The sequence below is a fragment of the Balearica regulorum genome, chromosome 1 (assembly GCF_011004875.1).
Source record: "Balearica regulorum gibbericeps isolate bBalReg1 chromosome 1, bBalReg1.pri, whole genome shotgun sequence".
Lineage (NCBI taxonomy): Eukaryota > Metazoa > Chordata > Aves > Gruiformes > Gruidae > Balearica > Balearica regulorum.
This window is the reverse complement of record NC_046184.1, coordinates 208,973,618-209,117,796: the sequence shown is the minus strand read 5'-3', so window position 1 is coordinate 209,117,796 and position 144,179 is coordinate 208,973,618. Positions and strand designations below refer to the sequence as shown.

The window sequence follows — 144,179 nt, the reverse complement described above, 5'->3', positions numbered from 1 at the left end:
ATTCTCCATATTTCAGACGATTGATTATTTTTTCCAACCTCAGTTCCAACCTCTGCTTTCTCCACCTCAGTTTGCATCATACACAGCAAATATCCTTCACAGAGGTTATGCTAACTACTGAATGCCATTACACCTTCTTCTCTTCTGGGCAAAATATGTGTTTAACTGTCTTCTATAGCTATTTTACATGCAAAGCAATGATTTAGTAAAGTTTCCCTTAGCCTTGTAATCTTATGATGTACTTCGTTGTTTATACAGTAAAAGACTCTAATGTAGAAAAGTTAATAGATGCAGTTCTAATTCCTCTATCTTGTCAAATAAACATTGTTTTTTGACTGAATATTTCTCAAGCACAACATGATATTAAGAATTTTTTTTTTTCCTGTAAACTTACAAGCAAATGCCAGGTGTTTCTAGGAGGTATCACATAAAGCTTTTTACTTTCCAGCAGAACCCTATGCTGTTGAACTCAAAATAGGTGTTGTGTTTCATGCAAAATATCAGATGTGAGGGAAACAATGAATGTAAGGGAACCAATGATAAAATCGGTATATCACCACTAACTCCACCTGGGAATCTGTCTGTTAGAATGGCTACCTCAGTCGAGCGCACCAAAGCACAGTAATCCAGCTGATTGATACTACAGCCTGTTCAAAAGAAATGACAGCTACTTCATTCTTCACTTCATACCGTCTAAAGCACAGAAGTCTCAGCTTCTCAAGGGTGTGGTGCAGCAGAACCTGACTCCAGATATATTGAATTCATAATGCAATTGATATATCATCTGGGAATGCCTGACAACCTTATCTGGGGCGTCAGATTTTGATGAAGTTCAATGACAGTTGGTTTGACTGATAAAGCACAGCTTCACCTATGCCTGCATTTCAATTTTCCATATGCATGAATCTGGGAACGTTCAGTTCTGGCAGACTAAAGACTATCGTCTACCATCTGTATCTCTCCCAGGACAAGTCTTTACATGTCTGGTATGTAAAGTCACTTAATTTTCCACTTGGCAATCCAGAAAGGATGTGGGTCAACTGGAGAAAGTTCAGGGAACAGCACTAGTAAAAAGACAACCAACATTTGCTAGAAGAAAGAAAAAAAAAGTTGAGCTGTTTTCTTTAGAGAGAGAAGACTAGGGAGACTTTTCAAATATGTAAGAGATATAGCCATAAAAAGATAAAGGGAATAAACTCCTCTCTATGCCTACCATGAATAAAACCAGTATTAATGTTTTAAATTACAGCAGTAGAGATTTTGTTCAACATTGGACAAGAAAAGCTTCCCAGCAATAAGGACAATGAAGCACAGGAATAAGTTGTTGATCAACATTGATGGAACCTCCACCATAGAAGATTTTAAGGATTTGCTGGATAGGCACCATTCAGGAACTAAATCCATTTCATGTACACCTACGTCAGGTATACCTTCATGTATACTGTCCTTTTCTTCATATGTGCTCCTTTGCAACCCTATTTTCTATGATCAAGTCCTCCCTTTAAGTTGGGTTCAGAGAGGTTTTTCAGGCAGCCCTATCCACTTCAGAAGGCACTTAGACATCTATGACTTTTGATGTACTTCCAACTTCAATATTTTCTGATAATACAAAGAAGCATTTCAGTTGAAGATTCATTGTTTAATGTTTAAGTCATGGATTTTTCTATGGCTCTGAAATGCAATTGCAGCCTCTCCAATATATGCCATTTTTTCTCTCTAGACATTTCCATTGATTGGGTAGAAAAAGATAGCTATGCAGTTGCAGCTAATGACTCTATTTTGCTACATAAATACCAAATCTAGGAGGGGTTGTGTGATAAGTGGATTTTAGCACTCTTTATTAGTGTCAGGCCACAGAATTTTGATTATGCCCATTTTATTTCTTATACTTATCGTGCTTGCCAGATTTTTTGCTGCACGAGATTCAAATATATCTCTATTGAAAGTCTTATGAGGGAGAATACTGATCGAAAATTAAATAACTGTTTATGGACTTTTCTGATATGAAAATCCCAAGCTGCCAAGATTCATCTGAATCAGTTCTGGGAAAAGAGCAAGGCTGCAATAATATTATATTTTTCTAGTTCACTTGGTGGCTTATTTCATTAACATAACAATTTGCTCTAGACCCTTGAATGATGACTGTAAAGTACAATCAGCCACCAGCTCTATCAACATAAGTCAAATTGTATTTTTGCTGAAGGGCAGAAGAATGCTGCATTACAGAAGAAGTATTCTGCAGTACCTTACATAGCTTATTAAAATCTTTTAGTCTATATACAATTTTAAAAATTGTCCTAATGCTCAGCCTTTCTCTTCACCACTGAAAGCAATCTGCAATTCTCTGCTCCTCATGGTATAGTTCAAGTACAGTGCAAGTTTACCTACTTAAGCTCCATTTTCTTCCCAGCTGAGAAGATCTGAGAAACTTAGAAGATCCAAAGTCATTGAAGATCTAAGAAAAGGGCATTAGTACAATTTTTTAAGACTAAACAGTGATCTTGGAACAAATATTTAAGCATCCTGTATAAAAAAAAACCACAAGATACCCAGCTGAAAGTACAGAACACGAAATGCAAGTCATTTGAGACTTATTGTAGATTCTGCTTCTACAAAATGGACCAATTAGTCAAGGATTGATTTTCCAGGGCAAGCAGCTCTACAGGAGATGTTTTGTGACTGATCAATATATTATTGCTTATTCAGTGAGGGATGAAGCTTGCCTGCCTGACAGAGCATTATCGAGTCACCTGGAAACACATCTTGCCTGTTCTCTAACAGGGAGAAAGGCCATGAGCAGTGGACATCTGTGACACAAATGCAATCCACAATGGCATTACCATTATCACATTATCCCTAGTGGCTGGATTATTCATGTATGTCAGTGGCACAAGTGACTGGAAAAAATACTTCAGATTATGCTCTTTTCTAATGGCACACTCTTCCCTTTTCCTGGCACATTTCCCTGACTTCTGACATTGTAATCATGAAGTACAATCAAAGTATAAAGCCCATCTCCCTGCTTAGCCATTCCCTCTCCCCTCAAAAGCCACATAAATCTATGACACCTCCCCTTAAAAGTCTCCAAAAAAAAGGAGATTATGCCCTCACTGTGGGTAGTCTCTTCCTATTTTTCATTCATGAGTGAATTAATTAGACTGCCTAAGAACAACTATACCAGGTCAACTCAAGGGTCCTTGTAGTCCAGAATTTTATCTCCAACAGCCATAAAAAGAAGAGTGTAATAACAGAACAAACACACAGCAGTACTTCTTCTTCAGACTACACTCACTGGCTGTAATGAATTCTGGCTCAGGAAATCACTGAGACAGAGTTGCTCAATGTGGTTTTTTTGTAATACACAACCTAAAACTCACCTGCAAAGGTGCATTTCCTTATTCTATATGGAATAAGGAAAGTCTATACTGAAGAATTACACAGCCTCAGAGGTAATTCAAGATTCAATGTGGCAATTTATATTGTAGGGAATATCACTTGAAATGCTTCAGAGGTGTTCAATTAAGTTTCAGATTTTATATCCCATTTCACCTATCTCTATCGCTATCATTTGCTGCCACGGCTCTTAATGTCCTCTGAATTCGGCTCAGGAAAACATTCAAGTTCTCACTTTTGGAAATGGCTGCCTAGTGTAAACTAAGAGTCAAAGTTTTTACAGTAGGATTACTAGTGACTTCATTTCAGGAACATTTTTATTTTCAAGTAGGTATAAAATGATTTTGTAAAAAAAATAAAATTGGAAAATGAGGATTTCAACAAACAAGATCTTGCAGAAATTATGTGTGCTTTTTCTAATCTTTTGAAAGAAAAGAGTTTTTTTAAAGGAATTTTCATCTTCCTGTCCAGCTTTCTGCCATATATTGCTTTCTGCTTCAAACAACATACAAAGGAAAAAAGCCAACAGTGGTTGCCACATGTAAGATGACAAGCATCGTAAATGAAAGAAATATACACAAATATAACAGGTGTTAAATATAAGAAAAAATATGTTGCATTTATTAAAATTATTGCTCATATGCCTTTTAAAAATCATTATTTAATTAACATTGATCTAACATCCTCATTTTCCAGATGCACCTCATCATACTTGTGATTTTCTTTATTTTGATTTGCCTGATTAATGTCTGCCTCTTGTAAAGCTTAATCACTTTAGATGGCTATATTCTGCAGCAAACAAGAGCTAGGAATATCTCAGATAGGTTGGATGACGCAGCAGTCTAATACTTTATCTTCAACACAAAAAGTCCTGCATGCTAAGAACAATTCTTAGATTTTGGAGCATCTCTGCAGCATACTCAAGGTATTAAAATGGTATCACACAGTTTTGCTTGTTGGCTAGTGGACAGACAGCTGAAGCAACTAAGGAGATTGTAACATGGAATAGCATCTATTTAGTACAACTGGCCTGTTGTTAATTTGCTAGGCATGTTTCCTTGACGTGAAAAATGTTAGACACAACAGAGACAATATATGCATTCATTTTCAAATGTGGGCTTATGATGTCTGAAGACCTTTGAGTAGTGACATACTTCAGATAGGCAGCTGCATAAATTACCGATTCACTTAAACTGCCAGAAGACAAACTGATGAAAACCCTCGAGTTCCCCACTTTGTAAAACACCCAAGTGAATGAAAAACCAGCACAAATTTTGAAACGCTCTAGGTTGAGAGCTGGTAGCCAAACCGATTTACCAGAGGTGGTTTCAGCAAAGTTATTTTAATCTTCTTTGGATGTTTTCTGTTTCTTTCTCTCCTAGCATGGATCCCCTTGGATGGCTTCAGTTAACAAACTGGGATTTTAGATTTTGAGGAAAAAATGAGAAAAGGGAAAATAATAAGGAAATTTTTTAGTTTTGTTGCTTAAGAAAGTACTGGTGAATATTTGAAGAAAAAGAATACTGGGAGGTAACTTAAATCTTTAAGACCCCTTTGTTTAGATGCAGGTGTGTAGCTCTGAACAACCAACTTAGGAAGTTTCTTTTTATTGCTGTTTCATTAATTAAAATCATGGAAAAATAGGTTATCTTTTCACATTGGATACATAAGAATAGAACATACATACGATATGCAAATATCATCATATGTTATATTATTTCTAAAAAATAAAATGAAATTGTGAAAAGGCCTTTGAATTACACAGGAACCTATGACAAATTAAAACCTGACTGAAAGTCTCCACTGCAATCAGTGTTCTTAAAGGGTAAGGACATAAATTCTATGTTTAACTCAAGCTATAGAGAACAGCTTTAGAACAGGAACCTGCTTAGCCTTCCCATCCTGGAACACCCAAGGGCTTCATTAGCTGCAAGGTGGTATATCCAGGGCAAAAAAAACTTAACATTTTTAGGGCTCCAGAGAGGAAATAAAGGGCACATGCCTTTTCAAAGCTCCAGTAATGCTATTTTGATTAGAGGAAGGTTTCTTTCCAAGGAAGCTATTAACTGCAGGAGTTTAAAAATGTTATTTTAAGGTACAGGAGTAAAGCAGTTGCACTTCAGTGAGCATTAGCAAATGATTTCTGGCTGCTTTTGAAGGGGTGCAGAGGGGTTAATTGGCTTTCTGCAAAATAGCAGAAGGATATGCTGACAGACCTAAGTATTATTTTGAAGACCAGATAAGGAAATACACAGAAACACATACAGTCTGTGGAAGTACTGTCAGCAAAACTAACAAACATTGCAAGTTGTACATTCACAAGGTGTCTAAATCCTGTAAAAACACCATGCAGACCTTAGAGGAGGAAAGGACAGCCTGATGACACTGGCTTGCTCATTTTATGGGTACATTTTATGGGTACATTTGGTTGGGTTTCTCCCCCAACCAAAGCTTGCAAGAGTATGAAAAGTTTCTTCTGATCAGCTTCAAGAGCAACACAAAAAGAAAAACAACTACTTCATGCATTTTTACAGGTTTGCCATTTTGCAGCAGATGGGGGCTTCTGAGCTCCAGTGACTATGGAGCTTTTTCAGTCAGCCTGGATGCTTTGGGATGTAAGAGTTTGTTTAGTGCTGTTTTCAGTTGTGGATCATGTCAGTCCTAGATCCACCACGTGAAAGGGGCCTGGCACAAAATAGCCCTAACAGCAGTAGACAGTGAACGTGCAGCAAGTCTGGTGACCTCATGTGCATGCAAGATTTCTGCAGCAGGCTCCAAAAGCCCTGTAAGCCTCACTGACAGTCTTGGCCCCACCACCAGTTTGTCATTGCAGAGGGAGATTCACCCAGATATACATGCACTAAGGATATGATGTCTTCTCCTTTTGCCACATTGGGAGGAAAAAAGGGCAGTGTCAATGATGGATTACCTTTCCCACAAGAACAGACAGACCAAGACAGCATCCTTGCCATTCCAGTAACAGAAAGAGCACACAGCGTATCGCATACTGTCACTCAAGTCCAATAACCATCTCTTTCGTGGGTTTATCTAAGCTCATTATGAGTTCTGCTCTCTGCACTTCTATGAGCTCACTGCTTTCATACTGGCAATGTTTTTGTACCCAATCTGATGCCATCAGTTAATGTACAGCAGAGAGTCTTCCTGTTTTGAAGTCTTTCCCTTACACTCGTTTTAAGCCCAGGAAGGGATGGCCAGACCTCAGAATTCTTGCTTGAAATTACACACTTACTTTAAATAAGCTGGCAGTAAAGTCCTGGATGTGCCCTTTAGCGACAGACACTGCTGCAGAAAGGACTCTGCCCATTTCCAACTGTGATTGAAAACACATCATCTCAGATACTTGGTCTCTCATGAACAAAATCATCATCATTTATTGTCTCCTGGCACTGTTGAGTCAACATGCATAGCTGAATGCTAAAGATGCATGAGGACAGATGATGGCACTTGATTAGGGTTACAGATATGTAACCCAACCATCTGATACCAAGGCAGGCTTAAAAAATTTGTAAACAAAAAATAATACATTTAGTTAGACTACTGAGAGAAAAATGCTACAGAATGAAGACGCTGGTTGAAATGGCCTAAGATTCAAGCACTAAGTCAACCCTTAATGTCTACTTAATTTTTGTAGAAATTGTGCTGAATAGTGAACAGAAACTACATAAAAAGAGGCATTAAAAGGCAGTCGTTTAGTGTGACACCCAAGGCAAAAAAGAGCAAAATAACAGAAGAAAGCAGAAATACAGACAACAGGTAAATCCAGAGTCTGGCCCTCTTAGGGAAGCTGATTGATATTTTTCACCCCTATTTTGGCAGGAAAAAGGTCTTTTCGTTATACATGGCAACTTTTAGGTACTTTACTGTCCCTAAATTCTTACCAGCAAGTGTGCCCCACCGCCCAGAGAAGAAAAAAACACTAATTAAAACCCAAACCCAGTCCAGTAAGAACTTCTTTGCACTCTTGCTACCCTTTCTAAAAAGAGGCGAGTACCACATCTTTGCAAAGTTCACAAAGGAGTGATATCACTACTGCTATTCATTTCAGACAGCTGCTATAATGACAAGTATAAGAAAAGGATGTTGGTAGCATGATATATTATATTTTAAAACCTTTTTGAGATTGACCTGTCTTTCAGTTAGTGACAGCTTTAATCATAATAGATACTTTGTGACAGGGTCTTCAAACTTAAACTACTCACAAGACACACACATTAATCCTGGAGAGTAAAGGGCATTAGATATGCTCTTCAAAAAAGCCAACAAATGTGATTAAACTGTTAGAAAAATCATCCTATCTAACCTTAATAATGGGAAGGATAACCCCACCCAGGCTACAATTTACAGGAAAACATGTGAATTTCCTCATGTAGAGCTCTAATCCCACAAAAAAATCCCAGCTTCTTAGTTTGTCAAGGGCAAACTGATTTCACTGCAATTATGCAATTCTACATTTGAAGCAGTATTGCTGTCACCAATGAATTGCTCATTTGTTCCTTAGCAGTTTCACTTTTTGGCTCTCATCCTAACACAGAACTGCAGTTCGCAGACTACAAACATTGCAAAGAGAAGTTTAATTCTAAATGAAACAAATTGCTTTACCATTATTATTTAAAAGAACACCCAAGAAAATGTATGCATGTGATGTATATAACAAAATTTAAAATCTGAATCTATGCTGTGGCATCAGACTGCACCATCTTAAGATTTCTTCTTTGGCAGCTATCCTAATATAATTCCTAAACAAAGAAGTGTAGCTTTACTTTCATTACAGTTTGAGATTTGCCACTGACTTTAATAAAAGCGGGACTCAAGTCTGTGAACGCTATCCAAACAGGATGCAAGAAGACAGACATCTAGCCGTGTAACTGACTCATTTCAAATAAATGGTACATGATTTAGAAACTAAGCATCATCTGTCTTCACACCCTTAATTGAAAGCATTGCAATTCAAAGTGTTTTTATCCGAATATTACTTCTCTGGAAATCACCATGAAAAGTATTCTGAAAGCATGACATCAGAATACATGTCCAAAGGTCAACAGAAATTTTCTATAGAAGCTATACCAAGCAGCAGTTTTGAGGATAGGTTATCATTTCAGAGTTGCCTATTAAATTTAAAGGACCAGATCCAGACAAGCATGCTAGCAAAAAAAAAAAAAAAAAAAAAAGATATTAATGCAACAATGCTACAATACTACTAGACATTACCAAGGCAGTGTGTGAAGAAAGATTAAATTCAGGAATACTATTGCTGCCCTAATGGTCTAGTGGATAGGATACAACTGTAAATTCTTCCAAGGAGAGAAAACAGAGAGCCTCACAGACATCAGGCTTTAGTCTGATTTTTTACTAAAAGGAGTTCAGACACTATGGGGACAAGGATACCACATGAATATACACAGAATTAAAAGTCAAATATTGGGGTTTGTTTTGTCTGAACCATTTGAAAAGTGAATAAGACTTTTAAAAGCTCTTATAAATACTACAGCACAAATTTCTGCCGGAAAGGGAGCAAGTTCTCATCCTTCTGATGTAAAGTTCTATGACAGCGACTTTTATAGGAGCACAGAGCAACTGGAAAGCAATTGCCTCAACCTGGGTAGATTTGCTGACCTAAAACAGAATAAGATCTCAGTTATAAAATAGACTGATGTCTGAGTACCTGTCAACAATCTGCAGAGACAACTAAGTCACATTGATGTATATTGCTGAATGATGGGTAGAAAGAGGAAAAAAAAGACTGAAGGTAGACAGAGGTTGGTGTCTGAGTGAGGCAGTGGTAGAGATGGGATAGGGTAGAAGGAAAGGATGCCAGGACTGTCGTGGTTTAGGCCCAGCCGGCAGCTGAGCGCCACGCGGCCGCTCACTCACTCCTTCCCCAGAATGGTGGGGAGGAGAAGTTAACAAAAGGCTCGGGTCGAGATAAGGACAGGGAGAGCTGATTATCATCACCAGCAAAACAAAACTGAACTTAGAAAGAGGGATTCATCTAATTTATTACTAAACAGAATAGAGCAATGAAAAAAAAAAAACAAGTAACATCAAGCCTTAAAACACCTCCCCCACCCCTCCCCCCTTCCCGGGCTCAACTTCACTCCCGGCTTCAACCTCCTCCCCCCCCTCAGTGGCGGGGGGGGGGGGGAAGGGAATGGGGGGAGGGGGATGGGGGTTGCGGTCAGTGCAGCGCACGTTGTTTCTGCCGCTTCGTTGTCCTCGGGGGGAGGACTCCTCTCATCCTTCCCCTGCTCCAAAATGGAGTCTCTCCCACGGGCTACAGTCCTTCCCGAACTGCTCCGGCGTGGTCTCTTCCATGGGGTGCAGACCTTTAGGAGAAAACTGTTCCAGCGTGGGTCTCCCACGGGGTCACAAGTCCTGCCACCAAAACCTGCCCTGGCGTGGGCTCCCCTCTTCACGGGTCTACCGGTCCGGCCAGGGACTTGCTTCAGCCCAGGCTTCCCACAGGCCACAGCCTCCCTCGGGTACCTCCACCTGCTCCAGCGTAGGGTCCTCCACGGGCTGCAGGTGGAATCTCTACACCCCCTCATCGGTCCTCCATGGGCTGCAGGGGAACAGCCTGCTTCACCATGGTTTTCACCACGGGCTGCAGGGGGATCTCTGCTCCGGTGTCTGGAGCGCCTCCTCCTCCCCCCTCCTCCTGCACTGACCTTGATGTTACATCTCCGCACTTCCCCCTCCGGATGTAAAAAAAACTTCCCACCTTCTTAAATATGTTATCACAGAGGCGCTGATTGGCTTGGCCTTGGCCAGGGGCGGGCCCATCTTGGGGCTGGCTGGCATTGGCTCTACCAGACACTGTGGAAGCTTCTAGAAGCTCCTCACAGGAGCCACCCCTATAACCCATGCCCCCACCCGCTACCAAAACCTTGCCACACAAACCCAACACAACGTCACACGTAGTGGGCAATATTCTGGTTTGAGACTTCTGCTGATTTCTCTTATATTTCATACACAGAGGAATCTATGAGGCATAGTACCCTAGGGTATGTTAGAAACTAAACACACACGTTAGTTAGAAAACAGGTATACGCAACAGCACAACATTCCTTGACCTAATGTGACTACAGAGCTCATCTTTAACCTCACAGCACCATTCACGTCCTTCAGACCATTGGCCTGAAACACTGCCATGCTTTCTTTATGGTATCACATACAGAAAACACTGCAGTCCTTTAACAAAACTACCCTCCAAATTATTTTGGGGTGAAATTCAAGTCAGCGGATCTGATTAGCCAATAGGTTTCTGATCTAGGCTGTTCAACAGACCCTTTCAGCTATGCCCATCTCATTTTCTGCCTCCTTCCTTTGTTCCAATGCATAATTCAGTTATTCAGTAAGAATTTTGTAGGTACAATTGCTATGCTATTGCTATGATTGCAGAAGCAGTCTTTCTTTTCTAGCTTGATCACTTTCCCCTTTGCTCTACTGTCCTCTACATAGTTGTAAGAGTACAAATGAGTTTCACTGTAACAATTTTCATTTGAGGACTACTTTATGCGTTTATGTGAATGAAACTGAAAATTGAATAAAATTGAGTGTGCTTTATTCTAAAGAAGAGTCCCCAAAATAACACAGGGGATCATTTTCCAGTTGACATAGCAAGTCAGAGCCAAAGTGCAAACCTTCACACGACTCAGAGTCTGATTTTCCAAAAGCAGATTCTCATGCCTGTCTGCAAAATCAAATGAACAACAGCAACAAAAAGATAAGGTGTTTTGCTTTCTCTCAAATTGAATTCTTGCAATAAATAGCCATTTTTGAAAGTCTTAACACAGGTTTCTACTGCAGTTGTTAGATAACACTCTCTTCCACCCAAACATGCATTCCAGTGTGGCATATGAGAAGTAGGCAAAGATCTAAGAGCATATATTGTAAAGGATACACTTGGTGGGGATGTAAAGGCAGAGGCATTTTCATGTGATCCCAGGAGTAGTACCAACATTGCTCACTGGAATATAAACAGATATCTTCTGTAATAATAATAAAAGGTCAAGATGTTTCTATTCTAAAAAAACAAATATGCAAGATGGAATTTCCTCATGTATAACATCTGGTAAAAATAACCACTCAGCTCTTCTGTTGCCATGCAGCACAGAACACATCAAAAACGTCCAAGAGTACAGTCCTTGCATGACCAGTTCCTGAAGAAGTAGGATCAAGGCAAGGACCAACAGTCAAACTGAGCTTCACAAACATTTCTCCTGTTAAAAGCGATTGGCTGGCTAAGTGCCAGAGCATCATCCTTACTAATGACTCCATTCACAAAATGATGAAGTATCCCAACAGCCCAGCAAAATACCAGATACAGAAGTTTGCGAGAGTACTTTATCTAATGTTAAAAAAAAAATCTCCCACCCTCAACCAAAGCACTTAGCACCCTCAAGGATCTTTCATAATATAAATATTCCATGGGCAGTACCATTGCAAATGCATTTTTAAGGAATAATATAACTCTAGTTTTGCAGCAAAGAGGAGTCTGGCAAGTAATTTACAGTTCCTGCAGTGCTCTATAGTTCTTGTCACTCTTAAGTAATAGCAATACAACATGTTCGTTCTTTCCTGTGTATCTGTCTACTGAAAGTGAAGAAATTTATAATATAGCAGCTATTAGAGCTCTATAAATTATACAATATATATTCTAGGAGGTAAGGTTTTAGCATTGCTCTAGTGCAATACTAAGTTGAATAAAAACAAATTTTTTGTTATGAATCGTGATATTGTTTCACAGCAGCAAGGGTCAGTTTTATACTCTCAGCTATGTGAAATTGCTTTGGGTTTGTTTTTGTGTTTTAAAAGACATTAGGAAGTCTAAAAAGCTCTAATATAAATGAACAGTAGTCTAGCTATTCGAGACTGACCACCTGATCTTCAAGACTGGAAACAGAAAGGCATCGACATCTCAGGGTATCCATGTTGGCCTCAAAACATCCTGAAGATATAAGGATGCAGCATCTTTTATTTTAGTGAAGGACTGGCAGTTAATATTCAAAGCCAAAGCTCTAATAGGCATGTTCTTTCACATCCCCTAAACTGAAGGCAAATGATGACCTTGCCTTAGGACATGAGTAACATTCTTTTTTATTAAGATGAAAATAAAAATAGTATTGCCAGCTTTTCTTTCCAGAAGAGAATGAGCAGTAACTGCTGAAATCCTTCCTGGTCTACACATGTGAAATAAAGTAGGTCAGGAAGCAGTCAATGGTAAAGCCTTTCAGAAAAGCTACCAGCAAATGAAATACGTGGGAAGGAAAGAAGTGGGCCTGTGATTTCTCAGCCATGCAGTGTTCCAAATGTGTAGGCTGCTGTTTAAGGTAGAACTGAGACAAGCGGCTACTTAGGAATCAGCTTCACATCCCTTTTGAAGACCAGTCCTCAGATCAAACCCAAGGATAAGAAAACTGAAATAGCTGCTCACAGAACCAGGACTGCACCCTGCTTCAGCCTCTTGCACTCTCCTTCAGCCCGTGTGTAAGAGAAAGGGCAGAAGCATGAGTGACCCGTGCAAGTGGCTCCCACTTCGTGCCCCTCCCCACCCCGGCACTTTAAGGTACATCATCACAGCTTCCTTCCTGCTGATTTTATGTGTTGGCTGCAACTTGCCGACCTGAGCTGCATCCCACCACCATGCTGCACCTTTCCATCAGGTAAACAGAGCAAGAGAAGAGCCTGTGGCACTGCACTTCAGCTATAGATCCACAACCCAACAGGATCCTGTTGAAGAGCACACTGTCCTACTATGAGACCCTGTGATCCCAGTACTCTAATACAATTTTCCACTTAAACTTGTACATGACTTGATTTCCATCAGCCTGGAGTAACCTCAGAGTAGCACTAGCTGCTGAGCCAGGAGCTTGCTGATGGCCAGGATGTCATATTGGAGAGTGATCAGATTTCCCTCCCTTTGTTCATCCGCATCACATGGTGGCTGAAGAAAAGAAAATTATGTTACTTGGTTTGTCACTTCCTCAGCCTAGACAAGTGCAGGATTCCCCAGTCATTACCATATCCTGAATCCCCAACTGTGCAAAAAGTTTTGGTTTTATTTTTTTCTCCATAGAGAAAAGTCATACATCTCCTACCCCGCACCATTCTACATTACAAAGCAGTTTTGGGGAAGTTCTAACTTCCTTTCTTTTCATCTGCTCATCCATGGAAGTTTTTCTTTTGGATTTAAACTTCCTTTGAAGACCTCTCTTTTTTTTTTTTTTTTTTTTTTAAGAAAAAAGATATTTAAAGAACCAAATAAAAATCCCACAATCCTTTTAGATCAATACTCTCAATATTGGCCAAAGTCCAATAAGATTTGCATTTGCTGCCCTTCTTTGCATCCAGGAAATACAGAGAAACTTCACTATTATAAAGAGATTTCTTCTGGAAATAAACAAATGGCATTTAGTCACTAGGACTCATTTTATTTCATGCACGGCTCTGTTATGTGCAGCTCCTCCCAGGCTGCCTGCTCAAATTATCCATTGGAGCAGCAAGAATATTAAAATGCTGGGGTTTTGTATGTTCCCCAAATCCTGCCAGCTCAGATAAACTCACAGCACATAAGCAAAATAAAAGCCAAATACAAAACACACATCTGGCAGCTCACAGGAAAACTCAGCTTCTTGCGTTGCTATTCTTGTGTCCTCCTTGGACAGTAATTTCTAAATTAAGTAGCCACTGCACCAAAATTCAAACCAGTTCTAAGAGCTCAGGAAAAGTGATTTTGTTTGTTCAGTGAATGCAATAGTGCTAGCAACCTGGAGTACCTGGGATCTCTCCTGGTTGTCTCTTGATGAAGTTGGTGATCTTGGACGTGTCCCTACTCATCCTGGTGATATTTCCCCCATGCTATTTAGACTGTAAATCTCTTCTAAGAAGGTCCCATTCCATGCCAAATTTGCACAGGGTGCAGTCCAGCAGAACTACACCTCTGACTGAAGAATTTAAGCATCTGGTTTCAAGGTACATAAGTCAGACTTTAACTTTCATGCTACCGATGATGTCAGAGTAGAATAACAGAGGTATTTTTTTTTTTAACATTAGTATACAAGAGTGGAAGTCTGGGCTCAAACAAGGAGCTGGGATCCTAGTAGGCTCCCCATGGGAGGCACATTCCAAGTAAGTTATAGTACTGCTGTATCTCCCACTCAGTAGGCATGACCAGGGATGAAAGAAGGCATAAGAAGGAAGAAAAGAATGAATGGGGGTGAAGAAAGTTGAACAGAGTCTCTCACATTGAATGTATGAGATTTAATGAGTGTCAGTGTAGCTGGTAGGCTGCATGACACCGATGCTGTAAAACTAGGACTCGTTTTCACTAGCTTAGGCCAATATAACTCGATTGAATGTGTATCATTGTCTCTTTCCACAAGCTGAGGACCTGACCTGACCTCACCTAACCAGACCAGAAAAAGAACTGAAAAGAACGTAACTCTCAAAGAATGATTTTACTCTACAGATTTAAATGCATTACAAAGGCACATCTTTGCACACATACAAATTTGGCTGGCCTGAATTTCCCAAATTGTAAATGCTGCAGCTGCACTTATATAAAGCAAGTATGAGTGGAAATCAGAAGAACCAAACCCGTAATCTTCATTTTACAGTTGTATTTCTTTTTGCCGACTTCCTTGAAAGCAAAGCGGCTCTGTCGGACTACGGTCTCGGGTCATAGAAGTTAAATAAATCGGAGGCGAATATGCTCAGATTGGTGGGCAGTCTGTGGTTGCCATCTGGTGGCTAAATAGAAATAGTACAGGAAAATAACGAAATACTCCAATCTTTCCATCATACTTTAACAGCATTTTTAAAGAACATGCGTGTATTGAAACTAGTTTATTTCATTTCAGGGTTAGTAACATGTATGAGATATTCCAAGATTCATTAGTTATAATGCAAGTTCTCAGAAATTTAATTCTTCTCTTTTACCTTTTGCTTCCAGAAATTATCAATCATTTTCTCCCTCACTCACCCTCATGTAACTTACTCTCCGCAGACTAGCTCGAAGAAGACTTAAAAGTAGTTGCATGTAGACGAGCAAGAGATGCTCATGTGGTCCTTATCCTACACCAACCCTACAGGCATTGCCAGCCTCACCACCCCTATACCAGCACATCACTAGATCCTGTAGAATCCAGACAGTATTGTTAGATAATAACAGATGGTGTTGACTGATTGCGATGTCCAGGAAGCTCATACTGAGGAGACCAAGAGCATCAGAAGAGGCACCAATGATATGGACACTGTGAGGAAGGCTAGTGACTGAGGTGTGATGCTAGTCAGGATCCAATTCTATAAAATTTATGTAGGAGACATTGTTCACTTTCATTTTCCTATCAAACCCCTGAAATTTAATGCTGTTTCATTTATGCTTTCAAAATACCAATAAACAAGCTTTCCACTCATTCTCCCCATCTTCCCTATTTCTATCCTGTCTTTCCAAATAACTTTGGCTTGTTCCAACAAAAGAACAAGTTGCTCTTGGCAACATTTCTTTTTTAACGCTCCCACCCCTCTGCAGGACTGTCTAAAGGATTCACCCTGTGGGTTCAGAATGTAGAACAGAACTTCTTCAAGGCCTCAATGAAATGCTGTCTGCCTTTATTTTAGCTCTTCAGGTGAGAAAGAAATGATTACACATTTTGTTAAGATACGTATATAAAACCTTCAGTCAAATATGTATGGTTACAGTGCCATATTTCACAGGCATCCCTACATATGCATAGCACCAGTCCCAACTGAGGCAGTAGGTGCTCCTATAACACAAATTAATAATATAGCATATGAAATGTCATGTATGTTCTAAAGAAAACTAGTGTCATTTTATTCAGATGATCACATTTACAGGTTTGGATGCAGAATACAGCCAACCTTTGCAGCTCCTTCTTAGCGCCCAAGAAAGATCCAGTAAATTCTCACCAACCTGTGTGTGTTTTAGTAGTCTTTTAGCAATAAAACCTAAAGTCTGCATCAATTTCACCGATCATCAGCAGTTGCTGAAGGGCAAGAACCTCTGAGTTAAATGCTGTAACACTAAATACTTTGACAGAGCTAAAATGTGTGTCACCAATAAGATCTGGGCAAGACATACTCAGCTGATCCCCATACGTACCTACTACCATACATCCTTTCACTTCAGTCTTCCACTATGGAGCTGCAGGAAATGTGTTTGATTTGAACTTCTTGCATAATGACTGAAGCATGTGTGAGGAGATCTTTTTTGTGATAATGATACTCAGCAACGAAAATAGGCCAAGACATGAATGGGACCTGCCCTTTTGTGCCTGCCATTCACATACAAAGAAACAAGTAGACATGGCAGCTTTCCTCAGTCACCAGTTTCATTGACCTCATATTTGAAAGTTGAGAATTAGATGTAATTTTAACTGAACCACAAAGGTTTGGAATTATTATGGTATCTCTTATCAAGAGAGGAAAGAAAGGTGTTTGCAACTGAAGTAATTAATCTTCTAGCGACTGAGGGAAGAAGTGGAACCCACAGATCCAGATTCATTCACCCTGCAATCTGCCAGACTCTCATTTCAATCAATTTAGTTTAGTGCTTGTTTCAAGCTCTGCTAGAATGATGCATTTTCCACATAAAAAGGCTCAGCAGAAGAGGGCTTTCCTTACACTGCTGGGTAGGCAGGCAACGTGACTGAATTCTTGAAGCGAATTTCTTTCTTCAAACAATATCAAATTCACTGATTGAACATGGAGGAACAGATGTTACCACTTCCTTTTCACATAGAGTTTCAGAGAACTGATGACTTCTCTTTAGAGGTCAGGGCAGGAGAAAGCATTTTTCCCCTTACACTGCAGGACTTTCACAAGAGTTATTTTAAAGAGTTGTTTATTTATTGCCTTGCCTTTCTTCAGCTTCTGTCTTTAATCTGAACTCTGTCCTTTGCTTATATTTTTTCTACAGTTGCTTATCCTTTTATTGCTCTCTCAATTGCTTTTTTTATCAGGAGGTTGAGTGTTCTTTGCATGGTGATCACACAAAGTTCAGGAGTCTGATTTACTTGTGTGTTATCCCAATTTCACACCGGTGCACTTTCTTTTTAAAGAGACTAGAGGGTAAGACTGATGTGATTCAGGCCAACACTGCAGATTTGCAAGCAGTACTGAAAATCAGCAAAGTATTTAGGTGTCTGTTTGGGGGACAGTTCTTTTGAGCCACTGGGATATTTTTCAAGGAAAGACAATGCTTGAAATATGCAGACAAATAGGGGGGAAAAAACCCTCCCCACTTTTTACTGACAGTAGAAATTATGATACAGTAAGTGGAACTTTCCCTGGTAGCATTTTTTTCTGGTTGCACAGAGTGCATAACTATCTCTGTCAAAACAACTTGTCTTTGCAGCAACAGCAGTTGCAAAGACCAAGAACTAGTTAGCTCATCATCTGAAAAGTCAAGAGTAGACTTAAGGAATACTAGAGGCTTTGGATTCAGGGAAGTCACTGGAGCCTTGTGGTCAGGACACAGGGCTGAGAAATCAGAGACCTTCCTGTCTACTACTGTGACCTCAGAAAAGTCAGAACGACTCTGTACTTCAGACTCAGCGAGGATCAAAAGAAGTGCCCTGCATACAGTGCTTCAAACTACCCAGGAGAAATGATGTTATCTAAGGTCAAGTATTCTAATTTGTCTGTATAATAGAAGAAATAAAAAGAAATAAAAGATCATGAAATCTCCAACCATAAATTATCCTGAATATGACAAAAATTGAAACAGACATTGTAAACTTCTGGAGCAAATATTTATTTCTTACATCTGACCACAAAAAATCCCACTGAGAATTATTAGCCTCTCATTTCTGAGAAAATGAAATTCACAACAGGAAACTATTAAAAAAATAATCTTCATACTTTGCATTACGATGCAATCACACAACAAACACAAATGTCCGTAACAGTGGTGCCTATTTTTAACTTGTTTTTAAAATTTAAAGCCACTATGTCTTGTTCACCAACGGAACTGAAATGGATCCCTGCTTCTGACTGCACATACTAAATCTCCTCCAGCTGCAACAGAAGATCTTAAAGAATAAACAGCTAGGAGCAGACAAAATTGCCAAAACACATAGAACAGTGATAACCACAGCAATACCACTATTCTGTAAAATTCAGAGAATAAATCTTGGGTAACTGTGACTCACCATCAGTAAAGTGGGGTATTTAACAGGCAACGCAATTTAAGTCTGTGTAGGTAAGCACAGGAAAAAAAAAATGCTCTTATCCTTTGCTCCTGTAGCATGCAAAACCGAGGATATTAGTAGGCTTCAGAGCACTCCAATGCAGCTATGAGGAAAGCAAAAATGGTCAGAATGCTCACCTTAAGGCAGATACAACATGACTAAATTGCAGTTTATTGATTTCTCAGAGCAGAAAGGCACATATTTTGATATTAACTATGCCCTAATACCTGAGAGGATTTCCATGTGTACATCATTAATTCTGCTCCATTCTCCTTGTTTTCCACATTGGCATCCTGGTCTTTGCTAGAAGAACCACCAGAAGAATCTGTTTGTTATATGTGAAAGATCAGTGCCCTGGGAAGGCAAAAGCTGAAAACAGCCACAGAAGAAACTGCTTTTTTGTAAAAACTTGATCTCAGCCCATAGAAAGATTCAAGGCAGTTCAGCCACAGTGGAATTAATTCTGCAGTAATAACAGGCTATTTGTGTTCTCATGGTGACATTAAGACAGGGCAACTAGAGCTGTTTTAACATTCTGCTGCCACAAAAGGGGCAGATACTCCCTGGATCACCTTTTGCTGTGTCGGCAGCTTGTCTGACTCCGCCACGGGCCAATTCAACACCACAATCCAGCAGCAAACTGAAGTTGAGAGAAGTAAATGCTCTTCTGTGCCATACTGATGAAGCCTAATGAATCAGTTCATAAGCAGTCCAGTGAGCATCACAACTGGGAGAGAACTGACTTGTGAAGCCAACAGCAGGAGTGAGCAGCAAAAGCTCCCTCATTCAGTATGGCAAGCTGTGAAATCAGTGCAGGTATCTTTACTTAGCTTTATCCTTCTGCATCTTGGAATGCTGGGGCTGAGATGATCTCTGTCACAATTCAGAATTACCTCAGGTCTTTCCATGTGTGGCACAGATCCTTAGAGGTCTTTATATTAGGTCACAGTACCTTCCTCTTCTTTCTTTTATAATGGACTACCCCAAAATGCTGTGCTATTTGAATACCCAGACTCCCTTCTGCAAATAGATGGATATTCACCTCTAAGACTTCTGCAGAAGATAAGATGTTCCAGCATTTCATTAGCAAGCCCCAGAAGACAGGAGCATAATTATTTCTGACAGAGTAACTGATGTCACAATTCAAGACAGAAGGGAGTTAACAGAAAAGCACACCTGAGCAGGTAGTTACTAAGGTCAATTCATTACCATTTTCACTAGGGCACAGGAACTGATTCCCTTGCAGAGTTTTAAGAGCTGGGACAGGAGGAAAGATGATACAAAAGGAACTCAGAAGAGAGAAGGACAACAAAATGAGTGAGTCATTACGGTAGGAAAGCAGCCCTGCCACTGCTGCTTTTTTTTGACAGTCACCAGAACCTCAGCAGAAGGAATGTTATCACAGTGATGTAAATACTCCACAGATCTCTAAGTGCACAGCACAGGGACAAGGCACAAACCCAACACAAAAGCTAATAAACTTGACTACCAAAAATTAAAATCAGGGAGGTGCTGTTTACATTGACTTTTATCACTGCTCAGTGCTTAATGTAGGCGCAGAGGCAGCATTCTGACTTCTTTATACAGAGACCTGTAGAGGGAAAGTTTTGTTTCCAGTACATAGGCATATGTGGCACCTTGCAGAATGGGATGTTTCAGAAGCACTGCAGTGACATGAAAATCAAAAGCAGCATTTCTAGGCCCCTGAGAAAGTTCTATCTATGCAATTTCTAATGTGAATACAACGAGAAGAGTATACAGAAGGGAAAAGGAAAACATGAGTTATAATCCTACTTATTATTTGCATGCCTTCTATTATATGAGTAAAAAGTTTGAAGCTGGTATTTTGAATAGTTTGAAAATATGAAGCTAGAATAAAATGTATGAAAAGTTTTCTAGGTGAAAAGTGTTCTACGTTTCATTTCTTGCTCTTCTATTGATAGTTCACAACAATACATCTAATTTAATTCACTCATGAGGCATGTAACAATAACTTCTATTAGAAACACTTTAAATTTAATTAGTGAGTGGTTCTGTAGCATAATAGAGACTTGGAACTCATGAATTTCTTTACTCTTTTTCAAAATAAGTGATTTAATCCTACAGAACCCTTGGGAGGTAGGCAAGTATTTTCATTTTACTATCTGTATCGCAAATTTGTAACAGAGAAACAGACTTTAACATTTACAAAGCAGACCACATATTTAATCCACAATCAGCTCTCCATTAAAATCATAAAATCATAGAAAAATGTTAGAAGGGACGCCAGGAAGTCAATTCAGACCAAATCCTGCTCAAGGCAGAGATAACGTCCATGTTAGATCATGTTGCACAGGTCTTTGTTCAGTTGTTTTGAAAAGCTCCAAGAATTTACATGCCACGTCTTTGGGCAGACTGTTCTAGTGCTTACCCACTCCCATGCTGAAGGACCTGTAATCATGAGACTTCTTCTAGTTGTTGAAAGAAGGCTTCATCCATTTTCTTGTCTTGAGAGAGCAGTCAGTAGCAGATGACCCACATGATGCCCCCTTGTTGGCTGCCCCTTGAACCCTGGCACATAAGCTCTCAGCCAACCTGTCATGAATGCCACAGCAGAACTCCATGCATTTGAGCATCCACTCTTTCACAGTTAAAACTATAACAAAGACTGGTAGCTAGAAGCAAACACACCTTTATTTGACAAGCTGTTGTGGTTTAATCCTCGCGGGTAACTAAGCACCACGCAGCCACTTGTTCACCCTTATCTCCTGAAGGGGATGATGAGGAAAATGGGAAAAAAACCCCTTGTGTGTTGAGATAAAGACAGGTTAGAATAACAATAATAGTAATAAAAATAGTAATTTAAATAAATATATATATTAAAAAATACAGTAATTGATGCACAAATGCAATTGCTCACCACATACAGAAGAAAAAAACCCCACGATGCCCAGTCTGTTTCCAAGCAGCAATCCCGCCTCCCAGCTAGCTTCCCCAGCTACACACGGAACATGACGTTATATGGTGGGGAATATCCCTCTGGCCAGCCTGGGCCAGCTGTCCTGGCTGAGCTCTCCCAGCTTCTTCTGCACTTGGCAGGGCATGAGAAGCTGAAAAGTCCTGTGTAAACATGACAACTACCTAGTGACAACTAAAACATCAGTGTGTTATCAACATTATTCTCATACTAAATCCAAACCACTGCACTATACCAGCTACTAGAAAGAAAATGAACTCTATCTCGGCTGAAAGCAGGACACAAGCTATAAAGGCTGTCCTCATACACTACAGTAATGTTATCTCCACACTAAACTGGGTGTTCCTCCAGTGGGTTGTAAGTGACATAACTGGTTTCACCTTCTTCGCTTTATGCTCTAACCAAAAAAGTTTGGAAGCACCTGTCGCAGTCACCTCAGAGGAAAGGCTACTGCAAAAACTGCCACTGAGACAACTTTTCACCACCTTTCCCCAAATTCCAAACCTAAGTAAAATCACAGCATGCATTTAGCAGGTACATCAAGAATCCTCCCCACAAACATTTGTAAGCGTGATTAGCAGTAAACTGATGTGACATTTTCACATGATGATGGGCTAGCAAAGAATAAACTAGTAATCCTGCAGGTATATAAAAAGAAAGTGGCACAAAAGTTGATCTTATTGTACCTGTGTTTAAACAGCACCTTAACATACAACTAGGTTCCTCAACACCTTGCAAGTACAGATCCTACCTAAAATAGTCACATGAAATTGGTTCCAATTCGACCTAAGGAAAACTGTGTCATGATAAATGATATGTAAAAGGATAATCCTAACCAAAACATTGCCTGAGATTTGCCTCTCAAAAAACAATGAGTTTGTTTCTTCAGGTGGATAAATTGAAAAAAAAAAAATTTCATATATTCCTCACAGCTCAGAGATAAGAAAAATAACTTACAGTACTTCAATTAGTAAAAGATTTTCAACTAAAGCATAGAGAAAGGAGAACCATTAACTTTTTCTGCTTTTGGTTTATTGAACATTTTTGGTTTAGTGAAACAGCTTTGCCTGCAAATTGACCTATACAATTCTGTATAGGAACAAGCATAACATTTTATGCATTTATCATAACTGTAATTTGTTCTTGAATAAAGCTTTCCTATGCCCTTTGGCTGCTGCTATTGTGTATTTAAGGGTCATAATGTCCTGTCCAAGCTGCAGGCACACTGAAACACTATTTATAAAATGTCTCAAAGCAGTAATTCAGAGCTTCTAAGTGGTGTGGGCAGGCCAATTAGTTTCAGAGTACTGAACAGCACCAAACTTTTGACTATATTCCTATCCCAGTATCCTCACTGTTGCTTTCCATCTTATTTTACTTGATTAAGTGTGGATTGATTAAATCCCTCTGGAATATTAATCAAGAGATAAGATACCCTTTTGCTCAGCGTCTAGTCTCATGGTGCATCATTAACTTATTTTCCAAGTGCTTCAAACAGAAATTAGTAGATTCAGGAGCTCTTCCAACTTCCTATGCCCAAATGTGCCCCTGGCCATTCTTATTAGGAATACCAGAAGACATGTCCATCCTTTGGCCCACTTAACTTAAACACTACATTGATTGCAGCTTCCATCGATGAGTAGTGGTGAAGTAGCAAACCCAGGTGATCAGACTCTCATTAAAAGCAGGGCTTTTGCACAATAGGGCCGGACTGCGTAGGATAGTATAAAGCAGGAGACAAGACTAGTATCACAAATATTTTTTTATTTTTTGGCATTTTTTTTATTATCGGTCTGGTCATTTGGAGGTTTTTTGTCTTTTATTTCAAAGTGTGCTACTGCTGTGTCATTGGTGTATTCTTTGCAACCAACACTTCTGCTTTCCACAGGGCCCATCTAGTGGTCTTGTACTAAGATTTCCTAGTGCAATGGGCTCTGCAGATAAGGTCAAAGTCCAATGTCTGGAATTCATTTCTAGACTTAGTTTTTGTCTGCATCAGCAAGTAGTGTGGTGCAATAGGAGCAGCGCTGTACAGTGCTTGCACCTGCTGTTGCGAACAGGCTGCCCATCCTACATGTGGACATGGACACAACATAACTGCAGACTTTATGTCTTAAACATCAGCTGTGTCCCTAGCCGGCACCTGAGCAAGGGTTCTGAGGATGAAATCCGTGCAGAGCCCTGGAGGTTCCTCTCTGTTCATGAACCTAAAGGTATGGCCTCATCCCAAATGCAGTGACTGAACTGAATGGAGAGGTTTTTCCAAAACCATACAGTGGAGATTTTAAGAGCTTGAAAAAGACTCTAGCAAAGTCAAGTGTGTACAAAGTTTGGAACTAGATGATCTTTAAGGTCCCTTCCAACCCAAACCATTCTATGATTCTATGATTCTATAGCAAGAGGAAACGGCCTCAAGTTACACCAGGGGAGGTTTAGATTGGATATTTGGAAAAATTTCTTCGCCAAAAGGGTTATCAAGCACTGGAACAGGCTGCCCAGGGAAGTGGTTGAGTCACCATCCCTGGAGATATTTCAAAGATGTGTAGATGTAGTGCTTAGGGACATGGTTTATTGGTTGGACTTGGCAGTGCTAGGTTAACAGTTGGACTTGATGATCTTAAGTCTTTTCCAACCCAAACGGTTCTGATTCTATGATTCTAAACGAGCAGCTGGGGTGCACCCACACTCTTTGGGGTTGTTCCTCCGTAAACTGGAAAGTAACACAGAGCATGCAGATGTGTGGTAGTCAACCCACCTCCACATCTCTCTATGAAGAGTCTCTATAGCCTGTCAGAGAGTGTTGGGTATTGGGGTACAATATTTCTTCAAATAACTCTCTTAAAATAATGGATTTCGCTTTTTTTCCCCTCATGTTTTCCCTGCTGGTGTTGCCAACTCTGGTATGTGCTGTATGGAGGACAGCATGGCACAGCCCCATGTGTAACAGCCACGGCAAAACAGGTGTCGAAATCATTGCTTTACCTCCTCACCGCACTTTGTAGCAAGTTAAAAGAAATACTAAGTGGCAGGGTATCTAGGACAAGCAGGGGGAAGGCAGAAGGGAGCCGGGCACGTCCGGATCGACTGACAGGCCTCAGCAAGAGTAACCCGTGCCCGGGCAGCGGCTTCGGTGCCCGGGCGGGCTCCGACATCTCCAGCCTCCCTCGGGTGCAATGGCCGGGGTTCCTTATCCCTGGGCGGCGAGGGGAGAGCGGAGCCCTCACGGGCGGCGCCGGCGGTGCCTGTGAGGCGGCCGGGCTGAGGCGAGAACCGCTGAAGCGGCCGCGACCTACGGCCGGCGCCCGCCCTCGCCCTGCCGCCTCCGGGGCGGGCCGGGCCGCGGCAGGACTTCGGCCGGTGGGGCGGAAGCTGCCGGGAGCGACGCGGAGAGGCTGGGACGGGGCCGGCAGCCATGTGGACGTCGCTCGGCGCCGTCACGGAGCCGATCGGCCCCAGGGCAGCCAGCGGCCGCTTCTGGGCTGTCGTCCTGGGAGCAGCGGCGGGGCTCTTCCTTCTCGGGTTCCTCATCGGTACAGTGCAGACTAACCCACCTTCCCATCGGGGGACTCTCCTGCGGCTCTTCCAGCCGGGGGAGGTGGCTCAGAGCGGGGCCGAGGAAGGGCCGGGTGGGGGGAAGGAGCGGGCGGGCTTCCAGTGCCCGGGGCTTTGTATCAGGGGTGACCGAGGTAAGTCCGTGCTCGGCCCGGCCCACACCTTCCTCCCTTCCACCCCTCAGGCCAGGCCGGTGCAGTCACTGACTCCTGGGATTTCTGGCTCCTCCGCAGGAGAAGGGATCTTTTATTGAGAGTGTCTTTTTGACTTGTTTTTCGGTTTCCTTTTAAATAAAGTAGCTATTCTGTGGGCAAGAGAAGAGGCGCTGGGTTTATGAGGAGGGGACAGAAGACAGACCCCTTGACCCGCTTCGTTGAAACGGCATCAGCCCAAACCAGAAAGGCAGGAAGATAAATACGGTGCTGGAGGAGTGCTGAGTGGAGGGGTGAAATAGTCTTTAATTTAATGACCCAGCTCCCCACTGGCCCAAGCAGCAAGCCTGTGGGTTGCTGCCACAAAGGATTTCCCCTCTTTACCCCCATTTTGGTTGACAGATAGATCAGGATCAGTTTGAGGGAGGAAGGAAAACAAAAGAGCCATTTGTATTTTGCAGTGTTTTTTGGTATGTAGTTGGGGTTTGTGCCATCGGGAACCCCTGACTGAATTAGTCTCTCATGTCTCATTAATCTCTTTGCTGTGCTATGACCAGTGCCTCGCCGGTGCCAGCTTGTTACCTGCTCTCTGCTTCCCACTGGTTCTCTCATTTGTGCTACCCATGTAACTGCTGTTGTATTTGCACTGAACATGTCCAGTTTCTGACTTAAAAATAAAAACAGATGTCAGAAATGTTTTCTTTCTAGTCAGGTGTTCCTCTCGTCACTTACTCTGGTAATGCCTGCACAGTAAGGGAAGGATTCCAGAACAAGAGCCAGACAGACCAGAGTGAGAAAAGTTACAAGACATCTGTTCCTTACAAAGGGTGTCTCTGTTTCTGTGCTTTTTTATAAAGCTGCTGGCTTATTACTGAGGTGACTGATATGGCTGACATGACTGACAGCGTGATGTTCTGGTGCTAAAGGAAGATAGATATGTCTCCTTAGCATGTACAGTAAAATAACTGTGATGAATAAATATAATATTTTATTCCCGTCAGTATCTGCCTAGGTAAATAAGTTCTTTTAATACGGAGGGGACTGCCACTGCCATCACCGTGCAGCCTGCATTAAGTTGTGACTGCTTGTACTGAGATAAAAACAATTGTAAAATACACAGTGAAAATCTTATGGTGATACCAAAGAGAGATGGTGTGTGTCATGGCAATATTGCTCTGGTGTTTTTACTGTTGTGTTTTGGTGTGTTCTACAGGCTGGTTTGCAAAACCTACAGAAAACAAGACATCTGTGAGTTCTCATGACGAGATGAAGGCAGCATTTATGGCTGAAATGAAAGCTGAAAACATCAAGCAGTTTCTTTAGTAAGCAATGTGTAGACTAATCAGTCAAAAAAAAAAAAAAAATCCAAGTAGAAACCAGTGCAAGGATGCCACCAGAGGGTGTGCAGGTTCTCGGCCATAGCTTTTTATCTAATGTGTCCCAGTGAGCTGTGATTGACAAAACAGTCCATCTCAGCTCCTCTCAGTATTGTTTGCATTGGAAACATTTGAGTTGTCATCAGTAATCTTAGTACTTAAACTAATTAAAAATTGGCCAAGCTCTTGCTCAGCCTTTGGTGAATGGTTGTACAATGATGTAGAGGTTCAGCCTTTCTTTTATGTGTCCTGTTTCATCTACAGCATTTATCTTACACTCTTTTTATGGAAAAATCATTCACTTCAAATTAGGCTGTATGAATAACTTAAATCCAGAGAGATTAAATGGAAAGTAGCGGAGTACATCAATGTTAAAGAAAAGAAAATCATACCAGTGTTCAGACCTTTAGTTTTTCCTATAGCTTAGGCCTTTATACCTTATTGCTACTCTCCTTTCACACTTTGTCATGCTGTGACCAAAGTTATGTGTTAATCTGTCACCATTCCAACCTTGTACTCGCTTTCATGAAGAAGGATATGTTTCCGAGCTCTCTCCCTCTGCACAGTGAATAGCTAGAACAGACAGTAGATACCAGCTAGTCAGCTGATGGTACATTACAATGCTTATAATAAATCTAATAGTCTTAAAGCTTTAGAGTCTTTTTAAGACCATATTTTTTTTCCAATATTTTTTCCTCTCAGCTACCTTTTAGTACTTCAATTAGTTGATTTTAAATGTACTCTTATTTCTTTTATTAAATCGTAAAAGCAAAGCTGCTAACATTTGTTCCTGAAAAGTCAGACAATGGAAGATGACAATATAGATTTTTTTTTTAATCTAGTACAGTTTAATTACTGTAATTCATTTCTTAACTTCTGTAATTTAGAAACTTTAAATGAAAGGAAGCCAATGCACTATTATTTGTTTATTTTAGGGATCTTGTAAACAGATTATTTTTTTCTAAAGAGAGTGTAGTATTTGTTAAAAGCTGTATTTATTCCAGTCAATAATAGACCAGAAGTCATAGTCTATTGATAGAAAATTACTTTCTGTCTAAAGAAGGTGTTAGAGTATCAGTTATTTTAGGAGTAATCAACAAATTCAGGTTTGCCTTAAATTCCCAGCCTGATTAAATAGCATGAAGTTGTATCTTGCTAGAAAACAAAATTACTGAAGAAACATTTTCAGTTTATAAGATTGTGGCAATCTCACTCATTTCATTTAAATGCACTTGCCACAGACTGTTGCAAATGAATTAGCTGGAAAGTACATTCCCTTTACTACATAACAGCCATGTCCTGGACTATATAAACATTGAAAACTGAAGACTTAGGATTTTTTACAATCTTAACCTGTGTTTTGGCTCCTACAAAGTCAACTGTTGTTAAACAGCTCTGTAAAAGGACTGCTTCCTGCCATCTAAACTCCCTGTCTCTATGCCAACAGGAAACATTGTACCTCATTTACTGTCATGCAGCCAGTTCTGTGGTGAAATATGGCAGCTATTTAGTCACAACTCAGAACTACCAGTGCAGGCAGTCAAGAGATTAGAAGAGGAAATGAAGAAAAACACAATATCCAGTTAAATGGAATATAAACCAGGAGAAGGTTATTGCACAAGTGAAATTTTAATGAAAACATGAGACTTAAACATTCCTACCTCTTACAGAAAACAGCCATTGGCTCTAACAGTAACACATAACTGTGCTTTTGGTTCAGTATGTCATCCAGAAAATGGTACTGTCATTGAAACAGGGACTTTTAGTACAATGTTGGTACTATATGTTGACATCATCAGAGAAACATGGTTTTATCTATCAGCATTTGATACAAAAGCAGAAGTGTACAGTTCTTTCAAAGTGCTTTGTCTGATGGCTTTGTTCTCACTGGAATTCAAGAACTAAAATTTTTCCCAATCTTATACCCTTTCCTTATTGAAGGTCCAATTTCCTTCCTTAACACCAACCAGCTGGGGTGACCCATGCTTCTGTGACATGTTGATGGCATGGTCATATGACAGGATGAGGACATCATGATGACAACCTCATTCAGCTGGGAGTTTCTTCAGCTCACTTCACCACTGGGCTTTCTCAATGGTCTGGGCAATTTTTTTTCCAGGCAATGGGTTGCTCACTATTGATGGTATTGTCATTGTTTGCTATTCACGCTGCATGACTTTTAAGTCACAAGCTGTTGAGACTTTCTGTTCCTTGTTTGTAAGCTGCTGTGAACTCACTCACTGTCATTTGCCAACAAGACACGCTCAAAGTGAACTTTTGGATAAATCAGTATTTGTGCCAAAATTAATTAAAATAGTAGGATCCAAGAAGAATATCCAGTTAGTTAAATGTAGGGATCAGAGTAATTGTGCACATTTCTAAATTGAATACGCAGAGATAATTATACTCAATTCTTTTATCACTTCACAAGGAACGTCAGTCTCATTATGCATTGAACTGGTTGGCCTAAGGTCACCCAGAACACAAGGAGTAAAGCAAGGACAAGACGCCATAGTTGATGTCATCATGCCATTCTTGCTAAGCCACACTGCGAGGAAGATACAGACAGCTGTGATAACTCAGGACAGACTGAAAGCATTTACCTCAACTTAGGTATAAGACAGCCAAAAGCATAGATGCAGAGGAGTCTGGGTCATCCTTATTTGGCCTGGGTACATCTAGTCATCTCTAGGGGGTTTATTTCCATCTAGGCTAAGAGGAGTTTGGATTGTGAGCTGCAGTACCTGATCCTGACTCATTGCTTCTTTTTCTTCAGCAATTTTACACAGCTTCCTCACCTAGCAGGAACAAAGGAGAATCTGCATCTGGCGCAGCAAGTCCAATCTGAATGGAAGGAATTTGGTTTGGATTCTGTTCACTTGGTTCATTATGATGTCTTGCTCTCTTACCCTGATGACACTAAGCCCAACTACATCTCAATAATTGATGAGCATGGAAATGAGGTACAGAAAACCAGTTTTTGCAGCTAGGGAACAAAATCACCTTCATACACCTAGGAAGCCTGGGAAGGAAAGCTATCCTCTGCTCTGTTAATGTTGTTGGGCCTGATCCAAAGCTCAGGGAAATGAGAGGTTCCAGTTTGCTTTTATGTTTTGTATCTTTGTTTCTTAATGTATGTGCTAGGAATACTAATAATTACCCAGATTCATATAGCATACTGACACGTAATTGTTTTAAAATTATTCTGTTATTTAGAAAGAGGAAAGCAACCGTGGTCAGCATCATTATTTACACTGATTCATTATACAGTATTGGTGATTGTGCTAATTTCAGTTTCTTGAAGATTAGAGTTTAGGCCTCAAGATGTACTATCACAAGTAACATCGGTTCATCAGAGAGCAGTTCTAGTGCTTGTAGAAGCTCTAGGGATGAGCAGAATGCAAGCATTTTTTACCATTATGATCTAACCTGCTCTTACCTGCTGTACTGAGACCACCTTAAGGGACCCTGTGTTCATTTAAGCAGGATTCTGTGTGAAGAGTGGAGATGGGATTTGCAAGATCATACGCTGAACCTGCATACTGAAAAGGATGCGCAGTGCTTGCTAAAGTTTTGGCAACTCCTCATTTAGAGTTCTAAACCTTTAAACTGCAAATGTATGTGAAATGTGCCTGAATAGCCAGTACTTCTTTTCCATATTGCCTTGTTTACTTTTTATCTTTTCTTCTTTCCCACTAGATTTTTAACACATCATTATCTGAGCCTCCTCCTCCAGGATATGAGGCTGTTAGAGATGTGGTGCCACCTTACAGTGCGTTTTCAGCCCAAGGAATGCCTGAGGTAACGTAGTAGAATAGTAAAAGAAATAGAAGTAGAAACAGAAACAGAAATAGAAGTAGGAACAGAAGTAGAAATAGAAATAGAGACAGAAGTAGAAATAATAGAAATAGAAAAGATGGAATAGCATGGTGTAGTGTAGCATAGCATAGCACAGAATAGCATAGAGCAATACAGAATAATGTGAAATTCCTAGGTCTTAGGCTTTAGTTCAAAACCTGACGTATCACCAGTAGGAAAGATGTCCTGATGTTCTTGGGAGTTTTGTGATGGAGCAATGTTTAAATTAGGCAGTCATACATACAGGTTAAATTTTTTTCCCCAGTTTCAGTCAGAACTGGAAAAACTTTTTCCTTAAAAAGCTGGTAATAAATCTTTAATGTTGTCAGCTGCTATAAGCTTCTCCAGATATTTCTGTGACTATGCATCATTGTTTCCCATCTTGGTAAATAAATAAGACTTACATTTGCATAGACAAATGAACAATCTAATTTTCCAAATTGCTTGCCCAAGGCTTACACTGACAGGTATAACTGCCCAGTGTACATTATACTTGAAAATGGCTTTTGCTAGCATTTCTAGCTGGTGGTAAGAGTGTTGCTGTGATCTGAGCTTAAAACTACTCCTTTCTATCTTGTACAGATGGTACCAGCTGACAGACTGTCTTTTATGAAGCTGGCCTGTGTAACAGGAGTTTTCTATCCTATGATCATTACTGGTTTCAATTAATACGTTGTAAGATTAGGAATTTTTTTTGTTGTTCTCAATATCTTTCCTGTCTATACATAGAATAATGTAGGTTGGCAGGGCCCTCTGGAGGTCATTTGGTCCAATCTCTGCTTTAAAGTTGGAACTGATTTTGAAACCTGCTAACAATGCTTTTACTCACACAGCCCAGTATTAATGTGCTTTCTGAAATTCGTTAATAAGCTATGCAAGTCCAGAAAACAAAAGATACCCTGTATTCATTTGCCTCATCTACTCAAAGGAAGCTGGAGAACCAGGCACTTAGTCTGTACCTTAGGATATGAGAGCTTTTAGTGTTTCAAGAATTGCAGTGGGAATTTTGGAACATAATGTAAGGTAAAATTCATGGGTTCTGACTTTGTGTGATAACATAATATCCCCAAAGAAAGGCAGAATAACCTCACTGCTATGTTTGGTTTATGGAGAGCTACAGTAAGTGATAGGATATAGGGAATAAGAAAAACAAGTTTAAGAAGCTGCAGCTTCCTTCTTTAGAAATTTTTTTTATTTTAATTAAATATAAGAAATTTGGTTTTGAAAAGAACAATGTTCACCTTATTACATAATACTTTGACAAAAGCTCCAGGTACCTAGCTAGTGCTGTTAGCAATAGCATTCTCCAGTAAGCAGTTGTCAGCACCTGTACAGCAAACAGTACGGGAGGGAGCACGTATAGAGCTCAGCAGTGGGAATACTCAGTGGGTTCAGGGCTCTTCTGCGTTCTCCCAGGCCTGTTTATGTATTTTATGTTAAAAAACGTTCTATTAAAAACCAGAACTAAGCTGTGGAGAGAGATATTTGGAACTTGCCAAGTGCAATCATCAGTCATAGGTTCTCTTTCTGCTCATTAATTTTACGAATGATTCCTGCATAAAGCTCCAAGTTCAATGAAGGGAGAAGTCTGTAAAATACCTGCATCCCAGGATAACTATAGCCTCACGAGTAGGCCACCTTCCTGGAAAGTGGGAGAGATGGTCAAAGTTCTTCATACTGAGTGAGGCCAAGAACACAGCTCACACATTTTCTGGGTGAGTGCTATAGTCAGGGAGTTGTGGAAATACAGTTTGGCGCTGCTAGCACTATTACTTTTTCCTGCAGCTTCTAATTTTCCTGCCTAATTTTGGTTGTCTGAAATTGTAGGCAACTTCCCTAAACCAGCCTTTGAGGCTTTTTATAGGCATTTACTCTAAAACAGTCTTTGAGGTATAATCAATGAGAGATATATCCAGAGGCCAATTTATTCCATCCTAAAGTAGGTGTTTGAAACAGATTTGGGGGAATTCTGGAAAGGGTGAGTTCTCAGAGGACTTCCCAACTCTTCACTGGCTATGGAGTGCACTACAGGACCTTCTTAGACAATGCACACAGCTTTTAGGTAGCTGACATTAAGGAAGATGAATCCTTCACCAATTATCGAATAACATGGTTGAAACACAATCGTGAAGAATACTCTATTCATGTGCAGGGTATATTTATTTTGACAGTCAACCACCTGTAGCTTCTGCTGTATTGAATAACAATTGAGTCCTGAGAATTTCATAGGCTATTGGCGTCATTCAGTCTACTGCATAAAATCCAATTGATAATGTACTGTGGTGCCTGGCTCCAAAATATCTCCAGCTGTCCCAGACTGACTACAACTTAAACGGACTACAAATAGAAGTAAATGCCGTACTCTGAGCACTTACTCTTTCAGAAGTCATATCTTAACATTTTCCATTGTGGACAAAGTCTGGCAGCTTGGATGGTAGGAGTCTAAATTCAGTAGAAATCACTTGCCTACCTAAATGTCTCATGATCAAGAAGAATTCATACCAGAGCCAATCCCGGAGCTCATTGTTCTCAGCTTATTCTCTTACTAGATCACATCCTTGTTTTGACATGCTCATTGACATTCTTGTTTCAAATTCTACCTCTTTCTATTAGGGTGAGTTAGTGTACGTGAATTATGGCCGCACCGAGGACTTCTTTAAGCTAGAACGTGAAATGGGAATTAACTGTACAGGAAAGATTGTTATTGCCAGATATGGGAAGATCTTCAGAGGAAATAAGGTAATGCCTCTGTATAAAAATGTTACTTGTGCTGTCTTTCAGTTGATTTCAAGAGACTGAATCACTTACCTGAAGTGTTCTGGAGATTCTAGCGTAACTCAGTTTTCATGCAGCTGTGTTCAAAGATGATTCTTTAGTAGAAGATATAATATGTATTTGTTATGTATATAATACATAGATAGGATAAAAGTTGGAAAATGTTACGTAGTTTTATACTCATTTGCATACTATACATTGTTCCAAAATATTACTAACATTCTTGAGTAATACACTCTGAACTAGATTGTTCTTCCCTATTGGTTCAGCTGTGTTTCTTTATAATGGTTTCTGTACACCAGGCAGAGACTATAACTACATGGACGTTATTTTAAGTACTGTATTTGTTTATTCTATGTCCCTATCATATAAATATTTTTAAACTACAAATTTCTGCAGATTTCCATGGCCTGACAGGAAGGGACATAATCATGTGCATACTTCAGGCATACACGCAAGTTATTTCCTCAATAGGGATGTAAGAAGACAGTCTATTTTAAGTCTGTTTGTTTGGCTTTTGTAGTTTGACCCTAATTTGGGCAGGACTATAATTTGTATTTCTCAGTTACCTAAGGGTATCAAACATGCATCTCCTCACTGAAACGCCAACTCTTACTACATGCAGTTGATTAATCTCCTGTGACCTTTTAAGTGGGTAACTCTCTGGTTTGCGTACATACCATTTTCACCAGTGAAAAGTGACATGTTACTCACATTGTGGGTCAGATGATAGTATTTTCACTGAATTGTTTACCACTCTTAAGGATACTATCTCAATGGAAGAAACTTAAAAATTGAAGAAGGTATTGCTGTGAATCTTTTCTTAAAATGAAATACAAACACCTTAGGGTTACTAATGTCTAGAGGGGCAGTTGTCCCATGGTTTGGAACTTACATGCTCTCGTTGACACAGAGGGATGATATGTTCATTCTTACAGTTGTACTTCTAATGACTGTTTATATACTGAAGAATTTGGTAGCCTGTATAAAATGGAGAACTGTACTGTCATTTTCTGACTTCCTAATGGTGTGCAAGAATAGGATAGATGATGAAGGCAAGTACTGTATTTCCTAAAAAAAAAAGCTATGGTTCTGAATTAAAATACTGAAATTTAAACCTGTTGAGTATTAGTTGTCACTCAGTCACTGTACATCAATGTCATATCTAGTAGCAAAATAGATAGGGATGTCAGAATGACATATATTTTCTCTCTCTCACTTTCTACCAACCAGTATTATATAATAATAGAGTTGCATGAGAACACCTTTTTTAATCAAAACAGGATGCAGGTCAACCTTTCTGCCATAATAAGCCTAGGATACACACTCTTTGGAGTTAATCTTGTTCACAGCCAAAACCAGTTTCAAGCTCTCCAGTAATAATCTTCCTGTGTGGAATGAACCCTGGGATACATTCAGGAGATCTTTTGGTAAATAAGGTAAATACATGACTAACTGAAAGATAAGGTTGCATCAACGCGATGTGTTTTTTTCCATCCATGATGTGTACATTTCAATAGCCAGTTGACTGTATTGATCTGGATGACAGAATACAAACTCAGGTTATGTAGTAATTCCGTGAAGGATGTTTTCCATGACACTGCAGTTGTCTCCTAACTAAAATTCAAAGCAACAGCAAACCTCTTACTTTCATATCGAACCTGATATCTGCATATATATTTTCAGGAAATTTTATGATAGGAGACTGTAATGGGGCCTTTACTTAGCCCAAACACTGTAAAAAGCCCTGAGGAATAATCAGTGTAATTTATAATACTTTGACCCTTAAACTCTGGTGTCAAGCTATAAAGGATTGGATAGGGACTGGAGATGTGCTTTGCAGGTAAAGAATGCTGAATTGGCAGGTGCCAAGGGAGTTATTCTGTACTCTGACCCTGCTGACTACTGCGCCCCAGGAGTAGATGCTTATCCAGATGGCTGGAACCTGCCAGGCAGAGGAGCCCAGCGTGGGAATGTGCTAAACCTGAATGGGGCAGGGGATCCCTTGACACCGGGTTATCCTGCAAAAGGTGAGTGACATTAGAGGAGTCACGCTCTGAAGATCTGGCTTCAGGAAAGAGGGGAATAGATAATGTGGATATTCTTTCCCTTGGAACAAAAAAAAAATGTTTTCTTGGTCTTTCTGTTGCTCAAAAGAGGCAGCTTTGGGCTTCACATAGGCCAGTTCTGTAAACGGTGCATGAGAGAAAGTGAGGGGATGCTAAGGGATCCACACAATGCACTGCTGGACTGCTTAACTTCACAGACATACCCAAGTTAGCCCAGAGATCATGACACAAGCATTCAACAGCTGAAGCCCTAGTCTTTCTGCTTCTCATCAGTAAGTCAGCAAGGAGCCAGCCTGCACAGCTCACAGGTTTCTTTGCTTTTGCAGTTCTCTGTTCTGCAGGATTTGGGCTGCTTTCCCTCCACCAGAGTCCCTGCTGGCAATGCTGACTTCTTTCATGCTGGGACTCATGTCACCTGGCTGCAGCTGAGGCCTCTGAGAAGATTACCATTCCCCACTGTTTCATCATCTTCACCTTATGCTTCCTCAGCTGCTTATTTGAGCTCTGCCTAAGCTGTTTCATTTAGCACCTAACTCAGACCATTTTGACTGAAATGTTAAGAACCATTCATGTCAGCACTGGAGCCAGCATATCTGAGGGAGGCAATCACCTCAAGAAGAGTAGTCCCTAAGTGATGGGGAAAGTTGCCTCTAGTCAGCACAAATTGAGCTGGAAGAGGATACGAGTTCACAGCGACAGCATGGCAGGAGCAGACCATGAGGAAGATTTCTGGTTCCTCATGCTAGAATCAGTGGTCTCAGAGATGAATCCCTGTCTGCTTCCCTCAACAAGGGTCCCTGTGAATGTTGTATTAAAGAGGAAACTATTACATACCTGCTAGCTTGCAAACATCAAATTTTGTCCACATTGTGAAAATTAAGATTCTCATTTAAAAAAAAAAAAAGGATGATTTTTATTTGAGATTTGTCAGAACGAAACCTGGACTTCATTCTGTTCACGAAAATGGCAAAACAGAATATTCAGTAGCCCAGTCTATAAGATTTTATCTGCATCTTTTCTAGTTCCAAACATCAGACTATGGGCTCCCTCTTTGCTCTTTGTCTGTGGCTTAGTCTGAAGTAATTTCCCATGGAGAGAAATATTTCTATCTAAAAGCATTTCAGTACAAAAAATTAACAATTTTAAATTTTCCAGCCAGCTCTAAATGTATGACTACAGACACTATGGGGGAACCTTTGTTAACATCTCTCTGAAAACATGTTGGTAAAGCATGATGAATGAAATCGCTGAAGAAATGTCAGCCCAACTTTGAGAAGAGTGAGATGTATATCCCTGACTCCAGTGTTAGGACTGTGCTATGAACTGTACAGTTTCATTCTGAGAGTTGTAAATATGAAAATATCTGTCTTTTGCTTTCAGAATACACCTACCGATTAGACAAAGCCGGTGGTGTAGGTCTCCCCAAAATTCCAGTTCATCCCATTGGCTATCATGATGCTGAGTCATTACTGCGGTAAGTGTATGGGAGACATGAGGAGTTTTAAGCAGGCTGTGTTTTGAAAGTTATGAGAGTATTTGAAAAGAAGGGGAAAAGACTTTTGCCCTGTGCTTCTACTGTACCTCTTGAGGTAGTCTATGTTTGTTTTTCATTAGGTTCTCTGTAGGAGGAAAGCGTGTTATCTATTACTATGTATGAGATATGTCCAGAGTGATCTGGAAAGGATCATTTGTAATATATCATGATCAGTCAAGTATACCAAAGTTATAAAGTGCCTCTCAGTTTGAATAAAGGCAAAAATTTTTGAGGATGGCATGATACCTGTCTTATGGAAAAGACCACAAATGAAGTCATTTGATTGAAATGTTAAGAACCATTCATGTCAGCACTTGAGCCAGCATATCTGAGGGAGGCAATCACCTCAAGAAGAGGAGTCCCTGAATGATGGGGAGGGTTGCCTCTAGTCAGCATAAATTGAGCTGGAAGAGGATACGTGTTCAATATGAAGTCATTCATTTGTCCAGGGAAGTACTTGCCATGCATGTTTGATGGGACAGTGTCTGTACTGTCCTCTGTTAAATGAAGGCATGTGCTTTCTCTCATCAGGTGTATTATGTTGCACAAAAATAAAATTATGCTAGCGAACTAATTATTAGACATTTACATGTAAGTAAGTATGCTTACTAAATATGCAAGTGACATGAAGACAGGCTACCAGCTTGCCAGAGGACAGTATTAAACTTCATAATTATCTTAACAAATCAAGTAAGTTGAAAAAACTAAGATGTGATTTAGTTGGCAAGTGTATCGTTCCCCTAAAAATGTAGCAGTAATCATCTGTATCAGCTGTTGAGATACTGAGCAGGAAATGCCAGGGTTGGCAATTGACTAAGTGGCTAAGGGTTTAGGGCAAGAAGTGAACATAATCTTGCATGTGTATTTGTACAGGAATTTTACCTCTAAATTACATGAGCAATCATTCTGCTCTGTTTGATGCCTCTGTTTGAATATTGAGTAAAAAACAAAAAAAAATTTCTATCTTGGTTCCCTATGCAGTTTTCCTGTGAAGTATTGAAGCCATTTATTTTTATATGAGGCAGAATTTTACTCTCTTTGGTGGTTTTGCATACCTGATGTTCATTAAAAGTGTTCTAGTGTTTTTCCTGTTTCCTCCCAAACTTCTGTGGTCTAATATATCTCCAGACTGTCTTTTCTTTAAAGCTTTAGTCATCACTGTTATGAGGATAACAGCTCATAATGATAAAGGTATAGGTTAAAAGCCCTCTTTTTTTCTACTGCCAGCTATTAGAGGTGATTAATATGTATAAATATGATATAGCAAGATATTTCTCTTCAATAAGTTGTAAATAACTCTAGAAGTTGGTTTTAATAATTGTGAATGAAATCTAAATCCTCTAAAAATACTGGGTCCTTGTTTTCACTTTTGGCTTGAGAAGTCATAACTTCTAGTTATTCCTACTATCATATTTTTATATAAAAATATACCAAGGACTTGACGACATGCTGAAGTGCTCTGCAGCATAAAGCTTGACTGAAGTATGCATGTAAAGAACATGCTTTCATTTACAATAAATCTGTTTTACCTAATAAGAACTAGAACATCCAGCATACTTTTTCATACTTTTTTTTATGTTTCTCACAAGTTCATGTCAAAAATATAAATCCTTTAGAACAGGTGAATAATTATGGGTGATTGTGATCCACTGAATTACTGCATTTCCAGTTGTGTTACCTGAGAAAAAATATCTCACCTTTGATAATGGAACAAGAAAAGGTGACTTGGACTGATAACGTTTCTCTAATTTTAGACATCTCTGAACACATCAACTCTGTCTGTGCTACCAGATTAAACAGTGTCCAGGGACAGGCACTGGAAGACAACTGTCTGTGCTGTTAAACTGTTAGAATTGTCCAAGTTACTCTGCTAATTCAAATGCAAATGTAGTTCAAGGCAGTAGAAAGTTCCAGGGGCCATTTTACAAGAGGCAGTTTGTATGCAAAACCTTCGGAGGCCAACACTGTTTTCCAGGATAACTGTAGGCCATTTCAAGCTGATCTCGATGCCCAGGACTATTCCTCTATATTAATTTACTAGTATTAATGTAGCTAAAAAGACAGATTATTCTTCTATGGAAGCTTGTAGTATGAATTGTCTAAGACAAAGACCATCACTGTGGTCTGTGCTGTGCATGGGACCTAACAAAGTGTGGTTCTTGGTTCCTCATTTGTGTTTGGTGCTATTTTAAGATGTCTGTAACCAATAATGATTTTTTTTTTTTTTTATAATAGTAATATGGGAGGATATGCACCACCGCATAGTAGCTGGAAAGGAAATTTGAATGTATCTTACAACGTTGGTCCTGGTTTCACAACAAATTATTCTACAAGGTCAGTTTTGTTTTGTAAGGAAAGCATGCTTGGAATCAGAGAAAAACAGGTAGAGCAATAGAATTTTACCAAAGGTAGAGTGGTTGGGGTTATTTGCATCATTCCTTTGATTGTGACCATTTCCTGGGCTGAAATGCGGTCAGTGCAAAGCTTCAGTAGATTTACGTCTTGATTGGATGGATGTGACTGAATTGTTTTAGTTTCCAGCTAGTCTTGAACCACTTTTATTTGAAAGGCATCTAGCCTTTGACAAACTATTGATGAGACTGATTATTTTTTTGAAAACTGAATTTGATGTCTTTTTTAAATTCAGGTGGGGTCCAGCTTCCGATCTTATCTATTGCCTTACATGAAACAGTATCAACCTACAAGTCCAGTTCTCCAGGAAAAAAGCTTTAACTACAATGTCATTTTTATTGCTTCAGTTGTTTTAAAACTGATTAGTAATTACAGTTTAGGACTAAAGTCCAGGTGTTTCAATATTGGCTGAGCTATTGTACTGACTTCATGTGAACCATTTGACATTTTCCCTATGTCTTAGTCATACCACATGAAAAATTCTTTCTGAAAAATATACAGACAACCCTTGAGGATGAGTTGTTGCACCTCCAGCTGTGTTGTAGATAAACAAAGTCTTCTGATGCAACTCAGGCTGTCTGATTTTCTGCTGCTTGAAGTGCCACATCAGTATTGATTATGCTGGAGTCAGTTCTGATTTGCACCAACCTCTAAATGATTAGAACCACTTACCTTTTCAACATTAGATGGTTTTCATTTTTCTTTCGCTCTTTTAAATTTAAAAATTAGCTGCTAGCAAAAGATCTTTGAATTTGAAATTCTGAGCCTGTTACCAATATAACTCTTAGTGACATCAATAACAGTAAATAGCTTTCAAGGGCTAAATGCTCTTCTCACTTGCACAAGTATAAATCCAGAAAAAACTACACAGAAATCTTTTCAGTTTACTTTGGTTTAATGGAGGGTAAATTTGGCCAAAATGCTTTCCTTACAATTTATATCGTACACTTTTGCAAGGTGTCAACATGTTTTAGTATCTAATCTAATGGATTTTCTCTTTGGATTTTCTTCCCAATACACCAGACAGGTGAAAATGCACATTCATAGCCACAACGAAATAACAAGGATTTACAATGTGATTGGTACCATCAGAGGCACAGCGGAACCAGGTAAGGTCATTTGTCTTCACTGCAAGGGGAGCGTGCAGTGACCTCTATATGCACTTCATAGTTACAAGAGGGAAATGAGGAATATAGTTTTCTCTGAAATATTGCATGACATGATCAGTGGTGTTGAAATATTTATTGCACCAGCTTTCGTATGGTTCAGAGTATGTCAGCACTTTCACTGTAAATGCTGATTTTCAAGAGGGGGTCATAACCAAGACAAAAATATTTGTCTTCAGGCAAGTAACTTTGCAATTGGAAGAATATTAAGTGGGTATTCTTCCCTACTAACACAGGAATGGATTTTACATTCCATCTGAAGACACTGTATGCACCACTTTTTTGGGGCTTTTTTTGGTTGCCTTTGGTTTTTTGGCTGTCTTACAGTGTCTTGTAACCAGTGTGATTTTAGACTCTAAAAAACCAAATATATAGACAACCCTAGGATGATGATAAGATCATTTAACTTGTAACTGCAGCACTTCCCTGTTGCCTGAAACACAACTGTTAACCATCTTATAGTAGCACAGAGATCTAGTCTGACTTTGATTTGGACAATCCTTTTTATGATTGACTATATATATTTTCAGAGAAATACCACATTCAGCACACCTTAATGTTGGTGTGTTGTACAAATATAATTAGTGGATCAGCTTTACCATGAAACTATTGCAAAATATGGAAAGATGCTTCTATCTTCAGTGGAACGCTGCAGTATTTCTAATAATAGAAGTCACATTATGGAATTAAGGAGGTTTTAAGTCTTATGGGATCAAGTTATTGTGTTTGACAAATTCTTTAGCACTGGCTGAAAATGCAGAAAAATGTCTTTGGAGACTTAAAATGTCTTTTGCTTTCTATTATGTATATTATAAACTGTTAGGCTTTGTTGCCTGATACCTACATGGAAAATTAGAAAGGACTTCCAATTAACATCTCTATGGCAGGAAAAAGTTTTTCTAAGTAAACGTCTATAATTAATTTCTCTAGACAGATATGTCATCCTGGGAGGCCACCGCGACTCGTGGGTATTTGGTGGCATTGATCCTCAGAGTGGCGCAGCTGTAGTTCATGAGATTGTGAGAAGCTTTGGAAAACTGAAAAAGAAAGGTAATGTAACGAAAGAATAAAGCACACTAAAATCACTGCTCTCAGCACGGACCATTGCTTTCTCTGGGATTTAAGCATATGCTTAGAATGAAACACATGTATCTCGCTGATTTGTCGAAGAAGCACGCTGCTCTGCAGCTGTTAACTAGTTCCAGTTACAACCTCAATATATGTGATGTACTTCTACTCAAGAGAAAGTACACCTAAAGGAAAACAAAACACAAAATGGGGGATACTGAAATGAATATGACATTTAGGTATAATTGATTACTGTGTATTTGAGGCTGATCAGACTGAATGTTTCAGTGGTCCTGTAAAATTGATACAGTGGTGGACTGATCAAGGCTTCATCAGGGCAACATCAAGAGCCTTCTCAGCACGTGACTCTAGTTTGGAGATGGACTAAAGAATAAAGAAAGCATGTCGGTGCAATGCAGAGAATGAGCTGTGCAAACATCGTAAGAGGTAGTGGTTAAAAATACCTCGTGCCAGGTTACATTAGAATAGGAACAAATGTCAACTGTACCAAGTTTCTGCTGCTGTCAGAGCAAATGCTATCTTCCTATCTGACATCCCATGGAAAGAAGCTCTGATATAACTCAAATACTGTGCTAGAGGAGCTTTCTTTGCCTAACCATTACATGTAAAAGCTATTGACATTTAGTCATTTTGTTTTCTTTCCATTCCCTCCAAGTTATTGGATATCAGGGGAAACTGTCTTTGGAATGCAAGCTGGGGAAAAAAAAAAAAAAAAAGTTAAAAATAAAGGGAGCAAAAGATGAAAAGGTTCCAGTAGGCTCAAAGAAAACTTTGAGCAAAGGTACAGAGGCAGGACAATACAGCCTGTTCCATTTAGCCTGGCTTTAAATCGAATGCAGAACTTCAAGTGAAAGGTCTTTGTTTTGAAGGTGATCTGAAAAGTTACAAGGAATTCCTTAGGTTTTGAAATCCAGCGTTTGGGAAACAGGTCAAAGAAATTCAGTAATAGATGTGAAAACATACCAAACACTTTTCTGTCAAAGTAGACACTGGTATACAATGTGTACTAAATTGAACAGAGCAAAAAGAGTAGAAAAGCTTTCTTTCAAGAATTTGTGCACAATCACATTAGTTTTTCTTGTTCAGAGTTTTAAATTTTAGAAAATTTTCTTGCAATTAAAGCTGAGAGAAGAAAAAGAATACATTATTTGTCACAATACTGACGTAAAGTGAGATTGCTACAAAATTAGCAAACCATTATTAGATTAGGTTAATAAAGAAGCTGGTGTTAAAGTTCCTTAAACACACCTCTTTCTCACAGATCAGAATAAAAGATGAGGCCCCAAAAAATGACATTTGTTTCATGTTAGTTACCATGTAACAAGTAGTCTTTATTTCTGTAATACAATTTTCATGGTGTTTTATTGCAGGATGGAGGCCAAGGAGAACAGTGATATTTGCAAGCTGGGATGCAGAGGAATTTGGCTTGTTAGGATCGACAGAGTGGGCTGAGGTAAAACAATAGTGTTCAAAGAGAAATTTGCACAGTGGCAGATCTTTGAGAAATCTGTACTAGAAAGTAACACTTCTTCCTTCCTCCCTCCCTCTCTTCCTCCCTCCCTCTTCCTTACACACACACACACACACTCTCTTAACTTTCCTTTTGAACTACCAAGAATATATGGCTCCTTGCAGTATATAATGTCTTTCCCTGAAGAGCTGTTACTTATGTGGATAGGAAAATAGTTCTGAGGAAAAAACAGTTCATGAGTTTTTTCTTCCTCTCTTCCTTCTCATAGGAAAATGCCAAAGTATTGCAAGCACGGGGAGTGGCTTATATCAATGCAGATTCCTCCATTGAAGGTACATAGTTCTGACTTGTGTTTTACAAGAATGTAATGGTATATACAGATGACTGGGAGGCATTTTGGCTTGGAGATCCCTGAAAGCTTCAGTGTGATAATTTTGTTGCATCAATTCAGGAGTAGATATGGAGGGAAACTGACACAGAATCATAAAGTATCGTTCAGATATTCCTATTGCTTCAGGGAAGAAGTCCATTACAGTAGCTACACTATTTGGGAAGTCATGGGGAGGGACAAGAAGTCAGCAGCTCTACAGCAACTCTTTAGAATCAGCTTCTCCTCTTAAAATGTGTGTAATAAACACAGAGACATAAGAAAAGCTCTTAAGAGTTGCTTCAAAAGCTGGGCTGTGATTCATCCTAACCAATACAAAGACAAGATCACAGGAGAACTCTTCTACAGGGAGAATCAGCTTGGTCCTTGTAGGGAGTGTAATGCTCTAGTCCCTTTCTTATTAACAAATTATGGGACAAGGTTTCAGCTGAGTAGAACTTGCTTCTTCGAATAAAAAGTTTTAGTTTTTCCTGTGTTTCAGGAAACTACACACTACGAGTGGATTGCACACCCCTGATGTACAGACTGGTGTACAGTCTGACTAAAGAGGTAATATTGCTTGAAATTTTTAGCCAGCATGTTCAGTGCTCACTTACTGGATGGGTCTGTGTGTAAAAGTACAGTGTCAGGTGTTTCTTTTCTGACAGTAGTACCCCTGTTAAGTCAATAGCTAAGTAACTGGAGCTTTTTACTAGGAGTGGCAAAGGGATTTCAAGTTTATACTTTTAAATTATTAGCTATTCAGGATTAGGGGATTAGAGGATTTTTCCTCCTGTAAAAGTATTCCTTCTAAGAACAAAATAATAAAAAAATGCCATGACCTAGAGGACAGAAACCAGACCAACTACTAGGGTGCCCATGGTAGTGGGAGACTGATTCCCTTTAGCAGGGGAAGAAATTAGGCTTGCTACAGTGTTGTGTTTAGCATGATGTCACAGGTTTGGTCAATGTGCTCAGCTTCAGTGTATTCTATTAGATATTAACTAGCTCTGACCATGATGCTCTCACACATATTTGTGTCGCACACAAAATTAAAAGGTAGGGACCTTTCTCAGGAAACAGACTCACCATCTTAGATGTAAGATGTTCCTTGCTTTGAGAGTGGGTCTTAAAGGCTGGCACCAAGGGCTTTTTGTTTGCTTTTTTCTGTTCATCTGTATTAAAGCAGGAACTTTTAATTAGTTGTCTTTGTGTGCATTTTATATACATATATATAATGTGCATTCAACTACTGTATATATTCTGTGAATCTACTATATCTGTCTTCATGTGCTGTATATATTCAGTCATCTGTCTTTTCCAGGGTTGATGATTTGTTATCTCTTGGAAGCTGGCATTAGACTGGTACAAAAGTAAAGGAAGTGTAGTAATTCAATATAGTCATTTTCTAGAGATTGAAAGACAACAGTTAAAATTTAACTCTGTTAAAAATAGGTGCCCAGATAAAGATATTTCTGTCCTGAACTACAAAACAGCTGATCACCTGCAGTTCCCATGGTAACCTGTGCTAAGTGTTGGTGTTCAGAACAGTCAGAAAATCAGGTCAGAAAAGTCTCAGTTTGGGCACCAAGAGCTGATGTTAAAATGTTGACCTAAATACCAGTCAACACGGTTGTGTAACTCTTCCTCGAGCTGGGAAGCAGCAACAAAGGCTGATGAATGCATGTAACCACAGCTTGTTGGTAGCTGATGTCTGAAGAGAATGCTGATCAGGAAGCAGGTCCTGTGTGATCCCATCCAAAGTTAATCTGTGGCAAAAAGTGTTAATGCTGTTCTATGAACAGTTAGCTTCATAACCAAAAAACCAAATACATTAGTTTTGATTCCTATGGTGGACTAATTGTTAGATTTAGATATTAATAATAGAATAGATATTAATAATCTTTAATAGCTTAAAGATAATAAAACCTCAGCAGCCTACCAATAAAAAGGAAAGATGAAAAAAACCCACAGTGTTTAACCTGCTCAGTAATCTGGAAAGTAGTGATAAGAATGAATTTTAGGGTGATCATGATTTGTATACCTCTGTAGCAGCTATGATGACATAAACACCAACTATTGTACACTTTGCCCTTCTAAGGTTACTGCTGCATCCATGAAAATAATTTTTGTGAACTAAAACAAGGTAGAAACAGTTTTGAATTAAACCAAGACAAAACTGAAATTTCCTTCCAAAGTGAAACAAAAAGTTTTGGTTTTGTGAGGGATTTTTATGTTGAATATTTAAATTAAATGGATGAAAATCTCATAAAGAACTATCAGAATGTAAAAATTGTCTTGAAATGTTTTGCTTTCCATGTGTTTTCTTCTGTCTAAAATTACCTATTTTTAGGAAATAAACTACTCCTCTGGAAAATGCTATGCATTTGAAATGTTAAAATGGAAAACCAGAAAGATTGAGGGACTGAAGACTGTGACTTATTCATTGTCCTAAGCGATAGGCTTAACGTGATGACAGCTTGTAGATTTGTTTCTTGGTAACATTTAAAATTGTACCCTTTGTCTTTTTTTACAATATATTTTTTCTAGATACCAAGTCCTGATGAGGGGTTTGAAGGAAAATCTCTTTATGAGAGCTGGTATAAAAAAAATCCATCAAGAGAATATAAAGAGGTTCCCAGGTCGGTGACAAAAGAAAATAAACTATATACCAAAAGTTATTATGACTTGTAGAGCATGGGTTTTAAAGAAATATCCACTTGAAAAACTGAGCGCTTAAAAGAAATGGTGTGATTCTAGGCTGGTATAAATTTCAGAGTTTTATTGATTGCATCTGATACACTATTGTGCAAGAGTTTTTGTGTACTGGCCTTTGTAGCATGAACAGGAGGCTTTATATCTGAAAAGTACAGTGTTTGTGTAGTTTATAGAGATTCAGACAAAGATTTTATGCACAAGCCAGCAACAGGCATACAAGATGCTAACACAGCAGCTTTCCCTTGCACTTGCTTCCAGTCTCCTGGAAGGCCTCTGAGTTTGCGTGACTGGGGAGCACAGGAGGAAAGATTTTACAACACTGTCCTTCAGATTTACCAGGGTTTCTCTATAGAATCTCAAAGACTGATTCTATTTCATGGAGTCGTGCTGGTACTGTTGTGATTTCTCTGAGTTGAGAGCTTGGGATAGTGGAAGTTCAGCAGGAGGAAGGTCATTGGGTCTTCTCAATGATTAAAGACAGTGAGTTAAATTCTCCCCCAGAGTTTAATTTCTCTGACCCTGAGAATGATGACTCTGCTCCTCCGAGAATGCAATTGATGAGGTGCATGTAACGTAGGGGTCACAGGCAATTCATGGTACATTGACAGAAAGAGCACACTAGGGAAAGACTGCATAGTGACTGCAACTGCGGAATAAATAATTGCCACAGTACTTGGAAGCAAACTAAAATTATACTTTAAGTATTGTCACTCAAGGCATTTTCCTGTTTCTTGTTAAAAGAATAAATAAACTGGGTTCTGGCAATGACTTTGAAGTCTTTTTTCAACGTCTTGGCATCGCTTCAGGCAGAGCACGTTACAGTAAAAACTGGGTAAGTTTATGTCTTTGTAATTTTGTCTCGCCTGTAACTGCCTGAATAATATCACCTGTAAGTGAGCCATTTAGACTGCCAGCTTTTTGGAGTAGTTCAGTTTAATGTGTCAGAGTGGAGTCCCAGTTCATTACTAGAACTCTATGTGCTACTACAACACAAATATTTAATAAATAGGAATGGTCCAGCTGGTGTCAGTCAGACAAAAGGACCTTTGCTTAGGGTGAATTGATGTGCTTAAAATTACCTTTGGTTGATGAAGGTTTATGAGTGGTTTATGATGACTTTTGAATGAATGGTTATCACTTATGAAGCTTTGAATTCAAAATAGTTCATGTTATATGGAAAAATATGGGTTTGACTCTGGAGCATACTGTGAGATGACACTAATTGAGAAATGTTCAAGGAGCAATCTGTTCAATGTGGTCTTTTCCTCTGAAAAAACACAAACAGAAATGACTGTTGAGATCCAAGCAAAGAGAAGAAGGGCGATGTCACCTTAATTTAGCCAATTAAAAGTAATGTTTCTGTTCTTAGCTACCTTCTTTAGGCTCTGTACATGGTCAGTGGTGAGACATCTCCAAATGACCATCTCATCGTAGGTTGATGTCTAAGAGAGCCATCACTGAGCAGTTCTTCTCATCTGACTGCCTGTAGAGGCTACATAGGGTTAGTGTGACCTGAAAACTTTACAGTGCCTTGAATCCCACAGCAAAGGTTTTCAAGCAGAGCTGAAGTATCCACAGCTGAATAATGTTTTTGTTTGGGTTTGTTTGTTCCAGAATATAGAAAAATATAGCAGCTATCCAGTTTACCACAGTGTGTATGAAACCTATGAAATTGTGGAGAAGTTTTATGATCCCACTTTCAAGAATCATCTGACAGTAGCTCAGGTACGGGGAGGGCTAGTGTTTGAATTGGCCAACTCCATTGTGCTTCCTTTCGACTGTAGAGATTATGCATCAGCTGTGAGCAACTACGCTCACATCATCTATAATTTGTCAAGGAATCATGAAGAGGAACTGGCAACATACAATGTATCCTTTGGTATGTACTGTCTTTCATGACATTCTTCGTCTCTCAAAGCTAGCAGTGCCTTATCTTAATGTATGTCTTAGTCATGACCTGGTACTTACCTTGTGCTTTATGAACAGTAAATAAAACAAGAGCCACACCTTCCAATAATTTGAAATTTGGATATTTTGTCACTAATACGCCTGTGTAGAGACTATGGCTTACTAGTGACACTGCCAAGTAGAGCTAACGCTTACAGTCACAAGTTCTTTGACCTGTGCATGGTTCACCAATGTTGGCAACAAGATATCTTTGTCTTGATCCCTAAAAAAAAAACCATCACACTGCTTTGCAGCTTATGGTGTTGGATGATTCTCTGACACCAATCATAAGATAATTTTGCCTAGAAGGAACCTCAGGAGGTCTCTAGGTCAACCTGCTCAAGGCAGGGTCAGCTCTGAGGTCATTGCTCAGTGCTTTATCCCAGCTGGTCTCAAAAACCTCCCAGGACAGAGACTACAGAACCTCTCTGGACCACAGTGCTTGACTGTCCTAAGGGTAAAAAGATTCTCCTTAGAGCCAGTCACAACTTCTCTTGTTTAGTTTATGGACACATGATGGCTAGTGCAAGCACCATGAGAAGTTTGCCTTGGGGCTTTTCAGGCAGGAGTGCTTCATCCCTATGCTACAACAGGGATCTTGTGCTGGCATGTGAAATTTTATTTCAAGTTAAGGATTCACAATATGCCTCCCGCCTGAGAAGCCTTTATTTTATTGGCAACATTGTATAGTATTCAGTTTAGGGCTTGGCTGTTACTGACCAATACCGGGTTCGTGTGTGCACACATATACTCTTAGTCTTTCTCAAAGCTCTGTATGTGTTGGAGGGACTTACCCGTAAAACACAGGTTGTTGGGATTTGTAAAATCCCAGACCTACCTAAACAGTCTGGTTCTGGCAATCCATGCTCCAGTTTTTGGTATTTCTGTACATTGTTCAAGTAGCAAATAATGAACAATATTCGCAAAAATACTGATTTCTATTGTCTCCAAGGCAAGGTTTCACACAGAATATGGGGTCATCTGATTTTCATTCAGTGAAACTTGATGGATCATGGTCACAGTGAAAAAGTTTTAATTTGAATAATTTGATTTGTTAAATGATTCCTTCAGAATTTGAAGTTAAATATTTCCTTCCTGCTCCCTCCAGATGCTCTCTTTTCAGCTGTGAAGAATTTTACAGAAGTTGCTGCTAGCTTTCATGAAAGACTGCAACTAATAGATATCAATAAGTAAGTTTAACTCTTTTTTTTTCTTCCAGTCACATACTCCATGTAGTCCTCTGGGCTCAGAGGGCATAGTCTTCACTTGTATTTAGTCCCCTGAATAACCTGTCAGTCTGAATAACTGTCAGTCATTTGTTTCATTGTAAGTCCTTATGGAGTCTTGTCTTTAAGGATCTGTTTACTCTAGGAAACAAAGTATAGAAATGTTGAATTAATGGACATCAGAGACACTGCAGAGCCTGGGAATCTAGCCATGTTAGCTTCGAGAAGTGTCCAAGCTAATTCTTGACAGGTTTTACTTGAGGAGCAGTGCCAGAGTGATACATGGATGTGACTAGAATGCTGGTTAGCATGAGCAGAGCCAGCTCAGGTGTGTAACTCCTTCTAAGTAGAGACACATCCTAAGATTTTGTTACTGGATTATCATTAAAGAACAAATGTTGACTTGTGATCTTCGTTTGCCAGCACTCTAGTTTTCAAGATACTGGTACCACTTAATGAAAAAAAAAAAAAAAGAGCTGTACCATGATTGTAGTTGTGGCAAGCTTTTTGACAAGCTTTCAAGAAGTTCTATGCACCATCTATGCCAAAAGGCTTAATTTGCATTTGACTTATTTCTTAAATTATTCTTTTGTAAGCCATGCCCAGAATGAGAACCCAAACTTCCTTTTATATATACATATGTGTACGTTACATTTCTGGGGAAGAATCTAATTTAGCCATATGCTTACCCTTATGGAAGATTTAAGGGAGAATAAAAGCAATCTTTTTAATGGCAACAATTTTCAAGATAAATGAATTAACAATAATTTCTTATGTAACATATAACATCTATGACATATGACATGTATGTGACATTTTCAAAATGGTTTCATTGATGGATGGCCTAAATCTAAGCATTAATTCAACCAACCAGTTTTGGTTTCCATTTACACCAATGTAAACTTGAAACAATTTCACTGATGGTAGTAGAATTACTCCAGACTTACTGTGATATAAATTTTACCATTTTTTAATTGGTGAATGCCTTTGAAGCTCTACAATAAGTTACTTTGGATGTAAACTACCAAACCCACATATATTCAGTATAATCTTCTTCACAGTTCTTTTATTTGTTAAGCATCAGTAGTATGCTCAGAGCTATTCAAAGCACAGACACAGATGGTCTCTGCTCTAGGGAATTTACAGTCTGCCATCAGAAAAACAGAATTCTTGGATGACTCAAAAGATGATTCTAACATCACAAGGTTCCTGTTTCTCAGATGCTGTGGTTTTACATAAAAATAAATGTGATTTTATTGAAGTAATTTGCAGCTGGCTGGCTTTGTGGAAAATAGGGTCTTTAGAAGACTGTTGTACAAAAGAAGAGAATGGTCTGCTTAAGCATCCTAATGAAAAGGAGATAAAGGAATAAGATACAACATGAGAGAAAATACCAGAAAGTCTGTCTTCTTTGACACTATTCCTTGATCTTTAAAAACAGCTTTAAGAGACTTTCAGGTTATGAACCAGACTGTCTCACAGTACAGATCAGCATAATTCAGTTGTGCAGGTTAGCTGACATGGGCTGTCTTGTGGGCTCCACTTTAAGTTCAATATTTTGGATCTTCTGTCCTTCATAAATCCACAGCTGTGTACACTGGGACACAAGAGTGGGCCAAACACTGCAGCTGACATATATTGCTCTGTTTTCTTTTTAGTCTACTTGCCGTCAGATCACTAAATGACCAGCTCATGCTTCTAGAAAGGGCTTTCATCGATCCTCTTGGATTACCTGGCAGGCCATTCTATAGGTAAGAAAGGCTTATTTTTCACTCTCTGCCTGGAGTACCCTATGAGAATTCCTTTAAGATTTAGAGGTCCCTAAATGGAATTGTAATGATTTTATTCAACATCATAGTAAAAGTAGATTAAACAGGACAAATAAGATTGAAAAGGGAAAACAACATTAGGGAAAACTTCAGTGAGATACACTATACAGAATGAGGAAAAGTCATTGTTGGAAGCCTATTCAGAGCAGTAAACCCATTTCTATGGATTTCTGTGTTTTCTAAAGAGAACTAAAAGTTTGGCCCTGGACTCAGTTCAAGTAATTTCAGTGGTAAAGGATCTTTAGGAAGTTGTTATGATTTGAAAGTGAAATAGGGTATAACTGAAGTAGCTACAATGTGATCGATTATAGCAGAACAGTCATGCTAGCAAATACAGTGTAAAGGGCAGTCCTTCAACAGCAGTGAAGTGAATTCAGTAGTTCTATCATCTGGTTCAAGAAGTAAATCTTGTTTGAAAGGCAGAATAGTCAAGTCTAGCTTTTTGGTCCTCCTACCAGTCTGCATAATTCAGAACAGTAATCTTTCCCCTAAAAAGTAACTGTAGAAAGAGAACTTAAGATCTATAATCATTGTACCTCTCATAGCTTCTGATTAAAAATTTGTTGAGAACAGTCTCTTGTGAAAACATTGGGTTTTCTACCTTAAAGCATGCCTTTATCTGTTAGAGATTGTGTATATCTGTGAGAAAAGAAGCTGGCTTTTTTAAATTTTTCCATTTCATCTAAAATGAGGGAAAGGAAGATACTTTAGTCAACTGTATCTCAAATCTTCTTGAGATAAAGACGACAAAGTTCTAGAATTAGCAAGGACTAACATAGCTTATTTAATTTTCTTGCTTCATAGATTATAGGTGCTATTTCTGCAATAATCTTATTTATTTACATCTTCAGTGTCAAGAATTTAACATGATATAGAAACAGATTAGTTTTATTCAGAAAATAATATGTTTTATTTTCCTAATGCAGAATATTGTTGGGGTTTTTTTCCCTCTACTTCCCTACAGACATGTTATCTTTGCTCCAAGCAGCCATAACAAATATGCAGGAGAATCATTCCCGGGGATCTATGATGCCATGTTTGACATTAAAAACAAAGCTGATCAACATGAAGCCTGGAAAGAAGTTAAGAGGCAGATTTCCATTGCAGCCTTCACTGTACAGGCTGCAGCAGAAACACTGAAAGAAGTAGCATAAATATCAACAACATAATCATCAACGACTATGTTTGACAATTTCCAGAAGCCTCAAAACCAGAACATTTAAAAACACTAGAAGGATTATTACGAAGAACACGAAATCAAAAAAATATTGTTCTTTGCAAATAATATACCCAAGTGGAATGCATTTAACAGCGTTAACAAGGTAATATAGTCCATTCGGAGAGCTCGGGCTTTAGATATCTTCTGAAGTGAGATGATTGAAAAAGCTTCATATTTTCTCTCAGCTTCATACTTTTAAGAATCGCTAACCACTCGATTTATTTCCAGAGTTTTGAGTTTTTCCTAGATTGATTATTATAGCAGTCCTCAAGTGCATTGGAAAAGAGAAGTTTCTTGTTTCTATTAGTTTCTAATTTTGTTGTTGACTTTTTATTATTTACCTTCGAGTTGCATAATTATACTCCAAGATAGCACTTTCCACTCTCCTTTTACACAAAGATTCATGTATGAAGATGGGAAAACTGTCAGATACCGTGTGAGGGATGTATAATGATCATAACAAGTTTTGGGCAGCCAGCCCAGAATACTCATCCATGACGTTCTTCTCTTCACATGCTGAGACTTGCAGCTGTTTGCAAATAAAATTAAGCAAGAAGCTTTCTTGCTTAAGTAAAAACAAGGCAATACATATTGTCAGACGTATAATCATCTCACAAAACATGTCTTTTGAGATGAAGACCTACTTTTATTCTTTTATCCAAAGTCTACCCCTGCTCTGCCTTGTCCATATCAAGGTATTTTTAATATGAAGACAATTAGAAGCAAAGAAAATTCATCATGTCCTAAGTTTGAAAGGATACTAAATTATTACCATCTTTGTAGAGTCTGCATTTCTGATTTTGGTGTGCAGCTTACTCTTACGACCGTCTGCTCAAAAGACTACAGTGGGACAACCGAGATCAGGCAGAGAAAACTCAGAAAATCAAATCCCTAGAGAATTACTAACCTCTTGCCCAGCAATATTTTGTGTAATTTGATCTGCCATTTCAACTGAGGCCTCCACCATGTCTTAGAAGACTGTCCCATGATCTGATGCATTTCAGTGTCATGGTAGATTTTTTTCTTTTCCATAAGACCTCATTTATTCATAAATATTTCTCCTCTTCACATTAAAACCCTTTTGGCAAGTTACTATAATTAAGTCATTATTTTACCTAACTGTTGGTCTTTCTCATAAAGTAATCCAGTTTACCAGATAAGGGGAAATGCTCTTACACCTACAGCTATTGCTCAGTTATTTTCACATTTTTATGAAAGCGATTGGTGTAGAACCATGGAGACATGCCTTCCCCCAAATCTAGTTGTGCTGTTGGGAGACATTGGTGTCTGTTACTGTTTTATCGCTGCTGCCTGCTCCACTGCTCCTTTTGCCAGTGGAGAATTCAGTATGATGGTCTATATTCCACCTTTGGCAAAATTAGCTAGGTTAGTTTAGATCATCAGTTAGGTTAACCTAGAAGGTTTTGTCTGTAGCAATCAAGGGAATGATAACACAAATACACCATGCAGAGGGGGACAGCGATAAACAGCTTCTGTGACCACATGGATTACAAAAAGAGTATTTTTTTATTGCTAAGGAGGGTGAACTGAAGCACCAAACTCCAAAATAGTGGAGATCTTTCCCTAAATGACCTATAAACTTCCACAGCAACTTGATCAGTCCAGAAGACATAATTTTTTAATCTCTGGCGTAAGCATTGAATTGTTTTACTTAACTTTAATTAAAGCCCTTTTTAGCAATAGCTAGCAGGTAATATACAATATCAGGGCCCAGGACTTCACAAAATACAGATAGTTATACTCTTAAACTACAGCAATATCCATTTAAAAAAACCCACCTGTGGACTGTCCCCTAACCACTGCAGGTAATAGGATAAAGGCACAGAAGCGTGCTCTCTCCTATTGAGTCTTCCCCTGCACCCAAAACGTTCAAGGTCCAGAAAGAGGAAGCACCCGTAAGGCTGGTTGTAACATGATGGTTTACGAGATGTTTTGGTAAGGTGAGATTCAAACTGTCCAGTACCTTCTCCCAGATTTGGGTCTGCCTTTTGACCCATCTTTGTTCACTGCAAACCACAACTTGTAGCAGTTGAATTTTAAAAGCAAATGGAGCTTTGCTTAATTTTTTGAGAAAAGATCCTCAGAAATACTCAGTCCAGCTCTTTCCCCAAGCCCCATCCCAGACTTTTTCCAAAGGGATTTGAGGTCAAACATGCTATGTTCCATGGTATCAGTGGGGGTGTTTCCCCACTCGTCAGCATGAAGCTTTTCTGATCTCCAGTCTGAGAAGCCAAATACTTGGTGCTGACTTCTCTTGAGACAGCTGCTTAATGAAACTATGTGATTTGTAGTCAGCTGTCCAAGCCATATGGCAAAGTATTTGCATGGATGCATATACAACCTTCCATTTCCTATATGTGTCACTAGGATTATGAGTTCTAAGCAAAAAGCAAAAAATGAACGAATAGTTGTGTATACACTGAGAAATATGTCACATGACTCATTTACTAGGATGATACAAAGAAGCAAGGGTCACATTGCACGTTTATGAACAAAATCAGGCCAACTGACACATGTCAATGAATGAAGACATCCGGTTTCTACCAGACAAGTGGGGAACAATGGTTAAATAAATAATGTGCATTAAAACCACTGTCTGTGAATAGGTTCTTGGAAACTTTGTAACTACACTAAGAAACAATTCCAGTCCATTGAGTCTTAGAGCTCAAAAAATTGTCTGAACCAGACAGATGAGCAAGGAGATGTACACTCTGAAAAAGTCGACTAAGGAAAGGCAGACAATGGGAAGTCAGATACAGGAATAACTACTTTCTAAGCATGTGTGTTTCTTGTTAGATCTGTCACAGTATCTCAGGGGCATAGCTATTAGCTAACTCAAGCCCTGAGTGTGAAATCCTTTCCTATACAAGAAGTCAAGATAAGGTTTGTGTGCTAATTCTCCTTCAGTGAAGTAGAACTTCAAGCAACATAAAAAAAGTCTTTTTTATTCTAGACTTCTACAGTGAGTTGAAATGCAGTCTTAACACTGCCAAGTGCTGTTGACCAGATTAGCGGTTTTAGCTCTCAAGGTCTGATATTATTGCATGGTAACTTGCCAACAAAGACTGTTGAATGAAGTAAAAAACACAATTCAGTTGTTAACAGGAATGAAAACCAAAATCAACTAAGTATCTTGGATTCACAGTTTATTGATCATCTAACATCAGGCAGTTTTTCATTTAACTACAGATGTTTTCAGCTAGCGATGGCCATTAGCAGAGTTGTTTGTTTACTATAATCAACTTTCAGTTCTTTTATTTCCTACATATGCTGTAATTAATACTTGGAACAACTAACATCCTAATTCCAGACACACTGCAGACAAACTCACTGAATCATTGATTTATATACAGCAGCGGATGACTTAATTACAAGACAAGAGCTTTAGAAGTATTTAGTAAGCAGAGGGAGGAACCTAGCTGGCACAGTGGCATTGTTGAGAGCATCCTTTCCAATTTGAGCAATTACATTAAAGAATCTGGAGGTAAAATGAAAAAGCAACGGTATTGTTTGAAGAATGTACTTCATATCATATAATCACAAATTGGATGCTGTCACAGTTTTCCAAAGAACTCTATACAATGACCATCCTATGCGCTAAGACTCTAAATCAAATTAAATGAAAGCATACCCATGTGTGGGAAAGGTAGAAACTATACTTGTATCAAAATTAATCCTTGCTGTCATGAACCCAGCAGTGTCAATGTTACTTTGGCTGGAAAGTCTGTTGACCTTACAGCATAATTTCTAAAGATAGATGTCAACACAGATCTTACTTCAAGTGTTGATTCAGCTGAGACAGAGCAATCTCTAGTAGTCACGATCTTTGAGATGGGACCTGTGTTCATCTCTGTTTATATGAGCAGTTTGAAATGTGCTGCTGGACTACATACAGTACTGTGGTGGAGCAAAGCAGCCAACTCTCACAGCTGGAGTCAGAGTAAATTGTATTCTTTCACTTGATCAACAGCAGTTCCCCAGGGCAGAGGATTGTAATGAATGGAAAACTATCACAGAATCATAGGATCATAAGGTTGGAAGAGAACTCAAGAGGTCTCTAGTCCAAACTCCTGCTCAAAGCAGGGGGAGCTCCCAGGTCAGACCAGGTTGCACAGAGTTTTGTCCAGTTTGGTCTTGAAAATCTCTGAGGACAGAGACCAAATAACTTCTCTGTGCAACATATTCCAGTGCTTCACTGCCCTCGTGATGGACAAGCTTTTCCTTATATCCAGACAAAACATTTTGGTTTAGTTTTTGACTGTTGTTTCTCATCCTCGTCACGCACCACTGACTGTCGTCTTGAGAAACTTTTCGGACATACTGGAAGACACCATTTGGTTTATGTTCATTGTGCAGTCCTTTACTCTCTCTGCCTCACTGGGTACGTTCCTCTTGTAGAAGAACGGGTCAAAGTTTGCAAGCTGAATTTGTTCTCTGCCAGCAATGTAAACTTTAAATTAGCTGGAATCGGATAAAGGACTCCTGAAGTTCAAGATAACAGAGACATCAACTCAAACCATCAAAATCTACTACCGTTTTAATCTGGTAGTCAGATAGACTGCAGAGGCCGTGAGAGAGTGCTGGGGGACTGTGCAACTGCCAGAATAAGAAGGAAACTACAGATTTGAAATTGCAGTTGAGCATTCCCGTTGCCTTTTTTTGAGCAGGAGCTGCCTTTCCCACAAAATCAGGGCCCTTTGATCTCTCAGGCCACAAGTTCAACCTTTACTCAAACAATAGGTCAAGCAGCACAACAGCAGCATATCTTTCTTACTGCAGGTATTAACCTTTGGGACCCAGTTGCTGAGCAGCTACAACCTACAATTTACAAGCCCTAGCGTTCATTCTGTGTATTACGTATTTTTATGTACTGTTGCTGGTTTTGCTAATTGGCTGTATAGCATAATTATGTATTCAACAAACAAGTGCATGCTAGTTTCACATTTGGCACGTGTTATCTGTGCCATTTTTGGAGCTTTTCTAGTTTACCAGGGATTTTTTTTTTAGCTAAGTAGAATATATGTAGCTATCTTCTAGTTCTGCTGCTTCAGCTGAACCTCACCCTTGTTTTCACTCAACACGTGCAATTCTCACCATTCCTGAGCTCAGTATGAGGCCTATGCAGTAACAGATAGTTTTCTTGCTAGTTTTAAAAGTTATGTTAATCTGAAGAATTACTGTGTGTTCAGGAGTTTGTCTCTGTTTTGGACCTTTTTTGCAGTTTTGTCACCTGGTCTGAGAAAAGAAATCTCTTCCTAGGCATCTTCTCACATTATTGGCCTTGCATAATTTTTGTGACTACTTAGGACCAGTTTTACCTCCCATCAGCCTCAAGTCTTAACCTTGACTAAACTTAGGCTACAGTTAGTGTTTTCAGCATTGATAAAACACCCACCTATTACCAGATAAGCAGTCTTAGCAGTATCTTGCACTGGTAACACCTTAGTTCTAGCGGGAAAAGCCCGATGTAAAAGATTAGGGTGGCCGATAGATGTGGTTTCGATTTGGTCAGGAAGTGACTCAAAGAGAGATGAGTCTTAGGGGATATGGATCATCTTAACAGGTCTGAGTTCTCTCCTTGGCTGCTACGTGAGATGCTCAGTAACAGCTAAGAGAGAGATGAGGTTTGGTTTGGAGCAGCTTCTTCCACCTCCCTACAGATGTGACTTTGCACTCCAGGCGTGCTGCACTTCAGATCTCACCATGGCAGGCTCAGTTTTCTCTGGCTCCAGTTATTCTGAGGAGCATTTGTAAGACACAATACTACAACTTTGGCTTTGTGGCTCAGTAATGTGCATAGTGGGTTATTTAGGCCGTGTCCCAAGAGTCAGGAAAAAAAATGCGGGATAGATACTGCATTCCTTATGCTGCATATTTTGGAACTGGTCATACCAGCTAAGGGGAGAACGTAAAGGAGGTACAGAAACAAAAAGAGGGGGACATGAAAGGAGCAACAGAGCAATGCTAAAGAGAACCCCCACATCCAGCCTGAGCACTGAGGAAAATGGAAACTGGTATAGAAGGAGGTCGCTTTATTGCCCCTCCCTTCTTTTTGAAAACTTGGTTCTAGCTGCTCTCTCCCCACATTCTTTAAGCAGCACATGGATTGCTGCGCCCTGTTCCCCCTCCCAAAATGGAAGTCAGCAGCATCTATAAACCCTGTTACCAAGCCAAAACATTGGTTTCGCCTCAGTGAATGGTATTTATTTAGCCTTTATATGCTGGTTTTTCTCATCTTTCCAGGAAGTGTGTAGATGAGATAGCTCAGGGATACTTTTGCAACATACCAGCAAGCAATTTCGAATATCTCTTTATAAAATAGATACAATCCAAGAGGGACAACGAAAGTTCTTGTGTAGTAATGTCACTCCTTACACCGGTCTCCGCAGCATACCAAGCTGATTCATTAGAACAGAATAGTTTGGGTTGGAAGAGACCTCCAAAGATCATTTAGTTCAACCTCTCCTGCAATGAGCAGGGACATCTTCAACTAGATCAGGTTGCTCAGAGCCATGTCCAGCCAGGCCTTGAACACTTCCAGGGATGGGGCATGTACCACATCTCTGGGCAACCTGTTCCAGCACCTCACCACCCTCATCATAAAAAATTTATATTTTTTTAGTCTGAATCTACTCTCTTCTAATTTAAAACCATTTCCCCTTGTCCTATCACTACATGCCCTTGTGAACAGTCCCTCTCCAGCTTTCCTGTAGGCCTCTTAGGAGAGGTGCTCCAGCCCTCTGATCATCTTTGTGATGATATATATATATAAAAATATAATAAGGAAATAAGGATGATAAGGGAAGGCCCAAAAGGTTCCCCCCCCCACTCCAAACCAGAAAAGCCAGCCAAGGGGTTCATAAATCAGAAACTTTATTTTGAGGTCCATGTCAGTCAGAGGGCAGGTGTCCCTGACCTCCCCTTGCCCAGGGCTCTGGGGAGCTTCCAGCTGCCTGTGGCACGGTGCAGACCGGGGCTGTGTGTGCTTCCTTGTCTTCAGGGCAAGGGCTTTGCAGAAAGCTGCAGAAATCCCTGGCTGAGTGACTGAGGAGGGAGGGGACAGGAGTGCCCCAGGGTCTAGTTGTGACCGTCTGGGCCTGAGCCTGTGAAAGACAGGACAATATGTACAAACAACGGGAGCAGCCATGACCCTGGGTCACCGTGGGCAGCCCCTGCCCAGGGCTCTCCCAGCCTCAGGCCAAGGCTGTCAGTCCCACATCTCCCCGGCAGCCAGGGGACACCCGTCCTGCCCTGGCCATGCCACCAACCCCACCACCCGCCTGCTGCCCACTGTGACATGGCCACTACATTGCTGAGCCTGGTGCCAGGAGCAGATAGCTCAAAAATGGCACCGGCCAGGTGTTCTTCTGATTGCGTATCTGATGTCAATGTCCTTGTAGAAAGTCACAAAGCTCTCCAGCTGAGTGGCTGAGGACAGGGGTGCGCCATGGTCCGGTCGTGTCCTCCTCGTGTCCTCTGGCCCTAGAAGGTGAAGGAAGAGCAGCCACTGACTGCTGCAGCACAGGCAACCCCTGCCTCCCTGCTGCAGCCCGGCCGCCCCTCCCCTGCCCTCTTCCCTGCCCTCTCACCTCAGCCTTTGCTCGCCCACCGGCTCGCCTCTGGCCCAGGCTGGCTCAGCACACAGCCCTTTCCATACCCTCCCTGGGCTGGCCGTGCCACCGACGCCCTGTGACACGGCCCCTGCCCACGTCCTGCCTGCTGGGACGAGCCACCACGGAACGCGGGAGGGGGTGCAGGGCTGATGGAAGGCCCAGCCCTTGGCTGCCCAGGGAAAACGGGCTGTTGCACTTCAGATGATTGACTCAAACGCAGTGGGACAGATGGTAACTCAGGCCAATGAGGAAAATGGCTGACGCAGACAACCTGCTGTTGCTCCTGTCTGTGTGGGGACAGCCCCTTGGCTGGGGCTGGGGTCACATCACAGCCCCTCATCGCCCCCAGCCCTTCCCACCTCCCCTTGGTCTCCTCCTTGCTGCCAGGGCTGGGGCAGGGGGAGATGGAGCCCAGCATGAGGGTGCAGACAATTTGACCTGGTGTCTAAACACTGGGGAGCAATTCAGGTGTTTAACGTACTGACCCAGTGCCACTTTGGCTGTCTGAAAGCCTCATATATCCTGTGAATATACATGACATCATTGGCAGAATACTGGACCTGGGAAAAACTCATCCCCAGGCAGGGCACACTAAGGCACCTGAAATTGCACTAAATACTTCTTTTAATTGCAGTTGTGGTGACTAGAACCCCACTGGCTCCATCTGCGGACAGTTAGCTTGCACCTGGCTGCACAGAGCAGGATTCAGTTGTCTGAAAATGGGCTGCGCAGCGTCACGTCAGGTGTGGTGAGAAGTCTCACCTGGCCTGTAGCCGCTGGTACTGGTTTTGGTGCTGCCCGGTACTGCCCAGTACTGGTTTGCTCTGTCCAGAGGTCTCGGACACTCCACGAGCTCCCAAATGGCCCTGGGTATTTTTCTGTTAGGAAGTGAACACTCTCTGTACAGAATAATTCAAGTGCTTAAAGTCAGGTGCCTAGCGCACTTAGATATCCTCGGGTATCTGGCCCCATCCCAAGATGCCGCCTGTGTCCTGTACGGCAGCTCTATGGCATAGAGGAGCCCGGAGCCGAGAAGTGAAGTAAGCTGGAAAAATGGGGCGCGGTTGTGGAAGAAAATGTTGGTTTAATTTTTGTCTTTGTTTCTCACTACCCGAGTCTATTTTAATTTGCAATAAATTAAATTATTTTTCCCTAAGTCGAGTCTGTTTTGCCTATGATAGTAATTGGCAAGTGATGCCCTGTCTTCTCTTTATCTCAACCCATGAGCTTTTTCATCTTATTTCCTGCCCCTGTCCTGTTGTGGAGGGGGAGTGATTCAAGGCATAGATTTATACTGTATGTTATTCTTTCATTTAAATGGAACATAATATACTCCACTGGTGGCCAATCCATGGAATGTAAGAACGTGCCACAATTAATAACGAATAGTATTAGGTCTCTATTTTAAGTGGTAAAAGCCGCTTGGTTGCTGCTATTGTTCAACCTCAGCGTTGCTGATGCCCTTATCACTTTAAAAAGATACAGGCATAGAAATAAATACATTTGATACTTTCTCACTGTTGCTATTCTTACCTTCTTCCTCCACTGATGTTATCATCATGTGAGGTCTAATTTAGGTATTAATCTCCAAAAACCCTTGTCACTTTACTGTCTATTATGTGCCAGTCCTACACCTGTGGTGCTATATAAATGCTAATAATACATCAATATGCTCATTCTTTATAAGTTCTGTAGGTGGAATTCCATCTGGTTTGTATATGTCAAGTGAGATGTTGGTGTGAAAAGTCCTTGCTGTTCAGAATTTGTGATGGCTTATGAGCAGTTGGGAAATGACAGAAAAAAGATCACAAAACTGGACGTGCTTATCATTTGAACAAAGACATCCAGACGTATGCTTAAGACAGTGGCTGTGACTGGTGCAGAATACCCAAGTGGTGTAATTCTTCTCTAATCTCTGAAAAGCATTAGTGAAGTGATTGGGACATTAACCAGTCTTTTCAGCTCTTTCTGAATATTTTCAGCTCAACCTAGTCTATATAAGAAAGTTTTGATACTTGGAGCACTGCCATTTCTTTCACAAGATCTATCTACTTTGGACTCTTTGGGGAGTGAGTGGTAAGAACTCGGAGCGTGTCCAGGCTCCCAGAAAAGCTTTCTTCAGCCAGATAACTGGTCTCAGATGGGCAGGTCCTCAGTTCTAGAAAGATCAGTCTTGGCTTCTGCATAGTCGTGCAGGAAGTCAACAGCAGGGAGTGATGTGCAGGACCAGGGCAAGTTGGTACAAAATACGACGATTCTACGATTCTATGAAAATATCTTGACTACTGCCTGAAGTTGGGTCCTTTCCCAGGAGACACAGATGGATTTGGCTGAATTAGACTAGGAAAGCTTCATCCCAGGAACCTTGTAATCCCTACTGTAAAAAGCTGGAGAATATAGGAAATAATTTCATAGCTTTTCCCAGTTGCAAATTGGATGACGTCTGGAAGTGTCCCCATTGGCTAATCTAAATTGTATTCTGAGCTGCTCTAAGTATTCATCACTTGCCAAGGATTAATGTAACCATGGATTACAAAGGGGAGCAATTCAGTGCTTCCTTGGTAAAGAGAAAACAAGTTTTCCCTTCCTCCATTTCATCTCTGGACCACTTCTACTAGAACAAATACTGATTGTGATTAAGCGTAAAACAGGAACTTTTAAAACCAGGAAGTCCTGATAATTAATAGAAATTAGCCTTTAAAATAGTACTTAGGCATTTCTTAGTGCACAGTCTGGTTGCATATTTGTTACAGAGATACGCTTACAGCTACACACAAGCTGTCTTGCAGGGTGAGACTAAGAAATGGAAGTGTTTTATTCCACTCAGAAAATCGTATCATCACCCAGGGATTAAGGCTGGTTAGGCAGGAGGAGAGCTGAGAATCACAGAAGCCAGGGGCAGCCCTGGGCTGAGGGTGGGAGGAGGAGGAGGAGGAGAGGGAGGAGAAGGAGGAAGGCAGCTGCTTGCCTGCCCTCCTGGCAGCTTGCAAAGCCGCTGGCCACCGGCGCCCGTATGGCCAGGAGCAAGGCCACCTTCTGCCTGTGGCTGGGCTGCCCTGGGCTGCTGGGCTGTTTCTTGCTGGGCTTTCTTGCAGGTGAGTACAGAGACACTGGGGCTCAGCCCGTAGCCTTTGCCCTGTACAGACACTTATGTGCAACCCCTGTTGTCATTAAACTCCCTATCAGGGAGCTTTTACTGCTTTTTTGGGGATGTTATAAATCGCTCGTCCCACTGTTTTTCTGAGAGGCTGTTCTGTCTAGCAATTTCGGTCTTTAGGGAGTGAGAGGAATAGAGCGGCTGCATTCCTCAGCACAGAACGAGCCCTGGTGAACTGACAGCTTCCCATAACGGGCAGGCAGACGTTCAAAGAGGAGAGACTAATAGAAGAGTTTGAGCCTTCTGTGATTATAAAACCTCAAGGATTATCTTTTTATTTGTATTTCCTGATTTTTACTGAAGATCTATTTAAATGCTCCTATTCAGTTCCTATTTTAGAAATTAAGAGATGTAGAGGAGTTCTGACTGACAGCCAAGAGTGGAGTTGCTGTAGTTTCCATCATGTACAATGAACTTCACTAGAACATTAGATTATTCTCTGCAGTCACGTGCAGCATTTGATTTTAAGTCTAAAACTGCATGTCTGCATCTCTCCTTTTTAAACTTGTGTTGTAGCACGCACTTAAGGCTAAAGCACAAAAAAAATATAAACCCATGAGACTATTAAATATGAAAAAAATATTAGTTTGATTTAGGAGATCCCTGAACTGCAAATTTCTGGTGCTTCTGCTATTCTTACACATTTCCCTGAACATCATCTTTTGGCCATGCTCCAAAACAGGATGCTAGGCAAGATGGACCTTTGGTCTGATCCAGTATCACTGTTGTGTTACTACAATTGCATTTAAGTCTAACAGGTCGTATATATTGCACATGTGACAGCACATATGCTTGGCTTTATGATGACAATTTTCCCACTTTGGGATTTTCTAGCTATAATAGTAAAAGGATTTTCTGTTTTTTAAAGACAAATTCATAAAGTTGATGTACTCTCTCAGATTTATGGCAACTGAAAAATCTTTAACTTTTTAAAACTGACTAGGGTCACAGTTAACTTTATTCCTTTAATTATTAAATAGACTATCCCCACCCTTCCCCAAATCTGTAACTATTACAATGCTGGGAGGGTGGCTGTTGAGTCCTAGATCTTCACTAGAAATATGCTTATGCACATATTTTTAAGTATATGTATAAATTAAATAAGGGAATTTCAGCATGAGTATCAGGAAATCAGTCCTCCCTCTGTTAATTGAGAATTTAAACTATAATTTAAAATTAATGAGAGATGAATCTGCTTTAAAAAGAGGACTGCATTTACCAGAGATTTCGAGTGTGCTCTTTCAATTGTGTCACTTTTTTGGCAATTCAGTCGATGAAGATATTTTACTTTTCTGTTTCACTTCTATGTTTGAGCCAGCAAATGCTGACAGAGGGTGCTCTAAGCCTTGCTCATCCTCTTGGTTTTAATGAGACTGTTCAGTACCTTAGGTTGCATGTGGGCTCGAATATGTGAGCACTGGGGTTCTTGCTAAGTAGGAAGCTTTTCAAATGTGTTTCAGGATGGTTTACAAAACCGACCGAAAAAAACCCTAACTCTTCAGATGTCTATCAAAATGTGAGACAGAAACTTGTGGCTGAAATGAAAGCAGAAAACATCAAGCAATTCCTTCGGTAAGCCCTGTGCGTCTTGGTTTTTTGAATAATTTTATCAGTCACAAAAGCCAGAAAGTGATAACATCAGCTCCCAGGAACAGTGTCTGAAAGCAGAGCTGTTAAGATGCTTTGGAAGTATTTTTTTGTACAGAATGTCTGGGGGAAGGGGAAGGGAGAGACTCACAACCCTTCTGTTCCCCCTCCCCATTTCTGAAGTTACCTTTTTGGAGTGCTTGTACTGTTAAGTGTGCTTCTCTCAACCTGAATTACTGCCAGTGCTTATCATGCTTTTTTATTACGGTTTTCCATAGTCTTGATTTAATGCAGTATAAGTCTCTGGTTTTTCCTCACGAGTGTCTGAAGCTCTAACACTGGACAACTTTACTTTGTCTCAGACTGAGGTGATTTTACTGTATTTGGGATACACTGATTACTTTTCATTACATTTGATTGATAATCTGTCCGGTGTCCTTAAACTTTCCGTTTGAGCAACCAGTTTAAGTACAAAATGAATGTATTAAAAATGTGCTACAAAGTTTGCATGGCACTGAGTTGCATGCAAAGTTACAACTGCTAATTCCTTTAGTGTGGCCATATTGGATAATGTGCTGTGAATTGGGTGCTTGAGATCCCGTTATACGCTGCCTTCTGTTTCAGAAGATGAAGGGCCCTGTCCATGCACAGTATGTGTGTTATGGTTGGTTAAGTCTCACATGATGTAATTGTTATTAAATATACTTTTTTGCATCCTGGTGCATCCATGTGGTTCTTTCAAAACATCTAAAATGCTAGGGATATAGAAATACCCTTTTGGTTTGCTGTGTATTCCACCGGAAATGAAAAAAAAACCCCAAACCTAAAAATATTGTGCATATTTATATCTTCTACGGAGGAACAAATATATTCACACCAAAAGTAAACAGATATAATCTCTGGTTATGCTCTGTTGATATTCAGCATGTAAGTCAGAAGCTGCATCATAAACATCAAAGGATTGCTGACAAACTTGATTTCTGTACATTTATTCTAAACCCAAAAGGTTTTATTTCTAACATCAATTAGCTCTTTAAGTCTATAGGCCTTACCTTATTTTGTGTGTCTTGCTCTCAGTGGATTGGAGAGTTCCTGAAGATTATGTTTGAGTGAGAGTCTAGGCAACATTGAGATTGATGACAGCATAAAATAGCTCTGCAATTATGCTGGTTTCTTGGCCATAGGGTATTAATGGTGTCTGGTTTGTCTGCTTGCTTTGATAATGGGCCAAATGCTTCATACTGGTTTTATTTTCCTAAATTCAAATAAAAAGCAGAAACTGCAGAAAAATTATATTCATACACTCTCGAAAGAAGTTTGTTAAAAGCATAAAAAAAGTTAATTTGAGAATTTTGATCCATATTCTTAGTTTTTAAAATTACTAAATGTGCATTTATCAAGCGGGGAAAGCAAACTGTGAGTCTCAGAAAATGCAAACGCCTTGACCTTAGCATTGAATTATAGCTATGGAGAGGAGGAAACTGTTTGGAAGCGTAAAATTGAAAAAAGTGATCATGTGTTGTTCAGTATATTTTCCCTGATGGCATATGTAGTATTTAAACTAGTGTACTTAAGGAATCAAAAGGTACTTAAAATGCTTAGAGAATTAAAGTGCAAGAAGAAAAAAGGCAACAAGCTTTGGCAAAGGTTGCTTCCAGACGTCAATGAACACCTACACAGTTTAAAGAGCAGGAGAGACAAGAGCAGAGAGCAGAAGGTTGTGGTCTACATCATAGACGGTCTAGATGCATTCAAATCCAGGGGGCCAGGTGGGATTCACGGAAAGACCTGGATGTTATGACTGCAAGGGTGCTGTCTATGAGAAGTTCTGGTGATTGAAAGAGGTCCCTGGTTGCTGAAGAACGCTGATGTTGTGCCCATCTTCAAGTAAGGCAAGAAGGACAACCTGGGGGGACCGTCGGCTGGCCAGCTTCACTGCAATCCTAGGAAGGGTGACCTAACATCCTTCTGGAATCTCTTTGCACACAAAGATAAGTTAGGAACAGTCAGCATTTTTTTACCTTATGTAAATAAAAAAAAAAGAAAAATTCCTACTGATCAGGGTGATTGTCTTCTCGAAGGAAATGACTAGCTGTGTGTATCAGTGGAGATGTTACAGTGGCTGTAACATCCTTGACTACCAAGGCTTTGGACATCATCTCCTGCAGCATTCTCATCTGGAAGTTGAGAAAGCGCATACTGAAGAACAAGCTGTTACATGGGTTGAAAATAGGCTGAACTGACAGGTCAAAGTGGTACTAATCATGGTATTTGGTACCACTAATTAATGGTAATTAATGGTATCTGGCATCTGTGGGGCAGCCATTAACAAGTAGCCTGTTGGTGCTTGGTACCCAGCTGACTCATCAGCATCCATCATAACTCGTTTGTTTAGTAGGACACACAAATTCTAGGCAGATTTGTGTAGGGTAACCCAGAGGGGCTGGATATTGTTTCTGACTATTTATCACAATTATGTGTTATATCTGATCTGGATGTAAATGTTGTTAAGAAGGTTTTCATTATTCAAGCTTTTGATTAAGAAAAAAAGACAAATCTGTGCAGATAATTTGACATAATGATTTTCAAATTAAACTTATTAGTACATGTTATGCCAGCAATGTACAAACCTATCATCAGATACCAAAATTATCTGGAGGGCTCCTTTCTGAATGTGTAGCTTTCCTGTATCTATTTCTGCTCCTTGCATACTGTTCATATTCTTTTGCTGAATGCCTTTGACACTGATTTTCATTGCTTGTGTGTAGATGTGGCTATTTCTCTTATGCAAAGAGAAAGGTTCAACTGACTTCTCTTAAGGCCTGGGGAAAGATCCTCTGCTCTGACACATTTTGTGTTTATCCTGATGCAGACTCTGATAAACAAACATGTTATACAGCTCAGACTTTAAGATCTTACTTTCCCTGCATATGGCTTGAAGATAAATTTATACACACTGATCCGACTTCACTATTGTGCCCCTCTGCATTTGCTGCTTATTAGCAATTTTCTGGTTTATTCCAGCTCGTTTACCAAGTTGCCTCACCTCGCAGGAACTGAACAGAATCTTCTTCTTGCCAAACAAATTCAACGCCAGTGGAAGGAATTTGGACTGGATTCAGCAGAACTCGTTCATTATGATGTGCTGCTTTCGTACCCAAATGAAAAGCAGCCAAACTACATCTCAGTAATTGATGATCAGGGGAACGAGGTGATCTTTTTAATGATTAAACTATATTTATGTAAGACTTTTTAAAGAAACAGTGTCTTCCTCTGTTTTCCCTCCCACTCATCCCAGCATGTGCTTTTATAATATGATAAAAAAATCCAGTGCAAAGGGAACTCATATTTAGAAATGGGTTTCCAGAATGTGCAGCAGAACAGCAGAGTCGCTGAAATCTCAGTGCCTCATACAGTGGAGGGAGGATGTGCGCAGAGGCTGCGATTAACGCCAGTAGACCATAAGGTGTGGGAATGGCCATACTGGTTCAGATTAAGGATACATCTAGGCCAATATCCTGTTTCCATAAACAGCCTTAAGTAGATGCACGGGGAAGTTTAAGAACAAAGAAATGTATTTAAGGCATGCAATTCTTCCAGTGTCTAGCTGTTTTCAGCTCAGGGGCTCTCTGAGCGTGGTGCAATTAGTCTCTTAATTCTCATTAGACCTCTTTTCCAAGTATTTATCCAGTTAGTGGCCCTCATTAGATCTCTCTTCCAAGTACCTATCCAATCTCTGCTTGAACATCTGTACAATTCCTGCTCCCACAACACGCTGAGGTAAGGAATGCCATGCAGATACTATCCATTGTATGAAGGACTGCCTCCTTTCATTTGCTCTGAACATGATCCTACTGGCTTCCTATGGTGTCTCCTAAGTTAGTGTTGGGAGTAATAATGAACAGTCGGTCTATAGTCACCTTCTCCATTTTGTACACACAGGAATAAAGAAGTAGATGTAAAATCTGACATGGAGCCCGAGTGAGGAGAGGAGATGGGACTGCTAGAGAAGCATCATAGCACGTAGATAGGGATAAAGAGCCCTGGTAGAAACTAAGGAGTATGTGCTCGGGGATGACATGAGCTGAGAGCTGAAAGAATGGAGAAATTCTTCCAGAAACCCCATAACAGTCTCTCAGCTATAATCTCATAAGGTGACAAAGAGTGGACGTGAACCTTGAGGCAACAAGGTTACAATAGATGCTCATAAAAGGCAGAGCATTTAACTGGACCATAACTAGCAAAGAGGTGAAGAGTAATAACACAGGTGGGAGTAATCACAAAACATACCTGTGATGGCATGGATGAACTAGATGTCTTTTTATCGTCATCACCTCTTGGCAATTTTCAGCTACTTCTTTGCTTATGTTGAGGCAGTGACTCATGACCATCTTCTGGCAAGTGATCTATCTCTCTATTATAAAAATTCAGCTGTGTATACCTAACTGGTTTTTTGTTTGAACTTATGCGTGCTAGTTAAATTGAATTTTTTGCTAACAATTTATGGAAACTAGCATATCAGTTGCAATAACCAAGCTTATTGTACAAACTTGTGCCTGGAGATACAGTGTTTGACCAAAGACTTCTGTTATTTATTGATAGATTTTCAATACATCATTGGTCGAACCACCTCCACAGGGGTATGAAAATGTTAGTGATATACTGCCACCATATAATGCTTTTTCAGCACAAGGAGTGCCAGAGGTAAGAAAAAAAAAATATGTAAGAGTATTATTAGCTGAAGTCATATTTTGCGAAACACTTGCTGGGATAGATTGCTCCAACTTCTTGTAGTAGTTTTAATTAACCATTAGTATAAGAGAACACAGGGACAGCTGGGCCACATGTTGTGAGAAGGTTAGAAGTCTCCTTTTAGAAAAAAAGCTTTATCAAAGTGCTAGAAATCTGAATCACATAATAAGTGAAAAGCTTTTATCTTTATGGAAAATGTTGGACATATCTCAGGTTACTCCACATTACTCAATCATATGGAGAGGACTTGCTTAAGTCTTAAGTAGAAATAGCAATATATAAATCAATTTGGAATACATTTTGGGTTAAGTGAATGTCTTCAAAGGCTACAAAAGTCCCGCATTTAATCTGATAATTCATTATGGAGGAACAAGTCAGGAACAACATTGCATTGCATAGATGAATGAAATCATATAACAGCAAGTGTTTGTGTATGCAAGGAATATCTATCTTTTCATGGCTACAGAAGTTTGTGAGTTTAGCAAAGTATATTGGTTTAGTTTCCAACCTCAGTTTATAGGGGTCCTGTTAAGTGCAAGATAATATAGAAAGGTCAGCAGTTTGAGCCAAGGCCTCCTATAGAACATTATGGAAATCTTTTATTTCTGCGGGCACTGGCTCTCATTTGCAGAAATGTAAAAAAAAATAACTATATCATACATAGTGAATAAAACTCTGTATTTCTGAAAACAGGTATTTTGTTTGTTGAATGACTGGTTGCCATGAAACCTGCTTTTCTTTTCTGTGCAGGCAGATCTGGTATATGTGAATTATGGCCGCACTGAAGATTTTTTCAAGCTGGAGCGTGAAATGGAAATTAACTGTACAGGAAAGATTGTCATTGCCAGATATGGCAAGATCTTCAGAGGAAACAAAGTAAGGGTTGTGTTTTATTTTTGCCTCTGCGGGTCAAACACTGCTCATGGTAGAGCTGGCGGGAGATAGGAGTGCTGTAAGTTGGAACATATGAGCAGAAGGAAGCCTGCAATGTATCCATTGTGACTGCATTCTAAGAATAACTTCCTAAACAATAAAAACAGATGCATGTATTAATCTCCTGAGACTGAGATGACTGCAAATTCCTTAGGCAGTCTTGCAAAAGATTAGTTTAGGGAACTGAGCGGTTTTTTGAGCCAAGGCTTTTAATACTTTTCATCCATAGAACTGCAATATTTTAAAGTGTTTGACAAGGAATCTGATGCACGGGGATTGAATAACTAACTATTCTGACTTTAGACAACTCTGACAAAATTGATGATAGTGAGACAGTGGGGATAGTAGTCAGTTTTTGTGCCTCAGTTTTATATCCTGTGCTTTATTTCATAGCCTTGAGTTGAGCTATGACTAAAGATGTGACACAAATAATGAACATATTGTGTTTCACTGTGGTTTGTTCTTCCACTGAGTCTGTGGTCATTTTCACGCTTCCACATACACAACTTCTAAAGCTATATGTCCCTATGGAAGTATATTCAGTAAATTCAGCAACATTCAGATTTATTACTGCATTAAAAAAACCTGGCATTTCTTAAAAGCAAATAATTTCACAGGTCAAAAATGCCATATTAGCAGGAGCCCAAGGGATCATACTTTATTCAGACCCTGCTGACTACTGCGCCCCAGGAGTAGATGCTTATCCAGATGGCTGGAACCTGCCAGGCAGAGGAGCCCAGCGTGGGAATGTGCTAAACCTGAATGGGGCAGGGGATCCCTTGACACCGGGTTATCCTGCAAAAGGTGGGTGAAAGATCTGTACCATGGGCCATCAAGTACTTTATAAACTGGTGCTGGAAGTTATTGTGGGACTAGAAATTCATCTATTTTCAGTACAGATGCAAAGAGAAAAAAGTTGTTTAAAATTATTTTTAGCAGCAGTTAATTTTCCTTTGCAGAATAAATTCTACCCGTGTGCCATTTCAACTGGTTGCTGTTGAGTTAGGCAGGGAAAGTAAGTTTTTAGGAAAATCTCTTTGTCTGATCCCAGCTTTGTAACTCTTACAAAAGCAGGATGTGTGAGCTTTACAGACTGAAGCAGTAGAAAATGGTTGAGAATTTATAGCCATTTTTAAATGTCTGTGTTTCTCAAGAGGACCAGTTTAAACTAGATTATAGTCCACCATCAGGGAGGAGTAATAGTTTTGCTTGGAGGTATGTTTCCTTGCTGATCCTAAATTCCAAGCAGAAAAACAGTTTAAAATCCTCTTTACAGGGAGTAAAATTTCTGTATTAAAAATAGCAGTGGCCTGGAGTCTTTCAAAACTTGGCACCATGTGCTTGTCCTTGTAGGCGTAGTCTGAACTAAGGTGCCTACTATTCCTGTCTGCCGATGGGATGGGAACACAGGGGTGCTTCTGGAAAGCTCACTGGCGTGTGCGACCAGTGTTGGGGGCATAAGACAACACCATACTGAAAGAACAGGATAGGTTGTGTGTGCTGGCCCCACCAGATTCAGAGAGACATTGACTGTTTTCAGCATAGGTAAATGCATCTGTGGATGTCTTCTGCAGCTTCTCAACAGCCTGCACAGGGGCCATTTTCACCTCTCACACCGGCTTGGTTATCCCACCATCAGCTTTGGGGAGGTGTAATAATATGGATGGACAGCAAATCTAACCTTGCATCAAATGTGGGGACTTCTCTGGCACATGCAGATGCACTATGGGGTTTGTGGTTCTGTCATTACATTTTGGTTTCCTAGAAGCAATACCTAAGAAATTATTTAAGAATTTAAAAAGTGATGCATGCTTGTGGCTACTGTGTAGCTGCACTGTTCAAAAGTATTTCCAGTTTGGTGAAAGTTGCTAAGAACACTATAAACTTGACATTTTGTTCTGGTTTCTCAGAGTACACTTTCAGGTATAAAGTTAATGAAGGTGTAGGGATTCCCAAAATCCCAGTTCATCCCATTGGATATCATGATGCAGAAGTATTATTACGGTGAGTATATATCAGTCCCTCACCAGAAGTCAATATTCACAAATGTGCAGCAAATTTTTTTATACTGGGATGGTAAAATATATGCTGTTACTTATATTTATAGCTCTTTTGTAGTAGTGTGTGCTTCGGAAAATACGGAAAATTCAAAGCAATCTGTTTCTGGCATCATGGTTTTAAGAATTTTGTAAACCCACCTTGGTTTAAGTGCAGTAATCATTAAGGGAATTTAAGGTTTTAGCCTACTGGTCAACTACATTGGTCTTGGTTTTCACTTAACAGTGCAATGGGAGGACCTGCACCTCCAGACAGCAGCTGGAAGGGAAGTCTCAACGTGTCTTATAACATAGGGCCAGGATTTGCAGACAACTCTTCTAAAAGGTCTGTTTTAACACTTACCTATTTATAAAATATTGGGGAAAAAAATCTCAGCAAGAGAAAGAGTGAAACAATACATCTAGAGATATTCTGGAGAAATTTACTTTCTTCTGAGTGGACACATGGTGATGTTTATCAGAATTTGAAAATAAATTGTCAAAACTACAGTTTTGCTCAGTGTTCCCAGTGTCAATGGATAGACAGATTCAGAGGGCATACGTCCAGCCCTGTCATTCCAACTTTAATCCTTACTTTAATGTTCAGACATTGTTTCACTGGTCCTTTTAAAAATGGCCATGTAACCATAAGTAGACATTTTTAAAAACTGTTGAATTAATCCTAAACTTCCTCTTCACTTCAAGCTTTGGTATTTCTTTCCTGTTTCTGATGACCAAGGGGACAATAGGACAGCCAGCATGCAGCCAACAAGGAAGCACTGACAATTCTGTGGTTCTCTTCTGTGCATTTTTCCCTTGTCCACTGGAAGCCTCCCAGGGTTTCTATGAACTTAGATCTGTGAAGTGTGGAAATTAATTGGGAGTCCATCAACTGTTCCACAGAGCTGGTATGCCCCATGGTTGAAAGCCCTGAACAGTAACAGGACTGAACAGCCCAAAGCACATATATCTTTCTTACTTATTTGTTTGGGAGAAACTGGCCTTTGACCAGTTGGATTAGCAACAATATGTTTGCAGTTTACATTTTTCCAGCTCTGACAGAGAAATACAACTGTCCAGGTCTCTGACACGAACAGAGTCGCTCTCTAACAGATCAAACCACGTAACAATTGCGTTTGGCAGTCAGGGATTTGACTGGTTGTCAGGGACAGTCATAACATTCCTTCTTTATAACTGATAAGCTGCAACACATAAAGCTAAAGATCACGCTATAGTTTCAGTTTACATGCATTTTTATGCTATGAGGACTGCAGTGAACAGTTGTGAAAATGATATATCATTATCACTGCTCCACCTCCTGCAAAACAAGAGTGTGTCTGAATATATGATTTTATAAAGACTGCTCTGCTTTAACACTAGCTGAACACGAATAAAGGAGGAAAATGAATAAAAAAGCATATTTAACATAATTAAGGTGCTTTTTGGAATGTCTTGAAGAGCAACAGTGAGAAAAGAAACAATATGATTTATCCACAAAATGTATACATGGTAAATATTTTGGAATGCACTTTTTAAGATCTTCCTACTTGACAGGGACACGGTTTTTGTAAAGATGGGCTAATCCTGCATACGCTTCTCTCTCAGAATAGCTCCAGATCAAAAGGAACCTTTTGAGTCCAGGTAGAAAGTCACTTGCACATGGAAAGTGTGCGAGTATATGCATGCTCAAGGCACTGGTGTCAGTTATTTTCTGGGCAAAGATCCAGTAGCTATCCTGAAGTAGGTTTTGATTTTGACAGCTGTGCAGATTTGCTGCTGAAAAGATAACTTCAAATGTGAAACTCTTGGGGTTTTGCCAGGCACAAAAAAAAACATTGTTTGATGCTATGTTTCTTCTACAGGTTAAGAGGGGCTGAACACGACATTATTTTTAGCTCTGCTGATACCTCAATTTCCTTCCTTTTATAAAATTTCACAAGCAGATTTTACTGGGGGGGACAGATGGAGATTTCAGTTTATTTCTGGGTGAATATTTCTAATGACCTTCTCTCCAAGTTCTATCTTATTACACAGACTTTATAAAATATGTAGTATCCACAATTATCATTTTGGTCAAAATGTAAATGTATTTTTAATTACTGTATGTCATTTTCAGTTTACTCCTCTAATACACGATTATTGGATTGACTCCCATAAATAATAGTTCAGTAAATTCTGTAAATTGTTCCACTTTATAGGGTTGTTTCTAAGGCATCTTTCTGTCAGCAGGCTCACCTGAAATAGAAAATGGGACACTGGTACAGCATGACAGGTTAGATCAGTGCTGAACACACAAAGCAGAACAGAAGCACAAACTTTCTGGATTACAAGCTATTACGCTGACTTTTTATTGCCTTCTCAGTCAGAAATGGTTACGCTATACTGCTTTTCATTTCAGAAAAGTCAGGATGCATGTTCATACAAACAATAAAATAACACGAATATACAATGTCATTGGCATCCTCAGAGGAGCTGTGGAACCAGGTGAGCACCAGGTGCTTGAGGATTTTAATTCCTCCTTTACTTTGTGTTTGTTGGAATTGTTCTGATGTTGCAAGAAACTTGATGGATTTTAGATAGCCAGATAATACATAATCTGAGAAACTCTTAATAGTTGTCCTGTCCCTCCCATCACACTGTTTTTCATTGGCATTCCCAAGTATATATTTGAATGGCAATGCTGGAATGATAGATGCCAGAGAATTTTTTTATAATGCCTGCTATTTTACAGTACGTTTCCTCTTACATCATTCATGCGTTTTGCCTTTGCAAAAATTAGCACAATGCAAAGTACAGAAATCTAGTGATGATCTGGGACCTCAATATACTATTGTTGATACTTAGTTGCAGGCCATATACATGAAAAAATTTTAAGTGGAAAAATAAGTATAAAATATTTCTTGTCTTCATTTATATACTTCAGTAGGGTATGTGAATGGCTGCAGATTACCTTAAAAAATAAATTTGTAGCACTGCTACTAAACTTCGTTATTTTGTTTGACACAAGTAGGGATACAATCAAAGGAAATACAGGTAACCTAAGTGTATTTTTAATTAAGGATTGATATTGTGTGTTTGTTTCCAGACAGATATATTATTTTAGGAGGTCATAGAGACTCTTGGGTATTTGGTGGTATTGATCCAACTACGGGTGCAGCTGTTCTGCAAGAGGTTGTACGGAGTTTTGGTAAAATGAAAATGGAAGGTAACTTACTTATTGCAGACCTAAAACGATGATATGGAAAACAGCAGCTTTGAGGAACTGTGTTGAATGTTCTCATTAAGTAGTTGTGTTGATTTAACTTTTCACCTCTACAGAAAGTTGCATTTCTTATTACGAAAGATGCAAATTCATTGAAGAAATGCATATGTAGCATTGCATCTTAGTTGGCTGAATTTATTCCCTCACGTCTCTCATCAGTGTAATAGTACCCTCTTAGCTGTGTGGAATGAAAATATTGCATTAAGATGAAATGCCTCTGCAGTAATATGTTCCTCTGAGGAGTTTAAAGAGGATTTTTTTTTACTGCTATATCAATTAAGTGCTATTTTTTTTTAAAGATTTCAATTAACTGTGGGAATCTTTCACTATAATTTCTAACTTTAAATTGAATTTTCAAGTTTAACTATGTGATTGCAGGTTGGAGACCTAAGCGAACTATTATTTTTGCTAGCTGGGATGCAGAAGAATTTGGATTGTTGGGTTCCACAGAATGGGCTGAGGTAAATGAAAAAATTGTGTAAAGAAAGCAAAACTTCAAAGTCTGTTGCAGGCAGCTGCAGTACCCAGTGGTATCTATTCCTAGACTGCAATCAATAGCTTCAAGGTAAAATTGGAGCACAAGAAACTCCTTCAGGTGCTGTGAGGCCCTCACATATTATACAAATTACCTACCTACCTTCTTACAACATAAGTACACTAATTCTTGTAAGCTTTAAAAATCTACTTTGATTCAAAACTAATGTCCCTCAGTGGTCTCTATGTGGAAATCTATGCCGCCTTTTAACAGAATGATAGCATTTTATATAACCTAAATTGGTGTATTTTCTAACTTTCTATTTGAGAAATTCCTTAGTTTCTATAAAGTCCAGATCATGAACCTGTGATCCCTAAGCACACCCAGCCCTTTGTCTGGAAATTAGTCCTCCTGGGCAAATGGAAGAGTAGGTAATCTATGAGTTAATAGTTCAAAACGCCTGTGAAATTTCCAGTATTGTAGAGTCTGTAGTGGGATCCCTGACTATATTCCTGCCTGATAGAAGGGTGTTGGGAAATTCAGAAATGAGGTTCTGAATGTTTTTGTCATCTTCCTTTCCCTGTTGGGTGTGTTCAGTTCTTAACCCTGTAAGTGGATTTGTTCAGCCCTGGTAAGAAATATGTCTTACCAGAGTTTTCATTGCTTTGTCTGCAAAATCTAAATTAGATATAGAGAAGGCAGAAAATTGTCTGATGAAACACATTTCTGCTGAACTATGTCAATATTAGCACTGAATGGTTTAACAGAAATGTGTTTTCTTGTTCTTCTGTTAGACTTTTATTTACAAGTTTATATTTACATGTATGGATAGAGCTTTCAAAATTTATGAAATAAAATATTTTAATCTTTTTCTTCATTTTAGTTTATTGGCATGTATTGTAGTAAACCACGAAATTACACTGAAAATGACACATGTCAGAGGAGGGAACAAAACCAGAAACAAGCTCCCAAACACTAAAGGGATTCAATCATTTTTCTGCTAACAAAGCTGAGATTTCTATTCCTTTGGATTTGCACTAATTCTTTCTCCCCATAAACTTTTTGACTTCCAGCTGCAACAGACACTTTGCATCTTATGGTCGGTTTATGGGACATTAGATGAAGAAAGTATGATTTAAACTACATTTAAAATAATTTAATGAGAAATTTTAAAGAGTTGGCATAAAAATTTCATCCCACCTAAATTCCACTGGTAACAAAAGTATACTGTATATGAAACTTTGTGATTTCATTGTCTGTGTACCTGTGCACATATTTAGCTGCTCTCAAGAAAAAACACAAAATTGTTTTAACTATGAGGAATATGAAACAATGATACTTAAAAGATCAATTTATCTTGAGCAAGTCATGAATAAATTAGGAGTTATTTTTATGTTTGATTTGTTCACATATTGCTACTGCTGTTCTGTAATGTTTTTTGTTTAATAATTTAATATCTAGTTATCTATGATCCATTATTTCATGAAACAGCAGCTGTACTGGATTAGAAAGCCATGAGCACAATTCATATTTGAACCTCAATGTTTTTATATTACTGTCTTCTTGCTTTATCTTGGTGGTGTGCATTCCTCCTCTTTGACACCTAAATTAGATTCAGTTTCTCTAGAGACATTCCTCACAGCTTACATTCGTGTTTTCTGCAGCTGCCAGATCTGTCTTCTACTAAATCTTGAGGAAAATTAACCCATTATATTCACTGTCTGCTGTGTAACAAAAAGATGCTGCAAGTGGGGCAACATCCTTTTGTTACATAGATATTCTCCATTGCTCGTAAATGAAGGATTTTCTTTATGTTGCAAATATGCTTTTGCATATATGCAAGGCCTCACATATGCATATACAGGCTTGCTCCCTCCCTTCATATACTTTTGCGGAATCTCCTCTGCTGTTTGTTTTAAATATATCAATTTATTTATGAAGTTATCAATTACCAATCCCATTTTTAGTTCACATGAAATACAAATGATTAGTTGGGTTATAAATTGAATGAATCAAATAACAATTACTAACCTAATTAGAATATCTATCATGAAGCCAAGACTTAGTAAAATACCACTTACTGATTGGAATATCAATTTCAAACATAATTACAAGTTTGCCAAAAATGAAACGTATGTGTATATATTTAGCATGAAAGCAATGCTTGGTTGACTCAAAACAGTCAGTCAAATTCATTTTAATAGGAAATGTCAGTGCTTTGATTCATCCCTTTTTGAAATGGAAGAGTGTAAAAATGACAGCAATACCCGGTTTATCAGTGTTAAAATTTCGTTCAGTGCTGGGAGCTCACAGGAGTAAGTAGGGATTAAAAACATGGAGGAATTTTCGGTCACATGTTGTATGTTCAAAAAGCACTGCAAGTGCAAAGTTAAAACGCATTTATAACCTTAATTTACCCTGTTACAATGCTGTTCAATAATTTTCTTGTTCCGTCTTGCTCCTCTGTGACACAGCAGATAGCACCTACGTTTTGTGGATGTTTTCCACATCAAGTCCCAGAAAGCAGGACTGAATTCCATATGCCCAGATCACTGACCTATCCTCAAACATTAATGTAGTTAGTAAGGTACATAGTGCTGCTTATCCTGACTGGGTTCTTAAAGGTAATACTGTAGATAACAGTGCAGTTAACATGCTCTTGTCTAAATGTCACTAATTGAAAGTAATAATTACATTTTTACAACCCCAGGAAAATGCCAGAATCCTCCAGGAACGGGCAGTTGCTTACATCAACACAGATTCTTCTATAGAAGGTGTGTCTTTTATTTTTAAACTCACCTTACTTTGCAGATGTCAATTTTAATAGTTCACTGCATATTATTTATTGCATCCAGAGCTGTCAAACATAAGGTAGATAATGTGGTGTTCAGAATCAGTGTAGCAAATATAGAATTAAGTGGAGAGAGAGAACAATTTAAATTCTCCTGTTGCTTTCTTGTTGCAAATAACGCCATCCATGAGCTGCAGCCCACGTGTCTGGAATCCAGAATGTCTCCTCTGGAGGAGTTTAGTATTCTGTGCTAATGAACTAAGCGCTCTGAACGTTAAACTCTCTTTTAACTGCATTAGCTTTAATTTACAATTACAGTTTTAATATATGCCAGACTGTTCCTTGTTCTGTTTGCAGTTCCAACTCCTTTTCCTGTGGAATTGTAATATTTTGGGACGCTATAATTTAATACAATCTCAAGACAATCTGTGTCGAGACCTCAGGCTTACAATTTGTGGGGATGGGAAGTCATTTTGGTGCTTTAGGCCAAAATGGTTATCTTTGCTTATTGCTATGAGCAGGGCCAATATGCAGGGAGTAACTTATGTATTATGGCAGGGCTTTCCTAGAAAAATAAGCACTGAAGAGTGTTTCATAAAAAGCTGATCCAACATTATCCGATTTACTATGCCTTCAGATTCTGAGAAGAATCTGGCATACAGAAATACTGCTTAGAAACTGGACTTGGAATTTTCAGCCCAAGACTGTGACCTAAATCATAAAATTTTTCTGATGTTATACTGAGCTTTATTACAAAAGGGCTTCATTTGCTGTTGTGCGTGCTGAAATAATAGTTCCTGGAGTCCTGTTAAGCTGTCCTGCATCATAACCTCAGTTATTTAAGGCATTGATCTTCCCATGTTAAACCCAACATATTCGGGCTTACTGTGTGTGAATAAAATGGATATCAACAGGCATATTTAAGAACTCTTTTTACTCCTGTCAGCTGAAAATTTTGTCTGTCACAAAAGGATTGGAAGGAAAGAAAAGCCAAACCCAGTTTCTAAATGCTTAGTTGGAGTCGGGGTATAGGAAGGGTTGGAGCTGTTGCTTCAATTATGCAGCCTACATGCTGTGTAAAAAGTAGAGCAGAATTTCACGCCTAGAAGATCTCACGAATGATATAATAGCTTTACAACTGCTTTATATGCTCAGCGTGGATTGTAACACATATTTTTTAGTTGGTTTGCAGCCAACATGCTGCTGCCTTAAGAATTTTCTTCCAAATCGTGATTATTCAAACATGTCTCATGCTTTATGCATTAAAGAAAATGTGAAAGTAAAACCACTGGAAAAGAAGTATGTAATAAGTAAAAGAACACCATATTCACTGTACTGTTTTAAGTAGCCTGGACATCTTTCATCTGACTGATCATTAAAATCCCCTGTAGAGCCACAGCATCCATGTACTCTGCCAGTTTTTTTGTTTATCATCATACATTCTCCACAACACTTCTTATGCCACGTTTTGGACAGCAAATTATTTCTATTCATTGCCCTTTAGCAATGAAAAGAAGAATAGTGGGTCATCCTTTTGAGCATTTTTGTGACTTTAATTTCTAATTCTCAAATAGAGACTCTCCTTGAAAACATTATTAACATTATCTAGGATTTTCTCCATCATCATGGGGTTTTCTGTAATTGTCAGTCTAGTCCTCTAATAAGTACACACTGTGTGAAGGATGACCCAAAGGTCTAAAGCCACATCAAAAACCAACAACAGTGTTATCTGAGAGCTTGTGTTTTATTATGTCCAAGCCTTCTTCCCCTCTTTGTTGTTGTCTGTATTTGAGGGCAGAGGTGTTTGCCCAGCTGCTGTCCAGTGGCTGTAGTCTACAGAGAAGACTTCTTTACACTCTCACTCAAAAGCAATGATAGTTTCTTTTTGATGGGGGACTTGCTGCTGTAACTGACAACTTCAGTATGAGATAGTTACCTAGCTCAACATAGCCCACAGGCAATGTGGAGGCCTCATGGGTGTAAAGTGTAGAAGCCACAGAGTGGTGGTGAAAGGGGAGGTTTAGGAGACAGTAGATGAAAACATTACTCTGCATCTTTGTTGCCTCCTATTTGGGTGAGACTTAGTTCTGAAATACAAAATGCCAAATGTCTTGCAAGTCTCTTACTCAGAAGATGACCTGTATCTTTCAGATACAGTCTGCAAAAACGTTGGAAAAGTCCTCTTTATGGTAAAAGAAGAAGTAGCTGCATTGAAAGACTTCTTAAAGCATCTTCCAGGGAATGTCTTTCCTCCTGCACAGTTCCTGAATGCACTAACTTTATTTTAACATCCTACTTTTTGTTACCATTGCCTTCTGTTTAACACAAGTGTAGGAGTGACAAGGGCCTGTAGCTAATGAGAGATAGTTGGGCATATTTTAGAACTATGGGAAGGCTTAATTACATTACTGTGTATGTGCTGTAACCAATGCATCATTGTCATGCAGTAGCAGTCGCTTATAGAATGTGACCAAGTAGTCTATTTCTGTATATATTGAGACAAGATCTAAATTCTTGCCTTGGAGTCAAGAAGTTTGACTAAGAAAGGACTGCAGGGTTTAATTCACTAAAAAGATAATGCCACTGGTATGTGAAGGGAAACTTGCCATGTCTTTGTTTCATTTTCAGGTAACTACACATTAAGAGTTGACTGCACCCCTCTTCTCTACAAACTGGTGTATAACCTGACAAAAGAGGTACAGAATCACAGTGTCTATTATTTGTGACTTTCTAAGAAAGCAAACCTGCAAGTTTGTTGGATAAAATTGGATTCTTGAGTAATATTGGATTTATCTTATCCTTGTGCTGGAAGAATCTTGATCCCACCAAATTCAATAGCAAAGCATCCCATCACTGGTAGACAGGCCAGGCTCACAGTTCCTCAGTATTCTTAGAAAGGTTGAAATGTGTCACTGACAGAAGTGGAATATTATGTGTAATACATAGTAAAAATATTAACAAAAGCCCCAAGATAATAAAACACTTGAGCAAGGTCAGTTCTCCAAAGTGATAAGCATTCAAGGAAATAAATTGCATTTTAAATTTCCCTTTCATGTGCAAAAGAGAATCTTTCATTTTCACATTGGCTAGCTACCATTTTCTCTCTCTCTGTTCCCCCCTGAATCTTCTTCATATCTCACTGAGTCCCTGAAATACTGTGATAAATATTGAAGGATTGAGCACATTTTGTAACAGGCCAGATGTATGGATTTGCATGAGTAGACCATTACAAGTGGTCTAAGCATGTCTCCTTTGCTTTCACCTCTCAGATGATTTATCATAAGGCTGAAAGATTGTGATCCATTAAAGCATGAAACTTCATTGCCCATATGAGGAGTTAACCAGATTGGGCACCTAGCATGAGTCATTGTCACTATCCTCAGATCTGGATTCATCTCAGTTAACAGCAGACATCTCTACCTGACCTTAGGAAGAAATTGTCTACTGTGAGGGTGGTGAGGCACTGGAACAGGTTGCCCAGAGAAGCTGTGGATGCCCCATCCCTGGAAGTGTTCAAGGCCAGGTTGGATGAGGCTTTGAGCAACCTGGTCTAGTGGAGGGTGTCCCTGCCCATGGCAGGGGGGTTGGAACTGGATGATCTTTGAGGTCCCTTCCAACTCAAACCATTCTATGATTCTATGATTCTGTGATTCTGTGATTCTATGATTCTATGACCTAAGCAATGTAGGCTCCCTTTAAAGGCAATGGGTAGAAATAGGTACCTTTAGGATGAGATTCATTTGACTGAATGTGGTCATCTACTCGTACATACAGAGCTCTCCGACTATTTTTTCCCCCTGATTTTAAGGGAACCCAAGTGACTTGGTCCAGTGTAAAAATCTGCACTGTAACAGCACTTGGTAGAATGACGCCAGCTACTAGCCTCCCATCCCGTTAAATGCATTCATCTGAGTTGTTTTTAAATGCAGTACACTTTCTCTAACACTGGAAAAGTCATGGTTTAAATCTGGGACAGTTTATTTATGCTATCCCCATGTTTTTCTTTTCTACGTTTTATTTTCTTATATCAACTCTTTCTACTTTACTCTTTCTTCTTTGCAGTGGAAGAAGCTGTGCTTGTTTTAATGTTAGGTGTGACACTTCACACACTGAGAGGCATTCTGATTCACCTATAAAAATTTCCATGTCCCTAGTGCTGCAGGGATAAAATAATTTACTTTCTGTCTGCAGTGAGCCACTTACCCAGGGATACGTTTTTCTTAAACAAAGTAAAAAAAAAAAAAAATGCTCTGGGCTAAAAATAGTACCTCACTCTTGATCTTAAGTCAACTATTCAACTAATGCTGGGTTTGAATAGAAAACCTCCATTAAAGTACCATGTGAAGTACTTGAGGCTGGCTTTTTTGAAAATTTTCTTATTCAGTGTTATTTAAGCTTTTAACAGTAGAAGCATAACATAAACAATAGAAAACCTGACAACTATTCCATAATTCCATGCTGTTTCCTTGCTAAAAAGCTCCTAGAAGTACATTATATTAATCTATATTCTTCATAGTTCCATTTGTAAAAGGCATTGTTTTATGGTAGAGAGTTGTCAGTGAGAAGCTGGACTATTCCCTGAGCTCCTTAAAGCTGCTGTTGGTACAACTTAGACTTTTTTTTTCTTGTTAGCTTGTTATAGACAAAACCCACAAACACCTTTTTTTTTCTGTTGTTCCAGAGAGCAGGATACTGCGACAACATTCTGATTCTCTGCTGTTCTCTGCTTTCTGTACAAAGTCAAGGTGCACTTTCCCCAATTTTCTTTTATCCTATTGTCTCTGTCCAAAGAATCTCATCTGCAATCCTTTTTTTCTTTTTACTCAATTTTTGTTTTGCTGTCTTGCTAAATCAATTCGTGACACTCCTTGCCACATCTCTAGAGGATTGTTTTCCTCTTTTTTTTACAGCTAAACCTGGGACCACCTCTCATCTTTTTGAAAAAAGAAAATCATGGGGTTTTTACAGTGATTCAACATGATAGTTTTCATTTCCAAACCATCTTTGATTTACCAGTGTTGATGTGCCACCAGTGACCTCCAGTGATCCACAAATCACAGGCTGTGAAACCTTTCTCTAGAACACTTACACTCTTTTGAAGTTTTCTGCAAGATCATTCATAGAGATTGTTGGAATTTTCCCAAGGAAAAAGATGTTTTGATGGACTCTTGGAGAGAAGTCAGGGATACCGAAGGGTGTTTGCTGAAGGACCACTTCTAGCTAGGACACCATTTTTGTTGGCATTGAAACGCATATACAGATGACTAACAGACCCTGTAGAAACGTGGCACATCTTTTACTTGGCTCACTGCTTCTAGCATCATGGAATAAAATTCATTTAAGGGTTCAAACTTCTTTATTCTCTAGGTGTCTAAAAATTACAGTGGTTTGGATTAGCAAAAGAGGGAGAGAAACTAAAGAAACAGCTAGGACAGGGAAGCTCTGTTTTGCAGAGGGATCTGCTTAATTTTCTTTATTTTTTTTCTTCACTTGCATTTAGGTAGCCTTTTATAACCAAAGACTACAGTCTGTACCTTTGCTAATCAGTTGTTGCTAATCACTAATCTGAAAAAAAAACCCCCAACCTAATTTCTGTAAGGGCTAGAAGGACTAAGGCAGAGTGATTGTATTCTTAGTTTTGCTATTTCAACTGCAATGCATTTGGTTTTGGATGACATTGGGAAGCCATATGTACACATCAAAGCCTCAGTCCATTAAGTCTCTGCATAGCCTGATCATTACTTTCTTGAATAGGAATAGTGAGAAGTCCTGTGCGCTTCAGGAGTCCTAGTTAATTCTTGGAAACAGCATAAAGGGGACTGAAATGTTCCCTATGCTTTGCATTAGGCTTTTGCATGGGATTGAATTTCATTCAGAAAGCCCAGTATGTGAAAGAACATTAGTGCAGATGTGGGTGGTTATGCATGTCCAAAAGAAAGTTATTTCTGTTCATATTAAAGAGTCCAACATCCAACTATCCAACATCCCAAGATCTCTTTGCTCTTCTTGGTTTTTAGTGAGCCACTTCTCACCAAAAGAAACGTAGTGCACCCATGAAGTGTCATCTTTCTAGGAGTTCTGCATTTAACTGTGGTCCTCTGCATACAGTTGGGACATTTAGCTGCTGAAAGTCTTTTTTGGCCCTGCTCTACTGCTAGGCTTTAGACAATTGGTAGCCACCAGCCAGCATCTGCAATAGTTCAACTCCAATTCCTTTGTCTGATCATCATTTCTCACTTTGTATTTATACTTAAAGAACTCCGCATCTTCCCTTGAGGTAGCAGTAAGCTTATGCTGATTCTAGATTTGGATCTAAGTCAGGGCAAATGGTATGTTTTATTGGGCTCTCAGCATTGTATGAAAAAGCTGGCAAATGTTTTTTACATGACCAGAGCTGTCAGAATAACATCTCTGCCAGAGCATGGAGTACTTTTACTCCCATATGTCAGAGTTCAGGTTGCTCTTATTAATGTGCCATTTTCAATTTAGCCCTAGAACTTGACCAAAGTGCCCTGAAAATGACAGCAGCCAAGCAGTTACTTCACAAAGTTGTTATCTTTCTGCTAGATGCTGACATAATCTCAGAGGTCAGAACTCCTTGGATTTTCAATTTGGAGTCTGTATATTTTTCAATGCAGAATTTAAGTCTCAACAATACTGTGGGACTGTGTATCTAGCCATGAACATTTATGCTTTGTATATTGGGAAAAAAAAAACAACTTCCCAGTCCTCTGCACTTTATAACCAATCTTACATTTAAAGAACCATGTCTATTAAAGATTGTTTAAGTGTAGATGGAGACCAAGGCCAGAGTCTTGATTTATTTTTACCTCTGCCACAGATTTTCTAAGAGGTTTGGTCAACTTATTTTATACTCTTTCATAGTCTTCCTGGCTCTATGATGGCTGTACTGCTGTACTAATGCTTACTTTTTCCATCCTGGTTACACAGCTTTTTGATTTTTTTAAGGTAAGGGTGGGTGTTGTGGTTTAAGCCGGCAGGCAGCTAAAACAACCACGCAGCCATTCGCTCACTCCCCCAACTGTGGGATGAAGGAGAGAATCAAAAAAAAAGTAAAACTCATGGGTTGAGATAAAAACAGTTTAATAGGACAGAAAAGGAACATGGTAATGGTGATGATGATAATGATAAAAGGATATACAAAACAAGTGATGCACAGCACAATTGCTCACCACCCACTGACCGTTCTCCAGCTACCTGCTGAGCCACAGCCCTTCCAGTCAACTCCCCCCCGGTTTATATACTGAGCATGACATCATATGGTATGGAATATCCTTTCGGCCAGTCGGGGCCAGCTGTACTGGCTGTGCTCTCCCAGCTTCTTCTGCACTTCCTGCAGAAGGCTCATGCCTCCTCGCTGGCAGGGCCTGGGAAGCTGAAAAGTCCTTCACTTAATTGTAAATGCTGCTTAGCAACAACTAAATATTAGTATGTTATCAACATTAGTTTCATCCTAAAGCCAAAACGCAGCACTATACCAGCTGCTAGGAAGAAAATTTACACTATCATCTCAGCCGAAACCAGGACAGTGGGACTACATTTGTACAAACTGTGCAACAATGGTGCTCCAGTCTTGGCTGAGTCCCCTTGGCACTGCTGTCATGGAGCTAATGACTGGGCTTGACCCTTCCTTTGTACTCTTCCTATAGAAAAAGTAGTCAAATTTCAGGCTTATCTTGTTGAGACCATATTGCTGCTGTGCAGGGCAAACCTCCACAGGGTTAGGGCTGTCATGTCCCCTTGCCTGCTGAAAGGAAAGCAGCTGGGGCATCCTGGCTGCTGGAGGTGCACCGTGGTGCTATATATGCTGTTGTGTCCGTGCATACACAGTGCCATAATAAGGTGGTAAGAAGTCCTAGAAATCCCCAGGATCCACTTCCCCAGAAGTGGGTGAGCTCCAGCTAGTGTCCTTGAGCTTTTAACGTGCTCTTCCCCACTGTCTGTGGTTGGTTCTAAGTGCCTGTGAGATGCTTTTTGTGGTTGGGATCCATAAATGTATGTAATGAATGTAAATAGCAAATGTGTACTTCCCTGCATGCAGCAATGCTCTTAAGAATGATGCAGATGATAGCTGCAAAGGTCTCCTTTGGTAATGAATTGACTTAGAGACTTCCAGTGATATTACATGCTTTTCCTCTCCAGATTTTAAGCCCTGATGAGGGTTATGAAAATAAGTCTCTTTATGAGAGCTGGCTTGAGAAAGATCCTGCAACTGAAAATAATAGCTATCCCAGGTAAGTTGTTAATCTGTTTTTTCTTTCCCAATATTGTCATCATATCATAGCATGGCTACTCTCCAGAATTTTTCAAGATGTGCTATTGATAACAGCAATACAAAACCTTTTAGTACAAGGTGACTCTCTAGCAATATCTTTTAAAGTAAAATAAAATAAAATTTTATGACTTTTTTTTAATGAAGGTGACATCTATGCCTGCTGTAAAATGAAACGCTCACACTTTTTAAAGGCCTTTTATTAGCAGAAAAGCAATTTGGAAAGCAATCAAAAAAGAGCAGGGTGGGGAAAGAGTCCCAAATATAGTTTAGTCACCCTACTAGACAAGATAATATCAAAATTGTTAGTATAAGCAAATGCTCAATGAAAGAAACTGCCTCGAGTGGTAATTAAAAAGCTTTCATGATACTTACTCCTTTTTTTATACAACAGATGTAAATGTGATACCTTACAAATCTATATCTGAAGGTATTAAAACTCCAAAACACTCTTGGAGCCTGTGACTCATAGGGCTAAATCTTATTCACAAGGTGGCATTGCTCACGTAAGGTAAATAGAACTGCTCCTTTGTGTGATTTGACCCAAATGCTCTCCATGTATTACCCTGTCTTTCAGGCCCTGGTAAGATGAGTTTCTAGATTCATTAGACTCACTGAGATTTCTTCCTTTTGAAAAAGCTACCCGATCTGACCTTTCTCAGTTGATACAAACAGTTCCTTGCAGAAATTTATACTAACACAAGAACTTTAGCTGGGTTATTTTTCTTTTTTTAGCTGAGAAACATCAATTATTCATCAGGCTATACATATAAACCTAAAACATAATATAAAACATACATAAATATCTGAAAATACTTAGAATATTACATTTGTCTTTATTATAATTTTCTTTTCCTCTGTCTTGCCACACCTACCCAGCAGATGGCAATATTTACTTCTAAGTAACAAATGCTAATTATGTCTTCTGCACTGAAAATTATTTATCAGTCTTTGATTCTACTGTGAAATTTGCTAAGTATATAAGCACATCTTTCTTTAGATATATTGCTGCTCAATTCATATTAGTTTGGAAATAGATGGTTAATGTTTTAAGATTGCAGAGACTTGTCTGATAATTTTATAGCTTTTGTGTATAATGTGTATATTTTTTTGAATGTTATCAGTGTCATAAGTAGGATTGCTACCTTTAAAAGATCTTCCTAGTAATATAGGACACTGAATTAGATAACTAAATCAGTAATTAAGCTTGCCAGTCATCTAATCTCTGATCTTATTAATGTCCCTGATGTGCCCTCCAGAAGAACTGACCTCCATTTTTTTGAAAAATCTGCATTTTGCATCAATTACTAGCATACTATAAAGTAAGTGCACTCACTAAGATGTTGTCTTTTCTACATGTAGAATAAACAAACTGGGATCAGGCAGTGATTTTGAAGCTTACTTTCAGCGACTGGGAATTGCATCAGGCAGAGTCCGTTACACCAAGAATAGGGTAAGTCTTCCAGATTGCTTGAAGAAGTTTGATACTGCTAAGCAGTCATCTTTTAAAAGCATTTATTCATAATTAATAAAAAAGCCTCAGAGAATCTTTGACTGGTTTGTATATCAGTGCCATATCTTAATTTAGAGAGAAACATAAATGTTTGGAGACTAAAACAATGATGTGTATATTCTATAGATTGTCAAGTTCACAGAAAGGTATTTATAGAATCTGATTTGAGGTGTATATTTCATTCCATCATACTATTAGTAGGTCCCTTAATATGCAAATCTTCCTTGATTGTGTTCAGAAATAACTACACAAGGTAAAGGTCCCATGATCGAGGACTCCAGCTATCCAAAACCCCAAACTTTTCACTCCCAGTGAAGGCAATCTGTGTACGATGGAACTGAAGGCAGGGCTGTGCAGATAGAGAGAAGGAAGCCTGCTCGCTTAATCTTGTGTAACAGTCCTTGCATTCAGGCTGGTTTAGTTTCTTAAAATGAACACACAAAAATGGAAGGACAGTAAATTGTGTTTTGTAGCAAATAGCTTTTTTGATTTGGAAACTGTGCAAAACGTCATAGTCGTTAGGTGATCAATACATCCCTTAACTGAAGTTAGAACACAGGGCGTTGACAAATCTACTTGGTCTTTTTCAGAAAGCCGACAAATTCAGCAATTATCCTGTTTATCACACTGTGTATGAGACCTTTGAGTTAGTGGAAAAATTTTATGACCCCACCTTCAAGAAACAGCTAACAATTGCCCTGTTACGAGGCAGGCTGGTTTATGAACTTGCAGATTCCCAGGTCATTCCATTCGACTGTAGAGATTATGGAGAAGCCTTAAAAGGATATAGCAATAGAATTTATAAATTGGCCAAGAAGCATGAAGAACAGCTGAAAACTTACAAAGTATCATTTGGTGAGTAATAACCACAACAGTATTTCTTAAGTGCATTAATTAGAATTATGCAAGGACAAAATATATCTGTTATAGCTCTAAAACTGAATTCCTTACTTTCCTGTTTCAACTCTGCCATCATAATAAAGAGCCTCTTTTTTTTTTTCTAAACATAACATAGGTTTAACACATTATAGATGAGAGGGTTATAATACTTCACATGCATATTACTAATTTTGGGCATTATTGCAGTGGTCTTGAGCAGTCATAGACCACAGTCAAATGCAGAACAAAGAGACAGTATTAGCCTGCTTCTCACTTTCTTGCTTAAAAAAGAAGACAAGTTAAACATTTATGGCAAATGACTGGAACTTGGGAGACATAGGTGCCCATTCTTCCCCAGACAAAGACTTCATCTGACCTCGAGACACTTGCTTACCATCTGTCTCAGTGCCTGGATACCACTTTTAGGCAACAGAATCACTTCTCTTAACTCTTCTGCTTAAATATGTCCATTTGCTGAAGCACTTGAACACATTGATATGAAGCATATAAACCAGGTAGAAAGTAGCAGCGTGTTCTAGATCCCACGCTAGGATAGCTTCCACAGTAATTTTCTTTCTCTCGCCTTCCTTCCTTCCTTCTTCCTTCCCTTCCCTTCCCTTCCCTTCCCTTCCCTTCCCTTCCCTTCCCTTCCCTTCCCTTCCCTTCCCTTCCCTTCCCTTCCCTTCCCTTCCCTTCCCTTCCCTTCCCTTCCCTTCCCTTCCCTTCCCTTCCCTTCCCCTTCCCCTTCCCCTTCCCCTTCCCCTTCCCCTTCCCCTTCCCCTTCCCCTTCCCCTTCCCCTTCCCCTTCCCCTTCCCCTTCCCCTTCCCCTTCCCCTTCCCCTTCCCCTTTCTTCTTGCCTCATTCATTCCTTGCCTGTCTGTACCAAGGAGGATTTTCAGCCAGTCCTAATTTACTTGGTATCTGATAGACTCATGGTTTAGAGACATAAAGAAGCTTTTTGGACCTGCAATACTCTTTTGGGTTGTGTGAAACATTAGAAGAAACTCAAATCAAATCCTTATTTGGGGAAAACTAAAAATGACATTTAAAACTTCACTTAATGGCTTAGATGAAAAATTCTTGACTATTTTGAAAAGACACCCTTTTTTTGTGAAAAGGCCACTTGAGTCAGAGGAAACCTTGTGTGATGGATCATCTGGTCTGAGATTTTGTATAACAGAATTCAATACTTTCTTGTGTTTAATGCAGCATATCTTGTAAGGAAACATCAAATCTGGAATTTATTTTTACACTAGTAGAACATCTATGAAAATTTCTGTTAAGTCATTTATTTTCATTGTTTGAGTTTCTCATTTCAGATTAGACGTTGCCCAAACTACCTTCTGACGAATGCATCTATTTTTGTTCCTATATTCTAGAAGCAATCATTTTTTTTAGCTTTTTCCCCCCAAATATCACTTAACCCTCTCCTTAATTTTATAGATGTGTCACTTTGACCAGTTTTTACAAGGCATGTTTTTCAGTCTTTTCATTATTTTCATATCTCTTCCCTGATGCCTGATCAGTTTAAAATTATTTATCAAATAAGCCTATAATTTTAAAATTTTGTTTATTCTATTGCAGCAGAGTGCATTAAAATATATAGGCAGTTTTTACAATACTGTGAAAATGAAAATTCATTTCACTCAGCATTTTCATAGAATTGCCTATTGACAGCACTGAATGTCAGAAAATTGTTAATTAAGCCTGAATAAATCACATAACTGTCCTTCAAAATAATATATTAAGGTTTTTATTTGCTGTTGGATTCACATTTCACCTGTTCCTCTGCAACAATGAAGGCTGGAAACCTTTCTTCATTAAATATGTACTTGTAGTCACATGCTATCAGGAACTAAGGTTTGCAGGGAAAAAAAAATGTGATATTTTCTAAAATAACCAACACTGACAGCACTGAATAGCTAGTGAACATGGGCACAAATTCTCTTACATATTTCCAGATGACCTTTCTTTTTCTCTCCTAAATCCCCTCCTACTGCTTCTGAAATATAATCTGTTGCCACGATATAGCCATGATGTCATCAGGGCAGAACTCCATCCTCTGGCAAACTTGTAACTATTGCCACGGGTGTGGACAAGTGTAAATTCTCACCCTCACAAGGTGACATGGGTCAGTCTATGCTGCAGTCCGTAAACAGGTTGCATACATAAAACCTCTGCCTCTAATTGTGTAAACTAAACAAAAATATTAATACAAGAACAAGCAAGTGTAGGCTGGTGATGAATAAATAAGTTGGCTAGAAATAGAAGAGCAAATGAGACTGCAGAACAGCTTTCAATGAGTCATGGGAACAGAAAGCCTATCACACTAAATAGTGTGATAAATCTATCTACAGAGAGCCTATCACACTAAAATAGTGTGATAAAATTATAAACAGCGAAGGGCCATCGTTGCCAACGGAGGACCTGATTTAGGAGATGACATAATCTTATGCCCCATATTCCTGTACGATCATAGAGAGGATACTCTGGTTTATCTAAAGTTTTCTGAAACTTGCGGGCAAAATGTACAAGTTGTAAATCTTCCTTCTTTGTAATTGGGTTGAATTTTGGTAAGGTCAGAAGTTCTTCTCCTCATAACATCCACCTTTTATTTATTCTGCAAAAATTAGTTGTATAAATTGATACTTTTCCCAGGTCTGTATTGAATAGACCCTTCCACAGGAAAATCACCACAGCTGATACTGTCATTAAAGGAAAGGCCTGCTGCTTCTTTGGCCAAGTTACTCCACATGGCTTGGACATACTGCCAGGGACAGCAGGAAACAGCAACTGAGTTACCCGCCAGCCCACCCACACATAGTCAGGTGTAATGGGCAAAATCCTGGGGCTTGAGCACAGTGCTGGGGGATGGTGTGGTGGGCTGACCCAGGCTGGAGGCCAAGTGCCCCCAAAGCCGCTCTGTCACTGCCCTCCTCAGCTGGGCAGGGGAGAGGAAATATAACGAAAGGCTCCTGGGTCGAGATAAGGGCAGGGAGAGATCACTCACCAGGTACTGTCACGGGCAAAACAGACTTGACTTAGGGAAATTAATTTAACCAATCAAATCAGAGTCAAGTAACGAGAAATAAAACCAAATCTTAAACCCCTTCCCCCTGCCCCTCCCTTCTTCCCAGGCCCAACTTCACTCCCCATTTCTCTCCCTCCTCCCCCTCAGCGGCACAGGGGGACAGGGAATGGGGGTTGTGGTCAGTTCATCACACGGTGTCTTTGCCGCTCCTTCCTCCTCAGGGGGAGGACTCCTCACACTCTGCCCCTGCTCCAGCGTGGGGTCCATCTCGTGGGAGACAGTCCTCCATGGACTTCTCCAACATGAGTCCTTCCCACGGGCTGCAGTTCCTCACCAACTGCTCCAGTGTGGGTCCCTTCCACAGGGTGCAGTCCTTCAGGAACAGACTGCTCCAGCGTGGGTCCCCCACGGGGTCCACAGGTCCTGCCAGGAGCCTGTTCCAGCACAGGCTTCCCTGGGGGGTCACAGCCTTCTTCAGGACCACTTGCTCCAGCATGGGGGTCCTCCATGGGCTGCAGGTGGATATCTGTTCCAACATCATCCTCCATGGGCTGCAGGGGGACAGCCTGCCTCACCATGGTCTTCTCCAGGGGCTGCAGGGGAATCTATTCTCTGGTGCCTGGAGCACCTCCTGCCCCTCCTTCTTCACTGACCTTGGTGTCTGCAGAGTTGTTCCTCTCACAGCTTCTCACTCCTCTCTCTGGCTGCAGTTGCTCTTGGTGGTTTTCCCCTTCTGAACTCTGTTACCCCAGAGGCACTACCACTGTTGCTGATGGGCTTCGGCCTTGGCCAGCGGTGGGTCCGTCTTGGAGCCGGCTGGCATTGGCCCTGTCGGACATGGGGGAAGCTTCTGGCAGCTTCTCACAGAAGCCACCCTTGTAGGCCCCACTCTACCAAAACCTTGCCATGCAAACCCAGTACAGATGGCACGCAGGGTCATGGCAGAGACACCTCCTATGCTGTAACTCTAGTGCACGTGTGGAGCAAGCACAGGACTTGGCTGCTTCCATCTACCTTGTCTGTCACTGTGTTCCATAACTGTTGTGTCTTTTATGCCTCATCTAATACTATTCAATATACATGTCACACTATTCTGTTATGATATGAATAGGACATAATGTTCCAAGAAGGAAATCCTGCTGTCCTTCCACAGCCTGCTGGGAGAGCTGGTCTTTTTGATGTAAGTCAGGCTTTTTATACCTAAACGCTGCAGTGCACCCCTTTGTTAAAAAGGAAACTGCAGAGTTCTCTGCAACGCCAGCCAGTCTTTTCCTTGCCAGGCAGAGGGAAAATGTATACTTGTGAAAGCTTTATCAAGCATTCTTCTTTATTGTTGGCCTCGTTGCACAAGGTCTTTGTCTGTTACTGCTAGTAGTGCAGCTCTTTAAAATCTACGCTAGAAAAACTAATGAATTATGGAAGGATAAAAAATTAACACAATTATATCAGTAAAACAAATGTAGTTTTTCTCCCACTGGGCAACTGAAAGGTATATTGGGCTCAGCAGATACTCTGAAGTTGTTCACAAAGTCTTTCCTTTTCTAGATCCTCTTTTTTCTGCTGTGGTGAACTTCTCAAAGGCTGCTGCTGAATTTCACAGGAGACTTGAACGAGTTGACAAGAAAGAGTAAGTCTGGAAAAAAAATTTATGTATGTATATCTGCCTTAGGTACCCAGGATGGCAGTTCTTTCTTTCCTACACAAGGACTACACAAGGAGCCTCTCTGATCAGTGTAGAATAAAGCCCTTGAACTCTAAGTCGGGAAATACTTGCTAAAGTGAATTCTGCTTCCCGTGATGAGTAGTATCAGCTGTAGAGCTTATTACTAGTATCAGCTTGTCATGAAAATTATTGTAACACAAGGAGTGGCAGGTAGCAGTGAAAGGCAGAGTGGGACTGAGCTCTGTATTTAGACACCTACATTTGAGTGTTGTAGGTGATGCCAGAATTTGTACTTTCAGCACACCTCAAGGAGACAGGGTGATGCTTCAGAGTGCAAACCTAAGGGCCCTATGGGACTCCTGTGCCCTCTGAGTGCAGTGGCTGGAGGCCAGGTGCTCCTCAGCACCCAGTAAGGTTCCAGATAGTTGTGTTTAGGCAACCGATTTCCATCTTAACTATGTTACTGTATAGATTAGAGCAGGAGTTTGGACACTTGGCTTATGGGTGGACACCAAAATCTAGCTATCTTCTTCTTGACCTAAATCTCAGCCTTCCACTCCCCTCTGTCAAGTGGGATCTTTCTAGTGCCATTTAATACTAAGCAAGTATCTGACAGTCTCAGAAAGACTCCCATTTTATTTCGCATAGTGTGAAATCTTGTAGTTGAGTTTTCTAAAAAAAAAATGAATTAATGAATTAAATGAATTCATCCTAATGAATTAATATAACATATATTTAATATCTCCATTTGCAAAACCTCATCTTTTTCAAACTGTAGACCATCTTTGTCATTTTTTTTCTGTCCAAAGAAGAGGAAAACTGTTTAAATGAAACCGGGAAGTCATGTTTCCTCATTGTGTCAAATGCCTCTGTCTCCATTTTCTGCAGTCCCATTGCAGTGCGAATCATGAACAATCAGCTGATGTTTATAGAAAGAGCTTTCATTGATCCTCTTGGCTTACCAGGAAGGAAGTTTTACAGGTGAGGTAACAAGTTTCTTGACCAGCTGTCTAAGGTACTGCATTTTTGTGGGTGAACCCCACCCTAACTAGTCAGTTAACTGCTGTATAGGTCTCATATAGGAATTATAACTCAACAGATTCTGTTTTGGCTACAATCCAGTGAGTAGTGGACTTTGTTTATGACCCCCCAAGGAAAACTCCTTGGCTACACCAGTCTTGTGGTGCCTAATTCTTCTTCTTGGGTCTGGCACTCTGTTTTTATTAGCCATCACATTCTGCAACTTTTATTTCCAGGTGTGTAGTACTACTTCTGTTACCACTTGCACTTTTAAACCTGTACAAAGTGAGGATTGAGTGGACAATCAACTGTATGGAAAGAAAGGAGGGTAGAGTAAAAGGGAGAAGAGGATGAGAACAGATGTGTAGTGAGGGTCAGGTGAAGAGAGAAGTCCAGAAGAGAGCTTGGAGAGAGTGACCTTTGAGCAAAGGGTAGATAAAAGCCCTTGAACTGTGCTGCAGAGTCCCATCTGTCCCAGCTTTGGCTGCTTCTGTAGATGCTTCTCCTAGCTCAAATCATTAACTAGCTATTCTTGAACTTTTCTCTCTACAAGCACATGGGCCTGTAGAAAGACAATGCTCAGTGCACCACAATACCCTTTATAGAAACTCAGTGCATTTATTAGAACACTTGACAAGAAGGTAGCTTCCAGCGTCAGGTGTGTGACTGCCTTACTTTACTCTCAGTTTCCCCCTTTTCCTATGACTGGACATATCTGGCTCACTGATCGATGGCTTTCACACCAAGCCAGAAGTCCCTCAGGCAGGTAGAATGAGAATCACACTTCCATCTTCCTAGGATAAACTGTTGTTCACACTTTTGGAAAAATGAAATGGTTGTTTTCTACAATCCTTCTTGGTGAGTATTAGGTATCATTTAGAGCTGTCTGGATTTTTTTTTTTTTTACTTGCTTGCATTTATTAATGTAGTTTTAGTGTTTATTTTAGTTTGGGAGACCTCTTTCACATGTGCTTTGATACTTCACATACTGGTGGACTTGGCAGTGTTAGGTTTACAGTTGCACTCAATAATCTTAAAGGTCTTTTCCAAGGTAAATGATTCTATGATTTTATGATTTACATGAACAAAATCAATTTAAAAACAGATCTGCAGCTATTCATTATTTAAGCAAAAAAACCCACCAACAAATAAAATTTTGCCTGGTTCTGTTCCAATATAATGACTTCTCCGAAGGATTCCTGCTCTCCTCAAGAATTCTCCCATAGATTTTTCTGCTCTTTTCACATTCCTTTCCCCGATCTGCCAACCATCATTCAATTGCTTAGTTATTTTTTGAGGTTTCTATTCCACCTCTTCTCATTGTACACCCATAACTAGTTTTATTCCTTGTTCCGGGCTGCCACATTAGTTTAACGGGTTTGTTGAGCTCCCATTTTCAAAAAAATTACCATAGTTTCATTCATAATTAGACAAACACATCATCTTTTCCCAAGGAGAAGGCTACTTTCCTAAACCTGTGTGCTTTCTTATAGATTTTGCCCTTGGGGCTGCTTCCTCCTATCCTTTTAAAGACAGGTACAGGTAGATTTCCTGAGTATTTAGTAAGTTCTCATCTTCATAGGACTTGTAGCTGCTTTATGTAGAACACATACAGTTCCCGACAATGTACATGCACACCGTTAATGGTTATTTTATTTAGTATACATACATTTTTTTCTTCTGTCCCCACAGACATGTCATCTTTGCTCCAAGCAGTCACAACAAGTATGCTGGAGAGTCCTTCCCGGGGATCTATGATGCCATGTTTGATATTGAAAGCAAAGCTGATCAACGCGAAGCCTGGGAAGAAGTAAAGAGTCAGATTTCCATTGCAGCATTCACTGTGCAGGCAGCAGCGGGGACACTCAAAGACGTAGCGTAGGATGATGGCTTCAAAAAAGCTCAGGAAATAGCAAAGCCTGAAATGCAGTGTAATCTGGCTACTACAGTGACCAGGCCTCTCCTGACTGCCTACCGTATCTGAGTTTCAAGGGTACTGGTAAGGTGACAGGAGCTCTGTGTATCGAAGAGCTCCTGAGCTAGAAATTACTGCTTCTCTGATACTGACAAAATGTAGCTTTAAGAACAACCCTAGATGGAAGCAAATTTTAGGGTGGGGAGAAGGAAGAATCAGTTCCTAATTAGAGTTTTCTGAAAGATCTGCCAATTTTGAGGACACGATATTTCGGATGTACAAATTACAAAACCAGTCATTTGCCAAGCTATCTATCTGTAAATCTTGTCTGTAGCAGTGATCAACAGCACACATTTCAAGAGAAAAAATATAACACTCCGCAGCACATGCATGTTTCTTGTTCTGATAATTAATTTTATAATACAAGACACCAAAGGCATCTCTGTATTTTAGCATCTATTCTCCAGGACTTGTGAGTGCTCATTACACTGATTTGCTTTCTTTTCCTGAAAAAAATAAAATACTGGCCCTCCTGCCGGTTGCCAAAGCAGTACTAGCCATTCTTGATAATCAGAGAAAAGAGCTGCTTATATGCAGAAATCCAAAAGCATTTTCTCGGGGAGTGAGTGTCCATCCATCCATCCCTCTGAAAGACACTGTGCACCTCCCTCCTTTATGTGCCTTTTGGAATATACAGATTGTGGGGGATATAACCAAAACCTGACCTCCCTCCTCCTTTTGGCACTTTTGCTAGTCCCAAACTCATTTTGTTTGGCAGCTTTTGTTCCTATTTTTTCCTGGGAGATCTCTTCCATGCAGATGTCTTCTTCCAGTTGAGGGAGCTGGAGGACATTGTCACTATTGGTGTGGGGCTTGAGGTTATTCTGTATTCAAATAAGACCTGCAGAAAGTTTCCCATCAGGAGCTGGTTTTACATTCAAAGAGAAACTGAAATGCATGAGAAGGGTGATTGTACAAAACTCCTTAATTTGTAAAAAAATTGATTCTTGCTTCATTTGCCCTTTAAATGTACTTATCTACATGCTTTACAACTAATAAAATTGCTAGAATTTTATTAAATCACATTCCAGATTGTGGTAGCTGATAATAACCAATTTCTTCTCTTATGTAAAATATACTACACGTTTTCTCACAACCATAAATTGCATCAGGTTGTGGGAGTAAATTTTTTTTTAATTATTTTTTATGGGGACTAGAACAGATGTGATACTAAAAAAAGACAGAATTAGAGAAACAGGACAATTACTAGGCTACAGAATGAGTTGTTCTCATCTCAAATGCCCTGAATTCAGACCAAGAAACCAGAAATTACCATAGTTCAGTCCTTTGGGAAGTTGTTTTGGGGGTAAATGCCACCAAGAAGAGAGACTTTCTTTGGCATCACTTCCCATAAGCCTCTCTGAAAGTCGAAGGACTGTGTACCTATGGATGTTGTGCTCGTACTTTACTCTTAAATTGCTTTTCACAAATCAAGCGTTAGGCACATGAGGAGGAAATTACACTCCCACAGTCCACGCTTTACGTCTCCTGTTGAAAGAGTAGTGCGTAACTGGCCTTGTCAGCACGCTCTTAAGAGACGAGTAGTCAGTGCTGACGACACCAGCGAGTGACTACATTTCTGTTTTCTCTTTACTTCTACCTGACGGGGGCCACTCACACTTAACTTGTTCATCTCCCTGTCTGTAGTTTAAGGTGTTGCTGAAGGATGTGATAGCCTCTGAATGGTGACTGGTACGTGATGGCACTGCTTTTTCTTCCCTTTTCCTGAATCTTCCCACTCCATCATAGCTTTATGTCAGCTGCAATGGGCAGTGACTGAATGTGCCCCAAAGAAGGCTGAGGATAGTGAGATGGTGGAAAAAAGCCAGTAGCGTTTCTTCCTTGTGAACAGCAGCCAGTTTTGGAGCTGTCAGTGGTCGCTGCCATCAGAGGATAAGGCAAACAAGGAATTTCCACATAAAAAGGAAATACCTGATGAAGTGTGCTTCCTCCTTCATTTACAGGTATGTCTTTAATAATATAAGCCAGTGAACACGTTTCACCAGTAAACGTGCTTTTTCAGTGGTAAGTTAGCCTTTGAAGTTCTGCGCCATTGCCTTGCTGCTGCAAAAGAACATACTATCTCTTCTTGTTTCCATGCGCATTTTGAAGCTGTAAGAATAAATTACAGCTTACATCAGATTGAATGCACAGCTGGAATCTATCGCTCTGTTCCTCTTCTCAAGTTAATTGATAACTCTGTATGAATGTGTGATTCATCATATCCTGAGCAGTATACAAAATAGCTTAAATCTATTTCCATTCCTCTCTAAAGTTCTACTGAGGGAGAGTGATATCCAAACCCTTATAAATAAGGAAATCAAACCACTTATAAGTGGCTTATACTAATTGATTTCCATAAAGTCCCATATTACTGGTATTGAAAGGATCAGTTGCTCAGAGCAGAGATTGCCTTCCCTGCTGCTGTCAGTAGTATCTCCTTTTCTATAGACGGGCAACCAACCAACTGCTGCTGTCTTCCAGCCCAAATGCTGCTGTACTTGTGTAGCTCTGCCTGCCCCTAATTTCAAAGTGTGTGGGGGGGGGGGGGGGGCAGGGATTTTTCAGGCTCTCCTCACAAATGGGTAACACCGGATCACCTGTTCTCTCCTTCCCTAATGCTCTTCGCACAGTTCATTCACTCAACGTGGCTGAAGTGATCTGTGAACGGTACAGCTGGGAGGAACAGACCCTTCAGCCTGGGCTGGGGCTGCTGCAAAACAGTTTGGCAAAACTAAACTTGGGTGAAACAAGTATCACTTGGATATTTACAGATTCATAGAATCACAGAACGGTAGGGTTTGGAAAGGGCCTCTGGAGTTCGTCTAGTCCAACCCCCCTGCTAGAGCAGGACCATAGAATCATAGAATGGTTTGGGTTGGAAGGGACCTTAAAGATCATCCAGTTCCAACCCCCCTGCCATGGGAAGGGACACCCTCAACTAGACCATGTTGTCCAAAGCCCCATCCAACCTGGCCTTGAACACTTCCAGGGAGGGGGCATCCACAGCTTCTCTGGGCAACCTGTGCCAGTGCCTCACCACCTTCACAGTAAAGAATTTCTTCCTTATATCTAATCTAAATCGACCCTCCTTCAGCTTGAACCCATTACCCCTTGTCCTGTCACTACACTCCCTCATAAACAGTCCCTCACCAGCTTTCCTGTGGGCCCCTTCAGGTACTGGTAAGCTGCAATTAGATCTCCCCAGAGCCGCCTTTTCTCCAGGCTGAACAACCCCAACTCTCTCAGCCTGTCCTCATAGCAGAGGTGCTCCAGCCCTCTGATCAACTTCATGGCCTCCTCTGGACTCGCTCCAACAGCTCCATGTCTCTCCTGTACTGGGGTCCCCAGAGCTGGATGCAGTACTGCAGGTGGGGTCTCACAAGAGCAGAGTAGAGGGGCAGGATCACCTCCCTCGACCTGCTGGTCACGCCTCTTGTGATGCAGCCCAGGACACGGTTGGCTTTGTGGGCTGCAAGCGCTGGCTCATGTTGAGCTTCTCATCAATCCATACCCCCAAGTCCTTCTCCTCGGGGCTGCTTTCAATCCATTCCTCACCCAGCCAATAGTCGTGCTTGGGATTGCACCAACCCACGTGCAGGACCTTGCACTTGGCCTTGTTGAACTTCATGCGGTTTGCACGGGCCCACCTCTCCAGCCTGTCAAAGTCCCTCTGGATGGCATCCCTTCCCTCCAGCGTGTCGACCGCACCACACAGCTTGGTGTCGTCGGAAAACTTGCTGAGGGTGCACTTGATGCCACTGTCCATGTTGCTGACAAAGATGTTGAACAGTGCCCGTCCCAGTACCAACCCCTGAGGAACGCCACTCGTCACTGGTCTCCACTTGGACATTGAGCTGTTGACCACAACTCTTTGAGTGCGACCATCCAGCCAATTCCTTATCCACGGAGTGGTCCATCCATCGAATCCATGTCTCTCCAATTTAGAGACAAGGATGTCATGCGGGACAGTGTCAAATGCCTTGCACAAGTCCAGGTAGATGATGTCAGCTGCCCTTCCCTTATCCACTGATGCTGTAACCCCACCATAGAAGGCCACCAAGTTTGTCAGGCACGATTTGCCCTTAGTGAAGCTGTGTTGGCTGTCACCAATCACCTCTTTGTTTTCTGTGTGCCTGAGCATAGTGTCCAGGAGGGTTTGCTTCATGATCTTGCCAGGCACAGAGGTGAGGCTGACTGGCCTGTAGTTCCCTGGGTCTTCTTTTTTTCCCTTCTTAAAAATGGGGGTTATGTTCCCCCTCTTCCTGTCGGTGGGAACTTCGCCGGACTGCCAGGACTTTTCAAATATGATGGAGAGTGGCCTGGCCACTTCATCTGCCAGTTCCCTCAAGACCCATGGATGCATCTCATCAGGTCCCATGGACTTGTGCACCTTCAGGTTCCACACTTGTGCACCTTCAGCTACAGCAGGTTGCACAGGATGGCATCCAGGTGGGTTTTGAATATCTCCAGAGAAGGAGGCTCCACAACCTCTCTGGGCAACCTGTCCCAGTGCTCTTCTCCAGGCTAAACAGACCCAGCTCTCTCAGCCTCTCCTCATAGGAGAGATGCTCCAGTCCCCTCGTCATCTTTGCAGCCCTATTTGATTTGCCAGTCATCTCTTCAGGAAATCAGTTTCAAAGGAACAGTGCCAGGAAGTTTATTTCATATTCTCCTATGGTTGAAATACCTTTGGTTTGCCTTTGGAAGGGAAACCGTAACACCTGGCCAACTTAGTGATGGCTGGAAAGTGGGGATAACCTACACGCTCCATTACCCACTAAGTGATAAAACTCAATCCAGTGACAACACTCATTCATTTGCAACAAAAATGGTAGTAATTTAAAATATTCTGCTGTGTTTTTCAGTTAATCAATAAATAGAAATAGGACCACTTGAAAAATGCTCTTCAGATCTCAAGCTTAACAAAAACTCAGATTAATTCAAAACCTTTGAAGATTGTTTGGGATAAAGTGATGCCAGCGCTCCTCTCAACACCCTGTAATTTAGCAACCCTTCCCAAAGTTGACTCATGCATCAAGGGACTGATGCTCCTTTGTGCAGCAATAAAATTAAAATTTTCCTATCCCAGTATCCTGATGACTGAGGTACAAGTACACCAGCTGAAGAATTTTCATAAATCTTCTCAGTAAGTACACAGTTCAGGTGTTAGAACAGGGCGTTTGGATTTGTCTGTTTTTTTGGTTCAGCCAAAGGAATTTGTCAAGTCCAGGTCAAACTTTTAAATTGCTTCAGCTGATCTAAAATTGCATTCTTTTATAGCAGTGATAAAAATAAAACACACTGTGTAACTCAATGTATTTGCAAGGGAAAGGTCCTAAAGCCATCAGCCCTCTGATCACAATCAGTCCTGGTGCTGTATGCTGACTTTTCCACAGACTCAATTTCTATTATTCTGTCCTTCTTCTATAGATAACCTATAAAATAATCTCTGCATGTTCATAAGGGCCAAGAGAATGCAAACTCTATGGATTGCACAGTATTTTACAATGGAAGAGGACCCGAACGTCTGGCTAGCAGCCCTCAGTGACCTGAAGCTCTTTCCTTGTGTGGGGGAACTATTGCTGTTCCTGTCCATGCTGCCTAATAAAACACCAGGCAGCAGGTTTGGAACAAAGGCGTTAGACCACACGTGATTATACAGTGCAGCTCATTGCTACAGGAGCTTGTGAAAGGTGAAATGGGCTAAAAAAAGGACCAGACGCATGCAAGGAGTGCTCAAGCCTAATGATCCAGACGTGGCCTTTCATTCAGAAGGCCGTCAAACACTGGGGAATTAAAGCATGTGTATGCAGGAAGGGATTAAAACATACCTGCTTCATTTCTTGCTGTAAGCATTTGTCATGGAGAGAGTATTGGGAAGGACAGTACTTTGCACTCTCACTGTAGTGCTTTCCACTGAATAGACAGTGCTGCTGGTGGTCCTCTACTCGTGTGCACTTGATTGGAAATTAATAAATATATCTTTAAAAAGTTGCTTGTTCTCCTTAAACCAAGATACTTATTAAATATGTCAAACATGGGTCTTTAAAAAAACCCAACAAAATTGCTTGTTTGAAATAGTTTATCCTCCGGTGGTGGTGTCATTCAGAGGGTAAGAGGTGCTGTGCAGCATCTGCAGAAAAGAGCTACTGCAGTGACCCTGCATTTTTCCTATGGAAAACAGCAGCAGGATGAGATTTGGGAGGATACTGAAAGTCACTGAGGACTTTCTGCACCTCCCAGGCAATGCTGTAGAAACCCTCAAGGAGGCAGAGCTGGAGTCTCCAGGTGACACAGCATCACAGAAGCAGCTGGGGACCTCCTCTCTGCAGCTGGTAGGAAGGGGATATATGCAGCATGGCCTGTTTTTTCTCTCTTACTCTAAACTCCCCTATATTAATTCATGGGATTTTAGCACACAGTTACAGACATTAAGAGAGCTGAATGATGGTGAATGTCACGGACTTCCCCACGGCAAAGCAGAGAAGACAACACTACTTAAATGAAATCTAGAAACCTTGCTTCTTCTACACTGTTCTCTTCTGAGCTGAACCGAAGCACTACGTTCCTCACTGAGCAACACCTGCCACACAGAAATTGTCCCTAGAGGAATCAGTAGGACCTGAATTTACTGAGCAGCCTTTTTTTAGGGCCAAAGACTGTTGCCATTACACCACTGAGATGAAAGTAGCTCTGGTACAGCAAGAGTGGCTACCGTTTAACCCTGTGGTTTAGCTGCAAGTCTATGGTGTATTAGAGTTGATCTCTTAGTCAAATTCAACAGTTACTTCTGTTAGTATCAGCAGGAGGCACTTTGAAAGCCTAAATGGTTTGGGAGCTGTCTGTCCCATGGGTGCTTCTGTCCTTGCTTGCACCACTTATCATCTGGGAAGTCAAGGCAGCTCCCATCAGTGTCAACATGGTGTTTGTCCTGATGGATCCTCCACCTTTAAACATCTTCCTCATCCAAGAAAATCTATGAGCTGTTCTCCAAGCCCACCTGTAAGGCACACTGATTTTCTGGATGAGCTTGGGGAGTTCACACAATGGAGGAAGAAGAGGAGGAGGAGGAGGAAGAGGACTGGTTTGTCAGGCACCGCATGCAGGAGGGGCTGGACCCGGTTCAAGTAAACTGCAAACACGTTACAACCTTCCATAAAGGGAAAGAAAAGGAGAGGCGATAATGGGAAAAGCATTTTGCAGGAGGGTATCAGATAAGAATAGACTTGCTATATTTACATGGCACCTTCCCCAGATGTGCTTTGCTAGCTTGCTGACAGTGAGCTGCTGACGCATTCCTGATGCTGCCATCCACGTTACCTCCAAACTTGGCTGTATTTTTAGAAGGAAACAAGCCACAGTTGCTGGACACAGCGACTGTTGTGACAACAGAGCCTTATGTAACCCACAGGCAGCAGGACGTCAGGCTGGGGAAACACGGTCAGCTGCGAGCACTGAGCACTGGAAGATTTAGCTCCCTCTGAGATCACTCATCCTTTCAGATATTCCCAGAACCAACACCCCCTCCTGAATCACGGCTTTTGCTCCCTCAGCTCCCTCCCTCTCCCAAGCCATGTTTGCATACTGTTTCCACATGAGCCCGCGTGCTCTGGCACCTCCTGCCTGCACTAAAACACCAGCTCGGACAGAATTATTCTGGCACCAAGCCTTGCAGAAGCCTGGGCGCTTGTGTAGCGTTGCCCATCGCCATGGCAGAGGAGTTAACCATGTTTCATCCTGTCTTATTACAGGCAGAAAGAAACACGCTTTGTAGGTAAAGACAAGTTTGTCATTAGTATACTGGAAATCTTAACTGTGCGATCAAAGAATGTTTAGCCTCTCTTACAGAAGAGGAAAAAACAAAGGATACTATTACAGACAAACCTTTCAATAAGAAAGCACTTACAACGATTAAACACACAGTTCCTCCTACCTACTCCTCCCACCTGCCCCCCCCCCACCGTTGCCTTCAGCCCAGGGTGGTTCAGCTACAGTCTGGTCAGCAATCGCAGGTCTGGTTTGAAAAGATTCAGTGCTTTGGCTCATTCACAGCTGGAGTTGTTGCTTCGTATTACCCTTCAGTCTTTGCACATTTTCTATGAACGATTTGATTTTTCTATAAACATGTGAAAACCTTTCTCTTAAAAATATATTTTCCACTACATTTTAATATCCTCCACTCATTTTTCCAGCTTTGTTTTCTTTACAGCTGTTAACTTTCTTGGAAAGCATAAGCATCCCATTTAATGTATAAATTCATGGAAGTAAAAATTTTGTAACAAAAGTGCCGACAGGCTTCTGATTTACAGAGCTACAATGAAAGAATATATGAACTGAACACTTTGGTTGTAGGTTCTGTTCATGAGTAGACAATGTAAATGTTATCTGCTTTCACAGATGAAGGTAGAACATTTAAAGTTTGGGTTAATGTTTATGTATACAACAATATAACTTGTTTAGAAGTTATATAAAAAAATTAAGTCCCTTGTGGTCTAGAAGCACACAGTATGAGCTCTGCCTCATACACAAGTCTGATTTTCAGTAAAGGAAGAACAAATCAAGTAAGGCATATTAGGCTAGAAGCACCTTCGATTAGTTTTCTCGCAAGCAGTGAATTCAGCAATAATATTGCAGTATCAATATTTATCAGAAAACACATTTCAGAGAACAAAGTTTTTGGACTTATTCCATAGATGGCTGTAAGGTAACAGCCTCCCACTACCTTTGAATGACTTTTGTTCAAATGCAGCTTTTATTAATATTCAACCAGGAACTAATTTTTCAAATACTTGCTTCCAGTAGGCAACAAAAATACTTTTTTTCAAGAGGATCATGGAATCATAGAATACCAGGTTGGAAGGGACCTCAAGGATCATTGGGTCTATCCTTTCTGGGCAAAAGCACATTCTAGACAAGATAGCCCAGCACCCTGTCCAGCTGAATCTTGAAAGTGTCCAGTACTGGGGATTCCACCACTTCCCTGGGGAGATTATTCCAATGGCTGATTGTTCTCATTGTAAAAAATGTTCCACTTGTGTCCATTCAGAATCTCCTCAGGAGTAATTTGTAGCCATGACCCCTTGTCTTTTCCTTACGACTCCTTGATGGAGACTCCCTTTTTACTTTGTAGCCACCCTTTAATGTGGAACATGGTGATGAGGTCTCCCCTAAACCTTCTTTCCTCAAGGCTGAACCACGCCAGTTCTCTCAGCCTTTCCTCATATGGCAGGCTTCCCAGTCCTTCCATCATCTTTGTGACCCTTCTCTGGACCCTCTCCAGCCCATCCACAACTTTTTTGTACAGCAGGGACCACAACTGAACACAGTATTCCAGGTGTGGCCTGACAAGCGCTGATCAGAGCTTCCTTCTCATGCAGAACCGTGCTGGCTGCAAAAAAACCCTACACGCTTTCTGGATAGCCAGAATCAGTCATATAGGTCGATCAGTTAAGCTACAGAAAAACTCATTGATGCATTTCACGTACCTCCAGATCACAGGTACCTGTTCCTACAGCCCCTTTCCTTTTAGGCTGACGGGACTGACTACACGTGCTAGTTGACAGTGGCCACGTACAGTAGTTCTTCATTTTCATCCATGCCAACGTTGTCAGGAAAACAAAGCATTTGGAACAGAAAAACATTGACTTTGTGGACATAGGTGAAATCCATGCTGCCTACGGCCCATCCTCCTTACTGCTAACGTCCTGCTGCCCCCCGCCCCCTTCATTTGCAGACACACTGAAAAAATCTGAATTTGACTAACAATCATTTGGCACAGCAACCTTGGATTAGTTTATGTCTGCGGCATATCTTGGTTATCTTTGGTTAAAACACCTACCCGAACTTTGAGAAAACAAAGTTTTTATTACCACAGCAGTGAATCCTTTGTCTCTCCACTGTGGGAACGCCAAAGGTTTTGACAGGCATCTTCTTCCAAGAAAATAGTATAGCTCAGCTGCTTTTTTTTTTTTCCTATCTTCAGCATTCCTAGAAACAGCCCAAATATTGGATTGCAAATTATTCCAGTTCCATTAAGTTTGTGACAGCTCAAAATTCTTGGACAGAACAATTTCTGTGAATAAGACAGGCCCCCATCAGAGTAGCCACACTTACTCCAATCACTGCAAAACTTCTGTGTCTTGGCTGGGCTGTTGTGTCAGAAACCAACAGGTAAAGAGCGAACCCATGGGGTGGGGAAAACCCCTTTGCCACACAGTTTCACTCTCATACAGACTGACCTGTGGAAAATGCCCACTCACATTTCGACAACCATGTTGCAAATCCAAAGGGAAGTTCTCTCCCATAAGAAAAGCAGCCAAAAAAAAAAACCACCCCAAAGGCAACCAGCATGTAATAAGAATTTTATTGGATACATTTAGAAAAAACCTAGAGCATGAAGACATGAGATTAATTTCTGGATTTAAGTTTTATGAATGTGCAGAATTAAACAACCATGCAAAAAGACATCTCCCCCCTTCAACCGTAATTCATGACTCTTATAATGGCAAAATTATTTCCACCTTAAAACAGTGTTCCAGACACATAATTCATTACTTTAAAAAGGATCTCGTTCCTCAACAGAGATAAAAAAAAAATTAGTAGCAATTGGAAAGACCAATGATTAACAGGTACAGTATTTAACCAACGCTCATGCCGTGTTTAAAGAATGCAAGCAAAAAATGCATTATTATGTAGAATAAGTAATTTTTTTCAAGGCAAAATTCCTATTAAAACTAGTCCCTAAACTACTGAAATGGTGACTTGATAATGTAGATGTTCCAGAAGATCATCCAATTAGAGAGGTTTTTTGTCAAGTTACATCAGTGCCGTGTAAAACATAAAGTCAGAGTAGCTGAACAGCCCAGTGCGTAACAGTATGTTAACATTAAAAATAAATTCCAACTCCCCCAAGAAATGTTGTTAAGAGATACAATACCTAAGGCTAGGTAGAAAAATGGGCATATACCTGAGGGAGAAGATTAATGTTTCTGTCACAAATTTGTATACCCATGCAAATTTTTGTATTAAAAAGAGATTGTGAAGGAAAAGTTTTATACACGCTGGGACAGTCAGTTCTGAGACATGTAACACGCTGTCTACATGTGACATGTAAACCCATACCGGAACATGCTACAGCTTTTAAAGACTCATTAATTATAAAAATATAGCTAGACTGTAGCAAGTTAACCAGCTTGTCAAATACAGCACAACTTCTGAAAACATGAAAAAAAGGTGAATTTAACTGCAAGTACATACTTGATCAAACATCGGTGCGTTGAAGTCGGTTCTGAGAAACTGCTCCAAACGCTCAAATTCAGTGACACGGCTTTTCCAGCTTGATGGTGGAAGCACATGTACGGTTACAAAAGGCTGCTAAAAATTAATGCAGTTAAACAAGACTTAACGGCAGTCTATACCATCTGAAAGGTTATCCTTTTATTTTGAAAAACATCACAGGCCACAGAAAACTAGGCTGTTATTTGTAAAACCTTCACTTTCTTGCCTCATCAAAGCTGAGGTTTTGTTTGTTTGCTTACTTTCTTAAACAGGTGAATTTTAAAAGTGGTTTTATTGTCACTGATGAGGAAAGTCATTATGGAACTCCTGAAGTATCTTTAATTTTCTGCTGAAAGTATGAACAACAGGAAAAGAGGAGGAACAAATAAAAAGCAGAACTGAGGACAATGTTCACAGTAGCTTTCTTCCACTTGCGACCAAGATGACTCAGCTACCAGCAGAAGGTACTTCAAAAGCACGTAACAAATCGTTACTGGGTCCCAAAGCCTGCAGCGCTAACAGCAGAAGGTCCTTTCATCCACACTTTTCTCCATTTAGCGTTCAGTATACTGAGGGAGCAGATGCTTTCCTTAAAACCAGAAATTTTGTACTCCCAAGAAATTCCATTTCCCTTGTAGTTCTTTACAATGGATTTTACATGATGTAAACCTCCTGCATGTGAGGATGCAAATAAATTGAAAATATGTGGAAAACAGAAGATATTTAGGGTACTCATATATCCATATGGATAGACACACGTTTGAACTTGCTTGTCAAATAACAACTTTATCCTGGCATTTAAACACCGCTCATTTTGCCATCCAAGTTCAGCGTTCTGCATACAAAAACCCAGATGGCACACTACTAACTACAGCTATCTAGAATTTTTCACCCACTGAAGTGATTGTTCTTAGTATTATGCTAAAAGCAGCTCCACTTGTTGGTTCAGAACACATCAGGGAACACCTGTTCAATTTTTAGAGAACCATTTGCAGGCATACATTTTTGTAAGCTTGTACCCTGTGACTTCAGCACCTGACATTTTCAAATGTATTAAAAAAACTCTAAAAATAAAAGGCAGCATTATTAGAAGTTAACAGAATCTTTTAGACAGAACTTAGAGCTGGAACTTTTAGTAGGGGCCCAAGGGAGTAAGCAACCACACTGCCTCCAAGTCAGTGAGGAAACAGGATCTTGAAGGTAAAGAAGCACCAACACAAATTTCATATATACAGTACTGGATGTATATATGGTGTTTGGGGATGGTTTCTTTGGTAATGTACTTCCTACTACTTTGAATATGAAGTAGGATTTCAAGTACTGCTAGAGATGGAACTCTGAGTTCAAATCAAATTATACCTGTTTGGAAACAGTAAGCTTTAACTTCTTTACTACGTTCTGCGTTTCTCTTGGCATTATTCAAGGATTGCCAAGGCAGGCAGATGAGCATCCACACATTTCAACAATCCACAGGACTGCTTGTTTACATGTATAAGTTTTGGCACAATAAATAATGGTGTACATTTTGCATGACTTACATACGAAAACATTGTTTTTCTTTCAGCTGCAACCCAAAGTTAAGAAACTATTTCAAGCAGAAAGATAAAGCAACATTAGTGAACGAGTTGCTGCTTGGACAAAGCGTCATCTTTAAAACTAGCCTGCTTTCAGCCACAAATCTTTACTGATGGAGAACTGGAGGTCTTGATTTCTAATCAGTGTTTTGCTTATGCTGTTCCAAGAGAAATAATATTTTTAAAATACTTTAATTCAAAGGTATAATTATGATTTGAGACAGACATTTTAAAGCTGCTTGTTTGTTTCTCCTAAGATTTGTCCTGTAGAGAAATTTAGTTCTTAGATTACCATCCTCAGAAACAAGAGCTCTGCGTATCTACATGGAAATAACTTTCCTGAGACACCTACAGTGTGCACTGTCTTCTCCGACTACACATATCCACCTACTTTGAAAAAAAGATTTGTAATTTTGAAAGTTGTAGAATAGGACAGAATATACATTCTAAAGACTGTCAAATATATACAGCACCCCTTGGTAATTTTACAACAGCCTGCTGTTTGTATATTCTCCACAGCTGAGGTGCGAAATTTTTCAGCCATTTCACTGTCCATTCACTTTTATATTTCACAATTCAAATACCAAAGATAAAGGAGTAAAAAAAAAAAAAAAAATCCTCTTATGCCAGCTTATTTTAACCTAATCTCCTGTTTTTATACATGAAAGACAGCAAAAGAATCAGCAAGTACTGAAATCCTTAGCAAAATACCTTTTATTCCATCCCTCCACAGCCAACAGGTATTGAAACAAACCTTAGTTTTCAGAAGACGAAAATGCAAGTCTACAAGTGTTCTTTCACATTTATGTTTATGTACCTTTTTGTTCTACATGTAGAATTGCATGTTAATCATTTTATAAACTCGGATTTTTTGTATCTGTTTTACAGTATGCTTCATAAGAAACAGTACTGAACTTAACACGTGCTACCCCGTAGATCCAGTCTAAACCGAACACCTGAAAAATTGACACACACAGTGGACTGAGAACACATGTATTGGGTGGTCAGTAGGTAAGGTGGTAAGCAAGGGGCAATAGCTCTTTTACTCTAAATCCCCATGGAGACACTCCAATTAGAATAAATACACTCATGGGAGCAAGAGCAGAAATAGCTATTACCCTTCAAGTTTACACCCCCATTTACTGTGCATCAAATTTCTCTGTAGAATGAACATAGCATAAAAAAATGAATCTATATATAAAAGTTAAATATTTGATTACAGTAGCAAGTCACCACTTCATAATGGGAAATAACTTGTCTCTTGGAATCATTATTGATCTGAATTTTCTTTTTTTTGTTGTGCGTTGGATACCGGTAATTCAAGACTTGCCCATAATAGGGGCTCTGCTTTTCTCATCGTAAGCTCAATCTTTGTAGCCGTCATGTTCACATAACTTCTCTTTACATCGATTACCTATGACAGAAAACATATTTCATACTTCAATTTAAGAAACAGACTGCTAGGTATTTGGGAATTAAGTTAGGAGGAGTAACTTATCACTACATTTCAGATGCTTAGGTAGACGCAGTTCCCTGTTATCTGGAAATATCAACCCTCTCCCATTCCCAAGCTAGGAACATATGTGCATACGTAACATATACATTGGTCTAACACAAACATAAGCATGCAATTACGCAGTGTCAAGCGTTTTCTGCACCACCACTATCATGGTGTTGGGATCTTAGGTCCAATTGGGACAAAAAGGACTTCAGGAGGTCACCTTCTGCTCAAAGTAGCATCAACTATGATGTCATACCTGATCACTTGGGGCATTAGATTCAGATTCTAATGCAGATTACTGAATGACATGCAACTGAATTTCTTTCAATAAGCAAAGTAACGAGGAAAAACAAACTGTTTTGAAAGAGAGGAATCTGAGGGTTTGTGTTTTGTTTTTAAAACAGAAAAATTATTCTTATACTTACTCCCCATAATTTCACACTGCGATGAAATTCCTTTTCTCCTTCAAATACAATATGGATATTTAACTTAACAGGAAAAACAACAGAAATTTTTGTCAGGCGAATAAAACATTTGACACCTCAAGTATGTTTAAGCAAAATATATCACATTAAGACTCAGATCCTACAATGAGCAAAATGATCAAATTGTCCCTTAGATACAGAAATGAAATCTACCCTAATAGATTCTGATACAGTATCATAGTCAATAGTGGCCATATATACACTCTGGAAGCTGTATCATTTTCTCCAAATGTGTGATTAAGAAATCAGAGAAGCATTTTAACACTTGTTTAATATTAGTAGCTGTGAAACTTCATACCATGAAGAACAATATTAAATTACATTAAGCCAAATACAATTAAATTATGAATCTATAATTATTTACACATATGGTGATGCAAATCCATCACACTTGGCTTTTAATTGTGGTAGTTAAATTAAATATTTTTTTTCACATATTATATTGCAGCTTTAAAAAAAAACAGCACATTAAAGTACAGATGTCCAAACAGAAGAGGAAAAAAAAAGCGCTGTACATAGTGAAGCAAATACAGAAGTCAAGCAAAAGCCGTTACTCAAAAAAGATTCTTATGCTACCTCTGCCTTGTAAATAAAGCAGAATCCAGATTTTCCTAAGTTCAACCTGCTGTAAGAAATAAAAGAAGAATTAAATCTTAAAGTAGATACTCACCATTGTGCTATTTGCTTCTACGTAGCTCAGATCAGGAACAGAGTTTTTAGCATATACAGAAATAGTTACTTCTCCTCCAGTCTGGTGCCAATCATGCCTGCATGGAACTACTTTCTTTCCCTATGTAAAGAAAAAGTTACAGAAAAAAAGACTTAAAATTGCATTGAGGAGTATTTTTACAAGATTCATCAGGATAAAAGCTGAGGACTATTTTAATAGCCAAGAAGCAAAGGACTACAGTTCATGTTCACAGGAGATTGCACGACTCCACTTACATTTTTTTACTAAATATTTCAGCTACTGGTCCCTGACAAACATCAGAAGTGAGAAAAATCAATGCTTATGACAGAGACTACAGTAAGAAACTGGGACGTTGTTACAGAAAAACAAAACAAAAATACCCCAAAACAAGCGAAAAAAAAAAAGTTGCTTGTTGGATTAACTTCCTTTCCAAGACTACAGTTATCCAGCCCACAGTAGAAGGGAACCAAAGAAAGAAAAAGCAAGCCATGACTCCAAGAAACTTTGCTATTACTGCAATAAATTATTGAGTACTGCCCTCTGTTCTCTGATGCAGCAAAAATAAATGGCGAAAAAACCCAGAACAACAACAAAAAGGTAAAGTCAACTCCCTTGTAAGCTAGAAGCCCATTATCTCAATATGCACACATTTAATATACACATAGTTCTAAACATCTGGGTAAAATCTTTACAATACCCTCCTGCTGTAGGCTCACAACTTCAGCATTTTTGTTTTTTTTTTAATCCCTCCTTTCTGTATTGAAAATACTTGTTAAAAAAACAAACATAAATTTCAAAGCAAGCAGCAATTCGATGACTTAAAGGAAGGACTTACGAAGTAATTGTTAGAGAATGAGGTAACAGAACTACACTTTCTATAATATATCATGATCTTCTGTTAAATGTTACCAATGTTTGTAGTATGAAACCCATTTTACCTCAGCAATAGACATAACAAGAATTTTGTGTTCACCTACATCCAACAAGTGACCAGCTAATGTTTTTGGACTGTTCAGTTCCATGATTATGTTCTGTAATATTCTCTAAGAATCTTTTTAAACCTTGACTGGAAATATTTTTCACCTTGTAATTCTGCAGTTGGTTCCCAACATTGCAACGAAATTCCTACAACCTAAACAGAGGCTATTTGTTTTACTGGTAGCCAAACCAAACCACTGAATTAAGATTCAGACCAGAAAAATACTCACATGTGTAAACAGAATTCAAACTAGACAGAAAGAGACCCTTCCATCCCTACCCATGGAACCCCATCGACCTTATCTGCCCTGCCGTCCCTACACAAACAACAACTCAACTACTCTGCGTGGAACTGGAAGTACAGTTATTTTACTACAGAACATGTACAGTTGCTCTCTTCATGGTCTTTAGGGGAAGAAAGTCTTCCAAAAATCTTATTTTAAAGGAATATATTTGAAAAATATTCTATATGGAATACCATAGACTTTCTTCACTAACAAAGCAGAAAAGACTTATCTTTTTCCTGAATTTGCTAAAAACGCTTTTTCTATAGAACAGTGATACTTCTATTACAAATTACTTCAGACTGCATTTGTCTGCTGTCATGCTGTGCGTATTATCCTCCATATTCTTTCAGAGGTAGTGATCTGTAACGGCTCAACTAAAGTCATAACTCAAACAAGCTACTAACTACATTTCAGTATTCAAAATTCAGAATGGCCAGCTATAGAATGCAATGTTCATGCTACTTACTGCATCCTTTTTAGTCCATACGTGTGTTCCTGTTGTGCAGCCTTCTTGAGCTAAAAATGTATTGAAGTCAGATGTTTTTCTTTTGCAACAGCTCCAATACTTCATCCTTGAAAGTTCACAAAGTAATTCATAAACAATATTTAGGACACCATTTACTGCGACTACTTAAGATCTTTCCTTTGTGCAATATTACTGTTAATTTAGTATACCCTCTTCAAGCATTGCCATTTTTGACCGAAGAAGAAATACGGAAGGAAAACAAGGCAATATCTACAAAGAAAGCAGGAACACATAATAGACTAATTAAAAACAAAATTAAAATTAACTGAATACTAACCCTTCATGGAATATAGGTACACCAGAATGGTATATACATACTTCTTCTGTGCTGTGTGGTCCTTCGTATGTCTAGTAAAACAAAGCATTTCAAGTGTATTACTGTTAGGGGATGTGGACCAAAGGAAAAAACAAAACAAAAAACACAATCCACAACAGAAACATTGAACAAAGTACTGCAAAGTTTTTGAGTAAATAATCTAAATCTAATGGCTTGCCCTAGCTTTTCAAAATAACCATTTAGCCTTCATTCACAAAAGGTTCCCTGGCACTCCTTCTAACAAGTTATACTTTGTATTAGTTCAATGGAGTGCATCAGTGGTGACATCATCTATGCTCATAAAGGTCACTTTAGATCCTCAGAGATATCCATCTCTAAAAATACGCTCAATATTTAAGGAAAACAAGTAGTTGACTGGAAAATAAATTTATCATTAATAAGACACATGGATTTTCAAAGGGAAGTAAATTAAACAATATAAAACTCTGAATATCATATCAGTTCTTCCTAACACAAGCAAGAAACTGCTATATTTTCTCCTCCCACCAGAGTTTCAGTAGAAAAAGCAAAATCTGTCAGATGTCCAGTGAAAGCTGGAGAGAGATTGTTTACAAGGGCATGGAGTGATAGGACAAGGGGCAATGGCTTTAAACTGAAAGAGGGTAGATTTAGATTAGAAATGAAGAAGAAATTATTCCCTGTGAAGGTGGTGAGGCACTGGAACAGGTTGCCCAGAGAGGTTGTGGAGGCCCCATCCCTGGCAGTGTTCAAGGCCAGGTTGGATGGGGCTTTGGGCAACCTGGTCTAGTGGAGGGTGCCCCTGCCCATGGCGGGGGGTTGGAACTAGATGGGCTTTGAGGTCCCTTCCAACTCAAACCAGTCTATGATTCTATGAAATATCTATTTAAATTCTACTGTCCCATTGCAAGACAAGGGTGTCAGTGCAAAAACCTTTCAGTTTAAATGACTATGTAATAGAAAGGCTAATTTTGGTGCTAGGAGCGTTAAAACATCTTCTTTGTGGATTCTTCTGGCAGGAAGCATTAATTGATAAGATCTGCAGATGCTTCTGACCTATACATAGATTATCAAGAGCAATTCAAGTGTTATCAGTAAGCCAATTCTCACCAGTATTTTATTTAACATTTTAAGTTGAATATTTTAAGTATGATGGGTTTGGCAAGCTTGCTAATTAGAACTTCAGGACAGGCTTAAAAAAAAAAGTAAGTCCTAGACTTACTGCATCCACAGTACAAAACAGCCCATATTTGTCCATATTAAAGTGTGTTATCAAAGGTTCATTCATTAAGCCTGACAGACTTATTGCCATTTCCAAATCAATTTGTAGCACACAAAAAACCACCCAAGAAAGGAAAACAAAAACTGCGCAATTAATAGTTTAGCAGCTGGGTTTAAGAGTGAACTGAACCACTTACTTTTGAACAGCCTGCATTTTTACATGCCGTCCCAATCTTGATTTCATCACTGTCTTCCTCTGTAAACAGAATCATATTATAGAAAATAGCAAACGAAGTGTATAATGTACTAAATGTTTTGCTTTTATTGAGGTTTAAAATGAGCTGAGTAGATTAGGAAAAAAATCCACAAAAAAAACCTAACCAAAACCCTCTCACGCTATGTATTTTCTGCCAGAAAGGTACAAAGAAACAGATTATGCAAACATTCCACAAGCTGTAATACCTATGCATCAGATTCTTGGTTCCATACCTTTACATCATTTTAAGTGGGGCAAAAAACCAGAATAAATTTTAAGATGAAGATTATCACAATCATAGGGGAAGAGAGCAATCACTCATCTTGTTCAGTTTTGTAAAACTAAGACTGTAAAAGGCTCCAAATGCTGCCTATAAATACACAGAAGGAAAGAATTTGGATACCAAGTAGAAAGAAGAGCTAAATGACATTTTGGCACAAGAACAAAAGAGTGTAAAATAGCCACAAATGTAGGTTAAAATTAGAAAGTGTTTCTTAAGGAGCTGTGTAGTTCTGGAACCAAATTCCAAATAAACTGTGGAAGAAAAAGAGGAAAAACAGACAAAGGAGAACCAACTAGTCTTCAGAGAAATTTCACCAGTTTATGAAAGGCTTTATACAACATCGTGTTTGCAGTAACGTACGAGTAGAGTTCATTTCTTGGGAAACTCTTTCAGTTTTATATTCAGAAATGGAAGTTCCCATCATGTCAACTCTACCACGAAATGTTACAAAATAGGCAGTTTAAATAATTTTAATGGGAACATACTGTTCCTAATTCCCAAGTCTTCACATTGTTCACATTTAAATTTTGATTAGCATTCCCTTGACTGGAAGATATTTCCCAGATTATTAAGAACAAGAACGTAATTACATGAAATAATTACTTCAGAAACAACAACAAAAAATAGCATTTCATTTATTTGTGTGACAATTAGCATCATATACCTACTTAACCTCCCTACATCCTTACCTTTTTTCTCTTCGTTTTCTGATGACAGTTTCAGTTTATCTAGTGCTTGCTTCAAGGAAGCTGACACTTTCAGCTGCAAATTTGTCATTGGCTCATCTGGGCTAAAAAAAACCATCCATGTATTCATGTCAGCTTCACAAAAAATAATTTACGAAAGACAATAAAGTAGTAACTTTTAATCTTGCTATAAGGCTCTTTTCCAACCTCCTTTACAACATCAAACAAACAAACTAGATTTGTAAATGCCAATTCTTACTGCTTATGGAAAAACAGACTAGAAATTTAGAAGGTAGTCTTGGTTTTCAACAGGAAATCCTAAATACTCTACAATAACAAAAATAAATCAGAGAAATTAAAGAATCTAAACACAAGCAACCTAAAATTATTTTTATGACTTTAACGCTAAACACAACTGCTAGTGGCATTCTGAGCTACAAGGCTTTAGACTGCAATTTTTGCTTCCTGTGAAGCTAAATGCTGAGAAATTCAGGTGTTACCTTGTCCTAACCAGAACTCTTTTATCTCATTTTGAAGCTTAAGATAACATCATCACTGCTACCAAACACAAGCTCTTTTAAAGTTAATTTGGGAATTTTTACGCTACATGAGATGTGTAACACTGAATAACCAAATGAGTTCTAACTTGGCCAACTGACCACAAATTTGGCAAAACTTAGTTTCATATACTGTACCTTGGCCTTTTAATTGTTTCCAATGGTTTTGGTGCCTGAATTATGTGTTCTTGAAATTTGGGTTTCAGTTCAGCTAGCTCCTTTCGTTCAGAGGTAGTTTTGACTTCAGGTTTGACAGGCTCAGGAGGTTTCTCACTGTTATGGAGACCCTTTGTACAGCCCTGTTATGGAAAGCATATGTTTATATATATGCAGCATAGTTTGTGTGCACAATTAAAAATTATCAAAAACTGCAGCAAGTTTTCTTGATTTATTTCTTCAGCCCCATCTTCTCCTTTAGCCCACTCTAAACATTAGTTGTAGGATTTCTTTTGCAGCCAAAGTGGAAAATATCTTCGTTTGAACATAAGTTAAAGAAAAATGTATACTTTCTGTAATCAAGCAATGTAACAAAAAATATTGACCTTCCTTCATTGTTAACAATCATCTAAATAAGTTTTGATAGAACTGATTATAACCATTAAAGCTTGAAAATGAGACTCGACTTCAACATTATATCAAGAAAAACAGTGCATGTAAGATTTAAGACAGTTCTAACAAAAGTACACAAATTTTAAATATGTAAGCATGTGTAGCATTTAATATTTATCACTGTCATTTGACAAGTATAAAAATTGTAAGCAATCATGGGTACATACCACAATGCTTAAGAAGTCAGAAAAGTCTGTTGTTCTTCTCTTACAACATGACCAACCCTGTAAATGTTTTGGAATAAAAACAAAATAAGCATGACTACCTTACTTGGCAACAGCTTACAAAAAGCAAAAGACTAATTATATTCCTTTACAAGATGTGGCACATCATAATTAGAGCTAATTGTCTTCCCTTCTTTGGACAATATTATCATCATCATCTCCATTTTTAAAAGCCATAGAAACTGGTTACAGCTGCCATTTCTAGTTTACTCATGCTGCCTTAATCAGAAAGTTTGGTAAACATGAGGGAGTATTTCTATGACAAGCTAGATGCCAACTCTGTACGACAGAAGATAGAAACATTACTTTATCTCATAAAGTAACACGTAAGCAAAACAAGCAAATACTATACCTGAGATATATTCTGCTCACCTATGGCAGAATGTACAGGGCCCCTTCCTAAAATGATGATTTTTTTTCTCTGAGAACTAGTGAATTCTTTCAACTGCTTATTTCCCACCACAAAGCTGGGTATCTGCCTTGCATAGCCATCTATCCAACTATATCAATCAAGAACATTTTTTATTATATAAAACAGAAATCCAATTTTAGAGAAAATTATCTTGCCACTGTGAATAATGTATCTTAGAACTCAAAGAACCTTATTAAAGGCAACAGTTTGACTAATAAATGCACCACTGTTTTGAGAGTTTAAGCATTGCAGCACAGTGGGGTTTAGGTAGGTGGTTCTAAAATATCCTCAAAATATTAACTATTTCCACAGTCCAGGAGACACCAGGTTCACCCTGCCCACTTAGATTATCTAAAATTCACAGCAGAAAGAAAACTGCCCATACAAAATTATGATAATTTTTTAATTAGGCCAAGAGATAGGATACGGAGAGGAGGGAGAAGTAGTACTTGTTTTAAAAATGGTGTGTATATAAAAGAAAGAGGAAGTAAACACAATCTTTTGATCTAACTGTATAATTTCTGTCTTTACAATTAGGTAGAAGTTTTACATACTGTGTTATGAGTACAACTATAATTTTGTACAAAACAAATTGCCATAGTCTAATTAACTGTATCGTATCTGATCTAATGGCATCTGTCCCAATTTGCCAGTGGCACACAGTGGCTGATTCCAGAGTCATGTACTGCAATATAAGCAATAGCTTACAGAAAACTCGCTACCCAGCACATACGCACCAGCCTCCACGAGCCCAAAAGACACCACGTTATGGGACAGGGATTAGGTGCACTGCCAGTAGAAGCAGTTCCTAAGTATCAAGAAAAAAAATGCTTGCCCCAAAGCTCAGATAAATAGCAGTTTGGTGTCCTAAGAAAGGTCACTTATGTTACATCTGTATTAATACAGTAAACAGTGCAAGGCTCCATTTCTGGACACTAGATTTCTGGCCATACACTATTAAATTGTTATAATGACTTCCAGTACTGTTTTGGCAGTTTTGTCTCATGTAATTCTCTGTAGGTCCTTGGGATGCATCCAGTAGATCCTGAAGCAGGAAAACAGTTTAATGACAATGACTATGGGCTATGCAGTTAGCCTGAGCACTGGAGACCAGTCACAGATAGATTTAATTCACTACTGAAGATGTAGCTCAAGAATCCCGGACAGCTGCATCAGAGGCATGGGTGACCAGTCCTAACTTCATCAACATAACTCATTTGTCAGATCAGCAGAACACAATCATTTTTTACAGTAGGCAAATGTCACATACACATTAGTTCACAAGCCACATAAGACGACAAGCAGCTGGCTTGAATTCCAAGCAGGTTAATGAACTGAAAGAGTATGACACCTCTCAATGCCTCTGAAGACCTATGCAGATGACCTAATTAAACTGTTGAGACATCTAAAGTCAATCAATAGGAAACAGGTGTCATACAGACTTGCACAGCATTTAGACCGTATGAGTACAGTTTTTAATTTCTTCTGCAGTTTTGAGTAAATGTGCTTTTCTAATTTCATAGAGTTGCTAGAACATGACAGGCTGCACATCAATTTATATACCACTGAAAGATTGGGAATTAAAAAGGAATAGAAGCATACTGTTTTACATATATATATAAAAAAAAAGAGACTTAAAAAGATAGTTGCATACTTACTTTGAGAGCATCATGAAAGACTGGCACACCTGGATGATATGTGCATGAATCTAAAAGAAAATTACTATTATTAATATTCAGGCATACCAAGAATCCTTATTCATCTGATCACAAACCCAGCAAAAATTTCACACTTGCAATTCATGTATGTCATGAGCTGTCCTGCTTCCTCAAGTGCACATAATTATGAAGGACAATATAGACTCCACAGAACAAGCTTTCTGAGTGCATATATTAAACCTAAATAATCAACATTTTTCCTTCTGTATTATACAACACAAGCCAGAAAGCAGGCATCTTAGACAAACTTCTACTTCCGTATGGAGCAAGTGAACTTTCTATGGACCATCCCCTACCTTCATCAATAATGTCTTTACTGGTAATTCAGCAGAAGTAAAAAAAGTGGCCCTATGGCCACCCAAGAGACATAAAATATTGGTTTACAGCATCAAATACATCTATCTGCACCTGATCCAAGCTTTCTATCTATAAGCACTCTGTTAAAAATTATCCTAACACAAATCTTGAGTTCATGATTTTATCCATCATAATTAGCACGTTCTTTTTTCACTGTTTGTAGTATACCAGGTCACTTATGGACTTGAACTCAAAGGCCAGTCTTCCACATACACAATTTAGACATGTCAATACGATTAATAGGTTCTGTACAAACGCTACACTAAAACACAACTTCCATTACTTGAACTGTTTATGTTCACAAATGTTTATCAACATTGCAGCTTTTTATGTAGCAACCGTTCCTTTTTAACTTAACATACATGGTTTTTTCAAGTGTAATACAAATGCCCCGATTACATACCTTCTCTTGACATATACTGCATAGATAATATTTTAAAGACTTGACTCTAAAAGCGATAGGAAACACTAGCTATCTTTTAGCCTTTAAAGCAAAATTCCTGGTGTTGTTAGAAGCAACTAAAATTAAAAGTGACACAAACAGTAACAATTTTTATAATATGCCTCCATAAAACAGAAGAGTGAAAAATATCACGATTCACATAAGAAGCAAAAGAAAAAAGTGATATGTAACTTTATTAGTAATCTGCCTATAGATATTAAATGGGCTTAAAGACAAATAACTTGTTGTTTTCATTTTTATAAATGTGTAGCTTTTTAAGAAATCTTGCTTAGTATAATTTTCTTTAATTTTATATTCAGTCTCAGGCACTAATACAGTCTGACAGACATGTTGCTTTAAGATGACAGTTCCCACCTTAACTCAAAAGGCACATATTTAGGGACATCAGTCCTTCAGCAGGACTTACATACCTATACATGAACTTCTACCAATTCCTTCAGCTTCAGGGTGAAATGCTAATGCTTTTGTAAATGTAAACCTCACAAGAAAATAATTTTTAAAAAGTGGTTAATTTGTATAAAGAGCCCAGGACTTCTCTGTTAAATCAAGTAAAATTAAAAATAGAGGTCATTCTTTTCCAAAAGTATGAAAGCATGTCATCATAAGCATCATGGTAGTAAACCTAAGCTCTGTTTGCAACAAAGATTATTTCTGAATCAGAAGACTTAAATTACTATTTCTAATCTCTCACAAGCACGTGGGTTTAAATGAGAGAAGTGCTGTTAATCAGTACACCATTTTTAGAGATCGAAACCACCTTAGGATCAATTAACTCAGGGGCAGCTATCCTCCAGCTCACAAGTCAGACACAGACAAGTGTCTGTTTGTCCATCTGGCCAAGGTCAATCCTTTTTCCTTGCTCCCTGAAGCCCTCTCTGCAGGAGGTACATCATGGAGCAAATGACAGCCCACTCTCTGCTGCTATCTCCCACGGGCCATGCATATTCCACAACAGGAGATAATGAGACAGGGAGTTCTGCAGTACCTCAAAAAGAGGCAGCGGGACTTACTCACTAAGCAGTCTGACCATGCTGCATACCAGAGGACAGGAAAATGTCCCTCATTTTCAGTCATACTGAGCCCAACAACTCTTATCTGATTAAAGTTTATATCCATAAGAATATCCCATCTCAGACTAGGTGGGGAAAACCAGGAATTTAGCAAACACCAATAGTCACCTAGGCAGTTAGAAGCATGTCTGGATTTGTGACTGTTCGATTTCCAGCCTTTGGTTTCTATTCTACTCTTTTCACTGAAAGAAAAAAAAATCAAGTCACCTCTCCATTGCTTTTAATACCTCTCCTTAACCAGGACAAACTTAAGGTTTTTCAAGAGGCATTTTCTTTCACCCTCAGATCATTTTCAGAGATGCAAGTACCACACATTTTCAAGTTGTTTGGTGGGTTGGTTTTTTTATGCTGATTCCATACCCAAACCAATCCCATTCTCACAATGCGCACACTGCTATCTGCTGTTACTTTACTGCTACATTCTTGCTTATTCAATGAAGCACTTATTAGTCTTTTTGTTAAATGTCAAAGTAGAAAATGGTCATCCAAACTTAAGAGGTATTTTCAATGGAATAGTGTTGAATTCTTGAGGATGAAATGAGACATCCGTCTATATACAACTTGCAAACTGACCTGCTGCTATCCTGTGGAAACACTCCAATACTTTGCAAGGTATGCTTCACAGCCCCAAAGCAATGGAAAGTCATTAAACCTGATGAACTTCATTCAGCACCTAGGGGAAGTTAATGACTTCAAATGGTTGCTGAAGCTAGGAAGCTAATTCCACTGAACTTCTCACAGTGTAAGAAAAAAGCATAGAAAGCAGGATAAACGCGGTATGGCAAGAGATTATAAATAGTTCACAGAGTAAAGAAAGGCTCAGCCTGAGAAACAAAAAGCCACGGGGAAGACAGGATCAGAGGGTGCACTTTATAGGAACCGAGTTTGAACTATCGGGACCAGACAAGGTTAAAGAAAGCTGACTTTGGGCACACAGACTCAAAAAAGTCTAGGCTATCACTCCATCTTTCACTCACTCCACCTCAGAACTACATAAAATAAGTTTTCATCAGGTCTGTGATCATGTTTATCCTGCAGGTGCAACATCACTAAGCTTAATCTAAGGAAAGAGTATGTGCTTCTCTTCTGGCAATGGATCAAATTAAACCACATTAGGAAAGATCTAAATTACAGCCTAATACTCAAAAAATGTTGCAGTACAGTGAAGAAATTGAGACAAACACATACAATATAGATATTTTGCATCTGTTTGTGCACACCACCTTTACAACTGTCATTAAGCAGCACTGTTTTCAAACTTAAACCAAAGGGTGCATGAACTACCTCATACCCCTGTTTTAGCAGCAAAATTTGACCTGGCCTTGAAATAGATTAGAAATAGTCACATGGTCATTCACAGGAAAAAAAAAAAAAAAGAAAGAAAATTAAAAACCTACTATCACTTTTGAAGTTAAGTTCTACTTTCTATGTCAGATGCTGTGCAAGTCTTCAACAGTATGGATTAACTAGCAGTTAACATATCTAAAATGCATGTGAAATTTGTACCTTGTCAGGCATGCCACAGACGAATTCATAACTGTGCACTCAGTCACAACTGTGCAGACATACCTTTAATGCCTTTCCTCAGGCTTTTCTTTCTGCCTAAGAGGCATACAGTCCTTCATGTCAGCCAGTTGCCACTTGCTCATAGCTTGAAAACAATTAGAGTTTCTACAGAAAATACATGCATGTATTATTTCGGCCATCTGGTTCTAAAGAGATTAATGGCCTTTTACATCAATCATTACTATGGGAATATCTATACCGCAGGCTGAATGTAGACAAAAAAACCTGAAAGATCCAATACTGCTTTGAGGCCAGCAGGACTTATTTTGTACCTATTTTCATTTAAGAAAATTTCCTATTAATATATTGATCCTAAGCTTAACTATTAGATTATATCAATGCAACACTTAATAAAGGGATAAGTATCTTGATGTTTAACACACGCACTAGCCTTAATGCCCACGATATTTTAGAAGTAAATCCAAACACAGTTCTGAAACCCAAACAAACATTTGAACTTGACAGCCATACACAGCTAAATATGGATTTAGATCCTAACTAGTAATCATCTCATTGACCTTGGTGAAGTTTAGGGATGCCAAAAGTTATAATCACTCTACTTCCGCTGAAAATATCAAACTTGGTCTTCTGAAGTGGCCAGTGAATAACTACGTTTACCTTTAGAACTGCTTAGTCTAGGACACAGTAATTCCAGTAAGTGTTCCAGCCATTTTACCAAAGCAAACTTCATCTCAAGAAGTTGTTTTCCCCAGTCCAAGTACCACACAATTAGCATAGGGACATGCCAACAAGATCAAGTCTACTCTAACTTTCACCACAAACATAGGAGCACATGGTTAAGAACTGTTCTTTCAATGACAAATACAGGTTATGAAGCTCCAATGAGATTTTTTAATATAAACACCCCTATCTGCTTTGTCTTTTGGGGCAACGGGATGCAGGGGGCAGGGGGGTGGTGGTGGAAGAAATCACTAAATGGAAACATTCCACAACTATGCCTGCTTTTTCTGTTACTAACATTAGTGAGTCTTATGCAAAATGCTGCCCCTCTTTGGAAATACTTAGCTCAAAAAAATAAACACACTTTATGTCATGGTTCTTAATCACAGAATATGCACAGGCTAGAACATGTTAGCATAATCTTGTGGGTTGCTAAAAATTAAGCTAATGGAAAGAGGCTATTACAAAACCAGTTCCATTATAAACCAGTTGAGGGCAAGCCTACTGAAAACTCAGATCACTCTTTTGCAGCCTGTGTGGAATTATGAAACCTAAAATGACAGCGCCTTGAAGATGTTTCACCAGGTCCTGGATTCCCAATATGCGTAGGGGAGGCATTGTCAAGAGCTCACAGCACTTGGCAAAGCAGATATACACGTATCGTAAGATATACTTAATTACCTACTGCAAGTCCACACACTACAATTAAAAAAAAAAAAAAATAGTTGATGACTGCTATGTATGCAACACCCACAGAGGCCCTCAAAAGAAAAGTCTGTTGCTCAAGGCCTCCAGTTTCTACCTTTGGAACATACGACAGTAACGTAAAGAACTAACTGCCTCTCTTCCTTCACACTGCTGCGAGGAGCTTTATTATTACAAAGGAACCGAGGAGCCAGGCTCACGGCCAGCCCCGTGCTTCCGCGCTGCCGGGACAACTTCCAGCCCGGGCAGGGTTCGCTGTCCAGCCGCGCATAACGGAGCCACCGGCAGCACCACCTTACCGCACCGGACCGCCGCTCAAGCGGCAGAAAGCACCACACGAGAACACCAGCTTCCCCGGGGAGAAGCGAGCCGGGACCAGCACCGTGCAGCAACAGACTGGCGAAAGCGGGAGGGACAGCCCCCCTTCCCCCCCCCGCAGGCCAAGGCTTTCCGTGCCCTCAGTGCTGACCGACCCGCGGCCTGACTGACAGCTCTGCACCGCGATGCGGCTCCAGCAGCCGGGGCGGACATGAGGGAGGCGGACACCCCGAGCGCTCAGATCGCCCCTCAGACCTCCCCTGCAAAGCCCTCACAACCCCCCGAGAAGCTCTCCCTCAGAGCCCCCAAACCGAAACCGGGGGGGGGGGGGGGGGGGCAATGAGGGAGCACCCGCGCTACCCTTCCCCCTCCGCCGCTCTTCACCGCCGCTCTCACCCTCCGTATTAGTTTCGGGGTCGAAGCGCTGGCCGCAGCCCCGGTTGTAGCAGAGCAACGACATGGCGGCGGACCGACCGGCGGCGCTTCCTGCCCCACCGCCGGCGAGCGGAGCCCAGCAGAGCCCGGCGGAGCGGCAGGCGGCAGCCGGAAGCCGGGCAGCGCCGTGGGGGGCGGGGTGGCTCCCTCAGCGGAAAGAGCCGGCCGGAGCCTTCCGGAATCTTCACGAAGCTTCGGGGGAAGGGGAGAACGGGCAACCGTCACTGCGCACGCACCGCCGGCCGGCGCGGGAACCGCCGCCAGAGCGGGAGGAGGAGGAAGGGGAGGAGGAGAGGAAGGTGCCGGGCGGCAGGACGCCGCAGGGTGCATGCGCACGAGGAGGCGGGTGGGAGGCGAGCGGGGCGCGGTGCGCAGGCGCAGTGCGGTGGGCCTGTGCGGAGCGGGGGCATGGAGTGGCGCAGAGTGAGTGCTGGCGTCCCCCGGCCAGCCTGCGGCATTGCCGCCCGCGGCGGGGCTGGCGCCGGGGTGAGACGTTTCTGGAGAGCTCTTCAGCTACAGCAGAAGGAGGCGGATTGCCGCCGGGCCCCAGCGGTGCTCCCCATCCCAGGGCCCTGACGCGTCGCGTCGGCTTGCTCACGGCGGCTGGGCCCGGGAGGCGCTGAGGGCCGCGGCTGGCCTGGCTGCGGGAGCGCCGTTGATCGGCTCTGGAGTCATGACACAGGGCACCTCAGCCTGTGTCCGGTGCTCTTGCTGGGGATGCTCAGCCTCTGGCTAGTTCTTAACTTTTTGTGAGAATGTACGTTGTCTTAAGTCACCTCAAAAAATATTTGGCTACGTAAAAAGACTGTAATTAGAGACTGTGAATGCTTACTTGCTAAATGTCTATGATACGTGTGAGTTTAATTTAAAAAAATTACTTTTGTGTATGTATTAAAGGATCATCTTGCACAGAAAGACAATAACATCAGAAATTATTGTGAAGAAGATCACTTTTGTATGGTCTCTCAGTTCTCTAGAAGTTACCCTGAATGCTACTGTCAGCTGACCAGTTTGTGGGTCCTCTATAGTGTACCAGCTTCTTTGATGTGTTATAATAGGTTGTAAATAATAGCTATCTACACTAATGAAGGCAAATACAAATTGATTTCTTCTAATTAAATGTCTGCTGCGCAGTTTTTAATATAGAAATGCCTAGGTATTCATCTGATGTGTGACAAATTATGAAGCTGATGCGTAGAATATGCAGTTAAGTGATCCCTACAACTGTTTCTTTAAAGGGAATTTAAGGATGTAGAAATGATAGGAGACAGCTTCTAATGGAGCCCTAAACTTCTGCAGACTACTTTGTCGTGCGATGCGCTCCACTTGCTTCGTTATCTGTGTATCTTGCATAAAGATAGATGTATTGTTGGTCAAGAAACACGTTTGCTTGAGCCATCAAATGGTCTAGCTTCTGGTCTGAAGCTCCCACTGACGCCTGTCATAAAACTGAGAGGATAAGCTGCTTTGCTTCAAGCAGTAAAAGTTTTGTTCTTTGCTAGGAGCATTTTAAAGTCTAAATATGTGTGGTAATAATTTAGAAAGAAAGGAGGGAAGTAAGAATATATTTTTTACCTAGAAAGCATTTAAGTTGTTTCTTTTTGTTGGATACGTTATAAGGAGAAGGTTGATGGAGATGTTGCATAACTGAAGTAGGTGTATTTGCATTGTTACAGAGCTAAGAATTGTTCTTAAATCATGAAATTCATCTTATTCTCTGTCAGTGAAAGTATCACATATGAGTAAAAACCTGATATATACCCTTAAAATAAGTGTTGTGCTATTCCTGTGACTGGTTGCATTTCTTCCATAGTGAGCAAGCATACTGTGGTTTTAGAAGGAACCACTATTTTTTGGCTTTGTGCAGTGCAAAAGAAGTTATGTTTCTGTAGAGGCAGCATTGATTTCTGTTCTGAGAATATAAAAATTCAAAAAACATTATTTTACTAGCATGATATTTCCTGGATTAAACAATAGCATTCCTATAGCCATAGTAATGGAGTTTGGTTCAAATGCTCACAGAGAAATCTTGTGGGGAGAAAAAAAAGTTTAAAATCCATATGCTATTCCATAGTTAATTGCTATCTCACTGATACAAAGACATGGCTTTAGGTCTTTCAGAAACAAAGCCATCAGGAATGTATTTGTTTAATAATTCAAAATTCCATAGTGTATCACGTTAAAGAAAATGGAAAAACTAATTTGCAAACGTAGTTTGTTGTTAATTTTAATACATAATTAGTTCTCTGAAGGTTACTGAGCTGTATGTGTCTTCTTTGTACAAGATGTTAAATGGAATGTATGGTATCTATTGGTTTTATGTATGCATATATACATCTATATAAAATAGATTTTATATAGATGTATGTAGAATCATAGAATGGTTTGGGTTGGAAGGGACCTTAAAGATCATCTAGTTCCAACCCCCCTGCTGTGGGCAGGGACACCCTCCACTAGACCACGTTCCCAAAGCCCCATCCAACCTGGTCTTAAACATTTGCAGGGGTGGGGCCTCCACAACCTCTCTGGGCAACCTGTTCCAGTGCCTCACCACTCTCACAGTGAAGAATTTCTAACATCTAATCTAAATCGACCCTCCTTCAGCTTAAACCCATTACCCCTTGTCCTGTCACTACACTCCCTGATAAACAGTCCCTCACCAGCTTTCTGTAGGCCCCTTCAGGTACTGGTAAGCTGCAATTAGATCTCCCCGGAGCCTTCTCTTCTCCAGGCTGAACAATCCCAACTCTCTCAGCCTGTCCTCATAGCAGAGGTGCTCCAGCCCTCTGATCAGCTTCATGGCCCTCCTCTAGACTCTCTCCAACAGCTCCATGTCTCTCCTGTACTGGGGCCCCCAGAGCTGGATGCAGTACTCCAGGTGGGGTCTCACAAGAGCAGAGTAGAGGGGCAGGATCACCTCCCTTGACCTGCTGGTCACGCCTCTTGTGATGCAGCCCAGGACACGGTTGGCTTTGTGGGCTGCAAGCGCACACTGCTGGCTCATGTTAAAATTAAATAGATTCTATATAATCTGTCTTTCAGGCACAGAAGTAGGAAGTAGGAATTAACTCCAGGAAGTTCCCATGTCTTATTCATGGGATCAGATGAGATAATCAGACAGTGAAAATGAGTTTCTCTTGTGGTGAAGAGCTTAAGTCTCTTTTTCTCCAAGAAAATCCTCTGTAATTTGAGATTCACTATCTGCAATCTGGACTAGAAGATGGAAGTGTCACAGCGACACATTCATTGCGACAATATTTTCTTCTCTTTCTAAATCCTCTCTGCTTTCCCCATAGTGGTAGTTGGACATACTGAACTAGTGCAACCAGGAATGTGTGTTGTCTTTTCAAGTGCAGAGCTACTGCCCACCCTGTGGCTTTAAAAAGCCATGTTTGCTTATTACCTCCTGGAGATGAGCACTGTCACATGAAGCTTTCTCTTCCTTTCCACCCACTGACCATGCAACATAATGCATTGTGTTATTCTTAATGTTTATGTTCCTAAAAACAATGGTTCAGTAATTTAAGGACTTGTTATGGAAGTTTTCATTTCAAGGCGTTCTGTACCAAGTATTTGCTACTGTATAGAATTTGACACTTTCGCCCAAACAGGTAGGTGAAGTGGGCAGAACATGAAGTTGAATTCTGTAAAAAGATAGATTGCAATGCAATCCTTTGTAAAAGACAGCTTTGGGCCGGCAGAAGTGCTGTCTCTTCATTGTGCTCTCAGGTTCATAGAGTCATAGAATGGTTTTGGTTGGAAGGGACCTCAAAGATCATTTTAGTTCCAACTCCCCCCTGCCATGGGCAGGGACACCCTCCACTAGACCACGTTGCCCAAAGCCTCATCCAACCTGGCCTTGAACACTTCCAGGGATGGGGCATCCACAACCTCTCTGGGCAACCTGTTCCAGTGCCTCACCACCCTCACAGGGAAGAATTTCTTTCTAACATCTAATCTAAATCGACCCTCCTTCAGTTTAAAGCTGTTACCCCTTGTCCTGTCACTCCATGCCCTTGTAAACAGTCCCTCTCCAGCTTTCCTGTAGGTCCCTTCAGGTACTGGAAGGCTGCTATCAGGTCTCCATGGAGCCTTCTCTTGTCCAGGCTGAACAACCCCAACTCTCTCAGCCTGTCCTCAGAGGAGAGGTGCTCCAGCCCTCTGATTATCTTCATGGCCTCCTCTGGACTCGTTCCAACAGCTCCATGTCCTTCTTGTACTGGAGACCCCAGAGCTGGATGCAGTACTCCAGGTGGGGTCTCACCAGAGCGGAGTAGAGGGGCAGGATCCCCTCCCTCAACCTGCTGGTCACACCTCTTGTGATGCAGCCCAGGACACAGTTGGCTTTCTGGGCTGCAAGCGCACACTGCTGGCTCATGTTGAGCTTCTTGTCCACCAACACCCCAAGTCCTTCTCCTCAGGGCTGCTCTCAATCCATTCCTCACCCAGCCTATAGTCATGCATGGGATTGCCCCGACCCACGTGCAGGACCTTGCACTTGGCCTTGTTGAAGGTGGTTCGCACAGGCCCACCTCTCCAGCCTGTCAAGGTCCCTCTGGATGGCATCCCTTCCCTCCTGCGCGTCGACCACACCACACAGCTTGGTGTAGTCGGCAAACTTGCTGAGGGTGCACTCGATTCCACTGTCCATGTTGCTGACAAAGATGTTGAACAGTGCCCGTCCCAGTACCTACCCCTGAGGAACGCCACTCGTCACTGTTCTCCACTTGGACATTGAGCCATGGACCACAACTCTTTGAGTGTGACCATGCAGCCAATTCCTTATCCACCGAGTAGTCCATCCATCGAATCCATGTCTCTCCAATTTAGAGACAAGGATGTCATGCAGGACAGTGTCAAATGCTTTGCACAAGTCCAGGTAGGTGACATCAGTCACTCTTCCCTTATCCAGCAATGCTGTAACCTTGTCATAGAAGGCCACCAAATTTGTCAGGCACGATTTGCCCTTAGTGAAGCCATGTTGGCAGTCACCAGTCTCCTCCTTTTGCGCCTGAGCATCATTTGCACGAGGATCTGATCCATGATCTTGCCAGGCACGGAGGTGAGACTGACTGGCTTGTAGTTTCCCATGTCTTCTTTTTTATCCTTTTTAAAAATGGGGGTTGTGTTTATCTGATCTGGTGATCTGATTCTAGTAATGTTAGCCTCTGTTGGCTGTCACTGCTCGGTAGTATGTCACTACACACGTTGGAATGCTTTCTGTGTGTCCTGACATGCTGCATGTGTTTTCTGGCTCATAGCAGAGGGATTTATATCCCTTTTTTTGCATAGAGCTAGATTCTGTGCAAAGATTTCCTCTGCCAAAAGCCACCCTGAGCCATCAAAAGTCATCCCATCTCTTCCATGCTTAATGTAATTTATACATGAGATGGTCACAAATTTTCAAGCATTTGAAACAGCAGGGTTTCAATGTAAAACCCAAATCTGTAAAGAAACAGCATGTTTCAGTTCACTTCTCAAAATGCCCAATTTGCTGATTTGCTTGCCAGTTTGTTTGATGAGAAGCCTTAGGTCCTGCTGTCTGCAAGCCAGGACATTGTTCATGCAGAATTGCAAATCCTAGGATTGCAAAAAAATCCAACGAAACTACTTCTGAAAAAAACTAACAGAGGGTGGGGAGATGAAAGCCAAGACCCTAGTTCCAGACCGGGGCTGCTGTGTGGGTGGCACCTGAATGTTTTGGCTTCTGGTCAGTGGCAAATGGTTTTTTGGGCTCTCTCAGCTTCCTGGGAACAGACAGGGACTCCTTGAACCTTAAAGGGATTCTAGGGGCTCATTGAGAGTCAAAGCAGGTAGCTCTGTTTCAGAAATATCAAATGGAAATACCAAAATGTGAAATAATTGGACAAATCCTTTCTGTAGGAAGCTTATCAGAGGTTTAAAATACAAATGTAAATCCCTGAAGAGCTAAGAGAGTCAAAAGCCTGCAGAGTTTGCAAGAAACTGTCCAGTTCAACTGAATATGCTCAGATTTGATGGGCAAAACATCTGAAAGAGTCATATCTTATGGAGAAGCAGAACGGCTGGCTTTTTAGGAGAGAACACTTTTCTCCCCCTTCTGTCATTGCTGTTGCTAACATTTTTTAAATGCCGTTTTTTTCCCAGGAGGTAAGAGATTAAACAGCACCCGCTTCTCATAATCCACCTGAGTGCTTGCTGCTAAAACACGGCCTGAATTTGAGTAGATGCTTCATTAAGGCTTGCCACCTGCCTTTGATATCTGGCTTTAGCGTAGGCTTGCTGTGTGATCGCAAGATTTCATTTAAGGCAGAATTTTCAAAGGTGTCACCTAAGTAACCTAGGTGCCTGCATTTCATTTTGAGAGAGGCTTAGTCACTTATGGCTGGATTCTCAAGGGGCCTTTGAAACCTAGAAAACATAATTTTTTAATCAGTTTTCAGAAGTCTGCTTTCAGGTCTTGCTAAGGAGACTGGAAATTTCATTATTGAGTTCAACAGCATATGGGTTAAGTCCGAATAATACCTCGATGCCTCCCCATTTACATTTTTCTATGCCTTTGACCTAACTGCAGAGAGTAAAACCTTTTTGATGCAATCTGTGCAGCCATTCTGTAGAGTGGTACTTTGTAATGACTTGCAGTGATGTGTGTATTATAATGATCTTTTTTATCCTTCCTGCAGCTGAAACAAGAATGAAATACAACAGAATCTGTGAATAATTAAACATAAATGCTATGATGAAATAAAAAAAATTCGGCTTCCTAGATGAGAGAAAATACTCCGGTAATTCATGTAGGTACACATAGTGCACTAATGCTGTGACCCAAAGGAATCTGAAAATAAAAATCGATGGATTACATGAATATTGGTGGGAGAAGAAAAAAACTAAATATAGATCAGTTGCTTAAAATTACAGTGTAGTAACATAATCACTGTCATTTGGTGGATGTTTTCACTACCACCAAACTGGGTGTTTGAGCTTCCATTTGCCCCATCTCCAGCTTTTTGTCCTTTTACCTTCTTTTATCCTAGAGGGAACTAAAGCAACTAAATCTGATTTTGTGCATGGTGACAGGGAGTTCTGATCATCTGTTTCAGCATCAGCAGCCACTTATATTAGAAGAAGTGACCTGGTATTAGTTATGGAAAATAAAGATCTTGACTTTACTCCTGCACTCTTTGCTCATGTGATTCCTCCCACTTGGTCATCATTGCCAAACTCATTCAAGGTGCTCTCTTGGACAGTTCCCCCCAGTCAGATGTTGTTTTAAATATAAGTTTATTTAAAATATTTCAATATTAAGTTCTTTTTTTTTATCATCATATTTCTGAACCTTTAATCTTAGACCTTCAGGCTTTTCTTCAGCTGAAAGCTGGAAAGTTACTTAAAAAAAAAAAGAGCAAAAGAAAGAAGCGCTGATTTTGTTACGTAACTCCAGAACTTTTAAGAATAAATTGTGGCAATGGTAGAAAAGGTCACAGCACAGCTAACGAGACTGATGTGGATTATGCTCTTTTTTCATTCAGTTTACTGCAAGCAGTTGTGTTGAAGTGGAAGCAGCCATCCAGCATACCAATCGTCTTGGTTTCTTGTACCATGAAGTTAGTGGGACTAAATCCCATGTGCAATGGGAGAGGTGTGCAAAAGACTTTACAAGACAGCACCTTTTGTGAATTATTGTTTTAGCAACGCAAACGATTGATTTCTCTATTCATAACTTAATGAAATATATTGGATTGAACCATGATACTTTTTTGGGAGGGGTAAGAAGTGGAAAAAACCCACTTAGTTTTATGTCAAGAAGTTTAATTTCAGTTATGATCGATTTAATCTTAATTACAAACCAATGATTTTCAAATCCTTAAAAATTTTCAAATATTTAGGCTTCTTTGCAATTTGGGTTTTTTTTTTCTTTTTACCAGAAAGATTTGCAAAATGAAGGTGTAACTTTTTTTGTGTGTATTTCCTATTTCTGTATTGAAGAAATTGGGGCAGTAACATGCGAAGAGTGCAGACAGAAAAAACGGCAAACAAGTTATGATCTCAGTGTATGCTGGTTAAATAAGTGCTAAGTATTTCTGTCAGCCAGAAGGTGGTAGCAGAATTCTCCTGCAACAGCTCTGAATTGTGTTCCAGCAGGCATTCTCAATACGAAGTGATTTTGAAATGCAGTTCAGAAAACATATTTTTTTAGTAGCAGGAACAAATAGCATTGACATTTTTTTCATTTGGCAGCATCTTTGAGTAGAAAAGTGTCTGCACTTACGCCTGAGATGTCATGCGTCGGGAATGCGTGTGGGATCTGTTACTTGGGTTTCGTCTCTGTTTTTTTGCAATTGTAATTATGGTTTTTACAGACTTTTTAATGCCAAAGGGAGCCATTTATGGGCTGAAATGACAAGAGATTTGTTTTGCTCATAGTATCGCAAGACTGGAGGATGTCAGTACCATGAGAAGACCAGATAACACATTATTTCCATCCAGAGGAATTCTGTCATTCTTTCACAGATACGAACACAAATGCGGAGAGCATTCTCCATCGGCTGGGACTGATGCAGCACCCCAGTCATGCTCTTAACAAGTGTATCAACTTGAAGATGCAAAGGGATAAGTTTTATTACTCTGTTTTATTATTTTGTGATGGACTTGTGATGCTCGTGTGACCCACTGATAAGTCAGTTCACTGCAAATAGCCATTCCTATTTCAGCAGAGACGCTCTTCATCCCTGAGTGAGAAATTCAGGCTCTGGAGCACCGCCTGTCCCTCATTTTCTTCTGAACCACTGTCTCACGACTCTGATGATACCCAGTACTCCTCTGCAGACTTTAAGAAATTGTTCTGTATCTTAGAGATCGTTTCTATGGTAACTGTAGTCGTGGGTTTTGTTTTTTTTTTTTTAATTTAGTGGACAGTTTGGAAATGCAGGGAGCAGAGTTTTAATGTGACATTAGGAAGAGTCACCATGATAAAATAAGTTAGAAAAATAAAGCCGCCTGTGCTCGATCTGTTTATCAGTAAACTGAAACAGCAGTTCAAGAGGCCATCGGTCTCACTGCCTGCCTTACAGGCTGGAGCTGCTGGAACTACACAGGAAAGCAAAGAAAAAAGATCCCCAGAGCAAGCCCTGCCACTCTTACAATTTCACAATGTTTTTTTTTTAAAATTAGCAGCTTTTTAGAGTGACTGCAGCTTTCATAATCTCTGCTTGCTGAAGTTCTGACAGAGAAAAACATTCACCCAAGATTACAACAACAAAGCATTATTTTGTGTGTGCTCCTCTCCCTGTTTCTGGTTTTCCACAGTATAAATATAAAATTGTTTGGGGCAGCATGTATAGGGCAGTGTCTATGGAATTGGTAGCGGAGCCACAACAACTATAGTGATGAAGATACTGAATGAGCTGATTTAGAACACAGCAAAAGATGGCAGGAAATACGAATAAGGGGAAGATATGGCTATCGATACAGATATGGAGCACAGATACAGAAAACATGGTTAAAAAGACCCAATATCTATGTACTACGTGGGAAACATGTCAAGATACAGAGATAATCACAAAGGTCAGACATCTGTATTGCACATATGCAGGGAAAGTGTATTCACAGGTAAGGTGTATTTTAGGCAAAAATTTAGGTGTTGTAAAGGTGCCAGAAGTAAAGTTGACTGTGGATGACATCGTAAGACACACCTGGGCATTTGAAAAGCCCCAGAGCAGTTTTGCCAACAGTCGTGGTTCTTTCTGTCGAGGTGGACGCTAGTAGAGGGTTAACCCAAAATGAACTTAATGAAAATACAAATGTTTGTGTAATAAATGATAATAATAGGAAATTTATATTTAAAGATCATTACCATAATGCTTACCAGTTCTCTGTCTGTATTTAACTGTTTCATCTCAAAAGGAGGACAAAAAATGTTTGTTTTGGGGAACAAAAACAATGACATCAAATCAAAGACAGTTGATGGAGGATGATACAAAGAAGAAGATGCTGTTAGTGGAGTGCTCTGGTGTTTTGTCAGTACCGTTACAAACAATACATTATCCTTCTGTTTCTTTGCAATGTAGAGGAAAAAACAGCACATTATTCAAAAACGCTTTGCAAACATGGAGTTCAGTTCAGCATAATACTGAAGTGCACAGTGACTTCACTTTCAAATGTGCAGGGTACAAAAGCATAATTTGTAGATAGGCACAAGTGAATATTTTAGAAATAATATCTAATTTATCTCCAAGTCTGTGAGAAGTCCTAATGAAACCCAAAGATGTTCTCGTTTGCTTTAAATTGGTACTTGGCATCTCCTTTGAGATTATTGAATGTTATTTTATCTTCATATAATGCTGAATGACTATTTGCTGAAAAATTGAGGTTCTTTTAAGATGCCTTATGTTGTGCACCAAATTAATTGGGGTATCTGAACTCCATTAGTCATCTGAAACATCTTGGTCTGTATTTCCTGCTCTTACTGACTTATTAACGTGGTTGTGGCAGGAGAGTAAGAGGGCAAAGAAGAAAATGTCAGTGCAGTTATTTGTGGGTAATGCTTCCATCTGGAGAGCAATGAACACTGCTATTCTTGCAAAGAGGCTAGAGCGTACAAACCTGCCACAGAGTCGCCTTCCTAGAAATGAAGTCAAAACCCTGTTGCAGTAAAAAGAGGAAAAAACCCACATTCCTATGCTGAACCCTTTGAAATTTTCCTCCGTTGCTGGCAGTGAGAGACCAAGCAAGGAATGAGGAGACCCATCCGCTGCTTGTCCTCCACACTGCTTGTATTTCTCTTTATCCTGTAGCACTGATGGAAGTGAAATCTGTACCCCTGTCTATTTAACTGTAAATTAATGGATGTGCCAGTCAGTGAGAAATTTTAAAAAGGAGGAAAGCTGTGCAATTGATCATGTGTAGCCAGTATGAGAAATTAAGCACCGAAACTGCTGACACTGATCATGTTGTCAGGCATGAGTAATTAGAAGTAGGACTGGCAAAATCAGAGTATTTGTAATTTAAGCTGCCTGGTTGAACTTGTCATGTGACCAGCTGTTTAAGCCTAAATCCATAATAAAAATAATGAGTTACTGCATAAAGTATATGAGCAGGCAATCAATTACTAGAGGTGTAAACCAAAGTATCAATATTTTTATGTAAGAGATGCCAGAGATACTTGTCTTCAGACACTTGTGGTTGGAGAATAGACCCCGGTGGGTGCAAGTGCATTGCACACTGGACTCGTGCTGGCAGTAGAAGACCAGAGGGGCTTTGGAACATGGGCTTTGAATGGATGCTCAGCTGGAGAACAAGTGATATGATGGCTAGGTCAGCTTTAGGATGCTCTCAGCACCATAGGTTGAGCCCTAAACAGGCACAGTGCCCTGCAGTAACAGGTAGTGGTGGATACGCTTCTGAGCAGTGATCATGTATGAACTACACGGCTTAGTCTGAGCACAACAGCACCTGCCTGGGGGAGATTCTTGGTCTAGGAAGGCTGACACACTCAATGTAAAAGGTGAAGACATTACACGAGATTAGATTGATAATAGATTTTCTTAATTTTGAGTTTATTTGGTGAAATTGTCTGTTGTTTTTTTTTCCCCCAGATTGTGGCTCATATCTCTACAGTTGATGGCAGTTTCCTTTCCATGTCATTTACCTTTATTACGGTGTGCCATAATTCCTGCTTAACATCCCCATAGAAGATGATAGCAGTGAGTAAAATATTTATCTGCACACTACAGCCTGAGCTTAAGGTGATGAGATGTGTATTTTCCTTACAATCATCTAGTAATTTGAATTACTATTCCACATTGGAAAAACAATCTCATCAGTAAGAGCTGTGAGATTTCCCTGTTTTCACAGTTATGTGAATGCCACCCTTCCTGAAGTAATAATCACTCGTTAACCTTACATTTGCTGCTCTTTCAGATTTCACAGCCAGAACTGACACTGCTGACAGCTTGATAAACTGTTTGCCACTTATGATGGCTTTGCCTCTTCCAGGAACACTCTTTTCTGCGTATACTCACTTTGAAGAACCACCCTGATTTTAATCTGAAGCTTCTGTGCAAATTAGGCAGCCTTTGCTACTGCAAAATTACCGAGAGTAAAAAATGTGAAATTCTGGCTCAAGAAAATGTTGCCTATAATAAAAGAACAGTTTGTGTGGAAGAATAGTTCTGCAGCACTAATAATGTGGGTGCCCCTTGATGTAGGTCCTAGTTTCACATATGGCCTTGGCAGTAGGATGATACAAATGAAGATATAGTTTGGAGTTATATCATCGCTTTTCATTTCATGGTCTGCTTTGATAATTTTCTATTTGCTTTTTAGATAACTTGGTGACATCTTTACCAACAGGTGGTGCTGCCGCACTAAATCCTGCAAATTCTGTCTTGATTTGGGAAAGAAATGCTGGCACTTGTATCTCAACATCCCAGCGATTTCTCAGGCTCCAAAGAAAACTATTATGAAATATTACTTGGGTATAATCTCTTCCATGTTTTTCTGGGAAGATAATTACAATAATGAATCAGGATCTTTTATTATAACAATGTTATTGTGCTTGTATGTAGCATCTCTCAAAACAATTAGACTCATCCCACAGGGGAAAGATCTTGGACTGTCTGACTCTTCTTGCCATAGTCTCTTGTAATATGCAACGAACATTTTCTTAATACTCACTGAAGCAAGTGACTATTTCCATACATAATGCTTGGGAGTAGACAGAAAAATGACTTGTCTGAGTCATGTGGGAAGTCTCCATCAAGGCAAGGAATTAAATCCAGGTAACTGGTCTCATACCTAATTTACACGCTGTTGGTCAGGTGCTCCTTCCTTCGGAAGTAATTTGGAAAGGGATGTCTGTCCTGTCTGGCAGTGACAGAAACATCAGTGTAACAACAGAATGAGCAGGAATGTGGTTATGCTACCTCTGTCCTCTTTCCCAGAAACAACGAGGCACAGCTATTTTATTATGTTTGTTGTCATTAGTCAGGGCTACTGCTTGTTTGTCCGAGGCTACCAATGAACACAACGTGATTCACGCAAAACTGCTGGAGGGATGGCTTGACTCCAAAAGCACAATTTAGCTTTTATTTGGCAGTTGTTTGCTTAATGCAGAAAAATGTCTATGAAAGCTATGAAAAATGAATCTGTGCTGTAACACACAGCTTGTAAAATCCACTTGAATTCTCCTGCAGAATATATTATGGTATAAAGGAATAATGAAGACAATGCCTACCTTAATTTTCTTTTATTTTTTGGTTATGCTGTCATCTTCCATATTATTGCAACGGATTCTGGCCTACATGGAGTCATCGTAACTAATAAAATGTCTTTATAATCAAAGATGATCTGTAATGCTGAGCTTTGAAAATGACATTTTTTAAATCTAATTGTAACATATGTGGAATTTTCTTTCCCTTGTCTGATTACTCTGATTTAATCCTGAACCATATGGGAGAGATGCAGTGACATGGAATAGTGGAGCATTTGAAGAGGCATAGTTACCTCTCCAGAAGTAGGGCATCATCTGTAAATACTGTTTTAGTGTCGTAGGCTGATTATTTGCTCTGTCCTTTGTTCTGTGGGTAATCTAAAGCAGTGGTTTCCTTCCTGGGGCCTCTCAATCTCTGGAGATCTTTGGAACCCTTCCTTGGAGTCCTTGGCCTTGGAGAAGGTATCAGAGAAAGGCAAGCTTATTGTATAAATGTGATATACACGGACTGCCGTTTCCAATGAAAACCTAAATATATTAGTGTTCTACAAAGTAGTAAAGTTTGAAAATCATTGATGTAAATGATGTTCCCTGCAGAAACTGGAAGTGCGAGGGCAAGTAACACAAATGTAAAAATGCAGAAACAAAAGAGATTCATGCTGGGAAGGAAGCCCAAATTTTTCTGACCTAGCTGAAGAGGACTAAGAAGACAATGCCTGGAAACTCTGAAATGGCAGTTCTGACAATTGGGTTTGTCTGCATTAGCATTTTAATTTGGATTGAGAGTGCGCTTATGAAATGACTCTCCCAGCCATCCCCAGTTTCTGTGCTTTGGTTCAGAGTGGTCTCAGAGCACTTAAACTAGAACCATCTCAGGTGAAACCAGGCTGCAAGAAGTATTCTGTGAGCACACATAATCCGTTTTAGTTGGTAGTGATCATCAAGGAGGTGGGACTGGACTAGAAGTAGTCTGAAGGAAACCCCCTCAAATGCATGTGGTGCGGGCAGCACATCCTCAGTGCCAGGGCTTTTGGTCTGCTGACCCACTCCTGGAGGTCACCGCTACTTGCTAACACAGGGACAGCTTAACCGGTAGTGTGCAATGGGGTTCCACCGCTGACGGCGGTGAGGCTGTGGGCCAATCTTCACGTGGAGATGCGTGACAGCCTTTGTGCTTTCAAAGTAGCCTTCTCTGAAGCAGGTTGGCTCTCATGGGTGTTTCTGTTCTAGGTGAGACCTGGGTGGGCACTAATTAACCGTGTTATTGCCAGGGAGAGAACAGCACTGTGCAGAACTGAGCTCCAGCCAACAAAGGTGATGAACGTGGGTGGCAGGGGACTGTAGTGGGTGGCCCTGCATTGAGGAAGGGGACAGCTGAAGGGCCAGGGCACAACTGGCTGACCAGAAAGAGGGAAAAGGCCTCAAGAAACTTGAGGACTGTGGCGTTCTCCCTGCTGGACTCCTAGTTGCACGTTATTGTTCTCCTAAAATGTTCATGTTGTCTTGCCCAAATATTTTCTTTTTTAAAATATGCGGGTCCTGGTAAACACAGCTCTCCTACATAGCATGAATAATTTTCTTCATTCCTTGGTATTGCTTCCTTCAGGGTATTTAAACTGTTTTATCATTTCCCTTCAGGCTCCTTTTATCTGACAGTATATATTATACTCCTGTTTTCTCTATTTTTATGTCACAGTCTCCCATCTTGCTTTCATTTATTTGCCTATCTCTGTCTTTAAATATGTGGGATAAGCTAGCACACTGATATGGCATTTTTCTAAGGTAACAGAAAATTTCATAAAATTCTATATGTAGATCATTACTGCATCACATAAAGCCCCTCAAGATTCATCTTGGACTGTTTTAAAGACACTGGCTGTTCCAATTTCTTTTATATACCCAACTTTGTTAAATTATATATCTAACGGAAGGGGTTTTGTGTTTGGGGTTTTTTTGTTCGTTTTTATTTCAGCAAGTGAGATCCACAGAAAATGTGTTTAAAAATGACAAGTTGAAATTGTCCGAAATATTTTTTTTCCTTGATATTTGTTCTCCTTTGCTTACACAGGAAGTCTGCAAAGTCTTCAGTCCTGCAACAGGACTGGTACAGATGCCTTTGCATTTGGACATAATCTTATTAGTATCATCAGGACTTCTTACAGGCAGTAAGGTACACCAATATAAATCCAATTTAGGGATTAAGACATAGCTATGACAACACGCAAACCAAAAGAAAAGCCATAGCTAAGGAAGCGATGAATGGTGGGAGGATGAGAGACAGCAGGCATAAGTGGAAACAGGAGAGGTTCACAGGTTGCCCAGAGAGGTTGTGCAGCCTGTGTCTGGAGGCTTCCAAGACCAGACTGGATAAAGCCCAGGGCAACCTGATGTGACCTTGGAGCTGACCCTGCTTTGGTTGAACCTCCCAAGGTCCCTTCCAACCTGAATTTCCCTATGATCCTATGAAAAAGAATAGCTACAGATCTCCATGGTGATGTATGGGAGAATAATAGCCCAAAGGAGTAAATCAGTGTTTACTGAGCTTCCTTCCATAGTCATTATTATATTAGGTTTGTATAATGTTATGAAAGAACAGACTTTCATTTCTTTAACAGTTGGAATCAACCAATTGCTCCAATAATACATACTATGGAATATTTCGCTGGTCATATCTTCAAGATGGCAGAACCAAATTTAAAAACTATAGATGTATACGGTTGAAAATAAAGCCTGATTTTGGAACCGTAGCACATATTTTATAGGTAGCTTGCTGAGGCAAATACCCTTTTATATGACCATTTAAATCAGTCAGGATTTATGACTGAAGGGGCCAAGGCCATAAAATATAACAATGCATAGGCTCCCTACTAAAGAATCTTCTATAATCATACAGCGTTTTATAATCTTATAGCAAGTTCTGTAGCACCTTTCTGTAAAGGTGTGGATTGCCTACTCACAGAGAATAACCTTATATCCCAAACTACCAAAACTACTGTGGTTTTTTTGTATAGATGTATTTTTCAGAAGATTTTCCATCTAAGTGTAAATTTAGGCCAAGGCTGCTTGGCATGTGAAGTCAGAAGAGATCATGACACCAGGCAGCACAGAACAGACTCATGTGAGATATTCTAAATGTGCTTTAAATCAAGAAGGGAGGGGTCAGCTATACTACACCATGGTAGAATGAGATGAAGGATGTTGATGTATTCGGGATGAAGCTACTGAAAAAAAAAGTTAAATAAACAGAAATAAGGCACAGATTTATCAGAGAGAAAAATTTTAGATGTAAACATGCTTGTTATCCACAAGGGTTTCCATAGAGGAGAACTGACTGAATAACCACCTCGTCTTATGCTTTGATCTACAATTCACTCGGTCCATTTTGCAGTGCTATCAGATGTGTTGATTCCTTTAGCTACCAGGCAGCTGCCCTCTCTCCTTCCCTCCCTCTCCCCCTTCTCCCTCCCAATTTTCTTTTCCTTCCATCCCGTCTTTCTGTCTTTTTCTCTCTCTTCTCCTTCCCCTTTCCCTTCCTACTTCCCTTCTCCTTCCCCTCACACATCTGTAGAATAACAACCTACAGACAGGACTTTCCTGAACGTCCAGTATATTGCTACTATATTAATACAGAAGCAAAGGAAATGAACCATAAAATCATTGACAGATCAAGAAAAAAACTGGCATGTATCACATGGGACCACAGTACTCAGAATAATGTGGTGGTTTTTATTTCTAAAGAAGAATTATAATGATATGTAAATTAAAGGCAGGAGTAACAGAAGAATGGAGGCCCAGACTGCTACATGAATAATACTTCTGTAGTTCTGAACAATGAATTTAAGAATTTTTCAGATGGCTCATACAGCCACTTCTATACCAGTCACATAGGAAGCTGTATCCAGTTCTGTCCAGACATTTAAAGTGTCCATTTAGGGCTTTCTGTTTAGGAAGCATTCCTGGCAATCTAACACACGGGTGAAAGGAACCTCAGAAAATTCAGCACAGACAATGTTAGATGAGGCTCGGAGATGTAGTCGCTCACCTTTCATAGACAAGTCAACTGAGGACATCAAGTCTAGTGTTCTTTAAATAATGAAAAGAATTATTAATTGTCTTATGGCTAGAGAGTATGGTATATTCAGTGACAGGGCCTTTAGTTTTCTTTTCATGTATGGTGCTGCAAATAATTGAGCAATGAAAAATCCTGTTTAGGATTGTAATAACAATTAATCAAAACTGGGCATGTTATAAAATATGGCTTGGATGTTCATCCGATGCAAATCAGCTCTTGTTTGAAATCAATAGAGCTGTGGCAGTTTATGCCAGCAAAGGGCTTGGCTCTTTTTCTTTTGAATGAATAATACACCCAATACCCTCATTTTTCTTTCTTGTAATAAGTGCCAGATTTCAACCTGTTCATTCACAAAGCTGTGGAACACAACCAGTTGTAAACCACCCTGCCTCCCATAAT

General features: G+C 39.9%; 3 protein-coding genes and 1 long non-coding RNA gene across 8 annotated transcripts; 2 read left to right on the top strand and 2 right to left on the bottom strand.

Annotated features, from left to right (window-relative positions):
• The first annotated feature begins 24,913 nt into the window (after window positions 1-24,913).
• On the top strand, window positions 24,914-53,431 carry LOC104633793 (putative N-acetylated-alpha-linked acidic dipeptidase). 2 transcript variants are annotated; one of them, XM_075742481.1, is made up of 19 exons: window positions 24,914-25,109; window positions 26,497-26,605; window positions 29,436-29,622; window positions 30,359-30,460; window positions 33,131-33,256; window positions 35,136-35,322; window positions 36,742-36,835; window positions 39,131-39,229; window positions 40,331-40,416; window positions 41,404-41,523; window positions 42,933-43,015; window positions 43,302-43,365; window positions 43,903-43,970; window positions 45,951-46,042; window positions 46,860-46,950; window positions 47,733-47,997; window positions 49,174-49,255; window positions 50,950-51,042; window positions 52,085-53,431. In XM_075742481.1, the coding sequence occupies exons 1-19, from the start codon at window positions 24,992-24,994 to the stop codon at window positions 52,272-52,274; spliced, it is 2,256 nt and encodes a 751-aa protein (XP_075598596.1). In that variant the 5' UTR covers window positions 24,914-24,991; the 3' UTR covers window positions 52,275-53,431. The 2 variants fall into 2 exon arrangements, with proteins under 2 accessions (XP_075598596.1, XP_075598597.1); XM_075742482.1 differs by lacking the exon at window positions 26,497-26,605 and having other exon boundaries at window positions 25,008-25,109.
• A 9,062-nt stretch (window positions 53,432-62,493) lies between these two features.
• On the top strand, window positions 62,494-97,672 carry NAALAD2 (N-acetylated alpha-linked acidic dipeptidase 2). 4 transcript variants are annotated; one of them, XM_075742413.1, is made up of 20 exons: window positions 62,494-63,068; window positions 64,591-64,702; window positions 67,742-67,928; window positions 69,320-69,421; window positions 70,220-70,345; window positions 71,020-71,206; window positions 71,977-72,132; window positions 72,313-72,406; window positions 72,686-72,784; window positions 74,837-74,922; window positions 75,524-75,643; window positions 76,079-76,161; window positions 78,886-78,949; window positions 81,595-81,662; window positions 87,130-87,221; window positions 88,622-88,712; window positions 89,363-89,627; window positions 94,229-94,310; window positions 95,235-95,327; window positions 97,059-97,672. In XM_075742413.1, the coding sequence occupies exons 1-20, from the start codon at window positions 62,987-62,989 to the stop codon at window positions 97,246-97,248; spliced, it is 2,379 nt and encodes a 792-aa protein (XP_075598528.1). In that variant the 5' UTR covers window positions 62,494-62,986; the 3' UTR covers window positions 97,249-97,672. The 4 variants fall into 4 exon arrangements, with proteins under 4 accessions (XP_075598528.1, XP_075598531.1, XP_010298404.2 ...); XM_010300102.2 differs by lacking the exon at window positions 71,977-72,132 and having other exon boundaries at window positions 62,499-63,068; XM_075742416.1 differs by lacking the exons at window positions 71,977-72,132; window positions 95,235-95,327 and having other exon boundaries at window positions 62,495-63,068.
• On the bottom strand, window positions 94,183-98,140 carry LOC142599936 (uncharacterized). The gene is made up of 3 exons (XR_012833436.1): window positions 98,007-98,140; window positions 97,036-97,166; window positions 94,183-94,316 (listed from the first exon to the last, which is right to left on the bottom strand). It is a non-coding gene; the product is annotated as an uncharacterized LOC142599936 (long non-coding RNA).
• Window positions 98,141-107,690: 9,550 nt separating this feature from the next.
• Window positions 107,691-126,849, bottom strand: CHORDC1 (cysteine and histidine rich domain containing 1). Its single transcript, XM_075742412.1, has 11 exons — window positions 126,481-126,849; window positions 120,865-120,914; window positions 118,738-118,794; window positions 118,100-118,260; window positions 117,408-117,508; window positions 116,377-116,435; window positions 114,941-115,011; window positions 114,604-114,709; window positions 112,852-112,971; window positions 112,122-112,184; window positions 107,691-111,609 (listed from the first exon to the last, which is right to left on the bottom strand). Exons 1-11 carry the CDS (start codon window positions 126,542-126,544, stop codon window positions 111,466-111,468), a joined length of 996 nt encoding a protein of 331 aa, XP_075598527.1. The 5' UTR covers window positions 126,545-126,849; the 3' UTR covers window positions 107,691-111,465.
• Between the last annotated feature and the right edge of the window lie 17,330 nt (window positions 126,850-144,179).

Coding starts and splice junctions, on each gene's coding strand:
- NAALAD2 (XM_075742413.1), top strand. CDS start 62,987: ATGGCCAGGAGCAAGGCCACCTTCTGCCTGTGGCTGGGCTGCCCTGGG. Junction 78,950..81,594: donor CACAGATTCTTCTATAGAAG/GTGTGTCTTTTA, acceptor TTTCATTTTCAG/GTAACTACACATTAAGAGTT. Junction 87,222..88,621: donor GAAAATAATAGCTATCCCAG/GTAAGTTGTTAA, acceptor TTCTACATGTAG/AATAAACAAACTGGGATCAG.
- CHORDC1 (XM_075742412.1), bottom strand. CDS start 126,544: ATGTCGTTGCTCTGCTACAACCGGGGCTGCGGCCAGCGCTTCGACCCC. Junction 115,012..116,376: donor AAAATGCAGGCTGTTCAAAA/GTAAGTGGTTCA, acceptor TTGTTTTACTAG/ACATACGAAGGACCACACAG. Junction 114,710..114,940: donor GTACCTATATTCCATGAAGG/GTTAGTATTCAG, acceptor TGAACTTTCAAG/GATGAAGTATTGGAGCTGTT.
- LOC104633793 (XM_075742481.1), top strand. CDS start 24,992: ATGTGGACGTCGCTCGGCGCCGTCACGGAGCCGATCGGCCCCAGGGCA. Junction 33,257..35,135: donor AGATCTTCAGAGGAAATAAG/GTAATGCCTCTG, acceptor TGTGCTTTGCAG/GTAAAGAATGCTGAATTGGC. Junction 43,366..43,902: donor TGCAGATTCCTCCATTGAAG/GTACATAGTTCT, acceptor CCTGTGTTTCAG/GAAACTACACACTACGAGTG.